This window comes from Sesamum indicum, linkage group LG6 (genome assembly GCF_026168435.1).
Source record: "Sesamum indicum cultivar Baizhima isolate 11 linkage group LG6, ASM2616843v1, whole genome shotgun sequence".
In the NCBI taxonomy this organism is placed as follows: domain Eukaryota; kingdom Viridiplantae; phylum Streptophyta; class Magnoliopsida; order Lamiales; family Pedaliaceae; genus Sesamum; species Sesamum indicum.
Window position 1 is genome coordinate 23,860,906 of NC_142662.1, and position 139,655 is coordinate 24,000,560.

The 139,655-nt window shown below is 34.2% G+C and overlaps 19 protein-coding genes, 1 long non-coding RNA gene and 1 pseudogene across 32 annotated transcripts; 7 read left to right on the top strand and 14 right to left on the bottom strand.

Moving 5' to 3' along the window:
* Positions 1-693: 693 nt before the first annotated feature.
* On the top strand, positions 694-1,786 carry LOC148787920 (uncharacterized; annotated as a pseudogene).
* A 309-nt stretch (positions 1,787-2,095) lies between these two features.
* On the bottom strand, positions 2,096-6,211 carry LOC105163635 (protein RETICULATA-RELATED 4, chloroplastic). Its single transcript, XM_011082059.3, has 8 exons — positions 5,478-6,211; positions 4,888-4,956; positions 3,655-3,786; positions 3,518-3,571; positions 3,383-3,427; positions 2,666-2,805; positions 2,443-2,568; positions 2,096-2,351 (listed from the first exon to the last, which is right to left on the bottom strand). The coding sequence occupies exons 1-8, from the start codon at positions 6,051-6,053 to the stop codon at positions 2,294-2,296; spliced, it is 1,200 nt and encodes a 399-aa protein (XP_011080361.2). The 5' UTR covers positions 6,054-6,211; the 3' UTR covers positions 2,096-2,293.
* Positions 6,212-12,255: 6,044 nt separating this feature from the next.
* On the bottom strand, positions 12,256-14,093 carry LOC105163634 (phospholipase A1-Igamma3, chloroplastic). The gene has a single exon (XM_011082058.3). The coding sequence runs from the start codon at positions 13,963-13,965 to the stop codon at positions 12,442-12,444; it is 1,524 nt and encodes a 507-aa protein (XP_011080360.2). The 5' UTR covers positions 13,966-14,093; the 3' UTR covers positions 12,256-12,441.
* Positions 14,094-25,585: 11,492 nt separating this feature from the next.
* LOC105163633 (phenylacetaldehyde reductase) lies at positions 25,586-27,952 on the top strand. Its single transcript, XM_011082057.3, has 6 exons — positions 25,586-25,814; positions 26,273-26,442; positions 26,565-26,756; positions 26,876-27,038; positions 27,199-27,385; positions 27,640-27,952. Exons 1-6 carry the CDS (start codon positions 25,709-25,711, stop codon positions 27,791-27,793), a joined length of 972 nt encoding a protein of 323 aa, XP_011080359.2. The 5' UTR covers positions 25,586-25,708; the 3' UTR covers positions 27,794-27,952.
* Positions 27,953-28,916: 964 nt separating this feature from the next.
* Positions 28,917-32,498, top strand: LOC105163688 (phenylacetaldehyde reductase-like). The gene is made up of 6 exons (XM_088881685.1): positions 28,917-29,244; positions 29,484-29,653; positions 29,819-30,010; positions 30,257-30,419; positions 30,805-30,991; positions 31,435-32,498. The coding sequence occupies exons 1-6, from the start codon at positions 28,986-28,988 to the stop codon at positions 31,613-31,615; spliced, it is 1,152 nt and encodes a 383-aa protein (XP_088737811.1). The 5' UTR covers positions 28,917-28,985; the 3' UTR covers positions 31,616-32,498.
* Positions 32,381-37,626, top strand: LOC105163632 (phenylacetaldehyde reductase). The gene is made up of 6 exons (XM_011082056.3): positions 32,381-32,517; positions 33,600-33,769; positions 34,684-34,875; positions 36,419-36,581; positions 36,805-36,991; positions 37,257-37,626. The coding sequence occupies exons 1-6, from the start codon at positions 32,412-32,414 to the stop codon at positions 37,411-37,413; spliced, it is 975 nt and encodes a 324-aa protein (XP_011080358.2). The 5' UTR covers positions 32,381-32,411; the 3' UTR covers positions 37,414-37,626.
* Positions 37,627-37,763: 137 nt separating this feature from the next.
* Positions 37,764-39,044, bottom strand: LOC105163631 (putative serine/threonine-protein kinase WNK11). Its single transcript, XM_011082055.3, has one exon. It carries the CDS (start codon positions 39,042-39,044, stop codon positions 37,764-37,766), a length of 1,281 nt encoding a protein of 426 aa, XP_011080357.2.
* A 2,048-nt stretch (positions 39,045-41,092) lies between these two features.
* On the bottom strand, positions 41,093-44,304 carry LOC105163687 (myosin-like protein). Its single transcript, XM_011082129.3, has 5 exons — positions 43,687-44,304; positions 43,121-43,426; positions 42,809-42,979; positions 41,962-42,177; positions 41,093-41,832 (listed from the first exon to the last, which is right to left on the bottom strand). The coding sequence occupies exons 1-5, from the start codon at positions 44,164-44,166 to the stop codon at positions 41,254-41,256; spliced, it is 1,752 nt and encodes a 583-aa protein (XP_011080431.2). The 5' UTR covers positions 44,167-44,304; the 3' UTR covers positions 41,093-41,253.
* Positions 44,305-51,198: 6,894 nt separating this feature from the next.
* On the top strand, positions 51,199-51,708 carry LOC105163630 (photosystem II 5 kDa protein, chloroplastic). Its single transcript, XM_011082053.3, has one exon. It carries the CDS (start codon positions 51,295-51,297, stop codon positions 51,604-51,606), a length of 312 nt encoding a protein of 103 aa, XP_011080355.1. The 5' UTR covers positions 51,199-51,294; the 3' UTR covers positions 51,607-51,708.
* Positions 51,709-52,170: 462 nt separating this feature from the next.
* On the bottom strand, positions 52,171-57,404 carry LOC105163629 (sulfite reductase 1 [ferredoxin], chloroplastic). The gene is made up of 8 exons (XM_011082052.3): positions 57,026-57,404; positions 55,353-56,135; positions 54,967-55,263; positions 54,610-54,807; positions 53,367-53,501; positions 53,138-53,254; positions 52,894-53,052; positions 52,171-52,724 (listed from the first exon to the last, which is right to left on the bottom strand). The coding sequence occupies exons 1-8, from the start codon at positions 57,203-57,205 to the stop codon at positions 52,518-52,520; spliced, it is 2,076 nt and encodes a 691-aa protein (XP_011080354.1). The 5' UTR covers positions 57,206-57,404; the 3' UTR covers positions 52,171-52,517.
* Positions 57,405-60,687: 3,283 nt separating this feature from the next.
* LOC105163686 (uncharacterized) lies at positions 60,688-61,608 on the bottom strand. Its single transcript, XM_011082128.2, has one exon. It carries the CDS (start codon positions 61,535-61,537, stop codon positions 60,914-60,916), a length of 624 nt encoding a protein of 207 aa, XP_011080430.1. The 5' UTR covers positions 61,538-61,608; the 3' UTR covers positions 60,688-60,913.
* A 1,640-nt stretch (positions 61,609-63,248) lies between these two features.
* Positions 63,249-67,865, bottom strand: LOC105163628 (calcium-dependent protein kinase 8-like). Its single transcript, XM_088881511.1, has 9 exons — positions 67,574-67,865; positions 66,603-67,153; positions 65,766-65,889; positions 65,529-65,672; positions 64,867-65,019; positions 64,645-64,760; positions 64,392-64,559; positions 63,867-64,097; positions 63,249-63,786 (listed from the first exon to the last, which is right to left on the bottom strand). Exons 2-9 carry the CDS (start codon positions 67,104-67,106, stop codon positions 63,631-63,633), a joined length of 1,596 nt encoding a protein of 531 aa, XP_088737637.1. The 5' UTR covers positions 67,107-67,153; positions 67,574-67,865; the 3' UTR covers positions 63,249-63,630.
* A 2,307-nt stretch (positions 67,866-70,172) lies between these two features.
* On the top strand, positions 70,173-74,637 carry LOC105163626 (uncharacterized). Its single transcript, XM_011082051.3, has 5 exons — positions 70,173-70,351; positions 71,303-71,617; positions 72,981-73,182; positions 73,604-73,832; positions 74,205-74,637. Exons 1-5 carry the CDS (start codon positions 70,190-70,192, stop codon positions 74,446-74,448), a joined length of 1,152 nt encoding a protein of 383 aa, XP_011080353.1. The 5' UTR covers positions 70,173-70,189; the 3' UTR covers positions 74,449-74,637.
* Positions 74,638-75,371: 734 nt separating this feature from the next.
* LOC105163625 (nuclear transcription factor Y subunit A-1) lies at positions 75,372-79,655 on the bottom strand. Of its 9 annotated transcripts, none has more exons than XM_011082048.3 (7): positions 79,467-79,655; positions 79,075-79,160; positions 77,995-78,251; positions 77,422-77,537; positions 77,257-77,322; positions 76,269-76,433; positions 75,372-76,109 (listed from the first exon to the last, which is right to left on the bottom strand). In XM_011082048.3, the coding sequence occupies exons 3-7, from the start codon at positions 78,245-78,247 to the stop codon at positions 75,759-75,761; spliced, it is 951 nt and encodes a 316-aa protein (XP_011080350.1). In that variant the 5' UTR covers positions 78,248-78,251; positions 79,075-79,160; positions 79,467-79,655; the 3' UTR covers positions 75,372-75,758. The 9 variants fall into 9 exon arrangements, with proteins under 9 accessions (XP_011080350.1, XP_011080346.1, XP_088738359.1 ...); XM_011082044.3 differs by having other exon boundaries at positions 77,995-78,312; XM_088882233.1 differs by having other exon boundaries at positions 79,464-79,655.
* An 11,519-nt stretch (positions 79,656-91,174) lies between these two features.
* Positions 91,175-92,477, bottom strand: LOC148787921 (uncharacterized). The gene is made up of 2 exons (XR_016065819.1): positions 92,039-92,477; positions 91,175-91,862 (listed from the first exon to the last, which is right to left on the bottom strand). It is a non-coding gene; the product is annotated as an uncharacterized LOC148787921 (long non-coding RNA).
* Positions 92,478-94,168: 1,691 nt separating this feature from the next.
* LOC105163624 (uncharacterized) lies at positions 94,169-98,911 on the bottom strand. Its single transcript, XM_011082040.3, has 3 exons — positions 98,756-98,911; positions 97,089-97,853; positions 94,169-94,676 (listed from the first exon to the last, which is right to left on the bottom strand). The coding sequence occupies exons 1-3, from the start codon at positions 98,767-98,769 to the stop codon at positions 94,361-94,363; spliced, it is 1,095 nt and encodes a 364-aa protein (XP_011080342.1). The 5' UTR covers positions 98,770-98,911; the 3' UTR covers positions 94,169-94,360.
* A 1,291-nt stretch (positions 98,912-100,202) lies between these two features.
* RBCX2 (Chaperonin-like RbcX protein) lies at positions 100,203-102,808 on the top strand. The gene is made up of 5 exons (XM_011082039.3): positions 100,203-100,951; positions 101,461-101,552; positions 101,830-101,887; positions 102,266-102,331; positions 102,447-102,808. The coding sequence occupies exons 1-5, from the start codon at positions 100,643-100,645 to the stop codon at positions 102,555-102,557; spliced, it is 636 nt and encodes a 211-aa protein (XP_011080341.1). The 5' UTR covers positions 100,203-100,642; the 3' UTR covers positions 102,558-102,808.
* An 850-nt stretch (positions 102,809-103,658) lies between these two features.
* On the bottom strand, positions 103,659-114,263 carry LOC105163622 (ARM repeat superfamily protein). 5 transcript variants are annotated; one of them, XR_847940.3, is made up of 11 exons: positions 113,713-114,263; positions 112,042-112,761; positions 110,944-111,039; positions 110,783-110,866; positions 106,436-106,670; positions 106,175-106,335; positions 104,852-105,130; positions 104,734-104,773; positions 104,556-104,624; positions 104,199-104,271; positions 103,659-103,966 (listed from the first exon to the last, which is right to left on the bottom strand). XR_847940.3 is itself a non-coding variant. In XM_020694784.2 (10 exons), the coding sequence occupies exons 1-9, from the start codon at positions 114,085-114,087 to the stop codon at positions 104,587-104,589; spliced, it is 2,028 nt and encodes a 675-aa protein (XP_020550443.1). In that variant the 5' UTR covers positions 114,088-114,263; the 3' UTR covers positions 103,659-104,271; positions 104,556-104,586. The 5 variants fall into 5 exon arrangements, 2 of the variants coding, with proteins under 2 accessions (XP_020550443.1, XP_011080340.1); XR_016065946.1 differs by having other exon boundaries at positions 104,193-104,271; XM_020694784.2 differs by having other exon boundaries at positions 103,659-104,271.
* A 3,239-nt stretch (positions 114,264-117,502) lies between these two features.
* On the bottom strand, positions 117,503-121,073 carry LOC105163621 (MATE efflux family protein). Its single transcript, XM_011082036.3, has 13 exons — positions 120,544-121,073; positions 120,028-120,149; positions 119,709-119,918; positions 119,426-119,616; positions 119,193-119,328; positions 119,006-119,102; positions 118,831-118,931; positions 118,582-118,745; positions 118,406-118,477; positions 118,205-118,321; positions 118,018-118,113; positions 117,815-117,936; positions 117,503-117,719 (listed from the first exon to the last, which is right to left on the bottom strand). Exons 1-13 carry the CDS (start codon positions 120,612-120,614, stop codon positions 117,677-117,679), a joined length of 1,542 nt encoding a protein of 513 aa, XP_011080338.1. The 5' UTR covers positions 120,615-121,073; the 3' UTR covers positions 117,503-117,676.
* Positions 121,074-127,283: 6,210 nt separating this feature from the next.
* On the bottom strand, positions 127,284-130,913 carry LOC105163685 (dicarboxylate transporter 1, chloroplastic). The gene is made up of 3 exons (XM_011082127.3): positions 129,688-130,913; positions 128,803-129,024; positions 127,284-127,875 (listed from the first exon to the last, which is right to left on the bottom strand). The coding sequence occupies exons 1-3, from the start codon at positions 130,801-130,803 to the stop codon at positions 127,513-127,515; spliced, it is 1,701 nt and encodes a 566-aa protein (XP_011080429.2). The 5' UTR covers positions 130,804-130,913; the 3' UTR covers positions 127,284-127,512.
* Positions 130,914-133,371: 2,458 nt separating this feature from the next.
* Positions 133,372-137,423, bottom strand: LOC105163620 (gamma-cadinene synthase). The gene is made up of 7 exons (XM_011082035.3): positions 137,212-137,423; positions 136,269-136,536; positions 135,623-135,995; positions 135,248-135,466; positions 134,969-135,107; positions 134,508-134,753; positions 133,372-133,838 (listed from the first exon to the last, which is right to left on the bottom strand). The coding sequence occupies exons 1-7, from the start codon at positions 137,332-137,334 to the stop codon at positions 133,539-133,541; spliced, it is 1,668 nt and encodes a 555-aa protein (XP_011080337.3). The 5' UTR covers positions 137,335-137,423; the 3' UTR covers positions 133,372-133,538.
* Between the last annotated feature and the right edge of the window lie 2,232 nt (positions 137,424-139,655).

Here is a 139,655-nt window from a genome sequence, read left to right on the forward strand (position 1 = left end):
CCTGCGAAAAGACGTAATAGACGGACAAATTTTCCGGCTAGGATGGCAAATAATGATATCGAGTTAAACGATGATGTACCAACTCTTATCACTAGAACAAATATTACTTTTCCTAATGGTTTAGCGCTAAAAGTGAAAAAGTGTGATAAATATTAATTAATTATAATCAAGTATGTAATAGTTATTAGTTGTTGCTTCTGCAAGTGAGGTCAGAATTTTAGTGATAACTGAAAATCATAGTAAATTTTTTTTTTTTACTATAGTCAAAACCATGGTAATTATTTTTATTAATTACTATGGTCAAAATTTATATTTTTCGCATCGATTTTATTTGACTATGGTGGATATATTAATTTACCACTAACTTCCACATTTTCCACTATATCGAAAAGTAGTAAAATGAATTTTTTAAATAGTTATTTAGTTTCAATTAATATTTTTTTCCTCTTTTTCTTACTCCAAGTATTCTTTTTTAAAATTATTTATGTTTTATCATAATTATTTTTATGTTATCATTTTTCCTATAATGAAAATTTTTATTAAATGATATATAGTTATTATATTTTTTTTGTACAAATACATGAAATGTGCCACATTCAACTGGTGCATAACTATCCATGGACGGCAGATTAGTGGATTAATTTGATTCAATCATAAGTCAAATTCGACGGGGTGAAACCAATATTTCCCAGCATGGACCGTTTCGAATCCACCCGCCACCTCATGAAGGCGGCGGCCGGCGACCAGTCCCGCATGTTGCAGCAAACCATCTGCTATCACAGGCAAAGCAACTGGTCCTTCTCCATTTCTTGGGGCTACTCCACACACATATACGAAAGAATCATGGCCAGGGCTCATCTCCAGAAACCCATCCAAACCTTCAAACCTTGGTCGAACACTACGAGCCCACCGCATTATATGTTCAATACGAGGTTGCCCTCCAATGACTCTTGTGAAGCGCCCCATGTTTTCTTCTTTCAGAGAGTGGAGAAGTCCGGCAATTCTCACCGCCTATTCTCGGGCAGCCCCGCGCGGGATGCCGCCGTGTTCGTCCAGTGGTAACCACACGGCTGATTTTGTCTCCCAGATTCATGTGCTTTCACCGTGGACTAAGCGAAAAGAGGTACTCATTGTCTTTCTTCTTTGATCATAAAAAAGTTGGGCTTCAACGCAGTTTTTGTCCGTAATTTAGATCATCTGGCAATTAGTTTTTAACTTTTTAAGATGATATTTTGATTCTATCTTATTTTAATTTTCGTGCTTATAGTCATTTTTTCCATCGGAGTTCGTCATTCTCGCCGGAAAATGCATCTCACCTAACCTTATAATATTACGGCTACGTTTCTATTGAATCATTTTTCCATCATTTTTGTCTTATAACTTTACAGGGTAGCATTTGAATCTACATCTTTTTAATTCTACGATTTCAATCATTTTTCTTTTAGCCGGAGTTCCCCCTTCTCATAGATGGAGGTGAAGTTCAGTAAAAAAAAAATCCTAAAATCGCAAAAAGTTCAGTTAAAAAAAAATCCTAAAATCGCAAAAATTGAAAAGATAGAAGACCAAAATACTCCTCAAAAATTGAAAGAAAAAGAATACTGATTGATTCAAGTTACAAAACTAAAAATACATTTAAACCAAAAAGTTGTACACGTATTATTATTCTCATCTGTTTACTTGGCTGTCCCAGTTGGATCAATGCGAATGCTGTGATATTGTTCGTGTTGATGCCGGCAAGGCGGAGCTCAAATTCAGGGAGTGTATGATCAATGAGATCATTACGTAGCCAATATTCCGTTCAAACTTTCATATGCAACTTCTTGTACATTGATTATCTCTCTTGGGAGAGTCCGTTTAGTGTTTTTTCATTCATTTACTCATCATTCGTTCGATCTGCATCATTAATAGTTTAAAAGAGCACAAAATTTTAATGATAGATTTCCTCCAAATGTTATATCAGCAGCAAAATGTACCATAGCTTATTTTCTGATGTATTCCTTGATTACAAGCGTGGGGAGAAAATATGGGTCAGACCCAGAATTTGTTTCTTAATGAGAAGATAGCATTTGTCTTTCGAATTGGAAGAAGATATCGATGGCTGTATAAAAGGACACAGTGTTTCGCCATTATCAATTTCAACAAAGAAGCAATACATACATTTATAAATGTAAGAAAACCTAACCAAGCAAAGCTGCATAAGTACCTTGTCCGCGGTGTCCAGGAAACTAATGTTATGATAAGCAAACTGATTTATACTAACTGGACTAAAGAGCATGGAGTCATGATTTTTGACTTACGACTCAAGTTCTTTAGCTTTTTGGATCCCTATAAAGCGAGCATAGTCGACCCACCTGCAGAGCAATTAAGAAGGATTTTACTAATTATCCTCTGATGGCGAGGATGAATAACAGGAGATGCAATGAGAAAAGGGGAAGAACTCACAATAATGAACCCAAGAACGTGTTGCCTGTTCGCACAGCAAAGCAAATTGCACTCAAGAATAACTTGTGTTGATGGAGCACGGGTTCTAAAAGGCGTTGTTCAATGACACCAGCCAAAACCTGGTATCTGTTGGAGAAAAGGAGAAGTGTGTATTTAGTCGCATGAAACTATAAAATATGAATGCTCCAAACAAGATGTTATTTTGTAATAAATAAGTTCATACCGAAGGTTGCTCGACACTGCCATATAGACACCGTAGGCAACACTTGTTGACAGTACAGGAACGTTCTCCACCTCCTCTGCAGCAGAGTGGTCAACAGCTTTACGAGCATTTATCAATGCATTTGTCACGACAGTACCAACCTAGAAATGAACAAATCATGTGAGTTCAGATTATATCCGACTTCCGCTTGGACATAATAAATAATTAACATATAGAGGTGAAAAAATTCGTGTCATACATATATCTGTATGGCCTTATTGGGAGTTCATCTAAATGGATACCTTTTCTTTGCATGTGAAATTTAGTCTGGTAATTGGTGTATTCAACATGAAAAGACATCAATGACGCTTGATGTAGTTAAGATAATGTGTTTGTTTCTTAGGGGCGTAATTTAGAAGCTGGATATAATGGAACATATTGAAATATATTAAATGTGCTGTTGCAGTAACTTCGAAATAAATCTTATAAAACTGATCCAAAAGTAGATTACCCAGGCACGAGATAGAATGCTATGGATCCTGGCCAGATGAAGGAAGAATGAACTAAGAGAGACAAAGAATATAGTCCTGAGCAAATAACTGAAAGAGGGCAGGGTTTGTCTAACAGACCATGGATCATAAAGTCATTGTTACAGAGAAACAAAACAGCTGGATAATCAATGATGACCACCAGGAGCTCAACTTTTATGAATTAAGATCCCTCATAATGGAAACTTACCATAGATGAAGTAGTGCCAACGGCAAACAGCTTGGCACCATTCCGCTGCAAAGAGGAGGTAGTGAAAATATGAGATTTAATCCAAAGTTTTTGCTTTAAAAGTTATTTCATATAAAGTGACAGGGAACTCCTTACCATTATAGCACCTAGTCTCTGTAACAATGAAAATGAGGTTCCAGGCAAAGCAATCTGCATATGTGATTTAAATAAGAATTCATCATTAGTTCATAATTGCAGACATTAATGAAGCAATAGACATTCAAGTAACCCACCTGAAATGCATTATCAGGACAACTGTAAAAGAACTTAGCAATGCGTCCGGCATCAAGTGCAAGAGAGGGGCGCAGAGAAACGGTAGGAGCAGGAAGGTAAACAAGCATAAAGTCTGCTATTATAGCCATCACCTGAGTACAAGACAAACTGAAAAGATGAGGATAACATTGAAGTCTAATTAAATTTGAGCAGACCTTAATGCTGGGAGAGTAAGTCGCCAATAGGAAACAGATGCATATTTGGAAGGTACCATTAAGCCCATTTTTCATTAATTTCACCAATTATTAGCAGTTGCCTAGTTAATAGGTATGCTGATATGCCAAGTGTAAGTTGTGATTCATATATAATAACGTGTGTTTGCATCTTCCATTTTTAAACTTGACATGGTAAGATTCCTTAAGTTATGGACACTGGTTGGGATGGCTTTGCTCAAATAATGGAAAGAAAGGGCATGCAGTGACCACCATATATGATCAGGTCCAGCAGAAAAGGAGAATGGCAAAGGGTTTAAAAGGCCAGAGAAAGCAATCTTAATAAGTAGATAAAACAACTCTTCCTTTACTGTTATGGAATACCTGTACAGTTCATCTGTTACAAGTTCATGGCTGAGTTTCTGACTTAGTATAGGCTAGACTTCCATCAATACATTTGAATTGCTACAAAGATATGGATAAGCTGGTCTCCATATTTCGTCATACATGTATATGCATTGTACTACCCTAAAGTGGAGCTTGTTCTGTCTCCAATAAGCAGTGTACAACTTCACGAGAAAAAATAGGACTAGAGGTTTGAAGCGCAACTTTGTCGGGAGAATTCGACTCCCATCAGGGCTTTAAACATATGGAGAGTAACTCGATATAATCTAAATATATAGCCTTTCCAGAAGTCATCACCATGTCCGGATAACTGCCAATTAGTCTAGTTAGTGGTCCACAAAAATCACTCTGTCATGCAAATCTGCAAGAGCAAACACCCAAAGCTGGTGGCAAGCCTGCTTCTGTTCTTTTAACTAGTTGAACTCATGGCATAGTAGACTACTGTTACAAAAACTATCATAAATGAAGATCTAAGCTATGAGTGACTCCATCAACATGCATAAATGAAGGCGAGGAAATTAATAAAACATAACAGTTAAACCATTACTCATAGGAGAGAAGAAAAAGTCCCAACTTTTGCATGAACGTCAAATGTTTGATATTCTGCTATATATGTATGATAAGAGATCACCATACCACATCAGCAAATACAACTTCGAGCTCATTGAAAAAGTTCTCCTTGCGCTGCTGATATTCTGCTGCAGTCTGGAAAAATAAAAAGAAATGAGAATGACCAGACCAACCTAAATAATATTCGAACACCAATATCAAAGACAGGGTTTAAACATTTAAATCATTAGACTGTAGCAAGCAAAATGCAAAAAGAAATTCTACCCCAGTTCAATCATAAAAGCTAATAATTGACGTTTATCAACATTATTATTTATTGAAGCATGTAGAAAGTCCATGATTTCATAGAAATAGAGATATCTCACCAAGAAAAACAAAATCATCAATAAAGAAAGTCCTTTCTCCAGCTACTGAAAAGGGGCGGGCAGCACTAAACATATTCTACCTCAGAATCTCATACATCGATTCCATCAGAGATAAATATATCATAAATTAACCAAAAGATCCAATCCAGAGCAAATGTACATATATTTCAAGTTAAGCGGGAAAAATAATCGATTAAAATTAAACAAACGCAAGAACAACAGAGGTCAAACAAAATATATACATATTGAGAGCATTGGAGGCGAAGTTTCATTCTTGATGAACTCGAGTACCTTGGTGAATAATCCGACTCCACACTCGATGCCAACTTTAGCCAGAAAGAGATCATCAGCCAACAACCTCTCCTTGAATCCTCCGAACTTCATAAGCCATGATAAGAATCCAGATTTTTCGATATCAAAATACCTCAGAACTATCGAACCGGGTATTCTTCCGTCTTGTATGGCAGCTCTGAAATCCTTAGGCAAGCTCTCGAGACTCCTCCCAGCCTCCGCTAATGCCATCAAAGCTTCCTCCTTGTTCCTCTTCTTCTCCCGATCGTCATTCCCATCATTCCCATTGTTGTTACCTCCACCTCCTCCGCCGCCGCCGCGGCTGCTGCCTCCGGTTCCTCCGCTGCCGCCGTCAATTAAGAATTCGGTGTTGATTTCGCTGTTGGTAACTGTAGAGAAAGCTATGAACAGGGAGCGCTGCTGTGGGTTTAGGACGACAGAAACTGATTTGGTGTTTTTGTTTGGTAAATAGACTGATGGAGATGAGAACAATGGATTTGAATTGGGTTGGTGGTGGTGGAGTGACCGACACCGCGGTGGCGATGGGGTGAAGTTGAGAGTCGAGCAAATCGACATTGCAGTTGAGACTTCAGAGCCGACTCAGGCCTCTCTCTCTCTCTCTCCCTCACTCTCTCTCCCTCTCTCTCTCTCTCTCCTTCTCCTGGTGAGAGAGTTATGGTGTGGGTGTAGGTGTAGGTGTAGGTGGTGGCGCTGACGGAGTCTTTTTGAGTTCTGCCTCAATTAATTACATAGGGGTTGGTGGAGTGATAGTTTTAAATATAAAAAATTTAATAAATTATTAAGGAAATAATAAATATATTATATTTATTTATAATTAATTTAATTCGATTAAAATTTAATTTAAGTAAAAAAAAAAATTCATATCCAAAGATGCACATAACCTCCAATATTCACTTCTACATCTTTTTTGGACATAGGCCTCACATATTATAAATATTTTGTTTGATAACTCTTAAAAAATACAATACTTACATTTATACTACTTATAATTTAAAATTAGAATAGTTCGTATAATAATATTGATATTTTTAAAAAATATAGTAATTTTTAAAAAAAAATTGGGTGATTTACGTAAATAAAATAATATGATAAATTATAAAACCCATTAAGAACAATCCAAAATGGTCATTGTAAATGACGTAAGAGGTGGTGGCACGATGCATTTAAATAGAGGGACATACTATTAATTTTAGTTCTTTAAAAATTTATTCGTTTTAGTTTTAGTTTGGTAATCTTTAAAATTGTTTAATTTTAACCTTTTGATCTAATTTTGAACAATTTTATCTTTACACGATTTTTCAAAAATAATTTTATTCCATATAGATCCATTCATTCTGTTCTCTTAGTTAATGCTTGCGTAGACTGGTATAAAAGTCTAAATTTATTAAAAAAAATATATTTATTTTATTACACTTATAACATTAGAATGGACTATTTATCTTTATTATCAACATGGCAAAAGAACCTTAAATTATGCTAAATAACTAAATCTATACGTAACTGACAGATAAAGAACCAAATCTAATGTTGTGAAAGATAATTCTCTTTTAGCCCCAAATAAATGCCAAAAATTGTAGGTGGGCTGTTGGCAGTTGTTGTGACTGTCATTCTGCCGGCAACGCCTCCAGTCAAGTGGATGGTGGTGGACTCAAATTATAATTAATTTTATTTTAAAATTTATTATAATTATAAATAATTTTCGTTGTTTGAAAAACTATTAAATATTTTCTTAGGTTTAATGGTTATCTAACAAATATTATCTTACAATAGGTTATCGCAATAGGGTATTCATTAGACGACTATCACTTTTAAAAACTGTCTTTAATTTTACAAATAATAAAAAGTATTTGTAATTATGAAAAATTTCGTATTGTAATTATGACAAAACTTTAAGAGGCCCAAACATCTGAGGATGTAAATTCTCAATTTTATCTAGCCATAAGATATAGGATAAATTACACACTACCTCCATTGAAGTTTGATACAATTTTGAATGCACTCTCGTTGTTTGGCAAATTATAAGTATCTTCCTCATACAAAAAATGATTATATAGTCCTTAAACGGTAAAGTAAACATTACTATTTTACTCTTGTTGAATTTTTTTTTAAAAAATACAAAACAAAATTGAAGGTAGGTAAAATAAATAATCTATAGATAATATTAATTCATAAATATATTTTAAAAAATTATTAAATATATATAAAACTGCAGTTAAAATTAAAAAAAATATTTTGATCATTTCACCATAAAAATTAAACGAAAATATCATGAAAGATAGTTGCAGTACAAAACCTGGGATTCTCCGTCATCGTTAACACGCGCTAGGCTCTGGCTGTGGGGTACGCCGCGGGTGATGTGAGAATATCGCTGCTCTTGTCGTGTACTGAAGGTCACGTGCAATCGTGCAATGTTTGTCTGGTTGGATCTCAGGATTCTCAGCTTTGTTTCTTTGCCCTCCCCGCCTCCATCGTTTCCCATTATTTGCAAGCTTAGTCCTTTGCCTTTCATGTTATCGTGATTTGACCCACTAATTTTATTTTCACATTACAAACCCTCTTTGCTTGTTCTATATTACATAGAATTATTTTGTATTATATTAAAAGAAAAAGATAAAAAATTATCATCACAATTCACGAGCATTGTAATACATAGAATTGTCCCACATAGTTGTCGTTCAGCGACTCTTTCAACTCATGAAAGATAATTAAATTTTAAAAGCTAAATATTACATAACGAAAGATTCATTTCATAAAGATATACTAAATCACTTCAGTTCCGACATTGTGAACAACAATATTTTTATTTTATTGACGATTAATTAAATTTCAATCATTGTTCGAATTTCATGAATGTAGGTATATAGTTTACTTCTATAATATTTTTTAATTTTTTTGAATATATTCATTAATTTGGAAAAATCGATGTAATTTAATATATATATATTTACATATGATGAAGGGTGTTACGAATTGAATTTTATTTTAAAAAATTAAATAAATTATGGTATAATTATGAGGTGAAAAATGAGAAATGTGAAAGCACAAGGGCGCAACTGCAAAACTGCATTCATTGTGAAAATAGACAAGAGCAGGAGACACACAGGCACAGGTAACCTGGGATTCGACATCCAAAGACTTGGGAACTCTGTCGGCTTCAGTCAAATTAAAAAACCTTCTCTATTTCCAATTTACCACTATCCACAGGGTCCAAATTCGTTAGCATATTCACCCGACCCATAATTTTTATTTTATTTTTTTGCAAATTAAATTTGATATAATCAAACTAATTAAATAATTAGTATAATGCATATAATATATAATTTTAACTGTATATTAATTATATAATAAGTATCATAAATCTATACTATATAAAAAAAAACTCTAATTTTTTACTCTCAAATAATGATTAGTTACACTGCGACACTAATTTCTAAATTACAAAAAATATTCTTATATATTTTTAACCATCTCTATTCAAATTATTTTATCATCTATATGATCTATAATAATATAAAAATTTCACTCGTACCAAATTCTTTTTGTGTCGATAGTATTTTTATTTTATTTATTTTAAACGTGATTTGTTAGTTTATATATTTTATTTTTATTTATAATATATTTTAAAATATAAATAATTATTTATTATATGCACACAACGTGTATTTTATTATATAACTAAGAGGCTTTTGCATGAGCTTTTAAACTCTTTAATGTATTTTATAAGATGTCTAAATATTTATAAAATATTACAAAATATTTGCTAAATTTTAACAGAAAGAGGGTTTATAAATTACTAAAAATAAGACATTAGGATGTTATAAATATATTTTTTAAAAAAGATTCATAGCTTATTTCTTAAATTTAACGAACACTTTTAAAGATCGACCCATCTGTAAAATCGTATGAACCATCACAACACCAAAAATAAAAAAAAATAAAAATAAAAAAAACTCGATAGAACTTGTTACATTAAAGTTTGATCCGGATTAGAATTTTCTATATTTTTCCTCTAAACATTTTGATGTAAAAAAAATCAAAATAATAGGATGTAATACCTTGTAGAGTTCTTAATTCAGAATTTGTTGTTTGGGCTTTTTGTCCATAGACTCAATTTATTTGCATCAAGCAGTAGGCCCAATGGACCTTGTAATATGATTCGTTGGATTAACTCAATTGTTGGATCAAGTGGACTGTATTTCAGTTGGGTTCTTGAATATTTTGGTTTTTAATTAATGTTAAATTTTAATAAATAAATAAATCCCTCCTAGTCCTCTTTCTTCCATCCAATTTAGGGCAAAGCAATTATCAATTAATGAAATAAAAAGATCAAGGCAAATAGTTAGACTAGGAGTTGTTTCTTCTTGAAATTATAAGCCTTAAATCTTCTTGAAAGTGGATTTGGCAAAATATTGTCAGAATCACATGGAGAAGGACGCGATAATAGCCTCCAAAATTTGAGTCAAATAGATTGTAAGGATAAAGTGTTTAAATTCATAAAATTTGCTCGGACAGAAAAAGTTGTACTTGGGGCATAGAGGGTGGTCATTTATAAATTTTTCATAATTATATAATTTTATGTGAACTATATACGCAAAATAATTAGATGGTCGAGTTGGTACATATTAGAATTTTAAAAGTACTAAAATTTGTTCGTGACAAACTAAACCAATGGCACGGGTTTAGAGTTGAACGTAGTTTCAAAGTGAAACGGGGTGGGGGGGGGGGGGTGAGGTCTTAGCACAATATCCCAAGATGACCCTCACATCAAATTGTAAATGAAGAATTTTTTTTTAGTTTATTTTCAACAAAAAACTGAAAAAAATACTTAAATTGAGTTATTGCTAATACTTATTACAGTAAATGTTATATTTGGTCCCTTAAATTTTTGTTTAAAATCACTTTAGTTCATCAAGTTTATTTCTTGATTTTTGTCTCAATTTGATCCATCTGATTATTTTTTGGCGAAAATATGACCGTAAAATGACTTTTTGGAGGGTAAAATGGTAAATTTAAGTTTAATTTTATCACTTTAGTCCCTTAAGTTTGTAAAATTATCAAATTAGTCCTTTAGAAAGAAAATTATTTTTTTTATTTTATATGGTATGATGTTATTATCTTATATGAAAATAAAAAAATTTAACTCTTGTGAACATAATATTAATATATTGCTTAACTTAAAATAAAACAGTCTCTCTCTCTCTTTTCTTTTTTCAAAAGTGACAAAAAAATATCAAAATTATAAATAAATTTATTAAACTTATATAATCTAAAAGTAATTTAAAAAAATCTAAGTTGATTCTTTAATCTTAGGAGTTAAAGATATGTCTAGTAAAATTAAATCGTTATGTATATTAGCAGTTATGATTTTGAAGAAAAAGTTGGTGGAATGTACTTTTGATTAGATTATTTGGTGCATTTTAAATATATATAAAATTCATTTTAAGAGGTTTTCTAAATATATAGTCCCATTTTACAGAAATCTTTTTAAATTAATTTTATATATATGAAATGCACCAAAGGTTAATCTAGTTAAAGAGAATAATCTACCAACTTTTTATTAAAAAATCCAAATATTTAATAAATATTGTTAAGGTTTAACTTTTTTAGACTTATTTTTAACTTTTAAAATAAAAAAAATTATTGATTTAGATTTTTTAATTATATTTTTATAATAGATAAATTTTATAAAATTCATTCATAATGTTGGTTTTATTAACTACCTAAAAAAATTGACTGTTTATTTTAAGTTAAGCAATATATTATTATTATATTCACAAAAGTTAAAAATTTTCATTATTCACGTAAGATAATTATAATAATCAGCATAAAAATATAAAAAAGTTATTTTTTGTGTAAAAAAGAATTAATTTGATAATTTTATAAACTTAAGGGATTAAAAGTGATAAAATTAAATTTATTGACCATTTTACCCTCCAAAAATTCAAAATCCGGCACATTTTTCCCCAAAAATGATAAGAGGAACCAAACTAAGACAAAAGAAAACCTAAAGTTTAAGGATGCTAAAATTAAGAAATGAATTTGAGCAACTAAAGTGATTTTAAACGACAACTTAAGGAATCAAATATAGTATTTACCCTATTTTTTAAGATAAAATTGAAATGGTAAACTAATAAATATTAAAAAAAAAGTACTTCTGGTTTCATTTTTGTTCCGTAAATAATTTTATTTTTATTTTCAAACATAAAATATAGACATTTATTTTTTCAAAACAACGTGATAAAACATCACCACCAATCCATATACATAATGGAAGTCGCACTCCCCTTTCCACTTCACGCTTCCTCTCTTCCTTTCACCTCATTGATGATCCAATTGAACAAAAACGTAGCACGTTTTTCATAATAACTATCTATATATGTCAGCCAGAAGGCCCAGAACCCAAAAGCCAACACTATGGTTGGATCCATTATTTCTTTAATTTTGTCTTGTTCTGTAAAAATAGAAAGAAATTAAAAGATAAGAGAATGTATTTTGAAAATTGTTCAGAATGTTTGGAATTATTTTTAGAAATAGATATGCTACTGTTAAGACGAATTTCGTCGCAAGAAAAAGGCAAAATTCAATCATGGGTTCTCAAATTCATTAATTTTAACGGAGAAAAGTATATAGGGCCGTTTTCTAATTTAGAAAGAAAACATTAACGTGTGATACATTGTAAATTAATGTAACTAATATTTATATGTAATTATGTATATATATTTATATACATAAATTAATAAGACCAAAGATCCAGACATAGTCTTCAACCAAAAGTAATTACACGATTGTAACTGAATTCTTACAGCAAACATTGAATGAATTTAAGTTTGGCAAAGGAATCTTGTACGGACAGAAAAAAGATGAGATAACTACAAGCATAGTGTATAGCATTAAGTGGAAATCGCCACCAGGCCACCACTATCGTCACATCATCCGTCTAAAATTAGTACTCCAGCTTAGCTCTGGCATATTTGATCACTTGTTCAAAGTGGTGGGCCGTGTCCGGCGGATGTGCCTCGATCCCTGGCCGCTCCGGCAACGTCCACCGCCCGTCGGTCGTCCTCACCATCCCTTTATGCTCATCTTGCCACCAGTAGGGTGGCACCCCGTAGTCGCTTTTCAAGAAATCACAACTCTTGTTAACAAGGGCTATGTCCCTTTTTGAAGCCAAGCAGAATCGCTTATTCTTGCCGTGGTACCCATCCACTAAGTGCAGATGGGCCTCGAGATTGTGCGCGCACCTGAGATCACTATTCCTTTTGAGAAACGGAGAATGGGTATGATCCAGGGCTAGTTCCACGCCAACATGGGCGTAGCTCCAGGGAAATGAAATTGCTTCTTCTAGGTACTTTTGGTATTGGAATTTCTCGTTTGTGATGATTCCAGGCACCGTTGGGACCTTGTCGTGCACGTTGATAACTCTCAAAACCTTAATTCCTAGCTCGTCGCACCTTTCTTTGAACTTCAGGTTTCCAACTCTGGGCCCTGAAAACGAAAAGACTGAAATAGGAATCTTGGTTATAACTTCTTCTTGTCTGTCGTCTATGATGTTCAGTTTCATCTCAGCTATATCGTAAGCGCTCAACAAAGCCAGGGCTGCTCCAAGGCTGTGTCCCGTAATTGTGATGCTTAAGTTTTCGCCACGGTAACGGTGGATTATCCGCCGGAGTTCAGCTAAAACTTGTTCCCGAGCCGAGAAGGAGCAATACTTACATGTGTTTTCCTTTGTAGTGTATAAATCAAAGAACCCGGATTCGATTTTGATGGATGGATCGTCCCGGAAATGGGCGGGGTGGAGTATGTCCTTGAGGTCGTGAATCCATTCGAGGTAAGTCACCGTGCCCCGCCAAGCGATGATGATGTCTCGGCGGCCCAGCCGCCGTATCTCCTCCTCGTCAGTGGCCACGGCCACGTAGCCCATCCAGTTGGCGTGCTGGCTCCAGATACTGCTGGCCTTGGATTTCTGGAAGAAATTGGGCAAGTTGATGTTGGACGTCGCATACAGGAACCGCGTCAGGGTGTAACCGCGATCCGCCATGCCGAGCCTTTCAAAGAAATGCGCGCCCTGGTACTTGCATGTGCCGCAGTATTTGGAGTGGGGGTCGAAATCGAAGGAATCGTAGCAGGCCTGCGCCATTTCCCCGTATCGAACGATTTCTCGCCGGAGATGAGAATTCATCGGGTCCAGCAGGTCTTCCCAGTCATTTTCGCCCTGGATTTCTCTCCAGATTTCCCTCAGGGGCCTGGAATCTTCAGGGCTGAGCTCCTCATCAGTTTCTTGAACTTCTAAACCCGACAGGGCTGAACACCTAACTGCAATCAAACGTCTTGACGGAAAAATCGAACTTCTTTTGTTGGGAAAAAAGAGATTCCTGGTTCCTTTTGTGCTGTTCCATGATGATAACAATTGCCCTGGAGTTTGGATTTTGTGTGTAGAATTGTTGAAGGATGACTGCAACGAAGCCATGGGAGTAGAAGTGTATATACCTCAAAATGATGGGAGTGGTGAATGTGAGTTCTTGCGTGTTTATGGAATTTATAGAGGTGTTGAAGAGCAAGAGAAAATTACAGGTTGGGTGCATTGTTGTAATGTGCACAGACGTCCTGGTTGGTGTTGGGTGCATGAGTGGGCCTGGTGTTGTAGTGTGCACAGACGTCCTGGTTGGTAGGGGCCCCAATTGGACTCCAATCTCGCACCTTAAATGGTGACCAATTGTGCACATACTTACCTGAACTTTGATCACTTTTAATGTGTGCAATGTTATTGAAGAAATATCAAATTATATCTATATTCAATTTATATAACTAAGTTAGTTGGCAAGACCAAATGAGACATTTCTAAACTAAAGGCAAATTAAACGTGTAGAAGTTTGAGAAAGTGGCTGAAATGAATAGATATTATATTTGTAGTGTGAATGGTCGGATTAGGCAACACCTAATTTCGACAAAAAAATATGCAAAAACAAGTTGGAGCAACAAGAAAAATTTTAATTCAGATTGGATTTAGCTGCAACTGAACTAATTATATAAAAAGTATAATGCATTTATCGTGTGATTGGTCTACAGGTTAAAAAATATGACCAATTAAATGATAATTAGTATATTTATTATGTGATTGATTTGATTATACTAAACCTAATTTGAATAAAAAAAATTCGAGCAACAAAAGAAAAAAAAAAAAAAACAGTATTTTTTGTCTAATCTTCGCAGCACATAGCTTTCGGGGCCTTTCGCCAACCTTTTGTTTTTTAGGGGAAAACGATAATGTGATTATGCAACAAAGGTTCATCTTTATAAAGGCCATGCCAACTTACAATTGATTATACCAATCAGGTCTAATTTAATTAGTGAAGTTGAGATTCCATGCATGATTTTAAGATTATGGATTTATATAATATTAATTTGTAGGATGTTATTCTATTTTAATAATAAGTGTTAATTAAATATAGTTATATGATATGATTAATAGTATATGATTGTTATAGTTTTTTTTGTAGTTATTAGATATTGATGTCCTAAAATTATTGGCTCAAGCCCACAAGCTAGGCATACTAGTCCAATCAGCTAAAAGCGCAGCTGACTCATTAGCGAGACGGATAAGGGCCCACCAGCAAGTCGGATAATGCCCACCAGCAGGATAGATAAAAACCTCATCAGCAGGGAAGAATTTACAAGCTTACTTGCTACTTTATTGAATTGACATGCCCAATGAATAAGTTCATTTCAGCCCGACACGTCATCATACAGCTAGGAGGACACGTCATATAGCTTGCCAACACATTTGTACACATCACCCTGAAATATCTCCAGATTAGTCCAGATAAATCGGTGTTAAAACAAGCTGGAAAATATGTGAATAATTAATTTCTGAAAGGCAAAATTTCACTTTTGGTCCCACTAAATAGGGTCATTCTCAATTTTGGTCCCGCGCTTTAGGTGCTCAACACTTATAGTCCCAAAATCCTAATTTTTTAACAACTTTTAGTCCCACACCGTTAAAAACTGACGGAAACGGCACGTGACACGCACGTGCCGTTAGTCAGCTGGTATGGTCCATGTTGGTCAACGGCAAAATATCACTTTTGGTCCCACTAGATAGCGTTATTCTCACTTTTGGTCCCACGCTTTACGTGTTCAACACTTGTAGTCCCAAAATCCTAATGGAGAGTGGGACTGAGACATTCCAGCACAACAACGGCAAGTTCTCGGCGGTTCCTTGCAGTGAAAGCTTAATCTTCATCAAAAGCAACTCAACATCTGAAGCAGAGTGAGTGAGAGTGAGAAGAATGCAAATGTAGAGAGACAGAGAGGCCTAAGAGCCACCATGAATGAGGCTGGAAAGCAAAAAAAAACCGAGTGTGAGAGGGTTCTTTGTTTGAGCTGTGTTCATTAGGTCATCCTCTAGACCAAATCTTGCAACTTCTCAATCAAATACCACTGGTATGGTAAAATGCAGAGAGACAGAGAGGCCTAAGAGCCGCCATGAATGAGGTTGGGAAGGAAAAAGAAACTAAGTGTGAGAGGGTTCTTTGTTTGAGCTCAAGCTCGACGAGCTCACCGAGGTTGAGCTCGAGCTCGAGCTCGATACATTATTTTCGAGCTCGAACTCGAGCTCGCTTTCTCGAGCTCGAGCTCGATTTTGTTCCAGAAATTGCAGAAGAATAGAGGTGGGAAGGAGAGGAATTTTACAACATTACATACAAAATTTTTCAGAAATTTTGTTAATCGATAATGGTCTTCCATACAACATTACAACTCTTTTATAAAACCAAACAACAACAACAAGAAATAAACAAATCATTGTCCCCTGAAAACACACTCAAACCCAAGAAAAAAAATTAAACAAGATGCTAAAAACACACCCAAACCATCTGATATCAAAATATAAGAGTAATCATTCAAGACGGTGTATCGTTGAATCAGGCCATGTGATTTTAAATCATACCGTCTGATATGATCTAATAGACACAATCTTGTATATATTTAAATTTCGTATGAATCAGGTGCACAAATTTTAAGATATCTTAATTATTGATTAAACTTTTTAATCTCATTATATATCTAATAAAAATAATAATTAGAATTGTTCAACCATCATCATCATCATTATTATTATTTTTGTTATTATTATTATTATTATTATTATTATTATTATTATGATTTTTGGATTAATTCATAAGAATTACTAAATTTTGACATAAATTTATAAATAATAAAGAATCATAAGTGAATTACTTGTCAATTTAAAAAATATTAACGTAATACAAATATATATTAAAATATAACATAAAGTTCTATATATCATATTAAATAATAATTTTAATTATAAAAAATATTATAATTTGCTAAGTTGTTGATTAGATTTATTTTTGTATAAAGATTAAATATATAAATAAAAGTATCATAATTTATTATTATACAAAATAAAATAGATGATATTGATTAATAATTATAATATACGATCAATTTAGATTATAAAACTGATCAGATATTAGATATAAAATTAAATATATAAAAAAATTAAAAACAATATATAAAAAAAAATTCACCAGCTCGCGAGCGCTGAACAAGTAAACATAAGCTCGAGCTCAAAGTCGAGTCGGCTCGACTCATCTGCCACCCCTATGACTAATGGCACGTGACTTGTCACATGCCATTTCTGTCAGTTTTTAACGGAGTGGGTCTAAAGGTGTTAAAAAATTTATATTGCACCTTAATATAAAATACTATTTTATTGATATATATAAAATCAAAAAAAAAATTTAATTGAAATTGAAAATATAAACAGAATTATATTGTTGATGTCTTGGTCATATTAAATTATTTATTTAATTTAGACCTAACTTATTTAAATAAAGTATTGAATAAAGTATATTCTTCATATTTTTATTTGGCATTCACAATATATATGTATATATCTATACATAAATATGAATAGAAAAAGACACAAATGTTGAATCAATTTGGTCAACCCTTATAACCAATTTCTGTCACATAAAAAATACATATACATATATTCAACATTCTCACACCTATATACCTATATTTGGAAACAACTAATCCAAATATATTATCAGTTTTCGCACAAAAACCAATAAAGCATTTCTACCTATTTCCAAATGTTGGAAATTGAAAATGAAAATGAAAACACAACCAAACGGGCCCTAGGATTTTGGGACTACAAGTGTTGAACACGTAAAGCGTGGGACCAAAAGTGAGAATAACGCTATCTAGTGGGACCAAAAGTGATATTTTGCCGTTGACCAACATGGACCATACCAGCTGACTAACGGCACGTGCGTGTCACGTGCCATTTTCGTTAGTTTTTAACGGTGTGGGACTAAAAGTGTTAAAAAATTAGGGTTTTGGGACTATAAGTGTTGAGCACCTAAAGCGCGGGACCAAAAGTGAGAATGACCTTATTTAGTGGGACCAAAAGTGAAATTTTGCCTTTCTGAAATTGTAGGCAGAATTGGCAGGATTTAGTCCAACTTACGTATCCCAAGTAATACTTATCCAAATCACCAATGGTTTGTTGCGGATGACAGCTAACTCAAAGAACTTTTGGGAACAATGTTCCGCATCACACTTCTTCTCGAATTCTCACTTTTTTGCACCATTCTCTCTTGGTTTTTAGAATATTTCAAGCTTATATTTTGTACACCACGATAATTTATCACTCTCAGACAATGATGCATGGATACGAACACGGTGACACAGACATGATACGACACGGATACGACGACACAAAAAATATAGAAAAATTAGGACACAACACTGACACGGCAATGTAATATATATTTTTATTATATATATTCTTAATATTTTTAATTTCTCAAAAAATTAAAATATGCAATATGCAATATGAACAAGATCAAGATAAAATATAAAATAGGCATGTCCTACATCTATATTTTTAATCAAATGTGGCTTCAAAAATATACATAATTAGTTTATTTTTAAAAATACGCAATGAAAAATATTTAATATTCAAGTTTGTTAAACCATCTTGACCATCTCTCAGATTTTTAGTAATTTCTTCTTAAAACTTTTAGTTGAGTTGAGTGAGTTAATTCTTTTTATTTTTTATTAGTCAATTTTTTTAAAAGAAAAATAGCTCAAAACTTTTTAAAATTATAAAACAATTCAAAATATGTCCAAAATGTGTTGGATACGCCTCCAAAATGTGATGGACATGAGTGTCCTTTTTTATTTTTTTTTAATTCTATGAGTGTCGGTATGCAACACGTGTCCAACATTGCATCTAGTAATTTTTCAAACCATCCATGTATTATAGCTCTCACATCATATGTTACTATTATTCTCACTTTATTTCAGTTTTCTTTTTATTTCTTCAAATAACTAACTTAAGTATCGGAATGCTAATATTTGTTTTCCATGGTTAGTCCTATGATAATCTTAGAATTTTTTTGAAGATCCTTCGATCCTTGTGGTGTGGCCAAATTTTGATAAGCATCAGATATAAATATTTAATACTGATTATTATAATCGATTTAATAAAAAAAATAAGGATAAATTACAATGATCTCCCCTGAGGTTAGTTTCATATAATTACGAATACTCCCTCGTTATTTAAAAAATTACAAATACCTCTTGATATTTGATGAAATTATGTAATTTTTGGATGAAGGTATGAAATTGTAACTTTGCCTTTATTGTATTGTTTTTCTTTTTTAAAAAAATAAAAATTTATAAAAAAAATCGGACGGTCAAGTAGATGGAAAATTTTGAAAAAAAAAATTATCTGCTTTGTCCATAAAAAAAATTAGAAAATTTTTAGAAAGACAAAATGACAGTTTTTAGTCCAAAATGACATTTTAGTCGGTTCACCATAAAAATTGGATAAAAACGTAATGGATTAACGGATTTGAACTAATTGTTATGCGGCGTTAAAACCAAGGAGATAATGGTGATTTTCAAACAACTAGAGAGCATTCGTAATAATACCAACCTCAGGGGAGATTGTTGTAAATATAGCCAAAAATATAATAATAGTTCATTGCTTTCACTTTATAAAAAAAAAAAAAAAAAACTTACAATTGATTATGAAAGAGTTGGTTTTTCCATGATTAATTTTTTAAAAAAAATATTAATTTAAATCCAGTTAATTAATTTATAAACTGATGATTATTATATCTGAACAGTTCAAAATTAATCATAATTTGAGTTGTTAAATGAATTTGACAATTATTATTAATAAAAATAATAATTTGAATTTCATTCGTTAAACTTCTTCCTGATGGACCACAGTAACATTCCATAATAATGAGTTTGAAACCTAGCCGGCGAGCAAGCTCACATGACACCAACAATAATAATACATGTTCTGTCTGAATAATGCTGTCACCATTAACAGATTTTCCGAACAACTGTACAGAAATGAAGTCTGAAAAGATGAGTAATAGATGGAAAGGGCTTGACATTGCACGTGCAGTAAAAACTTCTGTCGCTCTCCCGTTCCATTTTTCGGGTAATTTAGTCTCATGAGATAGAAAGTTTAATTTTTTCAATTATTTGTTAACGTAATTTTTTAAATTGATCTCAAAATTGAGAAAACTTGATTCATTTAGTTCAATGCTTGATGAGATTTTTAAAAAATGATTTCAAAATTAAGAAAACTCAACACATATAGTCCCATAAATCGCGTAAAGCAGAGGACAAAATGTTTCAAATTTTCTTCAATTTTTGAATCATTTTGAAAATATCATAAAATAGAGAACTAAATGTATTGGGTTTTCTCAAATTTAGGACTATTTTTTTAAAAATCTTGTAAAGTAGAGAACTAAATTTGTTGATTTCCCTATCTTACAGAACTAAAAGTGTAATATTGCCCCATTTTTTCTTTGTACTCTAGGAACTGACTTGGGGTAGTCACCTAATAATCGTATCAAAATATAGACCACTAGTTTAATTTCGAATTGCGAACAACTTTGAATTCGCGTTATTTTCTGATCTGCATAGATCACAAACCCTAATACGTATAAACTCATCTTGATTAACTGATCATTTTCAGTTCACAAAAAATCGTATAATTAGAAAAATTAATAAATAATCAATATAAATGCTCCAGATACAACTTTTGTTGTCCTAATATTTTTTTAAAATTCTAAAACTTTCTCTTCGCGGCCTTTCTGGTTTAAGTATTAGATGGTTATAATAGGTTCTTCTTGGTGTGGTTCTGACAATTTCCGCCTTATACTTTTTTTACAGGAGGAATTTAGAGGGTGTTTGGCTAAACGTTTTTAAAATATTTTATAAGCTCCTACATCTTATAAAATGTTTCAGGAGCTTATAAGATGTTGGATCTTATTATAAAAGTAAGTTCATAAAGTGTTTGGATAAAATAATATGTTAAAGCTTATAGAGTGCGAAAGCATCTTATAATATGTTAGGGTGCTTGGCATAATAAGGTCTTTTATTGCTAAAATGACTAAAATGGACATGATACTATTAGAATCAAATAAATTATTATTTCTTGACATATTTTGCTTCAAAAAAATTTAAAACGCTGTTAAAAATAGTAAACATTAATTTAATCCAAATAAAAATTTAATAGATAAGTTTTTTATAATTAAAAAAAATGACAAATAATTAATTACCTAAACTTTTGAATAAAAATAATATATATGTATATTCATGCTAGTTGGATATTAATATAGATATATAATTTATATTTTCTTAATGCAATGATTATTTTTAGTCATAGAATTTATAATGTCTTGAATTTATAGTTTTCAGTAAATATATATCAATATCAATTTTATTTTTTTACTATAATATTTTTTTATTAAATGATTGAGTATTTTCTCTTTTTCGAATGTTAGATCTTATAAAATGAGGATATTTTCATCTTATGACATATTAATTTTATATAGCTTATAAGATCTTATAAAAAAGTTTGAAAAGTTAACTTTTTTTAAAGAGTTTATAAGATCCAAAAATATTTTCATAATGTTTGGTTTCAATTTTGCTTCATCTCCGAGATGGACCAAAATATGGACAATATTTGTCTCGATGTGTTTTGGAAATTTTGGTGGTGTTTTGAAACAGTGTCTCATTTGTTTTTTTGTCAAATTAAATCTATACTAATTATAGGACCTACAACTAAAAAAGTTATATACATACTCATACATATATATAAATTTGTATAAAAGAGACATGATTTGACAATGAACAATAGTTTTTGTCTCCTACTAAACAACATAAGACATACCATACTTATTTTATATTATCTTCAAAAATAAATCCGAACATGCACACCATCGCTAACACATACTTATCTTCTATCTCCACAAAATACATCAAAACAAGTTAAAAATGAAACCAAACATAGTGCTTATTTTCTCATCTTATAAGCTTTTTAAAAAAAATCATCAAATATTTTGCTAAAACTTATAAACTCTCTAACATCTTATAAGATATTTTTAGGAGCTTATAAACTTACTCAAACAGCCCCTCAGACATATCGAATTAACTTGGGAAGCATCTTCCGCATTCTTGACGTATCGAATTTGGCCAACATTTTTCCGTTATTTGTATTTTTCTGCAGACCCCAAAATAAACAACATTAATTTCAATTAAATGCAACATGTGGATCTTGTGGTCAATACTTAACACAAATGTCAACTTTCTTTCGTCCATACCAATAATGTCTTAATTTGATGGTATAATGATGTATATGTATACCAATCATGATGGTATAATGATGTATACTTATACTAATGATGTCTTGGTGAACTCTATAAATTTTTATACTGAGTAGAAAATCTGTATGAACTTTATAAATTTATAACTATTATATTTTTTATACAACTGATAAAAAATTTATATAATTTTTGCTTGTGTTGTTATATATATTGAACTTTTTTTTAAAAATAAATTATCAATACAAAATATAAAATATTACATAGAACATATATATACTGTAAAATCTATAAATCTATAATATAATTAATAAATAATATTTTATATTTTTTAAGTAATGCTATGATATATTTTTATTATGTGGATATGTAATTGAATAAAAATTTATAAGTTATATAACATACTTTTTCTATAATATTATATACATTATGTATTGACTTGACACATATTTGCATGTACTTTTTGACATAATTTATAGATTTTATAAAAATATATTTACATATATTGAGCTTATAAATATTTTTTGTGTTCCATATTTATAAAAAAATATAAATTATAAAAATTATTTTTAAAATTAAGTGTGAGTAAAATTTTAAATCATTAAAAATAGTTTGGGGAGATACTTTAATAAAATATAGTTTAAAAAGTAGAATAAAAAAGTATAGGGTAAGTGAGAAGGGCATTTTTGTCTTATCAATGCCAAATTATTTCGTTAGGGATGTTTTTGTTATATTTCATACTTTAGGGATGTAAAAATGAGACAAAGTACATAGTTAATGGGCGCAAAGTGTATTCAACCCAAATTTTAATGTAATGATGTAATTATATATCATTTTTGTAAGAAAATTTTCTTTTATGCATAATAAAGGGCCAAAACTTAGCATGTGCAAGATTAAATTATTATTCTCTAGCACTACATTTTTATATTTCTTCGGGTATATCTCTTGTTATCTATTTATTTTAATGTTAATTACATTTAGACTCCTTTTAAAAATACAGACTACATTTTTCCTTTAAAAATTTTGAAATTACACTTACAGTCCATCTAGAAACTTTTGATTACACTTTACCCCTTTCCATTAGGGTTGGACGAAAATAATATCCTAGGCAAATAAATTATATAAATTTTTAATTTTACTCTTCATTTTAACATTATTATGTATATATTTTTGTACTTGTAAAGAAATAAATATTATATATATATGAAGTGATGTTAATATTATTAAAATTTTCTTTTAGGAGTATAAAATTATTATATGGGAACTACATTTTTCATCCAAATTTTAATAAAAATGGGTTAGGTGTAAATAATAAATTTTTGAAGGGGGTGTAAATATAATTCCAAAATTTTTTTAAATTCACTACAAGAGAACAGGGTATGAGAGACAAAAATTTCCGTCTCTGAAACTATGATTTCCATCTCTAAAATGAATCAGTGATGGAAAATTCCATCGCCGCAATCTTTGGCTGAAAGTTCAGTGGCTAAATATTAGTGACGGAAATATTCCGTATCTAATTCTCCGAACCGAACATTTCCGTCGTTGATTCTGTCAACAAACAAGAACAAAGTTTTAGATTAATCCGTCTTTGATTTCCGTAGGCAATCCGTCTCCGATTCCGTCGATAAAAAAAAGAACTTTCCATCTCTAAAGATAAAGTTTTTGTTTATTAATTCTGTCTCTAATCCGGTCTCTAAAATGCACAAAATGTTTCGTCTCTAATCCGTCTGTAAATCCGTACAAATTACTGTCTCTGATTTGTTCTCTAAACTCCCAAAATTTTTCGTCTCTAATTTTTTTTATTTTTTTGGCACATTTTTTAATTTCTGTACCTAAATGAATATCTTGGTCATTATACCATCAAATACATTCAATCAATATCAAAATCTGAATTTTTGCAAATAAAAAATAATAAATATTAACAAAAAAAATACTCATAATACAACTAATAATAATATAATTGATGTCATTGAGGGGGCGATGTTGCCGACCAACTCCGAGGAGGGTGATGGTGACGCGGTAGTCGCCCAGAAAAGTTTGGGCGACCGCAACGCAGGGGCATCGCAGCAATCGCCCAGGGTAATTTTGGGCGACCCATCGCCCGATTTTTTTTTTCTTTTATATTTTTAATGAATTCAAAATTTGATTTAAGAAAAAAAAACAAAATTTAAAAATGATAAGGAAATTTGATTTAAATTTTTTAAACTTTAAGAATTGTGAAAGAAAGTATTAAAATTTATATTGTAAATACACATACTAGTAAAATTAAATTATTTATAGTAAATAATTTATTAAAATATATTTATTAGAAAAAAATATATACATTTTTTTGTGTTTTGATCTTTAAATAAATATATTTAAGAATAAAGTTATTTATTGTTTAGGAGGGATGAAAAATATAAAAAAAATTATTAAATATAAGGTTAAAACAAGTATATTTGATCATGGTAATTTTAAATACGATATAGAGGTATTTTTATCAATTATCAGCAAAAAATAATTAAACTTACAAAAATATCATACGCACTCTCACCACCCATGAATACACCCCACCTTCCGTTAGTTTCTAACGTAAGGAGGGTTTTTTACTGGGTTTTAGAAATCAGAAGGTTTTTTTTATTCTTAAAACACATAAGAATTTTTAATTATTTTCACAAGATACAAGGGGATACAATTTTAGCCGATTTTTAGAAACTAATCTCCCTAGACCTCCTGTAAAATTAGCTCAATTGGTGGTATGAATAAAGTTTGGACTTGTAGGGTTTGTCTAATATGTTAATTTGGAGTTGATGGGCCCCCAAGTGGGTAGCCAGTAACCTCAATTGGGCTCTCGATGAACCTGACAACCTTAGCTTTAATTAGGCTACATGGGCCTTCAGGTGGGCTTGCGAGAACTTCTAATTCGGCTTTCAAGTGAAAAGAAAGCTTGGGATATCATGTTCTATTACAACACACACTTGACATTAATTTATGCATGCAAAGATCGTACGTTGTGACCATCAATTTTATTAATTTAAAGAGGTCAACGTTAAGATATATTATACAATCCACAAGAAAAAATGAAAAATAAAAACACATTTTGTATAGTGGATAGGGAATAAAGTGTACTTGACTCAACTTCTTTATCATTTTCTCTTAAATGAATTGTACAAAGTATAATACTAGAATGTGATTCTTGGCTTCTTGTTCAAATGATTCTCAAAGCGTATGGCTAAAGACAAGCAAAGAAACATCTTAATTACCATAACCAAAAGTAGACTGCACATATTTCAGCTACAAAGATTTTCGGACAAGATTATTTGATCAGTGTTGAAATGGTTGGTAACCCTTTTTTCCCCGTAAAAAAAAGGAAATTATGTGCACGTGAGTGGTGAGGACTATAATATAATCATGCAACAACGAAAATATCCCATGCACAGTCCCTATCACTCCACACCCCTCTTCTCAAAATATCCACCTCCTGTCAAAACACACACTACACGTACTGAAAGACACGGACAGGTGTTGAAGAGTGGGTTGGAAGCAGAAATCAGCGCGGGGGAAATCATGAAGACAGTGTGTGTAACTGGAGCATCAGGTTATATTGCTTCATGGCTTGTCAAGTTCTTGCTCCAGCGGGGTTACACTGTCAAAGCATGCGTTCGCGACCTCAGTTCAGTTCCTTCACTCTCTTTACGTTGAAACGTTATTGTGCTCTTATTTCTGAAATCTTTTGTTCTTGTTTTGTGTATAAGTTTCTTACATCGTTGCTCTAAATTTGCAACCCGAGTTTGGTTTTTGCCGTAAATTGTTGCCAGGTAACAGAACTCTCTTGGGGTCTTGAAATTGATATCCAAGAATGGGTTATGTAAGACAAGTGAATTCTCTGTTCTAGTTCTGTACTATGATGTTGCCCTTTTCGGAATTGACTGTGAATTAATCCGACCAATTACATTAACATCCAGGTAGTTTAGAACATATTGGTTGTCGGGGTCGATTTCCAAGCATGTAACTAATACGAATCTATTGCAATAAATGGCCACTGTCGCCTAGAAAATGGTCGCTAATGTTTGATCCTAACGCATTTCTTAATAATCTTGTTAATGAACCAAATTTCCTAACAATCTGCAGATGATCCAAAGAAGACGGAGCACTTACTCGCGCTCGATGGGGCCAAGGAGAGGCTTCAGTTGATGAAGGCAAATCTACTGGACGAAGGTTCTTTTGATGCTGCAGTTGACGGCTGTGATGGTGTATTTCATACCGCGTCTCCTTTTCATGATCCAGGCGACAATCCACAGGTTCGTGCTCCATTTTTTCCGTTTTGTTCTGCACAAGGTTTCTCTTAAAATTGGATAAGTAGCAGGAAAGATTCAAGTAGTACATATGCATATCTTTGACTAAATTAGCTTCTCATTTTCAGGCAGAACTGATTGATCCTGCACTAAAAGGGACACTTAATGTTCTTGGATCATGTGCTAAATCGCCATCCGTCAAAAGGGTTGTCTTGACAGCATCTGTCGGTTCAGTTTATGTTAATGAAAGGACTCTATCACCTGAAGTGGTAATTGATGAGACATGGTGGTCTGATTTGGATTTCTGCAGACGAACTCAGGTGTGTGTTGTATTCTTCTTCTTTTCTTAAGTAGCCATTATATTGCTTCCACCGAAGATAAGAATCCCTTCATTTCTTGATATATGAGAATAACCAATTTATCTAATTGCTTCGACCAGCAATGGTATTCCCTCTCAAAGACATTGGCCGAGCAAGCTGCCTGGAAGTTTGCCAAAGAGAAAGGAATCGACTTGATCGTCATAAATCCGTCCCTGGTTATCGGTCCAATATTGCAGCCGACGCTTAACACTAGTTCTGCCGTCATCTTGAGCATGCTAAATGGTATGTTCTACATCCTGCATGCTTAGATTATTTAACCTTCTGTCCTTTTGCTAGCACCGTTGTTTTATTGATCACCTCACATCCTCTGCTGGGGCTAATACTATTGTACGTTTCTTTGAAGTTTTCGTTGGAAAGTTTTAGCTTATTCTTGAACACACAGGTGCGGAAACATATTTGAACAGGACCTACGGAGTTGTGAATGTCAAAGATGTCGCCAACGCACATATACTGGCGTTTGAGAATCCATCAGCTAACGGAAGATACATCTTAGCTGAAAGCGTCGCGCACTTCTCAAGTATCGTGGAAATATTGCGTGAATTGTACCCAACTCTTCCTATTCCTGAAAAGTAAGTGCCTATGTTTGTGTTTTAATTTTCAATTTTCAGTTCTTGAAACTGTAATTAAAGTGAAAACACGTTTCGATTACGCTGAAAATATTCATTGCTATAGCAATGTTAAGTGAAACCTTAGTTACATCCTATTGAATCTTTCCGACAACTTTCATTCTGTGAATTCAAATGTTTTCTGAACTTTCTGAAGCAATACCGGACTCGAGAATTTGTAACTATGCTTACTGAATGTTGTAATAAACGGACCGCAGGTGTGAAGACGACAAGTTCGCACCGATGCATCAGCTCTCCAGAGAAAAAGCAGAAAGTATAGGTGTTGAATTCATTAGTCTCAGGGAAAGCCTGAAGGAAACTGTTGAAAGTTTGATTGAGAAGAAGTTCTTGCCAGCTCCTTCAGCTATCTGAGTGTCCCAATGGTGTGTGTTTCTGTAATATGAGGGACAGGGAACTTCATCTGCTTAGATTCTATATTTGGGACATGTTTTCCATCTGTTTGCTCTTCTGATTATGAGAAAATTAAATAAATTACAAATTTATACTAATATAAAGAAAATAATTGCTATAGGCACAAGGTGTAGGTTTTCACACTATATGACTTTTTGTGATTCGAAAATGCCCTCAACTTATAAGATAATTTAACTTATCAAACTTTTCAAATTTTAGATTAACTATCCAATTAGTAAATTTTATTTTTATTTATAATATATTTTAAAGTATGAAAAATTATTTATTATATTTATTTAGCAAAGTTCCAATTTGATAAATAAAATAAATTGAATTGAATGCAACAAAAATCATCTTCTAAAAGTAAATTTTGAATTTCATAAATAGCATAACTTATGTAATGTGTAAAAGATAGTTGTTCATACATAATACAATGATCTGAGTGGATGCAGTATATTTTTGTTAGGGTAGTAAAACATGCTCCAAAAATATAGGTCTTACATGTAAACAATCATGCACCCTCATCCAAAACTTCCTTGCCAAGCTGCATCAAACAGATTTTTGAAAGCCCACACAACATTTTTGCTATTTTATTGAAATTAGAAGCAAAAATATTCTCATACGGACATTTATTCTATTTTTCTATGTGAAACAGTATTGATCGAGTAATTTTCTAAATTTACAGACAGACTTTCAGCCAAATTTTTGATCGATATTAATTTTCAGGCTCGTAACTTACATATATTAAACAATTTAAAACTCTCCCCACCTTGGGGCTCGCGCCTTTGGCAGTCACTCGCTGTCGAGCTCTACCCTGTGGTCTCCCTCCCTGGATATACACTCCTTGGTCGGCTAAGAAACCATTCAACAAACAATTATAGATTTGAATGAGAAATATTTCATAAAAGAAATTATGATAAAAAAGACATATATTAAAAGTGAGATTGCATGACATACAGGCAGTGCAACAATTAATGTTGGCAACGCCGTGCAACTGATTATTGCTATGAATTTTTGTGTCATAAATCAAAAAGCTAATACCTCATTCGTTTTCGATTTTTTTATGAAGTTATTACTACCAATACCGTACGACGAAATTCTCCAAAATTAATTGCCGAATACAATATTCGGAGCTTACTGAATTTTCAGTTCGATGGCGTGTACGGATCGGATCATTAACCGAACTCTGCCAACACCTACTCTCACCATCTCTCTTCCTATATTGCGGACAGTGTTTTCACGCACTGAAAGACACGGGAAAGTGTTGAAGAGTGGGTTGAGAAGCAGAAAGCAGAGCGGGGGGATCATGAAGACAGTGTGTGTAACTGGGGCATCAGGTTACATTGCTTCATGGCTTGTCAAATTCTTGCTCCAGCGCGGTTACATTGTCAAAGCATCTGTTCGCGACCCCAGTTCAGTAACTCTCTCCCCACCCCTTCATCTCTCTCTCATCTGGTAATATGGGCTGTGGTAATCATCATACATAAATTTGATTTTTTTTGTGTTGCATCATTCATGGGCTTTACTTTGTTTAGCTTTCATCACCTCTGCCCACCTTATCAAGAAGCCACGGAACGGAGTTGTGATATTTTAATCTTTACTGTTTATTTCATGAGAATGACTCACAGGAGATCTGGAATAATCCATGCAGATGATCCAAAGAAGACACAACACTTACTCGCACTTGATGGAGCAAAGGAGAGACTTCACTTGATAAAAGCAGATCTACTGGAACAAGGGTCCTTCGATGCTGTAGTTGATGGTTGTGATGGTGTTTTTCATACTGCTTCTCCTGTTAAATTCGCATCTACGGATCCACAGGTTCTTGCTCTTTCATATTTTTGCCTTTATATGGGGTTTCTCCTTATGCCAGACTTCATTGATCTACTGAGTGTGAAAGCTGAAGAGAGATAGGCAGGCCTCAGAGGTTTTCAATTTGCAAAGAGTTTAGCAAACAATTTTAACTTGAGTTCACACTTCCCTCAGGGAGAATTGATTGATCCTGCATTAAAGGGGACACTGAATGTGCTTGGCTCATGTGCGAAAACGCCATCCGTTAAGAGAGTTGTTTTGACATCCTCCATTGCTGCAATTTTAGCAAATGGTAAACCTCGGACACCTGAACTGGTACTCGATGAGACCTGGTGGTCTGACCCGGAGTTCTGCAAACAAACACAGGTCAATCTTCTATTCTTGATCTTATTCTATTTCTGAGAATTGTTGATTACGTTACTCTCGTGAAAAACTTATAGCATTAACCATAATATATAAAGATAAAAAAAATTTCGTCCATCAGTAAACCTGTTGATTGGCTGTTGATGCCCCACCTTTCTCAACAATCGTTCCTTTTCCGTTGTTTCGTGATTCATTCCAAAAAAACGCACATTTTTCACTACAACTTTTTGTTGCAATTACTTCCACCAGCAATGGTATTTGCTTTCAAAGACATTAGCTGAGGATGCTGCCTGGAAGTTTGTGAAAGAGAAAGGTATGGATATGGTTGCTATAAATCCATCTATGGTAATCGGTCCGCTATTGCAGCCAACTCTCAACACAAGTTCCGCTGCAATTTTGAACTTGATGAACGGTAAGTTCGCCCACTTAACGCTTACTCATTTTGTCCCGTAGAAGACGCAGATACTCTTCTATATATATTGAGTCACTTTCTAAATATTGTCTCAAGGGCATCTTTCTTTCGCTTGAGATTACTCTTGGAGTCTTTGATATGTTTGTTGTAGCTTATTTCTTGTCTGTTTAGTTTTCTGTAATTGCTGAGTGAAAATATGTAAAAATTTTAGTTAGTCAAAGTACTAATTGTATGGCAATACAATTGACAAAACTTTGGTTTTGCTATAATGCAGGGCAACTAACTTGTATGCTATGTGTGGATCAAATTCTTAGTCCCCATGCCTAATATCTTTGTTCTCAATAATTTTTGGTGATATCTATCTCCCCATTGGCGAAATGTGCAGGTGCAAAGACGTACCCGAATGCTGCATATGGATGGGTAAATGTAAAAGATGTTGCAAATGCTCACATTCTGGCATTTGAGAATCCAACGGCGAATGGAAGATATTGCATGACGAATAGGGTTGCACACTTCTCTCAAGTCGTCAAGATATTGCGTGAACTGTACCCGACGTTTCAACTTCCTGAGAAGTAAGTCCTTATTATGATTCTATTCATTATGCTGTTGTTCTGATGTTTGATTTACCCTTAATTACCAAAATGAACCATGCACGGTTTGCTACTTTTGTTGAAGTACATTTTTGGCAATCTCTTTCGTCCATTATTAAGTACTAGGGACGTTAACGATACGTTTGAGTGATTGAACCTAACGAGCATTGTAATAACATGGTTTCTTCTTCCTGTCTTCTGCTGGCATGCATATATTCATTACTTAGGCATGATTTGTCAATGAACACAGCACTGTGCATATTGAAGTTTCAAAGAATTGTGTAGCTCTTATCACTAAGGTCTTCCCTTTTACTTCTCATACGCCTTCCAGCAAACTTGTATGTTCCGCGATGCATTTGTAGCCGATTTTCGACTTGGGATTTTCTTGATTTATTCATTCATTGTCATGGAAATCTCCTGCACAGGTGTGCCGACGACAATCCACTGGCGCCTACGTTCCAGGTCTCGAAAGAAAGAGCAAAAAGCCTGGGAGTTGAATTCACTCCTCTTGAAGAAACCATCAAGGAAACTGTTGAAAGCTTGATGGAAAAGAACTTCTTTAAAGCCACACCATCTATATCAATGCTCCCTTCCTCCTCGGATTGAACACATCCCATGTGTGTGCGTAATTTAAATTTTTATTGTATTTATTTAATTAAATAAAAAATTTGAAATAAATAAAATGACGAACTAACTTTAAATATGGATTAGTAGAACTATTGATAAAACAAAATTTTTGATTTTGTGAGGGTTATTGTATATATGATTGGTATCATCACATTCCAAGTATATATAAATCCTATATTTGATCCAGAAAAGTTATAAAGCCTCTTCACAACCTTAGTAGCACTGCTTTTTCCTTGTTTTTTTTTTTTTTTTTTTGGTATTATATGGGGCTGGGAACTTTTAAACTCATCAAGATCCTACTAATGACAACTTAATTAAATATTGATGTCCCATTAATAGTATTTTTACTTTTCATTACTTGACAATTAGAGATGACAACAGGGCGAGTTTGTCAAAACTCAGGACCCATCCCATTAAGAAAATAGTAAGGGTATTTTCTTCACAAAAAAAAAAAATGTATATTATAAAGGGTCATTTTATTATGATTTATAGTTTAGGGGTGCAAAATGTATTTATTATTTAATCATTTTTAAAAGGATATTTTATTTCCTGTTTTGATTTAAATATAAAATAAAACCACTTAACGCAAGAGATAATTTGAAGTTGGTAGGTGCGGTAGTAATGATCATGAAATTGAAAGCCCATTTAGCTAACAGTTCTTCAAGCCACTGTATCTCTCCCTCTCTCCCTCAGACACTCTTTACACACAGTACACACACTGAAAGGCACCGAAAAGGTTGGAGAGTGGGTTGAGAAGCAGAAAGTAGCGGGGAGAATGAAGACAGTGTGTGTAACAGGAGCATCAGGCTATATTGCTTCTTGGCTTGTCAAATTCTTGCTCCAGCGTGGTTACACCGTCAAAGCTTCTGTTCGCGACCCCAGTTCAGTAACTCTGTTCCCAGCCCTCATCTTATCTCTATAAATTATCGTTTGATGATTTGTGCTGTTGCGTGTGAAGTAAAGCTATGATTTTGAGTGGATACAAGAGATTCCCATTTGATGATTCTGGTTTTTTGAATGATTTGTTTTAGTTATTTGTCCCTGTGTTGTACCATTTTTGGTGAAATATATGGCTTTGCTTATTAGTAGTAAACGTTTTCTCCAATCTCTGCCTTTACCCTTTTATTAATTCGGTGACTATAAATTGCTTTGGTGTTTAAATTTCTGTGGACTGCAAATTGCAACTGATTCTTGGATGTTAGACAAAAGAAAACAGGTTCTGATTGAATTTTGATCTATCAACATAGTGTTTCTTTTGGCAAAGGAAGTTTTCCTGGGGAAGGCACTCATAGATTCTTTGGTGAATAACAAATTGTATCGTCAAGTCTTGAGTATTTGTTGTGTTAAAGTAGATGATATGATCAAGTTGATCTTACTAACTCCACCAAATCCATGGAGCATAGGGATAGTGAATGTCAAGGACAGAACTTCAAGATTCAACTATGCAAGTATCATCATTGCACACAACTCTTGTTGCTTCATTTAACAGAATATTCACCACCCAGATATTTCTTAAGGGACTTCAATGTACTCTTCTTCCAATTAGCCTTTACCTGTTGTTGTTTCTCCATTTTCTCGATGGTTATTGGATCAAACGGGTTCTATTTGTAACATTTGTCACTTTTCTAGTTCGTGGAGATGGCATAATATTTTCTGTTATCTTCCTCTAAATGTTTGTTAAATTCCAGAGTTAGTAAAGTTTGAAAATTCCGGAAGTAAGTAGGTTCAATTTCCAGTGCGGATATCTGATAAGCCCCTATTGGTCCTGATGATGAACTAATATTTGAACTAATGTCATTGCTTGTTTGTCAATTCCAACCTTTTCCCATCATTCAATGAGAGAACACTACCATATTAGCCTCTTCCCACCTTTATAACAAGCGAAGATTAGACATTCTCAGCTTTACCTTCTCTTATTTCGTGAAGATCTTTATGATTCATTTGACATATGAATAATATGCAGATGATCCGAAGAAGACAGAGCACTTACTTTCACTTGAGGGAGCAAAGGAGAGACTTCACTTGATAAAAGCTAATCTATTGGAAGAAGGGTCCTTCGATGCTGTAGTTGATGGTTGTGACGGTGTTTTTCATACAGCTTCTCCATTTTACTTTGCTACCACTGATCCACAGGTGTCTGCCCTTTTCTTTTTTCCTCTTTTCCGTTTACATGGGTTCTCCTTATGACAGACCTCATCTGCTGAGAGCAGAAATTAATAAGAGACTGGCCTCCATGGTTTCTGGGAACTGCTGTGATATTAAAAGGACTATGGTAATAGTGAAAAGCTAAAATAATGTGCTAGTGTATAATGATCAGCTAGACAGAAACTATGTATTTGAGAGCTGTCTCCTAAAATCTTTTCTTAGTAATCACATTTTTACCCAGAAAAATTGGGCGGGGAGGGAAAGCCCTGTAACAGACGTGCAGACCAGGCAAAAAACAGAAGTCTGTTTCTTAAATGCAGCCCAGTGAAATTTAATGGCAAAGTTCTGTTAGTAAGTGAATTCTCTATGTAGCCGTGTAGCTTATATGTGTCAGTTAAACTTAATGTAAACGAAAGTACTGCAGCCCCTTTCCATAACATAGTCATGAGCTTTATTTCAGCTGCTTGCCAATTTTAACAAAACGTGCCAACACCTTTATATATAGCATTTCTCTTGAAGGCAACAACTGGCAGTAATACCTACACCTCTTGTATTTTCCCCTTACTTTGCTGAACTTCAGTTTATTCTTCATTACTGAATGTAGTTTTTGGAGTATGAGCTTAGCTATTTATTGTACTGATGCATTTCAGATTAAAGGTTTTGTTTTCATGCTTTTAACATTTGGTGTGGGGTGTGCGTGAATTTTTCCATCTGTTTGTTGAACAGGAGTTCATGTAGTCTTTACAAATATTATTCAAGTTAACTATTAGAAAGAAACCCTTTCATAGTCAGCCTAATTTAATATTTGGCATCTTTTTATCCTTATTTGGTTCTTGTACTATGAACTACTTTCCCCATGTGTAGCAAGAATTTTGACTCAATTCATCTTTCACTTCCCTCAGGCAGATTTAATTGATCCTGCATTAAAGGGGACATTGAATGTGCTTGGATCATGTGCCAAAACACCATCCATTCAAAGGGTTGTTTTGACATCTTCCATAGTTGCAGTTTTTTTCAATGGTAAACCTCGAACACCTGAAGTGGTAGTTGATGAGACTTGGTGGTCTGACCCGGAGTTATGCAAACAAATGCAGGTCATTGTTGTGTTTCTCTTTTTCAATTTATGGCAATTGCTTATCATGTTTATGATGCAGAGCTTCCAGCATGGTTACTTTTTTGGTTGGTGCTATAAATTACAAGTGTTTTTGCAATGATGTACCTGTGTGGTTATATCTTGACTTACTGAACATCAAAGGGACAATCCGCCCAAATCCAAAGAATAAAAATGTTCCATCATAAAAACATGTTTGAAAAATATATGACAGATTCCCTTTGCCCCAGAATAACAAGTTCAGGAGTAATCATTTTCTTATAACAGAAGAAATATTTTGTTCCTACCTCTTGCCCTACCTACCCAATGTGTATTTTTGGACAAAAATATCGTCCCAAGAAAGTTGTCATCATTTCCTTAAAGGACCCAAGTCAATCGATTCTGTTCCAGAGAAAGCTGCACTCATTTACTTGTAGTGTCATTGGAATATTATTTCGTGGATGTCCTGCCAGCACTCTGGTCTTCTAGTTTGCTAAACTGCCTTGGACCACTGATGGTGGCACTCTTCAGATTCTTCCCAAGTTAATGATATGTACTGTCAAGCCCTATGCCTTTGTAACTTGAAATACTCTAAAAGTTAATACTCTCTCCTCACTTCATGAAGCCCATATTCATTTGTGTGTCTTCATCAGTTGCTAATAGAAGACAGACTTCCTTAACAAAGTCATTTCTATTCACCATTTATGATGCCATACAAATGACCTTCTAAAAGACTTGCAGTATGTTCTCCAACTTGGTGAAGAAGCTAGAACAAGAAAGAGGCACTTCTCCATTAAATTTTTAAATTAAAAAGGCACTTCTACATTAGGTCCTTGATTGTATTTCTCAATGTAGATTGTAGAATGGCTTTAAAAAATATGTTCTCTTTAGTATTCTCCATTCAATGTATGAGCTCTACGCAATATATTGTAGCAAGTGGTATTTCTTCTTCTTTCTTCATTTAGATAACTTTTCACTAGAAAAATTATAACATTTAATCATGGTCAATTGTCATAGTTAAGAACAAATAGCCGTAGCAAATAATTATTGATCACTGCCGCGCAACAGTTTTTTGCCGTGATTTTTGCAAGGGTGGCGAAAACATTTGACATGGCTAAAAGCTAGTTTTTGTGTCGATTTTATTTTACTGTAGTAAATAATAGTCATTTACCACAGTTTTTAGCCATAGCCACTAATATTGTAGCCAATAATAATTTTTTTTCAAGTGTTTCCGGAAAGACATCATCTATACCAAGAGTGTTTCTTAATCTTAGGATGTATCGAGTTCTTGTTTTGTTTGATCTAGGTACTCTCTCTCTCTCTCAACCAAATGGAAGCATTTTGCTGAGTGATCTAACAAGAAATACTGTAGAACCAACCTAATTTATTGTGACAAAAGTTTGTGATCACTATGTTGGTCAGCAAACCTGTTGACTGACTGCTGGTGCCAAGCATTCTTGAGAAATGTTCATTTTCTTTATTTTTCAATTGCTTGACCCAAAAAATGCCGCATTCTTTGCTAATCTTTTGCCACGTTGCTCGAGCAGCAATGGTATATGCTTTCAAAGACATTGGCCGAGGATGCTGCCTGGAAGTTTGTGAAGGAGAAAGGTATTGACATGGTTTCTATAAACCCATCCATGGTAATTGGTCCGCTGTTGCAGCCAACTCTCAACACAAGTTCAGCTTCAATTTTGAACTTGATAAATGGTAAGTTTTATTCTGTTAATGCCTAGATTTTTATTCCCTGTCTAAAACACACCTCCCTTCTCTATTCACTTGCTAATATTGTTCCAAGTTTATCTCCTTGTTCAAAGCATTCCTTTTCTCATTCATTCTTAATTTTTTGTTTCTTGTTTCTTGTTTTTGTGATTGAATTCTGATACATTGGACTTCTCGGTTGGTAATCTCTACCTCTTTGTGAAATGTGCAGGTGCAAAAACATACCCAAATGCTACAGCAGGATGGGTAAATGTAAAGGATGTTGCAAATGCTCATATTCTGGCATTTGAGAATCCCTCAGCTAATGGAAGATATTGTGTGGTGGAGAGTGTTGCACACTATTCACAAGTCGTGAAGATATTGCATGAACTGTACCCTAATCTTCAACTTCCTGAAAAGTAAGTTGTTATTATGACTCAATTTTAATGTATAGATGTGAACTTGACAAATCTGCATGATCATGTTGTATCCTTTTACGTACATGCGGTTTGGGAAGTGATGGTGGTCTGAAATCCTTTTTGATTGACCAAATATATGATGTATAATGTGATGATTGATTGACCCAAAATTGTCAAGACTTTCATATTTTGCAGTAGTTGTAACCAAACTCACAAGTCTTACTCTTGATCTATCCATGTATTTTCATGGAAATCTCCTCTACAGGTGTGCTGATGACAAGCCATTTATGCCTACGTACCAGGTCTCAAAAGAAAGAGCAAAAGGCCTAGGTGTTGAATTCACTCCTCTCAAAGAAAGCCTCAAGGAAACCGTTGAAAGCTTGAAGGAGAAGAACTTTTTTAAAGCCCCACTGGCTATTTGAATGCCCCCTTCTTCTCGTGTGGCCTATATATGGTTTGGTATCATCTCCAAATATCCTGTAGTTGTTACCAAAGAACTATAAAACTCTTTCTGTACTTTGTGTATAAACAGTTATAATGGTGTTGCCTTTGGATGGCTTGTCGAAATTGCGTACTGTTTTGTAAGTGAACTCATTGCAACACCATCTATATCATTTGCTTTTCGCAACTACAAACTCTCAAGTATTGAATGGCAAAGCAGCATGAGAAGATCACTCATTCAATTTTCATGTTGAAAGATGTCTATTTCCACTGGGAAGAAGATACTTTACAACGAATCCTACTGTCTACTTACTCTTAATGGTAAAGAGGGCTATGTAAGTTGTGATTTTCTAGGTAAGGACAGTCTTGATATACAGAAAAGAAAATCCTTTGATGCAGCACCGGACGACGAAGCGAAGGTGATTTTCGAATTCATAGAGACATCTCCCACTGAAGACTGACAGCAAGAGGTGGGTAGTTTACCACTAGTAGCATCTGACAGGGAGATGGAATTGTACATTGCATATATCTCCGAAAAACCCGATTCATTGATGTAGCAACTCTCCACTCCAAGGTATTGATCTTCGTTCCGAACTAGTGGATCTGTTGAATCAACTCCAAAGTCCACTTCTAAACTTGAACTGGAAACTGCACGTGATTCATCCATCTCTGCAACTGTCAAGGAAGAATCCCTGCTGCTGGTCGTCGAGCTGGGACATCTACTATTATGCTCTATCTCCGTTCGAATTTCAAATGAGAAGAATGGATCCTTCAATAGCTCCACAGCAGATGGCCTCAAAGAAGCAGGTAAAAAGCACCTCTCTATAATCTCCTTCACCTGAGGATCCTGCACTTTCCCCAGAGCAGCAGGCTTGATCCCAGATGTCACTTTCTTGAAGATCTGTGCTGGATTTGTGCACTCAGAATAGGGATACTCAGAAGTAGCCAACTCCATCAAACACATCCCAAAAGCATATACATCCACCAACTCGTTGTACTCCTCGTCATAATACTCTGGTGCCATAAACTCAGGCGTGCCTGCCAGTACCCGAACTGGGCTCTGCTCCATCGCAGTAGCCAACCCAAAATCTCCAAGTTTGATCTCACCCTTGCTAGCATCAACGAAAATATTGTCACACTTCACATCCCGATGAATAATACACGGGTTTCGGCTATGGAGATACTCCAGTCCTTGTAGCATCTGCCTGCCCCAATTCTTGATAGTTTGGATATCAACACCGCCGAGTTTCTTCATGTACTGCCGCAAACTCCCAGAACTGAACAACTCCGTAATTATATTCACAGATTTGTTGTCGTAATCCACCCAATAGCTGTAGCACTTCATGATGTTCCTATGGTTCAGGGAATTCAACAAAACAGCCTCAGAACATAATGATTCTTGATTTCCCGAGGACTTTAAGGTGCTCTCATCATCCACACAGATCTGGTTCCAGGCAATCTCCATGTTATTCACATGATCAAACCCTTTATACACATCCTTGAATGCTCCTCTCCCCAAGATTTTCTTGTACCTAGCGTAACTGCAACAGGGCGATCTCTCAGCGATATCAGTTTCACGAAAATCAGATTTTTGAAACCCTTGAGAATCCATGGGTAAAGATGACCTATGGGCTATGGCTTGAAATACTCGAAAGCAAAGACGCTAAACAAAAAGGTGCTCAGAAAAGGCTTCCAGGGCAGCTGAGAATGGATCATTAATCGAACAAGAACACACACGAGAGAAACAGCAATCCATCTTCAACAATGGCTCCAAACCAGATCTTTCCGATGTCTGATTTTGTCCTCGAAACCTCATTACTCTTTGTTCATCAAGATTGTTGTCTCTGTTAATTTTCTTGACAACCCACAAATATTGAGAGAAGAATTAAGAAGAAGAAAAGAGATCGATGATTCTGACGCAGAAGGCAGCGATTGGATATATATCTATCTGCAAGAGGTTGGCGCAAAACGCAACTCTACAAGAATTCGGATTCTGTTTCCCTATTGTTCTATGGATAATCCGTCAAAATATGACCATGTCTTTAAGATCAGCCTGAATTTGCGGAGCTGGCTTTTTGAAGGGCACCCCATGTTTAAAATCCTTTTCAAAATTCAATCCTTTCACCTAAAAAGGTAGGCCTAATTATACGTATATTTTATCTAGTTTAAAAAATTATATTTAATATTCATAATATTTAATTTCGTAAAATAAATAGATTTTTTTATTAGTCAAAAAATTTATTGAATTTATTAACATTAGCAAAAAATCAAATAAAAATTCATATTTACCCTCTGATTGATTTATTGTTGATCTATTGAAGGCTAAATAAATCAGATTTTATGATCAAACTACTCTTATTATCATACAAATTAGCAGTGTGACGAGGTATAACAAGAATAGTTTGATCAGAAAATTATTTACTTGTCCATTCAATAAATCTACTATAAGTCAATGGGCAATAAGTATGAATTTTTATTTTATTTTTTACTAATATTTACAAATTCTGTTAATTATGACTAGTGGATGGATCTATTTGTTAGCGGGAACAAACGTCAAGAAATTATATGTAATTTTTCAAACCACAACGAATCGACATATAATTACACCAAACGTTAGAAGAGGGCGATGTAATATTCTTTAAACTTACGTGTCGAACGCAAAGTGTATTTTTTTTTGGTGTGTGTGTGTGTTGTTTGACTTCTTTTATTCGACCATAATTATTTATTATTCAGCAACCGATTGTGTTTGTTAAATAATTCTTTTGATTCTTTCATTAACCTTACAATGAGGTTAATTTTAAAAATTAACTGCAATTTGTATTAGCAAATTTAATCAAAAAATTGTGGATTCAAATGTTATAATTATTTTTTAATAATTAATTAATCGTCGTACTAAACTGTTTCTTGAGATGACAAACAAGTTTGAAAATTAGTTCAAGTCAAGTTGGGTTTGAGTTTGAACAACTTATATTTAAATCAAAGTCCGGTCAGGTTTGGACACCTTCTTACTTTATCTATAATCTACATAAAGATGTCTTTGAATTATGATATAGTGTTTGGTAGGGTATATTACATTTTTGTCACTATACGTTCGTCAAAATCGATTTTGGTTCTTAAATTTTTCGAGGCATGACATTGATCTTTAATTTTTATATGATTTTGACCCCTAATATTTATAATTTTGCTCCATTTGATTCGCTCCTTCTTAACAACCTTAAACCCACTTTTACTGACTGGACCGAATCATAATAATTTATAAAGATTAGGGACTGAATAAATTATGAACTAACGTATAGAGACCAAAAGTATAATTTTCCCGTTTTTTGTAGATTGAGATGTAATGAATTTAGACCTCTAGTAAAGTAATGGTTAATAGTTTGAAATAAAAGTAGTAATTATCTAGTATAAATCTTTAGTTACTTATATGTAATTTTTATTTAAATTTAATAACAAGAAATAAAAATTATACAATAAGCTTGGGCTAAGGAATTTGCAATTATAATCAAAACTTAGGAACAAAAATCAATTCTACCTCTTAATTTTGATCGACAAGTTATTTTAACTGCACTCTCAATTAATCATATTGTAAATATTATTATACTTATATAATTAATTAGGTTGAATTTCAGACCGTAAATCAATTACATGGCAAGTGTTAGATTTTCTTGGTGTGTAAGATCATGAACTTCATTATTCACCATTTGATCTAAAAAAACTCCCAGTGGGACAAAACTGGACTAAATCTCCACTAGTAAAGAAAATTCATAGGATAAAAAAACTTAAGTATATGTAGAAGATGATCTCTTCTTAATAGTCCAGAATCACTTCCTGAAGCTTTCTCTTGTTCTGGAGCTCTCAGGGCTATGAAAAGGAAAAGCTGATCTACTGTGCTGCCTTGCCAAGGGTGAAGAATTTCCAATATCCCTTAACGGAGAACGCTCCGTGGCTATGATCCTAACGCTGTTTGAGTACAGGGCTCTCCTTCCATCGGCCACGATGCTGCCTTTCTCACTAGCATCGTGGCTTTCCTTCAAACAACGAAGAAGCATTCTCTTCTCCTTTGCAAGTTGTTTGCCCAATGAAAGAGGTGGTAAATCTTTGTTTGATGCTTGTTCCTTGTTTCCATCTGCGTTGAACTCGTCAAGTTTGCACCTGTTTTCATCATTGTGCCTGTTTTTCTTCAAACGACAACTCAAAATGAGCTTTTCCTTTTCGAGTTGTTTCCCAAGAGGCACCGGTGCAGGTGCATCCGGATTAACTTTAAGCGGTGGCTCCCTGTTTTGGCTCGGTTTTAGACCTGCTTTCGTCTTTTGAATCTCCTCTTTGAGTGCAGATAGTTCGAGCTGCAGTTTGTCCACCTTGTTTTGATGACCAAGAGCCATCTCTTTCCATTCTTCCACCTGGAAAAACATACACAATCAAAGAAACTAACATCAGACAACGTTGACAAAGGCAAGATATCGATGAGTTAGAACTAGTTCAAGAATTCATGTTCTATGAACAAAATACGTATGAAATACGACACTTACAGCTTGCTTAAGGGATTGAATCTCGTGTTCTGAATTGTGCGCTTGAATTTCCCAGAAATCACGAGACGCCTGAAGTTCTTCCATCTCTCCACGCACCTGCCCCAGCATTTCTTGCATTTGGGACCATTGCTCCGTCTCGGCCCTCACCTGCTCCACTATTCTACGAACAATGGCCTTGCAACGTCCCGAGCATTTGTTCTCATGCAACATTGATTCCTATGTAAGAAAAAAAGAAACATTTCATTCATCATACTGATAACTACAAACATTAGAGGCTTGTTCATACAATATCAACAAATTATTCAAAACAAGAAATCTCTAACACTGATTAGCATACAAGAAAGCCATAACATACAATCACAGAAAACGAAGGCGGCAACGTCTGCTGCTGACACTGCAAGAAATGAACTACTACATGTGTTTTTGAAATCTCAAAAGATGTGTATGAGTCAAGCATTTGAATTTCTTGACCAAACTGATTGAATCTACCTGACCGACCGACCAACGCTCAGATTTCACATTCTGGAAGCCGTCTCAGGCAACATAAAACAACATAAAAGAAGAAAACTGCAACAAAATCAGACACTGCAATTTGATATCAGTGGTCCAAGCTTGATTTCAGCATATTTAACTGAGTGGGTTTTGGGAAGTGCGAAGCAACCAACCAACAACATTACTGCATATAAAAACACTAGACTTAGCCCCAAAAGTACAGTTAAAATTATTGTTAGTAGCATCAAAAGGCACATAATTGAAGGAGTTATGTACTTAATCAGGAACTGTTACTCATTTTGAAATGGGAAAATTTTGAAAAATACCACTAACAGAGAAGAGACCTGGACTTTGCCTGATAAAACTGTCTGGTTGGGAAACTAGAGAGTTCAGGACAATCAATTCTCTTGGAAGTAGAAGCAGAGCTGGCAACAGAACTGTTTGTAAGAATTGAACCATACTCTTGCTCCACTCTTTCTAACATTCCCTTTGACAATGCCTCCATTTTCTTCCTCAGCATATCACCCTGAAAATTATGTTTTATTCAAATCCAATATAGATACATAGCCCACAAGAATCTTGCAGAAATCCTCAACGTTGATAAAATGAGAGATTGAATGCATGTTAGGATGTTTCTGATCACAGGAATCAGACAAGTTGTTCTTACATTATTGGACTTATTGCCGGTTTTCCCATTGCGGATGCTGATGTCATGGTTCGTGTTATTGATGGGCCAGCTTGATTCAGCAAGTTCTTGCAGCTCCTTCCTACTATTTTCATCGGATAATCCTCCGAGTTTATCTAGTCGACGCTGCAAAACGGAAGCTTTCTTGTCAAAATTGCTGCAGTTTCCAACTTCATCATCTTTGCTTCTTGAGCTCTTCTGCAATTCTTCTAACTTTTCTGCTAAGTCTTCAATCTCTTCCTCCAGCACTGCATTCACGTTCTTTCCTTCAAAAATCTTCTTTCTTCCCTGCAAATCCAGAGAGATAAAATTAAGACAGATAGTAAAAAGAATTGAATCATGAAAAACTCAGAAATTAAAAGTTTGATCTTGAAGCATAACAGTGCTCTGAATGAACTCAAATAAATCCCAAAAAAACTCTTACGCCCCACAAATTAAGATTGAGAAAACACTGTATTTTCCACTTCTTTGATCGAACCTGTTTCTTCTGAGACAAGGCTAACTATTTAACAAACAACAACAGTAAAAGGAAAGAGAACGGAACTAACAGAGACAAGCGTCTGAACAGCTGATCTCAGGGTCCTCTCCATCTTAGCTCTATTCCTCTCCAACTTCTTCAAAGCAAACTCTCTTTCCATTCTCAAGAAATTACACTCCGCCCTCAATATCTCCGCTTGAAACCTCCACTTCTCCTCCTCAAAACCACCGCCGCCACACTCCTCGTCCTCTTCTTCCACTCTTTCCCTCCTCTCCACGCCGACGGCCGATACTTTCGAGTTTGAGTTAGGCTCCAACAACTCCAACGTCGAAGGCGAGTCTTTATTTCCTTGATCAAACAAGTTCTCCAGCTTCCCCTTGTAAGACAGATACTTTTGGTGCATGACTAGCAATGGGTTATTGTGGTGGTGGGTGGTGGGCTTGGACTGCTTGCGGCGGGTCCTGCGGCTGCGGGGGAAGTGGAGGATCTTGGGGCTGGGCGGCGGCGGCGGAGTTGGATGCCATTTGGTTCTTCTTGACGCAGTTGACATGATACAGTGGTGGCTATGGTACTGCGCTGTTGTTACGTTTTGGGTTTTGTAACTGGGAGTGGGAGTGGGGGTGCTGCTCTGGCGGAAGAGGGAATTAGCCGTGGTGTAGGAGGAATTTAAATTCAACGGTAGAGAAGAGAGATGTCTCTGTGTATATATATATATATATAGAGAGAGAGAGAGAGAGTGATGAGCTGGATTCTCTGCGAATCGACCAAAAGGTATCGTTATTTGCATTTCTTTTCCTGCCTAAGTTAAATAAATATGACTAAAAGGTCCTCTAAATATTACTATAATATTTTTTTACCTATAATAAATTAATAATATATCAATGGATAGTATGTAAAAAATTTTATTAATATCATCAAATTCGATAAATTTTAATTTACGGACTTATTTATTATGTAGAAGCACACCTTTGTGGTACGAAATGTAATTTTTCAAATCATATAATATTTACGTGTAATTACACCAAATTTTTGAAAAAAAAAAGTGTAATTATCCTTTTCTTTATTTTAATATTAGGTTAGCATGCAACTCCAACACTATTATACAGTAATACACTAAATATGTTTTATATTATATAATTATTTATGTAAAATATATGCATATATATTATCAATGACATAATTTATACAAATACTGCAAAAATATGAGAAAAATAATTTTGTTTCTGATTCTCAATCACAAAAGTATTATCTATAATTTTTAATATACTCGCGATATAAATACGAAATTCTTTTTTTTTAAATAATTATACTTTCTTTTATTATAAAAAAAATTAAAAAAATAAGGGTGACATCCCACAAACCCGTTAAGAAGGATTGCTTATGCGCTGAGTAGAATCTCTATGTCTGATTATTGTTGCAAAAAATCAAGGTCTAATCATGTAAAAATAAATATATAGTTCAAACGTACATTTAACCTCACCAAACACTTTACCGAGAAACTTGAACTTGTGTTCTGATTCCCAAATAATTAAATTACTTTTTTTTTTCTGGTCAAAATAAATAAATAGATTTTCTCTTTTAATATTATTTAATGGGAGACTTCGAGAGTAACTTTCTTAGCTCATATTAATAGATTAAAATGCCCTTAAAAATACTTATATTTTTTTTTATAAACTAATCACCATTTTATTCAATTGTGATTATCAATAAATTTTTATTTATGCGTATTTAAATTAATTTATTTTATCAATATGTTGATCAAATTATACTTTTTATTTTAGGATAATTAAACTTTCCTTCCCTGAGATCTAGTGTAATTGCACTTAGACAATCTGTGGTTTGGAAAATTACATTTAGCACCCCTACGGTTTGCTTCTATCTAACAAATAAATTCCTCCATCGGCCGAAATTCACCAAATTTGCTGATATTAAAAAAAATCTATATTTACCCCCAATTGACTTATAATATGTCAAAAATCTTTTTATGATCAAATTACCTTCGTACGTCTTCACGCAGTAATGCATTTGAGAATATATATTTTCACCGTTATAAGGGTAGTTTAGTTCGAAAAAAAATATTTTGACCTATAATAAGTCAATCAAGGGTAAATATCAATTTCCATTCAGTATTTTGTTAATATCAAGAAATTCAATGATTTTGACTAACGAGAGGACTAATTTGTTAGATAGAAGCAAATATCAAATGTGTTAAATATAATTTTTCAAACCACAAAAAATCTATATATAATTTTTTAAAGTACAAAAAATTTATATATAATTACATCAAATCTCACATTAAAAAAAAACGAAGAATAAATACCCCCTTTATTTTTATTGCACACGCATCAAATGTGATCGGAGCGACGAGTAATAATTATGGTTTGTGGGCGTTGGATGTGGAAGAAGAGGCGTGCAACCTCGTAACATGAAAAGACTCAGTCAGAGAGCAGTGATTTTGAAATGGCAGTGCAGTCTCATTCATGCAACCTTTTTCTTTTTCTATTCTTTTTTTTTTCGATATTCATGAAGAAAAAAATTAAAAATATATTACAAATTAAATTTTGACGATATATTATATCGACATCTCATAAGATTAAGTTAAATTACATAAATACTCCATATCTTTTATAAAATTACAGTTACACCCCTTCACCCTGTGTTAGTGTAATATATTTGTATTGTATAGCTTTCTTTTTTTAATAGAGAGCGTAACTGTAATTTCGTAAAAGAAATTAATATTTGTGTATTTTAAGCTAATTCCAAAAGTGAAAATGTAATTTATCCTAATATTAAAATTAGGGAGGGTGGGGAGTGGGGTTTAGGTGAGTTTAATGCAGTGTAGTTGTGAGTTGTTCCTTTGTTTTGACGAAAGTGTGGCATTAACAAGTTGATCACGTGGGATATATTTTGATCAATCACTTTTTTAAGTTCAAATCTCTCTCAATTATATTTTGATAATTTCTCCAAATTATGTTGCTTTAATTGGCAATTAGTGGTGTAGGATCATGTAGTTAGTACACCCATTCATTTTTTCAATAAATTGCATCCATGCATAGTTTAAGTGTAAATTATATTCACATTATTTGAGTTTAGGCGAAATACACTAACACAAAATTATAAATACACCCCTGATTCTATCTTTGAAATTAAAAATACACGCCTCTTCAGAGGCAAAGATCACACAAACACCCATCAGGAAGTATAACTGTAATTTTACAAAAAGATAAGAGATCTTTGAGCATTTTAATCTGAACTCAAAGGGTATTAATGTAATATACCCTTTGTTTAGTCATATAGGTACACCCCTAAGGAGGCGTTGTTCTAACATAATATTTAGGGTGAGTTACAACTATATTTCTTGAAATTTAACATAATTAAAAATACATTATTATTGTTTGAAAAAAGTTACAAATACCCCCTTGATATTAACGTCCGTCCAACAATGAGCTCATTCTGATAGGTTTTTATTCAATTTTTCTGATGAACTGATTAAAATATCTTTTTGAATTTAATATATATATATATATATATATATATATTATAATTTTCTAAAATGCAATCTTCCGGAAAGGGGACATTGATGCTTGGCGAAGACAATTAATTTCCAAGAAAAGGCAGAGGGATAGAGAGAGAGAGAGAAACACAGACACAGGTGACGAGGTGCTGTCTGCAACTCCTCATTTACTTTTCGCATGATTCTTTGTTTTTTCAATATTATTAGCAGCGTGCCGTTTAAGCTCTGTTTCCCTCTTTTCTATTTAATATTCTCTCATTTATTACATCTCCTCCATACTCCATACCATTCATTTTTCAACACCCAATTACATATTCATTATACTTTTTGCCAAGAAGCTCAGAATTCGTTTGCTTGTGTTTTCATTTTTATTTTTAATTTCTAATAATTGTATTTGTGTAAAAATATTTTATTGATTTTATGCGAAAATTGAAAATATGTTTGGATTAGTTATTTCTAAATATAGATATATATGTGAGAGAATTAAGAATTTATGTATTTTTTATGTGACATAAATTAATTATGAGGGTTGACCAAAATGGTTGGAAGAGAGAGCAATTTTATTTAATTTGAAACAAGAAAAGACATGCTGACAAGATAAGACAACTATGACCAAACCATGTGACCTATAATTTCAAAAAATTCAAAATTAAAATAGGAATGCATTTTTAATGAAAATGACTTGACCAAATAAAATCGCAACTACCCAAAGAGTGAAGAGTGAAAATACTCTCAATCTTATTTTAAACTGCAAATAGGTCAAGATTATTTACCTTCTCTTTATTTGGTTCCTTTTTGTTTCATTTTCGAATACGTAGGAACTTACGGTAATTAATTGATCATTTTGAGATTTATAGTTTACACCAAATGGTACATACCACTTTTATGACTAAAGAACCATAACAAAGCCATTTCTGGTATTGCTGATGTTGTCTGATTTTTGACATCTGTGTTGTGGAGTGTGCTATTGCTATCATAATTTATACGAGTGTTTTTACTCATTTTTCATATCATAAGAAGATAAATTACGTGTAACCCTTATTTATAACGACTTGATGTTGAATGTGGGATTCTATTTTCAGAACAAAATGCCTCTAAACAAAGTAATTTCTATAAACATGTTGTGTATATATTAAATAAAATAAAATTTAGAAAAAATTAAATCCACGGTATGAGAGATTTTGGATAATACGGACATACATGTGATCTTCTCAAGTTCCTCGTTTTGATTTTTTAAATTAAGTGCGTATTACCATTTTACGTCCGATTGGAACAAAGTATTCGAGCAGTATATTAGCTCAAAGTTATCTTTTTTCTAACGGGACACCACTTTTAGAACAAAATCAATAAACTTTCGATAAAAAATGTAAACTCAGCAGAACAAAATCGATCATAATAAAGAAAGTATTTGACTTCCTCAATTTCACACTTTCGAAATTGATTAAGATAGTTGTAACATGAACGTTAGCACATTGATTAATGGAATTATTAAAAATAAAATAAAATCAAACATGATAAGAATTTAGGTACTTCAATCAGTGCTTATTATTTCAAAAAACTTTGTCTAATTCAGCAAACAACGCACTGCACTTTCCGATGTTTAATTATTAAAATTTTCCCATTATTTTGAATCTAATTCTTGGACGTTATGTTCCTAATGACCGTTAATCCGAAGAGATTACAACGTTAAACACATAATTGAAATTCAAAAATTTGAAAATGCTAAATGAGCAAAAGTCAAAGTATATAAAAATAAAAATTAGGATAATTACAAGAAATAAAGCATGGGATTGTCTTATGTAAAAGACCATATGGGATGTCATTTTATATGACTAGTAATATTTGTATTTTTATATATATTAATTTGCACCTAATATTGGAAGCTACCCATTTAAAAGCTAGTGATTTTCTAATATTCTAAATTATTATTTTTCTTGATTGACAATAGTAGTAATTTAATATTTATTTATATATATATTATTTGTGGAATTGTTGTGTAGTTTGTCCCATCAACAAGGAGTTAGTGCATTGTCAGATTCTAATCCTATAGAATCAGATTCTTGATATTGGACCCCTAATATTCTATAATCATTTTTTTTTAATTATTTTTTCTTAAATAAACAAGAAAATACTAAATTTAATACTAAATTATGAAGGAAATTTCGGGCCGTTGTTGATGGTAAATTCGAGGTTTTAATTCTAACATGATAAAATTTTTATTTTTAATTAATAATTTTTTTTTTGAAAAGAAATACAATAATGTCTCTAAAGTAAACAATAGACTATTACTACATTCAGTATGCAGTACAACAATATTTTTAAATTAATCATTGACTTTAAGTGGAATAAAAAAACAACATACATACGTTACTATAAAAGTAGACTGATACCTATATACGTAGGATTGGAACTCAAGACCTTTTAGTTACGAGACGAATTTTGAGTTGGTTCAAATACCCGGACTTTCAAGCATTCGAATTATAACAGTCCAATCCAAGTTCTTGATGACCCATTTTTACGTATCGATCGAGTATGAAAATATTAAATAATTTGAGCTATCTATGACTTTATTTTGACAATCTTTTGCTTTATCTTAAATTTTACATGAAAAATTCAAAAAACAAGGACGATATGATTGAAAATACAAATAATAAATTCTTATGTAAGAATTAATTGTCGTTGTACGTGATTCTCGCGAACATATAATAAGAACCATAGAGTGAGATGATGAGAAAAAAAATATTAAAAGCAATTATAATTATAAGTTATAATAAATGTGGAGAAGTAAGGTGAACGAGAAATGTGAGTAGTGAATAATTAAGAAGAAAAAAAAATATAAATGTGAGATTATTAAAAAATATTAAGATTACTAATCTGATTAATTTTTATTTTAAAAAAAGTAAATGAAATAAAGGATAAATAAGAGTATTCAAATATTAGTATGAACAAATATTTTATTTTATAATAATATATATAAGGAGGATGAAATGGCCAATAATGATACATGTTCTTGTGACAAGATGGTCACGATTTTGAGTCCAAGAACTTTTTTAATGATTTTTAATAATTTTCTTGATAATCTTTTATGAATGCCAACTCCAATGAATTTCATGAATATATACCTCCAATTTCAAAATCCAACTTTGCACTCGCACCACAATGTTAGATTAACATGTAATTATGTAAACAAAAATTTTCCATAAAATGGCTTTGCCTCCATCAACAACATAGACTAGAGAACATTTTTAGTACCTTATAAAGGTATTTATACACAATTTTTACACCATGAATAAAATAAATCTACAATTATTTGACTGAAAGTGATCCATACCTATTGGCCGGTTGAACGAAGGGAAAATACTCGAGCAAATTCGCAAACTCAATCCCGTAGGATAAACCCATTTCGAAAATGTCCTATAATTATGGGTTTTTAAAAACCTGCAAAATATGAGAATATTTTGAAATGGGTTTACCTGACGAGACTAATTTTGCCTAAATGTTTTTACCTCGCTTCAACCGACTAAAGGGCGCGTGTATCATGAGTCTTCTGCACTTATATTTTAACATAAAAAAGATTAAATAAACCAACTATACAATTATTTTATTTTCATCCCGTCAATTTTAATGAAAGATAGACTATTTTTAAAAATTCATAAAGCACAAGACTATTTCTGAAATGCACCTATTTGATATGACTAAGTTTGTAATCTTGTCGGAAAATGACACAATTTTCGTTTTGAAAATAGAAAAATTCTTACTCAAATCGAGTTAGGCCTAATTAAATTAATTACCAAGTAAGTGTGATGCATTTGTTATGTGAAGGATTTTTTTTTTTTTAACAATACACTAATCACATGACAAATATATTACACTTATTATATAATTAGTTTAAGTCCAATTAAATTCTATTTTAGCTGAGGATTTTTTCCTAAGAATGAGAGGCCCACCACAACGGCTACGTACCACCAAGTGTGGTGAATAGAGATAGAGAGTTGTACAACTGGCGCCACACAATTGGAATCCATCTCCATTTTGTGATAAGAAAATGGATCACATTTTTGCATTGAAAAACTTTTTATAATTGCTTCCACGCCCCATTTTCAATCAACAACTAATATATCCCATTCCCATTCCACTCTGCAAATTCAATTGACTATAGCTGCAATGGCTTCCATGACCATGACCGCCTCCATGTTTGGTGGCTCAGCCGCCGCCAAGCAGCTTCCCGCCACCGCGCGCCGAAGCGTGGTGGTTATTAGGGCCGCTAGGGACTCCGATGAGGTGGCGGCGAATACTAAGGCAGAGAGCAACAACACTAGGAGGGACTTGATGTTCGCGGTGGTCGCGACGGCTGCATGCTCCGCCGCTGCGAAAATTGCGATGGCGGAGGAGCCGAAGCCCGGGACTGCGGAAGCTAAGAAGAAGTATGCTCCTATTTGTGTTACGATGCCTACTGCTCGAGTCTGTCGCAATTGAGAGTTGATTAAGTGACGGTTTTGTTCGTCGATTAATCGGTTTTATGAAAAAAAATAATGTAAAATCCCTTATTCTTGCTGATAATTTTGTTTCTTTTACCTATCTTGTTTTGTCCATATTACTTGATCTAGTCATTGGTGAGATAATTTTTATCCAAATTAAGTTTGATTTAATTAAATAAATTATCAATTAAGTGTAATATACTTATCATGCAATAAATCACCTTTTTTCAATTATATATCAATCACAAGTATATTACACTTGTTATATAATTAATATAAATCCAACAAAATCCGATCCGGCCAAACCCAATCTCCCCTCAAGGTTAAAATTAGGATGGTAGTTGAGCATGTTGGTTAAGGTAATAGATCTGTACCCAATTATTAACAAGAGAAAAAACTTAAAAATGGGGTATAAAAAATGAAGCATTCCAACATATGTTTTCCTTTTTGGATATATTTTTTTTTTAATTCAAAAGGAGAATCGGAGTTGGATTTTCTGGACTCAGCGACACATTCTACCTCGTGCAAGTGTGGGTGTGGCTACTTCTTTCTGAATCTAAAATAAGTTGAAGCTCAGCTCTTCCATGGAAAGAAGAATACACAAGCTTGCATGTTTGACAAAATTGTAAAAGAAAATACATCTGCTGATTCTCTTACATAACAGATGTGGAAAACTAGCTCGCGAATACCAACTCCGTAAAGGAAATTAAGAACAAAAACCGTCTAGCTAATACATAACGGAGCAACAATTGCACACAACTGAAGAAAACTGAACATGACACTGAGGTCTCCTACATACTCTTGAATGGTGTCCTCTGCTTGCATCAGCTGTCACCGACGAGTAACAGTGACTCCAGAGATTCACATTTGGGGCGGGTCAGTAAGAGTAAATTAAACTTCTGTGGTGGCTCACTCGATTTTCCCATTTTGATGGGAGGCCACGTAGTTGCGGATGATCTCCATAGCCAATTCATGTGCGCTCTTGTCTTGGAGTCTTGCTAGATTATCGACGCTTTCATAAGTCTCCTTGTCAGCAAAAAGTTTCAAGTTATAACGTGCTGGAGCTAATGGTATTCCTTCCCATTTATCGACTAGCTCCAGTAGTTTCTCGTGGCCCTGGCCAAAAAGGTAAAAAGTTGGTTTTAATTACTCTAGGTACCACAAGGATTTATTTAGAATTTCCTAATTAAGAAAACTGTAGAACACTTTTCTATATGAAATCAGCAGATTCAGAAAACGGTTTAATGCTACAAAGTTTGGTAGCCTTATCCAGATCATGGCTTACCACGCGGTTTGTGAAGTCGCCGAATGATTCTTTAGAGAGCCGCTTGCGTTTCCAGTGATAAAACAAAGGTTCGAGAACTTTCTCAAGGTCTTGAATCTTAACCTTGTCCTTAAAAGTTTTTGCAAGTGATGTTTGGTTGGGTGTTCCACCGAGCCAAATCTAAGGAGGCAAAAGAAATAAACAGTCACATTTAAATTCATGTTTAATTAAGGGTCATAAAATGTTAAAGCAGATGCTTAAGTACCTGATAACTATTTGGACCATCGCCAACCAGGCCAAGTTCAGCCATGTATGGTCTAGCGCACCCATTGGGACAACCAGTTACTCTTATCACCACAGATTCGTTGTACTTGAGACCAACCTAACATAACGAGACCAAAAACATTAATCAACAAACCTCATATGACATCCCTGAACATGATTAATTCTGTACCGAGTTCTAATTATTTTTTGAAAGAAGAGGCTGATCATACCTTCTCAAATACGGCTCGAACTCGCTTAAGGATGTCAGGTATTCCACGCTCAGCTTCTGCAATTGCCAAGGGGCAAAGTGGCAATGCTGGGCAAGCCATCGCTGTTACATTGAGAGGATCTACGTACCTTGGTTGCTGTTCAAACAAATAATTAAACACAATTTGGCTAATTAGCTTCCTGAAATCTCTAGGAGCATGCCTGTTCTAATTCAAACCCAAAAGGAAAGTATGATCAATGATTTTTAAATTTTAATGCAGAAATTGAATATTCCTATTAAGCAGGTAAAATTAATTTGCACAAGGCTCCTGCCAGCGAAAATTTTATGTTGTCAAAGGTAGCTTAGCCCCGCAAGTAGAGGGGTCATGTCAACTGCTTTGATAAAAGACCTCGAGGACATAATGAAAAAGCCTATAACTGTACTTGGCTGCTATAGCAGTCTCCTAACTTGGCATGCTTTTCAGCACTATAATTAACTATATCATCAATAGATGAAGTTATTACGTCCACCTGACACCTGCTGTCCAACACAAACTGAGAGCGTGTTTGAAATATCAGGAACTTAGGGCCACAAAACTGCGCACTGCTTTATATCTTGGAATATGTTTTTAGAAGCTTGGTGTTATTCATATGTAAATCTTACGCATCTTTTACCTATGCATTTGATGGAACAAATTGGACACTTAGTTACACAAATAACCACAGAGTAGCACATGTTGAAAAGAATTCAACACTGTCTTTGTATTTTGAAGAAGCTTGCTCTATAACTTAACACATAAGCCCAACTCAAGTATTTCCAGATATGTACTTGAGTCTTAACCAGAGAGATAATAGTTTTGATTTTGTTGGAATAGGGAATTATTCTCTAGTTGTTTCACCTTTTCAGATCTTGTTCTTCAGCACCAGAAAAAAGTATAATAACATTAGGAAGCTTAAAGCATTACAGATACGCCAGATAAATGCAAGGATTGAGTCACTTCCAAAGTACTTAAAGGTGATGCATATAAACTTATTTCGGTTAGGTTCTAAAGCATCCGCTTAAGGAGACTCCAGATGCAGGCATAAAATTTAGACAAGACATCTACTGCATCAGCATTTCTTATTTCCTTCTTACATACCTCTTAAGCTCAGTTAGTACTTTGTGTGGACATGTGAATGCAGTTCACAAATGGATATAGTTATGATGGGACATTGATAAAACATTTGCTCACAAGACCACAAGATTCTTAGGTCATAGATTTTTACCAGCAAACCACCCTGAGCAAGGGCTGTAGTTATGGGGCGCTTCCATGCTTGCCGGATATCACACAAGATAATATTCTGGTTTGGTGTAATGCGCACATTCAGATTATACTTCTCAATTACTTCCCTTAAAGTCTTCTTCATTGTCCCTTTGATTCGGCCATTATCGACATGAAGACCACAAAATAATGCACCATCTCCCTGCAAAACAAACATTTACATCAGTAACTACAGAAAACCAGAAAAAAATTTGGAAAGTAAAATGCATGTGGAAATGAAAAGAAATACAGATCAATTGATCCCACTTGAGACCACCAGAATATACAACATATAAACTGCATATCTTAAAGTAGAGCAAACCTGCTCGTGCCATCCCAAGTAACTTTTAAATTCCCATTCAGGTAAATCACGGCAAGACTCAAACTTCTTTCCATAGTACTGTTCAACAACAGATCTGAATTTGTCAATTCCCCATGAGCTGAGTAAGTATTTCATTCTACTGTATTTACGATCATCTCTTCGACCATTTTCTCTTTGTGTTACAACAATAGCCTTCACAGCATATAAAATGTCTTCTTTTGGAACATAACCCAATGGTTCTGCCAGCCTAGGGAAAGTGCTCTCCAACCTGTGTGTTCTTCCCATCCCACCACCAACCTGCAATGGTTATCTTAGATGATTTAACATAATCAACTCAAAGAACAACGCAAGCTGAAAAAACAATTTATATAAAAAAGAAATATTACGTATAAGTTAAAGCCCTGAGGCTCCCCATCGGCATCAGACACAACAACTACGCCAATATCATTTGTAAAAACATCCACTGAGTTGTCCGTTGGCACAGTGACTGCAATTTTGAACTTCCTTGGCAAGAACTGAGTTCCATAAATGGGCTCCGGTGAATCAGGAAAATTTGTGCCATGAGAATTATCATTGCGGGCCTCCACTACTTCAGGAGGTTCTGCGGACATAACTCTTTCTCCATCCACCCACATGTCATAGTAAAAACCCGACTGAGGAGTTAAGAGTGCAGCAATATTCTCTGCAGTTTTCTGGGCAAACAAATAATCTTTCTGGTGGAATGGTGCTGCTGGAGCAAGAACGTTTCTGTTGAGATCACCGCATGCACCAAGTGTAGAGCCCATGCTGTTAATGATAGAACTCATCACTGTCTTAAGGTCTTTCTTTAAGACACCATGGAGCTGAAATGTTTGCCTAGTTGTCAAACGAAGGGTTCCAATCCCAAACTGATCAGCTAGATCATCCATGACGAGGTACAGTTTGTTTGAAACCTTTCCACAAGGATTCTTTGTACGAAGCATAAACGAGTAAGACTTGGCACCACGTTCATCTCTGTTGTACTGTTGATAACTACCGTGGAACTTAATCAACTGCGTAGCAGCCTCATTAATATTGGGGGCATCAGTTAATAACTCCTCATTGAGAGGATATCTTATGAAGTTACTATGCTCCTTGATGATTTCGACCTTACTGCGCTTTTGCACAACAGAGGTATCTGGTCTCACAGGCTGTCAATAAGTAACATCATCAAATACATTAGCTGGATATGGTGCATCCCATTTTGATTAGGGACACAATTTCCCATGAAAAAGGAAGAAAATAAATCAGAAACCTAACGTGCCAGCCATTATTAGTTGTATAAAGAAAGATAGAACAGCCACTATATTGAAACTCAAGAGCCAAAAACAAAGTATAATTACTGAGACATAAACTAAACAGAGGCTAGAAATTGGCTTGAATGACAATCTTCTGCTGAAATGCTACACTGTTGGAACTAATTCAGTGTATGCATCAGCAGCTAACTCTAAGAAATAAATGCATGAATAACCAGCTACATCAAAACAATAACAATCAGATAACATTTCTAAGCTGAATCAACTTAATGTGCTCAATGAGATGATGATAATTCAACCAGTATCTCTGAAAAAATAAATCATGAACTTGGCAAAGATTCTCAATTATATGGGCAAAAAAGTTGAAAACGCTTTGTCTGTAGTGAAATGAACCGTACGTTTGACATGTATGCCACATTCACCTGTGTATCTTTGTTTAACAAATTATCTACATAGGTAACTCCGGTAATTCTCCAGTGACTTTCACAAATGAAAATGTAAAATGTTCATCATTTTAAGAAGGTCTACCATGCATGGGAATCATCGTCGCTCTTCTTGACAACTTATGACCAATTCAAAGGACGACGAAGTATGCCAAAAGACACTCCTATTTAGCACATGCACTGGTTAAACCGATTTCCTTTAATTGATTCACTTTCATGAAGCCACACTAAAATAAAATTCTCAACTCCCAAACCTTAAAAAGAATTGGATTCCAAAAAGCAACGGTGGTATACAAAATAAAAAAAAAAAAAAAAAAAAGCAGAGTAGAACAGAAGTGATACCGTAGAGACGGCTCTGATGAAAGAGGCGGTGGCGGCGGCGGAGGAGCCCCGAGAAACCTGGGGGCGTTTGGCGAGCAAAAGCGAATTGGAGGCGGCCTTCAAGCCATTGAAGCTCCTGGCAATCTGGAGGCTGGGATCCTTAACGATGGCGGCGTTGGCAGCTCCAATCGACGTCGTCATGTAGCACCGATGCTTCGGAAAACAAGGCAGAGAGTATCCGTAGCGGGAAAAAAGTAGTCGTTGGAGGATATATTCGCTGGTAGGTGACTGACTGATAAAAGATCTGCTGTGGGTGGAGAAAGATTTAAGGGTGGATGGATGGTGGTGATGAAGAAGCGACGGGAGGGAGGGAGACTGCTGAGTGCGGCGTCACGTGCCTACCACGAGACCTCTCTATATTTGTTTCGTATTTCTCTTTTGCTTCCTCCTCCACGCGCTGCCCCCGAGAGTTACTACCAACGTAGATAATTTTGATTTTTTCTTTTGGAAATTATAATTTTGATTTATTCAATCATAGTGTAGAAACCAATAAGATTGCATTAAATTAATATAAATTATTTGAATTTATCTGAATAATTAAAATTTTAAAAATCATTTAATTATAATTTTAAATTATACTTTATTAAATATTTTGAATTTTTTTCTCAAATTTAAATTCATTGATTAAAAAAACTACTCCCGTATCTTCAAGTTAGTATTTTCTTATTTTTGTGAAGGAATTAGAAATATTTTACGTACTAAAAAGAAAGAAAACAAAGCCTATAACCCAATTAACAATATTTTCCATAATAAATCAGATCGGAGTTTAAAAGTGCTCATAGTAACAATAAGTAATTGACGTATAAATAAAAATTATATTTTTTTAATATAAATAATATCTGCAGAGGTGAAAAAAGAAAAGAATTATATACATACATATATATATATATATAAAAGAAACGTGTATTGTAAAAGAGAAGTAGCGTAGGTATCAAAATCACATCACAGGTAAATGACTCTAATAATATTTTGAATGGAAAAAGATATGTAGATATTGTTATTTTGTAATTAAATAACAAGTGGGAGATGGTTAGTGGAGGCGCGTGGGATGAGAGAGAGAGAGAAGAAGCGTGTGGGTCTTAGTCGGCGGAAGACATAAAAGAGAAGTCGGGGAGGGGGAATCAGAAGCTAGGTGCATTGAACCTGGACTGGATACATATATATATGTATGAGTTTATAGGAGAGTAAAGTGTAAAGGTGATTGATTTTGAAACGCAAAGGTAAGTAATAATAATAATGAAAAAAGAAAGGTGTAGAGGGCTGCAGCAATAATATAAAAATAGAAATGTCATTGCTTATGTCCATGTACCCTCAAGACACAAAGATCCTCTGTTTTTATTATAAAAATAAATAAATAACTCAGAAATTTGAATACAAGGTTGACTGCTTACGATTTTGACAAGCTTTGTTGAAGCCCATTTTGAGGGCCTAATTGGGTGACAATGAATGTGAAGAAGCCCAACCTCGTACTGGAGGTCCTGGTAACTTATGTCATATACTGACTAACCCCTTCAATATACTCCCTCTCCTCTGCTTCCCATCCCCTAAATTTTTGGGATACTCGTGCATTCATATTCATATACATATACAGCATTCCCAGTTTCATTTCTTGGAATTCTGAATTCCCAATTTCCTTTTCAGAATATTACTGGAATTTCATATACCAGCACCAGCTTTCACATTAAGCAAATTAACCGAGGCCTCCCTTATCACCAAAAGATTCAATCACTATGTGCTGCACATTTTGAATTCCACCCCACACCAATTGTGTAACCACTAAAACACATTCCGATTCCTTACATTTTACAGGTGAGGAAGGAAGAAACAGGGCAGTGGAGGACACTACAAAACTCATTTCCTACAACTTACATGGCAAGAAAAATCACACCTCAAAACACATTTCACTAGCCCATAATAATAGTTAACAAACCAGTACTTGGAATCTTAATTATATCATGCACATCACTCAATCCCATTTTAGCAATAGGATTGGAACACCTAATCATAACAACTTTTTGGTTTTATCAGGGGTCAATTAAGTATCATATTCATCCAATCTTAATCACTTCAAGTCTAATGCTGAGGAAAATAGAAAAAGCGCATTAACTGGACATATTCGCCAGCCAAAACTTTCCATTGATTTCAGGGCCAAAATCCTTTAAAAGTTGTAAATGAAAAAAATCATCCAAGTTTCAGCCTACCGGCCAATAACCATGCAAAAACGTAGAAAAACAAACATAATGTTTGGATTCGTCTTCGGAGTGTTTTGTTGTGTTTTATGGAGATAGAGAGAAAAAAACAAAGATAAATAAGTATGTGTTAGATGAAAAAATGTGAAAGCTAATAAACCAGAGTGCATAAAATGAAAAGATACCAAAAAGCTAGCAAGTGCAATGTGACAGCAATAAAGAAGATCAACACATTAACACCAAGAAGAGATACTCAAAAGCGCAGAAAAGCAGCAATATATCAAATCTTATAAGTAATAATATAAGGTCCGAACTTAAGAACTCAAACTAGTATTAACTATAGACAACCACAAAACGAAGAGGATTCTTGAAAGCACAAAAAGCCATTTGGATAAAAGTTCCTATAATATAAACACATTAAGACATTGAAGCAAAATTTTGGCTACTAATATAAGGTGAATGAAGAGATATAATATGCAAATTAGATTGATAAGAGTCCATCAACTTAATTATGGTCAAGAAACAACTCAAGATTGGAGACCGACCAGGAAACTTCAACAAAATAGAACTTGCACACCACATCCATAAAAATGTCTTATGCAATTTGAGCACCATAGATATGAGATATCACATGCCAACCATCCAATCGACAAACTAAACAAACAAAATTACAAAACAGATCACCACACTAGAACTTCTTAACTACCATTGGCACGAGTTATCTCATCTTGATCATGTCTAAAAATGACACAAACTAAATCATAGAAAAGATCCCAGCATCTGAAACTTGTGCAGGATACACAAATGTTTCTCCAGGGCCTCTGAACATAGAGTAGCCCTGATGGTCGAAACTCAAATAACAGTGGAAACTACTTGCCAGAGTTGGTATTCACACTAAAAAGAACTTTTCTAAAAAATAAGAAAACTGCATTCTTGGCAAATTGAACAAATGAATATTCTTCTCTGGCTAGATGGGGATCTGAAAAGCAAGACCAAAGACAGCAAAATTGGAGTGGTAGGTCTGATAAATAAAGGGCTCATATAGCATCACCTGAAACTTGTATTCATATCACCCTGAGTAAGTTGGGGATCTCAGCCTACGGCAAAGGCCCAAAATCCACCATGCCTGCTTTCAGAGTCTAGAGAGAGCAGGACAGTTTCCTGATAAAGGAAACTCGTATGTGCTCCCTTAACCTTAATGAGGGGATACAAATAGCATAATACAATAACAGCACCATTAACAATCACATACTAAATACAATCAGGCAAAATCTTTAATAGCATAAGCATATTATGTTTCCCAGCGGACAGAAGCTGTAACATTATTTTGTAATAAAATATTTGAAATGTCATCCTACAAAGTCAGGGGAATAGTCAAATAGACATCCCAAGTCTGAGACCAGATAACCACATATACGTAATAAGAATGAGTACTAAGCTCCAAGTGGGCATTTATTTAAACCAAAAAACGAAAAACAAGAAGTAAACATAAGGAAATATTACCTAATTGCAAAATATAAGCCAATGGATCACGATCATCAATTCATAAGATGTAGTAGTATCAGTAGCACACGCATATCAACAAGATCCTCCAAAGTAATCAAATTTCCCTTCCTTAGGTTTGAAATTCACAAAACACTTATACATATTGATCAAATCATCAAACCACCTCCTTGGCTGGTGGTGCAGGCTTCTTTAGATCATCATCATCAGCCACCTTAGGCTTCGCAGGGAGCGACACATAACCCAACTTCTTTTTCGCAGCGGTGACATCATCATCGTCATCATCGTCAGAAGAAGACGAAGAAACATCGTCGACGTCAAAGCGGCCCGGAGCGAAGAGGGACCACACAAAGTACATAGTAGCCGCGGTCAAAGCCCCACAACCAACGCCGAAAAGCAGTGCCCCGACCACGCTCATGATGTCTTTGGTGCGATCACGGATCGAGCTCGAGACAGATGAATAAAATTTGAGAGGGAAATCAGATGATTTAGAAACGTCATCGAAGTCGGAGCTGGAGTCAAAATTGATAGAGGGGCGGCGTTCAGGGAACCGATTGGTGGTGGTGGAGGTGAAGATGAGAGTGAGATAGCGGGGGTTTTGGTTCCGGAGGACGGAATTGGAGTTAGGGTTACGCGGGAGGGAATTGAAAGGATAATAGGTGGTGGTGGTAGTGGTGGTGGCGGAGAAATAGAAGAGGGTTTTGCAAGGGCGGGCGGAGACGACGGCGGCGGCGGCGAGCAGTGAGAAGAGGAGCAGCAGCGGGAGAGCGGAGGTTGCCATTTTCACGCTTTTCGTCTACAGAGAACAAGAAGAAGAATGGAAGAGAGAGAGGGAATTTAGCAAATAAAAGAAACAAATAGCGCGATTTCAGAAAAATTTATTTGAGTGGTAAACGCGAGTTTGCCTTCGTGGTGATTCCTTAACATTGGGAATATTACACTTCGCCCCTCAAAGTATGGGGTAATTGACACTTGGCCTCTAAAATATTATTTTATTTCTTTTCCTCTTTTATATTTTAAATATAGCTTGTAAGTTGTAACTTACTACTTTGATATGAAATTTTCATGATGGTGTTGGGATATGTGTCCACTAAATTGGGCCTCAAAATGTTATATATTAATTTAATTATCGAATCTAAAAATAAAATAAAATACAATAAAAATTTTACATGTCGTTGAAATAAAATTTTAACAATCTTTCAATCAAAGTAATATTATTAAAAAATGTAATATGTATTTGAGTAAAAAAAATACAGTAAATATAATCCGGAGATGGGTTCTGATTCATTTTCAATTATCAAATCAAAGAGGGGGAAAATGGTAAAATTTCGAACTTTTCATCTTTGGATGATAAAAATCATTAAATAAAATATTGCAATTTAAACCACAAAATTATTAAAAATACCATATTTGCCCCAAACTTTTACTTCAATAATTGTTTAGGGGCACTTTTCTCATTTTGAACTCTTCCATGGTCTTAACACATTTTTTTATGGTCTTCAAGTATTAATTGAGTAGTTGATTTTTCCACCCCTAAAGGTTACTATCATGCATTTAGTCCACATTAGGGTAGATTAAACCTCAACTTTCCCCTTTCCTCTTTTTTTTCTTAGTCCACTACATGGAATTAGAACCAAGAATTGACCACATTTCCCCCATATTTGTTGCCCTTTTTCTTTGTGTAAATCAATTGTAGGGATATTATTCTTAAATTGTATGGATTGGGCAAAGAAAGTTGATCATTCTTGTGGTTATATGCACTCAAGTTGTTGCATGAATAAGGAAGCAAAGAGGTATTAATTACCATTCTTCTCAACTACATTATTGATATTTATAATTATATTTACGCTCATTGATCTGTAATTTATTTATATCTATTTTTGGTGTAATTATTAAAATCACTCCTAACAACCAAAGAATAAGCATAGTTTCTATTATGATTTTGACGTTTTTGGGAGTGTATGTATAATTTTTCAAAAAAACAGAAATGATTTATGTAAATGCTATTGATGGGTATATCTGTAATTTTTCAAAAAACGTTAATAGTTTGTATAAATAAAATCAGAGTTCAAAAGTCTAAATATAATTATCCCTCATCAGTATTGGCAAGAACTATATTTCTTTAAAAAAAAAATAGGAGAGATACTTTAGATTATATTTGCACAAGATTTGAAATTGTTCTTAATAATAGATCTTTTGAATTTGTTTCGATAATTCTAAAGTCGTGATGTATTTGACTTGATGGATTTGAATTTAAGAAAAGAATTTAGAGAACTGATTCTGAACGACTCCATTTAAAAAGAAATTGAAATACATTAACATTCAACAAAACATAATTAAAAATTAAAATTGAAGAATTTTAACTCCATTGAATATTGAGGGAGTGCCAAGTTCTTTTAAATACGAAGTCATTTGAATTTCTATGTTATTTTTTTTACAGATCATTCCCCTGAATCCATTAACCATTAAAATGAAGATTGTATGGTCAAGAATTCAAGAGAAAAGCAATAAACACATTTTCTTGATTATTCACAGTTGACAATATATACAATGTTTGAATACTCCCTCTTTCATGTTTCCGCAGTTAAGTACTTACAGACAGATCAACCTAAAATGTTGCCATTTGAAGATAGCACTCAGCACCCAGATCTCATGCCAATGAGCCCTATGGCGCGATGATGAAGGAGGAGGAGGACAAGAAGAAAATAAGTAATATAATACAAGAAAAAAACAATTCCATTAACTCAATGGGATCGTCGAGAACAAAAACGGAAAAAAAAAAAAAAAAACAAAAAGAAGAAGAAAAGAACCACGGGGAATTTGTACATTAACCGCACCTTGTCGACTCCTAGTATCCGGCTCGTTCAGTAGTGTTTATCTACCCTCTGAGGCTAACTGCAGAGATCCGTCTCTTATTAACTTTAAGCTAAGACTGTTGAACCTCTCACGAGAATATTGTCGGGACACTTTTCTCCAGTCCGTGCCGGCCTTCATCATCGTTACGAATTCTTCGTAACTTATGCGCCCGTCCTGCATGTCGATGAGATGTGACTGATTATGCATGCATACATGATTATGTATAGTGTGCAGAGTAGGTGGGTGTAACTGACCTTATCTGTGTCGACATCGTGCATGATAGCATTGATAATTTCCTCTGTGTTGGCATTGTCTTCATCATTCAAAGCATCGCGGAGGTCGTCAATCTCTATAAATCCAGATCCGTTTCTGTCAAAAAAGGCGAAAGCTTTGTGTAGGTGTTCATCATTGGCCATTTTCCTAAGATGCACGGAAACAGCAACAAACTCCCCATAATTCAAACTTCCATCTCCATCGACATCGGCCTATAAAATCAAATATATGCTTACTAACCAAGAAATGGAAAGAAGGGAAACGTATTATGAACAAAGACTCGGATCAAAGACATCAAGTTTGCGCTACACAATAACTAAATGGAAAAGTTCATCATGATCCACATTTTAGCTCTTTAGGAGTCTTTCTGTCTTCCACACAGAGATCATTTCTGAGCTTATGGACTTTTTACTTCTAATTGGCTTACCAAACCCCAGCTATGGAAACATGATTGGACTTATAGCATAAATGAAAGAACGAAACTGTAGCACAGATATAATCCTTACAGCATCCATTAGTATCTGGATATCTGTGTCGGGTATCTGGTGGCCAAGGTTTTTCAAACCAGTTTTGAGTTCTTCGAGGTTAACTTTACCCCTCTTCTCAGTGTCCATCGTATCAAATGCTTCCTTAATTCCAGCCACCTCCTCCACAGACAAGTAATCAGCCACAACCTGCATGCGCAACAAAGAAAACATCAAGATATGGGGGGAGGGGTAAATTGGAGTACAATGAAGCATTTAGTGAACTGTACAGTACCCTTAGTGCTCTCTTTTTGAGCTTATTCATAACGGAGAATTGTTTGAGCCTTGCTTTCACAGTCTCACCAAGTGAGATGTTTGGCGCCTTCTTTACATCTTGTAACCAAGGATGCTCTGTTTTTAGACAAAACAATCCAGACACTCTTAGTTTGGTCTTCCTCAATAAAAGCACAAATCAGTAAGTCTGGATATGACTTAATTTGGAATAAGCAAACGTTACCAAGGACTTGCTGGGCTGAGAGACGCCGGCTGGGATCTGGATCAAGCATTTTCTTAACAAGATCCTTTGCGCTGTTGGATACTTTAGGCCAAGGATCTCTCTTAAAATCAATTACAGATCGAATAATTGCTTGCGCCACTCCTTGCTCAGTTTCTGCATAATCAGAATAAGCGTGTGAGATGAGCAACAACGAAGAAAGAATGAAGGCCAACATCCCATCCTCTAATGCTTCACTGGAAGAACAACGGATGTTCTGTGATTCAATTCATGCAAATTTACTTGTGATAAAACAAAGCTGTATGGAAACAAATGGGAGCTTGTAAAACTTGCTATCATTCTAAACTTACAACAGATCCTTATCTCCCGATGCAAAACTTAGAAAGAGAACAATCGTATTCTTTTGTCACCCTACTCAAGCAAAACTATACAATGGTATAAGAATGGACCATACCAGTCATCCATGCCAACAAACATAAATATAGCTCATGTACACTTATCTCATATTTACAACATTTATACAGCATTTTGACACTCTTCTTTGTATAGTGTAAACGGTTTCAAAGCACTCTTCTGCATCAATTTTCAAACTATTTCCAAACAAATGCGTATAGTATTTCCTCCCTACTCAGACTGGTGAAGACGAAAACTACTGAAAAACTAACCTGCCCAGAATGGGGGAACACCACAAAGAAGAATATAAAGGATAACTCCAGCACTCCAAATATCAATCTCTGGGCCATAATTACGTTTTAAAACCTCTGGAGCCATGTAATAAGGGCTTCCAACAATCTCATTGAACCGCTCACCTGAAGACAATCAGAAAATTCAATAGCCCAAGATTGATAGTGCAAAGCGGGTAGCATAATGAGAAAAGACATAAAGATGACACCATTACTTACCAGGTTTGAAGAAAACTGACAAACCAAAATCAATTGCTTTTAGGGGGCTAGTTTCTTTCTTATTTGCAAAAAGAAAATTTTCAGGTTTGAGATCACGGTGAATCACTCCTTGCAAGTGGCACATCTACAGCACAATGAAGCAGCATAGGCTAAAGGTATGAGCATATTGGCATGTACAATTTAAAAAAAAAGGAAAATCGAACAATGTAGAAAAGTAAGTAAGATAATCCTACAGCAGCAACGTCACAAGGATTGAACAAAACATAGGAATTTGAATGTACAGCAGTCTGAATAAATTATATCAGCTGTGAACAACCCCGCGGAATGTTGGAAAGTGCAGGGTTGAATAGTTACTGTTTACACTCAAGATGGAATCATATGGTTTGGAAGAACAAGCAATTCCCACCATAATCACTAGAAAGAAACCATTAAAGATGTTGCAAAGCAACATATATTGAATTATAAACCTCCATGGAGACTAACCATCACAATCTCATTTTTTTTTTAAAGAAAACTAATGGTGATGAACTCAAAGTCAAAATATATGGATAAACCATCAAGAATATCCGCTAAGTAAAGCTTTCAATGTTTTAACAATGTCAGATGTTAATATAATACTATAATTTACTATTCAAGCAGCAAGTAAACCAAATCAACTTTTCAAACTACAAACTCATCAAGTACAAGAACAACAGAAAAAGCACTTCGGTATCCATGATCAATGCACGAACATCGGAAACGAATGCCATTAAGAATATCAGAACATTAAAGATAAACAAAGAGTATATTCTCAAATATAGGCAAATCCAAAAGTTCATCAGTCAGTTGCAATCTAACCTGGACAACTTCCACAATCGTCCTCATGACATGTGCGGCTGCCCTCTCAGTGTAATGTCCTCTTGCCACAATTCGGTCAAACAATTCACCACCTTCACACAGTTCCATTACAATGTGAACTGCACTATCATCCTCATAAGTGTCCTTCAAGGTCACAATACTCGGGTGGGTAGGCATATGCTTCATGATCTCAACCTCCCTCCTCACATCCTCAATATCCACCGCGGTTCTCAGCTTCTTCTTCGAGATCGACTTGCAGGCTAATTTCTCTCCAGTCTCGACATCAGTGCACAAATAAGTGACCCCAAATTCGCCCCTTCCGAGCTCACGACCAAGATCATATCTTGCGTTAATGTTGTGGCCCGTTGGATCTTTCAACACAACCAGCTTGTTTGGACCACCGGATGCAGGATTTGGACCATTATCTATTGTAACTGGGTTGGTTTTGCCCTTTTTCTTCTTGACGTCTGAAGATCCAGCAGGCGCTGCACAGCAATTCCCCATGATTCAAGAATAAATTAATCTTGATACTCTTCTTTGAAATATACCCCCTGAGACGTTTCCGCAGCACACCAACAAATAATATCAGAAAACAGCTATGGAAAAAGATAGATAGTTGCTGCCAGACACCAAGAAAATCAAGAAAAAAGAGCAATCGTATCCAAGATTCATAACCCATTGTCCCAAATATGAAAACGACTGCAAGAAAATTCAAAAGGGTCGAAAGAATATCTACCTTTATCGTAAAAAAAAAAAACTATCTTTTTTAACTTTACCGCAACAAAAATCTCCAAGAACCACGGAAGAACAAATACACAAAGAATTCGACGAAAAAGAAATCCCATCAACGTAAAACTAAGGGGAAAAAAACAGAGAACAACCCCTTCACACAATCAATTAGGGAAGACAGAAGCCGTGGAGCTACAACATAACAAAACGCAATGCAGGGATGATAAAGGAAAAGAACGCACCCGGAGCGAATACTTGTTCTTTCCTCCTGGGATTTTTTGTAATGAGAAGAGAAAATGCGGTAAAAAACAACCCTGTAAATGAAGAATAAATGTAAAAATAGGTTGTTAAACAGAGGATTCATGAAGGTATGAAAGAATCAACCCTGGGAAGAGAGAGAGAGAGAGTCAAAATGCTCTTATGCAGAGATTTTTGCTCTCTCATCAAATTCCTATCCTACTCCCCCTTTCTCTTTCTCTTTCTCTCTCTCTCTCTCTCTCTCTTTCTCTCTTTCTTTATCTGTTCAATTCTTTTTCCTTTTTCTCTTTTTGTGTTTTCATGGTGTAATATGACTGCTTTTACTTTTTCGCATTTTCTGCCATTATGGAAAAATATTTATATATTTATATATATGACAAAATAAATCTTTTTCCTTTGTATTTTTTTTTCTTTTTGTGCTTCTCTCTCTTTCTTTTTTTAAATATTTATATTTGCAGTTTCTCTCTCACATACACCTACAAAAAACGTTAATATCATTTACCCCAATCACCTTATTTTTTCAAAAATTACATATACACTCCCAAAATATCATTATTACATAATTATCTCTACTTTTTTACTGCCCCATATAGTTTTTTATAATTATACAAAAAATATGGGTAATTTATATAAAAAAACTTTAAATTCAGGAGTATAAATATAATTATTCATAATATCTTTTTATATTCTGTTCTCCCATAAACATCAAGATTAATACAATATCCCATCGTTGTTTGAAAAATTACTAATATTTCTCTGAATTAATTGTCATCCAACAACTGGCCCAATTTTTTATAGTGAACAGACCAAAATGCTCATTTGTCCGACACGTGTCCAACACTGCATCGAGTAACTTTTTGAAGCGTCCGTGCATTATAGGTTTCTAATTTTTTGATCCAACTAATTCGATTTATTTACATTTCTTTTTAACAAAAGATATAGTAAGGACAAAATTGATAATTTTTCAAACAACAAAAAAAATTCATAACTATGCCAAATTTTATAAAAGCTCGTTGTAACTCAGATATTTCCATTCCTTTTTTTTCTTTTATAAGTTTCTTAGAGAATAATTCTAGCCAAGTTGGTTGTTTCCCATCTTTTTGCATTTATTTTTCTACATTGAAAATTTTCAATTTTCCAAACTTGAGATATGATTGGGTGTATGTATTTTTAGAAAATGAAAAAAATGAAGAAATTATAAGTCCAAGTGTTTAAGTATGTTTGAGGGTGGAACCAAGTCAAGCAGTTCTATAAGGGGTCCCAACAATATGATCAAAGCAGTTTGGATAGCGATTCTTGTTCTAGATTTTGGCCTTCAAATAATTAAATTTCGTGGCTGCCAAATGCCAAGTTTTGGTCTTAGTCCGGTGGTTAAAACCGATATATGATATAATTTGAGTTAAAATTGTATTTTTTTTTTCACATGATAGAGAATATTGTATTTTATTTCATAGTTTACTCGCTTAGCAGATTTAGTTTCATGGGATAAAAAGTTGTAGTAGTTTTGGTCCCTAAAATAACAAATAAGTCTGTTCATTAGTCAAAATTCACTGAATTTGCTGATATTAATAAAAAAAATTCATATTTACCCCTGATTGACATATTACTAATTTATTGCATTTGCACGTCAAATAGCCCTCATACGTCTTTATGTGCTAATACATGTGAGAAGATATATTTTCGTCGTTATAAGGGTAGTGACATGTAATAAATTAGTAATAAGTCAATTGAAGATAAATATTAATATTCATTCAGTTTTTTTGTTAATATGGCCAAATTCACTGAATTTTAATTAGTTAAGGGACTTAGTTGTTAGACGGAAGTAAACGTCATGGGTGTTAGATGTAATTTTTCAAATCACAGGGAGTCTACATGTACGTATTAGTTAGATAATTAACACATATAACGCACTTTAAAAATAAGGAGTAAATGATAATTATTACATACAAAGAATCGAGTGTAGCATGAATTTAATTTCAATGAAGAATGTCAGATAAAAATAGTTTTTAAGAGATAAAGAGACTTTTCAATTATAATATACGGACATGAGATAAAAATTATAACGATAATAACTGATATAATGCATAAAAAAGGACATATATCAAATAGAATAAAATAATTCTATGTTATATTTGAAAGTTAATAAAATAATTCTATGTAATAAAATAAAGTTAATTTGTCCGATATTTTCAATGGTTTTTCAGTTAATGTCAAATTAAATTTGGCAAAATATATGTTGAAAATTGCTGAGTGGAAATAGGAAATAATAATTTATATCATTTTATAAATTATAATACTTTTTTAAAAAATATTTACATGTGTTATTTAATATATTAATAAATTTAATCCTATAAGTTGTATTGGCTGTCCTATTTTTGTTTTATTTCCATCATATTATTTTTTTAATTTGAATTAAACATATTGTATTTTTAATTTATTATGAAATTAATAATTATATTATATATAAAATAGAAATTGAGAATGGTAGTACAGTACTTCACAAATGGGCCGTGACCCGTTACATTTTGAGCTGTTACGAAATGGGTAAAATAGTTTAATTCAGTTTTCCTTTATTACAGGAAAAGAAACAGTAACTTTAAATGAAAAAGAACAACAGTCTGAAGAAAAGAAGAAGGAAGACAGCGAGAGATACAGAGATGAAGAAAGCAGGCGGCGGCGGGGGCGGAGGCGGTGGAGCAGCCGCCGACAAGAAGAGGGGCAGGCGTTCATACGCAGAATCAGCCACCGACGCCCCAACTAGGGTTAGTTTGTTTGTTTTTTTTTTATTGGTGATGATGGATTTGCATTTGCGATTTCGATTGTGTCTTCCATGTGCATTTATGTGGGGATTATCTTTGTTGGAATTTGGTGGGTGGTGATGTTCTTACGTTTCCTAGAAAGATCTGAGACCATTGGTACAACCTAAAGATGGATTCTTGTTTATTAGAATTCGTGGAGTTTTGTTGTTTTTGTTGGGCTGGTAAAGATTTATGTAAACGGTAGGTAGCTTGAGAAAAAAATAGGCATGGGATTAATTTTCTAATGACAGTTTTTCCTTTTTGCCCCCCTGACTTCTACTTGCATAAGATCAACGTAATTTAGTCTGTGTGATCAGCTTCCTGAACTTAATGATAGTTCAAATTTATCAACTGTGAAATGATTTGAAGATTTACCGTGTCCCACAGCAGAAATGATGAACTTATGATGTTGTGAATTTAACTGAGTTTGCAGAAACCCAATTTTAAGACTTGTTGTTTATATGCCACCAGAACCAATGGTAGCTTGCATGAAACCTTAGATGGTAGCCATTTGGGCCTTCTCTGTTCTACTTTTGAAATCTAGGTTAGCCTGTGTGTTTCTCATCCTATTTTTCACTAGGTACAAGTTTACTCTTTGTTTTCATGGTGTGCTGGAGTTTCTATGCATTTCTTTATGTATGGAAGTAATAGATGTGTGCAATAGCAGCAACACAAGTGCTATAAAGTAGAGTTGCACGTTTCTCTTCATAATAGAGAAGTTGTAAGTATGATGACACTTTTCGTGAGTCACCTCATCAGTATACCGCTAATGCATTTTCACACCCTCTTTTATCGTAAAAAACTGAACTTTCATCAAATCATTTTACTGCTTCAGTGTGATGCTATTCCCTGTTTCTAACAAATGAAGTTGGTAATCGGTTTGTTCTCCATTGACCACTAAAATATGAATTTCAGAAGCAAGCTGTGAAGAAAGATGTCTTTCAGATATTTGCTGAGAAAGTAAGGGATCATAAGGATCTGGAGTCTAGGTGGGCCGTCTTACAGGAGACAAGAGTTGAGTACTTTAGAGGAAAAGATTTTGTTAGCTTTTTGAGGAATCATGCAGAACTCAAAGATCTACTTGAATCAGATAAAAATTTGGAAGTTGAAGATATTGCCAACATTCTGCTGAGAAAGAATCTTATAGTACGATGTGACCGTGTTGTCAAAACTGTTCGGCCTGGAAAGCGAAAACTATCTACTTGGCCTGCACACTTGGAGATATTTGCTGTAAGTTCCTTTCAAACTATTTTTTATGGAAAACAAGGATCTTTGTCTCACTCTCTGCTTTGGTGCAATTTTTATTTATTACTTGAAGCTTAAGAACTTTTTAAATCTGCTGTGTTTCTCCTATTTTCCTCGAGCATAACATGGATTGAAAGGTGACATTATTTTGCATCAAATAGGTCACACTTTTTTGAGTTCATAATGGTAATGCTGGGGTTAGTTGTGTGTTAAGAAATTGGTTGACGACATGTGAACTTGTGCAAAAATTAATGAAAGAAAATTTAACACAAGAGACAAAAGTTTACGTGGTACCAAGAGCACTCCTATCTCCATTGTTGCTCAAGATCAGTTTTATTAGGATAGGCTTTCATGAATTATAATAGAAAGCCATCCATGAGCCATTTATAATGGGGTTTTTGAGTTGAGTCAGATTCCACACTCCAGAACTTTATACTGATGGCTCTTTGAGAAATGTGATCTTTACTTTGTTGGACTGCCCACTAATCATGTTTTTTGAGTTCTACCAAATATTGTTTCAGTTTTTCTCTGGGAGTTGGTTACAGTCTGCTGTTCTTTGGGTTAGACTAGGAAAGGCAGAAATTAAAGTGGAGTGCATCTTAGTTCTAATATTGCACGAAAGAAACCAAATTGTAGCTTGTTGAACAACATGATTTAAAAGTAAAATCAAGGATTCAGGTTGGAAGCCTCATGAATTTTTGGATACTATTTTACATTTAAAAGCACTCAGCATTTTGCCAGTTATAGTTTGTTTGTGATGCTTAGTGTGAAGTCTCTTTGTTGTCTTTACTTGTCTATGTGAAAATTACTTAGCCAGAAATCATTCTAATGTGTCAATTAATCAGTCCTTGGCCCAAAGCCTGAAGTTTGTCCAGCAGTTCCAAATTTATAAAAGTTACTATGTATGTTTAAGATATGAAGAAAATGCATAGAACATACCTAACATCTATTTTAACAGTAAAGAAATAGTTGGTTGAAGAAAGATAAGATGGGTTGTTAATGTAGTCATACCATATAAATCGAAGTCAGGATTTTCGTATTATGGGGTGTGAAGCTACCTCTCATGTTCTTCCTTCTTTTTCTCGTTTATTTTTTTGGGCAGGGGTGGGGGTAGTGGGTGAAGAGTGGATGAAGCTAATTTTTCCCTAATTTTATGTATTGCATAAGAAAAACAGAAATTTTGCAAGAGTCGCGGCGGGGGGGGGGGGGTTTCGCACCCCATGCCCATATCCAATAATTAGTTTGATTGGTTGATGGATAAAACTATCTGAGTCCATGTAATGCTTTTCAAATAAACTGTATATTTTGGATGGATAGCTTACTTTTGTATCATGTTTTTGTGCTGCAGGACCAAGTGTTTTCTGATAATGATGCATTTTTTGCATGGACATTTGTAAACCGAAGGCCACTATGGCAAACACTACTTTCATTTTGCTGGCCTGTTTTGACTCTGGCGATCTGTTTGTTTCCTGTGTATCCCCACCAAGTCAAGCTGTTTATACTCTACTTCTGTGCGGGTGCTTTGCTACTTATACTTTGCCTCCTATTATGTAAGTTATTGGGTGCTGATAGTGCTCACTGTTATACAACTATTTGATATCTGTTGATCATTTGGACACCTTCTAGATAATGGCATCCACATGATCTAGTAGTTATAAAACCCATGGTCTTGTGCACCTGCATTTTTAATTGAAAGTTACTTTGACCTCCTTAACTTTCAGATATCTGCAAGAATTCAAGAGCTATGTTCTTTAATTCTAGTACTCAAAACACTAGTGAACTGGTCTTCAAATTGTTTATAATCTTGCATACCTATCTCTTTTTTATTTTTTACTTGATAACAAAAATATCAGAGACATAATTAAAGTTAGACTCTTATCCTTGTTATCTTGTATGCTAGAGTGATTTTGGTAGTGTGGCTGCTGTTTTGTCTATTATCTTGAGCTTATTCGGGCTGATTTTTCCATGCAGTGAGAGCCCTTATATTTGGAGCACTATGGGTCATCCTTGGAAAGCGGGTATGGTTCTTCCCGAATATTCTTGCAGAGGAAGCAACACTTAAGGAATTATTCCAGTTTTGGCCCAAGAAAGATGAGGGTGAGCGACCCAAATGGACAGCTAGGTTATTTTATGCAATAGTGGCCATGCTGGTGATTCTATTATTGAGGCACCATGCTCCTGATGAAGCTGCTAGAGCCAGGTATGTAAACTACTTGAGAACTTTTATTTTATCAGAAACTCCATTTTCATATATATGTACAAGATGTTAAATTTTTATTTGCTTATGAACTAGATTGACAAATGCTTCATTAGGCTTTGATCTTTGTCTGCTTCAGGGCAGTGGGTTACGTCTATATGTGGATGTCTAATATATGATTTACATGATAACAAATCAAATTTTGGTTTGTTTAAGCAACATCCCCTTGTCTTGTGGTTGTCATAAATCATGCAAGAGAGCAAAATCCGAGGAAAAAGTTGTGCAAGAAAGTTTTTGCATTTGTTTCTCTGGATGCACAGCCAAAGGAAGTCTCTTGAAGGGCATCAATCTGAAACAGTGATTCTATTCTTACAGGTATCAGCAGCGGGTATCCAACATAATTGATGATGTTCTTGAATGGTCCCCTAGGCTTGCCCTGTCAGGTATGATGGAGAAGCAAACTGTGGTCAATGTGACCGATTCCAAGAATAATGTTACTGACGGCAGCAAAGCTGGTGCTGAAACGGTGGCTGAGCCTGAAGATACAGAGGGAGAAACCATCTCTGACCAATTTGAGGAAGAAATCCAAAATCTAGGGGACACAGATCACCGTTACTGAACATTATAATATATATGTAACCCATAGGAACGAAGTCTCAATCAGACTCCAAAATACCATCTTTTCTGTATCCTCTTTCGTTTTTCAGTTTCATCTTATCCCCAAATAATATTTTCATTTTCATCGGTGGTCTGAATGTAGAATTCTGTAATGTTACTGCAAATATCTTGATATTTATTTACTCGGAAACTAGTGGTAGTTTTTCTGCTCTCCGACAAGCAAGACCAAAAAAAACAAAAAACAAAAGGAGAACATATTGATCAAACGGATATATCTGAAGCAGATGTTGATTTGTGGTACAGAAATGAAATTTACAGCCCAATGTCTAACTAGATTTGAAATTGATGCGCATATTTCTCTGACAGCCACAGAAATATCTTTTTTATTTTTTTTTTGCGCTATGGGTGAGGACTTTCCTGATAGTGAAAAGAATCTCTGTTCTTGTGAATGCTATGGGGAGAGAGCAGCAACTTCTCATTTATACGCTTAAAGTCACAAATTGCGACTATGTTGTTGCATGGAAGTTGAAAAGACAACTACAGCATTAGATGACTGTAGACCTGGGGGTCTACAGGTGGAATTTCAATTGAGTGAGCTCCACTGGTAACTTATACTAAATGTGTAAAAGTGAGTAGCTTATATTGACTCGATGAAAAAGATCAGCGCAGATCACCCTGAATAGTCCATTAGACTATAACTCGACAAATAAATTCATTCCAGGGGACCCATGTCAGAAATCACACTGGACGCTTTAAGATGTACGTCACCGAAAAAAACACCAAACTTCCATAAACAAATATTTCAGAAACTAGGCAACATTGACATATGAATTTTCCATTAGTTATATCATATGTGACCACCTCACGAGCTAAACACCTGCTGTTACGAGAGAGAACCAAAACGAAACTCGGATGCTATAAGGCTTATGTCAAATTGTTTCAATCACCATCGACTTCTCACCATCTTTAATGTAATCAACACAAAAGTTTTCACATTTTGAAATCGAAAACAAGACAACTGCAAGTAGTACATAGATGCTTCCCCTAGAACTCTACAGGTACTCCAGCTATTACCAGGTCTTTTTCCTACTCAACCTTCATCTCTAATGACATTTTGTACAGAAGGGAAGAACAATAGTAGTTCAAAGAAAGGGGCTAGAAGAATCCCCATTACTCCTCCCCCACACACTAAAATAAAAACAGCCAAGAATGAATTGCCGCCCAGCTCCGGAAAGCCAAGGTTTAAACGAGTAACCAGCTGCCTTTCTCTGGTCACCAACCACCCCCTACCCACACACTATAAGTGTGAGTTCACGGCATAGCAAGTGCACGGTTAGGTGGAATATTTCCCCACTTCTGACTTGAAGTGGGTCCTTCTCCCGTCTCAGCGGAACGACGCTGATTTGCCTGTACCTGCCAGTTGGTTTGATTTCTAAAATTTCCAATATCACTGTTGTACAAATCCTGAGCATCAGGCACTTTTGCTCCACTGGAGTCGGAGAGAAATGGTCCAGAACCTGATGAACTGATAGACTGTGACATGATAGCCGAGCCAGAATCTGTCCCCTTAGAAGTATCTGAATCAGACTTCTTTGCAAAACGTCCCCCAGTGCCCCTTGCCCTCCTCAAGGCATGCTGGTGACGAGACTCATGGAGATAAGGCTGTGATCAACAAAGAGAACAGTTAACCTCACCGATGGTACTAGAAATGTGTGCAAGATCTAGTCAAAAGTTCTCAACATTTATCTAGTTTCATTACTCAATATGCCCACATGCTCAGACACAACGAGACATCAAAATGGAGAAAGAGGAAAAAACCACCTTACGGACTTTTATCAACTTCTTTTCAAGCTCCGCTTTAGCACGTGACTGTCGCCTCCTCAGAATACCATGGTACTGCTTGGCATTCACATATACAGGCTCCTGTGCCATTTCCAGGGGCAGTGGCATTCTTGCATGATGCATATCATGTAAATACGGAGGAACCTTGATGAAAAAAGCAAATTTTCAGGGAAACATTCAATGAATGAGATAATACCATGAAAATTATTAATGGAGGAGGACATAGGATTAACATTCACCCCGAAGTCAAATATTGACCTTAACTGCCCTAAGTTGGATTAGAAAAACAAAATACTAGTTATTAACTTATCAGTCTGAAGTGACAAGTGGAACAGATGATACATATCATCGACTCCATCAGTATGTCCACACTACTACTGACAGCAATATGAGGAGCCACTGGACACTTCATACAGTGTAACCTAGAGCAATAATTTGACCACTGAGCCTAAGAAGAGACACTTGGAATTTCTATCTGTCGCTAGAATTTCTGAAGGTTGTTCGACGAGATACATCAATTAGGATTAGTGAACCACTCACTACATATCTCAGACCATAGGTAGTACATGACTTCTGGAATGGTAGTATTACAAAAGCAACAAGGCCAAACTTGAGTCTCAAAGAAACTTGGAAACAAAATAGGATCCTGAAAGGTTTGATGTTGGAACAAAAACTCAAAACATACAGTGGATCCCTCTGAATACTTACATTGAAAGGACAAGTTGTTCCACAATTTATTTCTCATATATGAGTTTTGTATTCCTTCGAACTATTACTCCATGTTTTTGGGCTTCACCTCCAACATGCAGAGTGCTACGCTGAAAGAACACTAGTAAAATCCTTCTCACTATTTACAACACACAAACACACATACGCGCACACACCCCATTCTCAACATGCAATTTACTAGTGAGCATATTATAACAAAATTCACATCTGTGAGATAGCTTCGCACTTATTGTCATACCAAAGACTGGGCATAAGCAGCCATCATTCCTCCATAATATTGATCATATGGATTTGAGCCGCAAGCCTGAAACAAACAGATTTTCATGTTAGAACACCAGCTTCAATATCATGCTCCTGATTCTAAAGCAAGCAAAGATTAAGATGTTTGCAGCAGTATTCGTACAACTGAGTGCCCAACAAGCTCAAGCTGCGGGGCATGAGTAAAGTTCCCATCATTTCTTGGATGTAAGGTAGGTGGAACTTGCTGGAGTTTTGGACCCTCCCTCCCATAGCGTCTATCTGAACTTCACAGAAATGCTCATACATATGAGAAAAAGTAAGAAAGTTCAATAAATATTTCAAGACATCTCAACAAGGTTCCACCTTTCTATCCATTCATATAACAAGCTCGAGCTAAGACAATGAAAATATATACCATTTTAGTAAGAGATAAGAAAATCATGGTGGTCTTCTTACACCAGAAAAAGTTCATCTTTGGACATGAAATATAACAGAAAAGCATGGCATTTCTTTTCGCATCCAGTACCCAAGCAAATGCAAGAAGCTGAACAGAAATTTCATTTAGTTCCCATTAAGAACCCAACAATACCCATAGTCCTTAATCCAATATCATCTTCGAAGTCGCAAATGCAGATGTGACCGCCTAGGTTGGCATGTCCGAGATACAAAATTCATTTGCAGAAACCAAAAATCGAGTTGTAATCAAGACATATAAGCTATAAGCATGAAGCAGTACCTGGCTGCAGAGGTGTACCAGTTGGCGATTTTTTGGTAGTATCATCATCTTCCTCATTTATCCCACCTTCAGATTGTGACTGTCCATCCACAGATTGTTCCAGGGATGACGAATCTGATGCATTTCCCCTCATCATAGCTGGGGAAAAGGAATTATATCCAGTATTGTTCCACCAAGGATCAGAAGTGGAGTTTGCAACATTGTAAAGGCCGGCCGCTTCTCCTTGGTGGACGCTTTTAGACTTGGATTGCATGCTCCTGTAATTATGCACAAGCCCTGAACCAATGTTCCCTTACAGAAGCCACAAACAAGCAAGGCCTAGATAGTCCAATAGCATAAAATTCAACATGCAGCCTAAATGTTGGAAAGAAAAACGAAAGTATAAACATACTAAACAGAGAGACCTAAAAAGTCTTTCGATTTGCATTTGTGACAAATGCCTCAAATGTAAATGACATACAAAGTTATGCAGGAATCAGTTTGCACACTTAAGCTCAATAATGCTATTAAATAGAATCATAAATAACAAAAAGAATGACCTAAGCCATACTCACACCAATAATAGCATAAGTGGCATATGTTGAATTCTGTAGTAAATGGATCTTCCATTTTTTCAGCCACATATGTAAATTTTACTTCTGCAAATAATTAATATTAATAACCATTAACAAATTACTATATGAATTTTCGAACATAAGATACAATGTCACCGGTTCTTGCTGCATCTCTTAATCTTCCCTCTTACTTGATATGAAATTCCTTGTTCACAGCATCAAAACTGAAAAAACATATACGCACATTGTACCAATTTTTTAGGCCCAGCAGCTGCTTATTAAAAAAGCCATATTGATTCGCATACCATGATAACTTTAGTTTAAGTCTGCTGAGGCACGATTCTACTAAATTCACAGGAAACAAGAAAAGTGTTCTAGCCTTCATCTTAAAGTTCAAATTTCACAAAATGTCTAGAATCTACTTCTTCCTTTTAGCTCTTTCATTTCTTTCCTTATTTTCTGTTTGAAATTGCCAAGTTAGATGAATTTACGCAGAAATAATTTCAATTCAAACTTTCTTTTTTACCTTTTCAAATCACAATCACATCAATCCATTTGAATCCAAGAACTTCTCGGCACCCACCTCCGTCAAAATTAAGACAAAGCACTGAACTTTAAACGAAACAACGCCAAAAAGTCAAGAACTAATCTTCCTTAAAATCAAAGAGAGAGAGATAGAGAGGCATGGAGACTCGCACTAACTTGCAAAACAATACCAGAGCCAATTATGAAATATCACAATAATAAATCACAACAAGAAAAAAAACCCAGATCAGATAGCTCATTATACCCCAATACCGCACATGCATACATAAAATACACACATGTAAAGACGAATACATGCAGGGCGAGGCTCATGCAACAAAGAAAATACAGCAAATTATATAAAAAAAAAAATAAAGAAAAAAGTACTACTACCAGTCAAGGCCAGGACTGATGTCGATGATTAAAATAGAACCCTAAAATTTGGGGATTGCGAGAATTTAGAGAGAGAAAGAGAGAGAATTGAGAGTCAATGTGCGTTGATATAGGTGTGAGAAATACTGCAGAATTTTAAAGCCTACTGTTCAACTGCAGAATATAGGGAGAGTATCTGTTTGTATAAGAGTGTTAATTTGGGGGAGTCTTTAGCCTGGCTCTGATTCCCTCACCCCCCAAGGCACCTATAACTTGTGCTACCTCTTCTGGGGCCCCACCTTCAGTTGGCCTTGTACACGTGTTACTTGATCTATTAATTTCTTCTTTTAAAAATAAAATGAGAATTCCAATTAAAAAAAAAATAAAATAATATGAGAATTGGAAATTTATAAAATTTTAATAATTAATTGAGTTAAATTTTAAGATAAATTGCAATGTACTTCTTGAATTTTGTTATAATTACAAATATTTTTCATTGTTTGAAAATTTATAAATATGTCCTACAATTAACGACCGTCTAATAAAAATATTCCCAAAAAACTGTCATGGGGGAGCATTTATTGAACGACTGTTAAATTTTAAAAGATATTTATAATTTTTTAAAATAATAATAAAATTATTATTATTATGAAAAACCCTAAATTTGAAAGTGGGAAAAAGAGGGAAAATTAAAATCAAGGGCTCCTTGGTTCCCCTCATTTTCCTTAAAGGTAAAGCAAATAGTGAGTTCAAAAAACTTTTAGATGGGATTTTATTTCTTTCAAAAACTAATAAAAATGCCTCCTGTACAGATCACCTAATCGACTAAATGCACCATACTGTACCGTCCGCAGAATAAATATTTAGGTACCGACCGCTTAATTTTATAGGACACGTAGTGAAAACACGAAATGAGCTGTCACGAATCGGCATAACGCCTGTCTGAGCTGTCAGCATCACCGCTCACAACCATGCAACAACGTATTGAACTTAAATTGCGTTGGACGCTTTCTTGTGAACATGTGGTGCTTCTAAAAATGAACATTAAATTTCTATATTAGTACTAAATATTGTTGCATAATTCCATTGGTTTGACTAGTGTGAGTTTGAAATAAAATACAACTTCTATACTAAACTATATATAGAAATAAAATTATTGACCCGTATCTGACTAAGATTTCAAGAATATAGATTTAGAGAAAAAAAAATTTTTATATAATTAACCAGCTTAAAATAAATATACGATAATTTGCACATAGGGAGTAAGAAATGTGTATGTGAACAAGGCCTAATTTTACGTAGTTAAATTGATACTCCAAATTAATGATATTATGAATTTGAATCTCATTATTATATCTGTACGAGTCTTTATCTACTATTTTACAAAATAATATTTGTTGATTAATTATAAATTATTATTATATGTTGGTTGTTTTAATTATTAATAATTAAAATTTATGATGTGGTGATGTATATAATTGGTTAACTATTCAATATATATACATATATTTTGTTGTAATTACATATTAATTTTTAGAGTATCACTTTCATAAAAAGTAAATAGCGTAAGCTAAATATTTAAAATAACAAGTGGATAATATAAAGACGCGAATTTGAAATATTCAACTAACGTTAATAATAAAATAATAATGATACATTTTGATTTTTTTTAAAATAATAAAACGAACATGATTATGTTTTGCCGCGCTATTTTTTTCCTCCTAAAAGATCTCGAACTTAAAACTTTGAATAATAAATTTATCAATAATCAATAACAAATGAATCATAAGGGACTGCAGAAATTAATAGAAAGCAATTTAATGTTGAACTAAAAATATGTCATTGTGCTAAAAGTTATAACTGTTAACAACACTGCAACTCTAATTTTTGAACCCTCCGACAACTTAAGTGCCGAGTTTCTACCGGAACTTGTCTCGAGGTCTGTTGTTGCTTCGTATACCAGCAAGCCCTCTTTAGTAATTTAACTTCTCATTATGTACAAAAATCGAATACAATATTTAATTTTAATATTAATTATTTGGACCAAATACTTACTGTTATGTCAAAAGTTATAATTGTTAAGAGCATTTCAATTTAAAATGTAGTATTTTAATTGTAAGCAATTATTGCTATATAAACCAAACCTATACCTATGAAATAGAAAAACATGTAAGGAAATGGAAAAAGTGTTCAAACTTTAAGGATGTGAAATTTCTCACTTTATGTCATAGTTTGGGGCTCACCACATTTGGATAAGGTAGGGCCTTTTTGTATAAAGACTAAAATTTAAGGATTTTTCTGAAAAAAATAAAGAAAAAGAAATATTAGAAAAAATAATTGACAAAAGATATTAAAGAAAAGAAAATTCAAAAGAAATTCCTTTTATGTAATTAAGAAAATGCATAAGAAAGAGATTACTCAATCCTCTTTTTGATTATATTACGTCTATTTTATTAGTCGCACTCAAGACTCGGTATTTTTTTAAAGTATTCTAAATAAATTAAAATATTGAATTTCGACGAGTTTTCTTATGAATATCCCCCAATAATTGTTGGTAAAATAAAAGAATTTTTATTTATTCAAATTAATAGTGCTTTTAACGAGAAAATTATCGTTCTATAAAATTTGAAAAAATAATTTTAAATTTATGGAGTATTTATTAACAATTATTGCTCAAATGCCATATTTCTCCTCCGATTCTTCCCTTAGGAAAACAAAAAAATAAAAGATAAATAAGCTTTAATTTAATAAATTTTAAATGAATATTTTAATAATAATAATAATAATAATAATTTTGGGTGCTAGGAATCTTTGTAGGCCCCCCGGTGATATTATCAAGATTTGGGAGTTGCTAAAATAATTGGAAATATAAAATTGGAAGGCCACATGACACCGGCTGAGGCTGTTGACGCGTGGCTTGGTGGTGGTCCCCGCCCCGCCATCCCAGTGGCCTCCCAATCACGGCGGAGTTCCGGCCACGTCGCTCTTTGCGTTCATACAATTTTTTTTTTATTTATTTTTTTAATTTCAAGACCCAAAATTTCAAAAATATTTTGAAATTTACTTACTATTTATAATAATTATATAATATTAATCAGATATAATAAATGTAATATTTGGTAATATACCTGGTGTTATGATTTCTTTTGTGAAAATTAAATAAATAATCGTGTCAATTAATTATGATGAATTTGATGCATTATACTTACGGTGTAACTTAAAATATAAAAGAAGTACAATTAGTTAAATTGGAAATAAACATTTCACTAAAATCTTCTTCAAGTAATATTATTACAAGTTAATGAAATTCCTTTTATACCTAAGTAAAATTAAATAATTATTTGAAATAAATATTACATACATACATACTTACCGGGAATTATCAAAATCTTATGGAATTTATCTATACCTCCGAAATTTATCACAATTACAAAATATTTTTTTTATTTAAAAAATTATAAATATCTTTTTGGAGTTAACAAACGTTTAACAGATACCCACTTAAAATATATTGTTAGAAGGGGTATTTGTTAGACGACCGTAAAATTTAAACACTGGTAAATTATGATAATTTTTTTGAAAAAAAATCAATAAAGACAAAATAATGATAATAATAATATTTGTGGATAGCGACACACGTCACATCAAGGACATCAGGATTTGTTTTTCTTAAGAATGCAATGACGTATGGATTTAGTTTTCTTAAGAGAATCCAACCCCTGATTCCCCAATTCGTACAACTTTGGAGTGAGTTCACAGCAACTATGATGAGCCTCACCACACAATGGACTCCACTGAAGGACCTCCCACGCCGTTCATCCATTCTCACGTCACAGTCGATATCAGATGGCGAACGAACAAGGTGCATGATCTAGTGAGACGCGTTGGGTACACAACACAAATGTGTCCCTCCTATCAAACCTCGTACCATGATCCACTCAATGTACCACTAACAAACATATCTTTAACGCTTGTTGGCTTAGTTAATAAAAAATTACATACAATTGTGATTTCGATTATCTTTCGATAACATAAAAATTAAATCGTTAAGCAATTTATAATATAATTTATTTTTATAATATTATAAATGAACAAATTACTCTTATAAAATAAAAAAAAAATATAATTTACCTCCTGTCGGGGATAAATTCCTAATTTTTTATCATAGTAAAACAATTTGTTTATTTACATTATTACAGATAAATTACGTTCGTTTTTTTTTTGGCATAATTTAGATACATTTTTAAAATAATTTATAATAATAAAAGTGAATTAACTCGAGACGACCCGTCACCAACCCGTTATGTCTTGGTAATGATAATAGTGTCAACTTTATTTAAGTCGTGTTTGTGGAGAGTTTTACATATATACGACTGCACTCACCATACTTCTTTTTAGTGGAAACATATAAAGAATTGGGGTTCTATGTGTGAGCACTCTATACAACCAATTAAATTAACAAGATTATAAATCTACCAAAACCATATATATCATCATCTTCCATTCGGGTCGAAAAATAAATTAAATTATTCAATATTAGATTAAAATAGATGAATAAAAGTTTATTTGAATTCGATTTGTTTGATAAATTAATATCTTTCGAGCCCGATTGGATTAGTCAAAAAATAATAAAATATATTTAAAAATATTAAATTATTCTAACTCAATTTATGTTGATCCAATTAAAACTCGTTGGAGCTTGATTAGATCAGTAAGCAAATCAAATTCAGACGCGAATTCTGAATCTCAATAACAATTCAAATAAGTTTTAACAATGATGTGTTCAGCCCGACTTGAATCATTTACACTCTTGTCCCCACCCCGCTCCTAAAAAAAAAAGTGGTGTAAGGTGGTGAGTAGCATCAGATTGGGCCGGCCCAAAATTCAAATAAAGAATCAATAATTAAACAGGTTGGGCTGAGTAATGTGAATTGGATAATTTCTAGGGTTTGATGTGTAAGGACGTTTTTGCTAGCCTTTGTATAATTCAATACATTTTAAGAATAAATAAGCAAATTATTTAGACAAAATAAGATTATAGAATTTATAAAATGGTAGGGATAATAATTTCTTTGATAAATATAATTAAAATTAAAATTAAAAGAGTTAAATTTGTCAATTATTTTAATATAGAGTTAATGATATCTCATATTCTGGTCTTGTAAACTCTCTTTTTTTCTTTTAATTTTATCGAATATTTTTTTTTATTTTATTTTGTAAATTTTCAAACATTTTATAAAATATTTAGAATATCAATTTACGTCTGAAACACCCTTTTAATCTTCTCCATACTCCCTTAGAGATTTTTCTGAAAAAACCCTAACCTTAATAAGTCTACATAAATTTCATAGTTGTTGTCATAAATTTGAAAATGGAATTATGATCCAATTTAATAAAGAATAAATTACAAGGGCTTTAAATTTTTTCTTAATTATAAATATTTTTTTATTATTTAAAAATTATAAATGAATCCTAAAATAATAAATACCTTAACAAATACTCATTTATAATGAGATATCATAAGGGGGTATTTGTTAGAGTATTTGTAATTTTAGTGGGTATTTGCAATTTTTTAAATAACGAAAGTGTAGTATTAATTATGTCAAATCTCAAGGGAGCCCTTATAATTTACCCTTTAATAAATCAAGAAAAGTGGGAAATAATAGCAGTGAGAAACAAAGAGGGTACGTAAAAAAGCAGCGAAACTAGATTTATAGTCCCGTAATTTAGGGGTTGAACACTTTCAGTCCTCTACTTTACATAATTTTTAAAATTAAAAATAATTGACACATTTAGTCCCATGTTCAAGTTTGTATTAAAAAATAAACAACAAGGACACAAACAATGTGCGTGTCCATTAGTTGTATGAGCAACCAAGCTAATGAACACGGGCGTAGCCCGTGTTCTTACCATCTAAGTTTCAATTGAAATTTAGATATAAGATTAAATATGTCGATTTTTTTTAATTTTTGAGATTATTTTAAAATTTTCGTAAAATAGAAAACTAAATATATTGAATTTTTTTATTTTTTAGACCAATTCAAAAATTAAGTAAAGTAGAAAAGCAAAAAATATTCAACACTCATCTTATCAAACTAAAAGTGTAATTTTAACTAAAGAAGTAGATGGAAATCCAAAATGATGGATTTGACCCAAAAGCTAAAGAAGAGTTGATGAATATATGTGGTGGGGGCAACCTCGGATTCTAGAAAATTTGCCCTCCCTAATTGTACTAAAATATATAAATTAAGGTTGGTGGAATATTATAATTGTAGTACGTGATTGAAATTTATAAAGTAAAATTGTCTACTTTCCCCATATATATATATATATATTTATAGGAACATCAATCCTTATGTTTGTACATTAACATGTACATATAAGGTACCCAATTTCAATGCATCAAACCTCATTCCAAGACATACTCACACATGTATGTACATTGGAGTTCACACGTGCAATCCCTGTGATTTGTGGGAGGTGGAATGGAGTTGAATTCATGTTGTATTCACTGCTTTGTGTATTGAGTATGTGGCTAACTGTTAAATATATACATTTTATTTTTAAAAAGTAAAGTATGTGTTAAGAGAAAATAACACTTTTTCATTCATAGTTCCGGACTTTTTTACTTGTGGTTTCGTTGGTTGCATGATTCTTATTTTTTTTATTCCATAATACATTTTTTAAAAATATTTTAATGAAAAATGAACAAGTGGTCATTAGGACCTTTACACTTTTGGTCTCGTTGGTTACAAGATTATTATTTTTGGTCACATAACTTTCAAAAAGTAGCACTTTTGGTTCTATACACTTAACGGTTACATGACCTGTTATGTTAAGTATCTAATGAAAATGTGACATGAGACTAAACGTGTTGCTTTATGAAATGTAATGAAACAAAAAATGAGAATTCCATTATCAAATATATAGGATTAAAAGCGCAAAAACTATATTACGGAACGAAAAATACTATTTCTATCAAATATCTAACTATCTGGTGCATTTGATATTGGATGTAGCATCTACAAGATGGGTGAGGTGGGGGCATAACTTGAAATAAGAGGAGTTGAAGGGCTTCATGCTAATTAATTATTGGACAAATTCCTAACAAAGGTTTTAAAAGATGATATATCAAAAGCTTAAACTTTAGCCAATCCCTTTTTCTTTATTTGCATTTGAGCCCAATTATTGTCTCCCTACCCCTTCATTTGATACACACAAACACACACCTTTGCTAATATACCTTAATCTCCACACTAATTGATACCTTTTTCTTTTTCTCTTTTCTACTTTTTCATACATAAAATAAATGTCTGTATATATATATATATATATATATATATATACTCCAACTTTTGATTAAGATAGATAGATACTAAATTTCTTAACATGGAAATTTCTGGCTAAAAATAAATATGTATATGTTTTTGTCACGGAAAAATGCAATTTACCCCCTGTGATATACAAAATGGGTAAATTATCCCCTATAAAAAAATAGTAAATTATCCATGTATTTTGAAAAATGAAGCAAATTATCCTCCTATCTAAACAATTGACAGGGAGCAATTTGATAAAAAAAAAAATTACAGTGAATTTTTTACTCATTTCAAACATCATAAAAGATAAATTGCATATAACCCATTTTTGTTATCACGTGTTAAAAATTGTTAACCGTGATAACTTAAATACAATTGTTCTTACCATGAATGGTTTTTATTTAAAAAAAGAAAAGATTTTCTACACATAACTTATATATATATATATATATTATATAAAATAATAACTAAAAGATTAAAAATTTTCAATATAAAATTCTTTCCACCTCTAAATTAAATAGGGAAGAAAAAAAAATTTAGCTGAACCATACTCTCAAGCCTCATCACTTTGTGAATGTTTGCAAATATTTAAATTAAGTACTTTTCATTACAACTTATTAACTTAAATGAAAGTATTTAAAACCACATTTTTTTTATTTATGTTTATCCTAAATCAAGCTAAGAATTGTAAGTTGGTCAGAAATGTGTTTAATACCCGTTAATTAGGCATTTTTGTCTATAAGTTGAACTTCTTTACGATTCTTTTGTCCTAACTATTATTCGAATATCTCAAAAAATATCCCATCTCCGCAATGTCAATTTATAAGCTCATAATACATCAAACTTTTTACCCAATAGTTACATATAATTTTTTTTTCTACTTATAACTATTATTTTCGAATGTTTCGTTGAGCAAGAAATGATGAAAAATGTGTGTCATGCATGCAACAAATTACGTATCAACATTATAAGTAGCTCCAAAATGAAATGATACATTCTTGTACTACTGTCGATTCCATTTTGTTTGACAGAAATAGCGTCAATGCATAATTCCATTTTGTACCTTATGCTATTTTATCATCAAACCGATGTGAAACATCAAGAATCAAGTGGGTGACCGGCAATTTAAGTCAATCACGTACGTAAATCCCACGGCCACCCCACCTACCTCCTTTCATTTTCACCAATCACTCGTCAAATTCTAATCCGTAACAAGAGTATGATCGGGGCAGCGAATGCAATATATTTATTGTGTGATTTGTATATAATTTTAAAAAAAATAATCAATTATATTATAAGTGTATATATCATACTTATTTTGTAATTGATTTGGTTCGTTCAAATCTGACTTGGGATATAACTTTTCCAAATGCAGATCATCCAACAGTGCTAAAAAATATAAATATGTAGGAAGAAAATAAAAGGGACAATTGCACTCCTCCTCATGAGGTCTGACATAATTACACGTATATCTCATATGATTTGGAAAATTACATTTAACACCCATGAAGTTTGCTATTGTCTAAAAAATAAATCCCTCCGTCAGTCAAAATTCACTAAATTTATTGATATGAACAAAAGTATTAAATAAAAATTGATATTTACCATCGGTTGACTTATTATCGACTTATTACATGTCAATTAATTTTTTTCGACTAAACTACCGTTGTAACTATGAAGATACACCTCCTCACTTGCATTAACGCGTGAAGATATATGAAGGTAATTTAATCATAAAAAGATTTATTGGATTTGCAATAAATACTAATAAGTTAATCGATAGTCAATATAGATTTCTTTTTGATTTTTTTTGTTAAATATCAGTAAATTTGATGAACTTTGATTAATGGAGGGACTTATTTGTTAAATTAAAATAACTTTCAAAAATGCTAAATATAATTTTTTAAATTATAAAAAATTTATGTATAATTATATCAAATATCATGAAGAAAATGTGTAATTATTTAAAAAAAGAAAATGATGGGAAATTTCTTGAGATTCCCATGTCTCTCTCTTCTCTTCTGTCTCTCTCTAAAACGTAAAAACAACAACAATGATGATCACCACCCGCACGAGTCTTTTCATTGGATTCCCTACCCATGTTGCCCGACCTCAGACATGTATGTACCTACCCCACCACAATATCTGACACAAGATAAAAACCCAAAAATATTAACAAAATGCTAAAAGATATATCTGACACAGACAGGCACAGTAAATTTCACCTAATTTCAAGGTTTAAGAAAATTAATTAATTACAACAATCACTACCATTACATGTGGTTAATTTAGTGATTAATACACAACATTTTTCATTTGAATTTATCTTATGAAAAATGTAGAGTTCCTTATTTTAAGTAAGTGTTTTATGAGTCGACGGTGACTGACTTATTTTATAGTACTTGATTGGGTAGAAACATAACTTAATTAGAGAGTGTTTGATCGTAAATTTACTCATAAGACATCTTATTAGATGTCTTTTGAGTTTATAAGATGTCTGATTTTATTTCACTAGAAAAATATATTATGATTGAAAATTATGATAAATGTTATATGTTAAAAATTATTTATTAATAATTATGATAATTAGGCATGTTTAAATGTTATATTTATTATAGTGTTTTAAAGAGAATTTATTAAAATATTTGGGTAAAATATATAAGATCATGTAATTTACAAAATATTATTAATGACAGATTTGTCATTAATTTTGAGAAAAAATGAACTTATTAAGATTTTAAAAATAAGTTGACAACTCTTTTTTTTTTCTTTTGAAGAACTTAATCATAAGCTTCTAATTAGCATCTTATTTCGAATCTTATATAAGTCATGTTTTCAAAAAATTATGTAATATTTTATAATAAATTTTAAAATATCATATTCTCTTAATTCTCAGTATTTTGATAAGATTATGGTGATCAAGTTCGATGATAGTTGAATGAACTTCGGCAAGAACAAGGACATTCTGCAGTAGGTATAGGCTCCCTTAATTATTTATCCCACAAGAAATTTTAGTTCGAATCTGAGACGGCTAAATTTAAATCAATTATATGATAAGTATAATACACATATGATATAATTAGTGTATAATTCAAGAAAAAATAACTAATTATATAATAGGTATATCATACTTTCAATAAATTTTAAAAAAAAGGGTAACGTTTTACTATCCTTAGATTCCTTAATTGAGATAGTCATAACAAATTTAACTCGACCCAACCCTTTTCCATATCAGTTGACAGGCTTTATGTCTTGACAGACTTTTGGGTTCGAAAGTGTAATTGTGTAAAGAATTCTCACCTCCCACAACCCCATATATGTATATCGCGCGCCCAGCCAGCAATAATTACTTCTTTTTTGCTGTTTCCACTCCAGAAGCTGCCCACAAATTGAGAAGAAATGGAGAATGTAGGCACCTGCAGATAGCAGAAAAAGAAAAGGGATGAGAGTGTGCCAACAAGAGAAATCAACATCAACTACACATACAATACATATGTTCTTGTTCTTGCAGCTCAAAAAGTAGAATAGGGTTTGTGGAAGAAGCCCTTTTTTCAGACTAGTGCTTGATGTCTGAAGACGACATTATAGTTGATGCATGTTTGTACTGGCAGAGAATGTGGAGAGGGGACCCTAATCCATCCATTTCCAGTACTTACAATCATCCAACTGTGTAGGCCTTACAACTGCCTAACTGGAACAATTCTACCTGCATTTTCCCATCTTGGTACTATATCTACAAACGTCGGTTGTCGAAAGGTGCCACTGTCGGAACGTGCCGTATTTTGTTGTTAGCTTGCCATTTGATCAAATTAAAGGGTTATAATTCTGACATCAGTGTGTTTTCATGCATGCATACAATGGAAGGGGAAGTTTGAATCGCTTGACATTGTCTAAATTCATGAATTTCGTCATTTGAGTTATGGTTCAGACAAACCTGGAAGCTCAAGTTTATAGGAAAGTCGTCTCTATTTACTATCTTGTCCGAGGTTGGGCTGAATTTGATAGCTTCACGGAGGGTACTAATTGAGTAATTCTGCCTGACCATCCATCGTCTTCCTTGACCATAGCCTTTAATTGATGCTGATTGTCAGGAATCACGTATTCTATTAATAGTAACTGCGAGAATATATATACCCGGTGACTTAATTAATGCTAGCTTGAAATCTTCTGGTATGAGAGTGTTATTCAAGAGACAAGATGGGGTGACACAGTACAAACAAATTAAAGCGTCTTCAAAAATAACATCTCCAGCAGTTACATTAAGAAACATCATCAAACATGAATTTATTACCACACTCCGGTTGACTTAACAAGGAGATTAATTATTAAAGAAACAAACTCCAACCATAATCATGTGCAAAACAACATATATATATATATGTGATATAACATATATATGTGCATTCATAACCATTGAACAAGATTAAATCCACACATGAAATTTCATTCTTTGAACTTGTAGAAGTCAGAACATACACCGAGGATATATATATATATATCTCATTAAGGACAAACAGCTGAACTCAGCATATCAGTAATACTAATACATCCGCTACATACCACAAAACCAGCTGCTAGAATTAGCACAAACTTAAGATCTTCACACACTGACTAGCTGTTCAAATCAGCAAACAAGAGTAGCAAAGCAATCGATCTACCTATGTGATAACAAGCTCTACGTACACAAACATACTTATCAAACTGGAATACCGCGAAGAGCTAAGTAAAAGAAGAGCTCTATATCCGGATGAGCAAAGAATGCTACAGGAGTTCTCCGCAGGGAATTACAACCTGCAGCTGAGAATACCCGTCTCTTCTTTGGCGCAGGAGGGCAGGTTTTGATCTCCGGTATCCGAAATCTTCGGCCTTTTGGAGTGGAACAAGCACTGATGCTGTCGACGTTTTCGACATCAGTGGAGGGCTTGGTCGGAGAAGTGGCCGGAGAAACTACTGAGGGTTCTTGAATCTTTGATGCGGTTTGGAGATTATTGCTATGCTTCTTCTTCTTCTTGAAAAGGGTTCTTCTTGATGATGGTTTCCTTGTTATCCTACTTCTTCTTCTACTACAAGATGGACTCATTGTTGGAGGGTTCAAATTCAACTGAAAAGTTTAAGACAGAACATCCATTACTAGGATGGAAGCTTTGTAGGGATAACTTTATACCAACCCACCAAAAATTTTGACTGAAAAAGTAACACAAGTGGATGGACTAACTGTAGTGTACGACGTATATATATATATATATATATATATATATCTCTTTCACTCACACAGACCTTTTCTGTTTTTTTTGGAGAGGCTCACACAGACCTTTTCAAGAACATGTAGTCTGCTAAAAACAAAAACCCTAAATCCCGCTAACTCCAGCTAAACGATACCAACTGAAAAACAAATTCAAACTGAACCCAACCACGGTGAAGAACAAGAAACCCCAGCAACAGTAGGAATCACCCAGACCATTAATTATCACATGAGACTAAGCCGAAGAAAAACAAATCAAGAATGTCGGTTAAAACACACACACAGGCATTCATATAAGTATGTGAATCAAGATTCTGATGAAAATGAAAAAGTGCGGGTGAAGGAGAGAAGGTGAAAAATGGAGTGTGTGTGTGTGTGGGAGAGAGAGGAGTTGAAGATTTTTGACTCGATTTTTTATGTTTGGTTGTGTGTGTGGTAGGCGGTATATATGGAAAAGGAATGCTTCGGGCAGGCTGCCCGCTGCCCCAGGGGGGTATTTAATCATTAAGAATCCTTAAATTAAGCAAAGCAGCTGCTACTAAATATAATGGGAAATGAAATTGGTGCCATATACATATAATTAAATTGATTAAGATGTAATTAAAATTCTATAAGTATGAATAATAATTACAACAGATGATGAGAAAAGATACATATATATATATATATATATGAGATGAGTCCAATGCCCTAGAAACAGTAGTTAATTAATGTTCAACTAAGATTGTATAAAATTCAATGTTTATTATTATTGTTCTCAGCTCAAATTTAGACCCTACTTACTTATTTAATTATAATTGTTGTCTTGGTGTAGACAGCACAACATATTATTTATTTATAATTAAGACAAAGAAAAGAGGAGAATTTGGACATTGGATACCCGGAGCAGTAAAATGTAAAAATTTTGAAATAATTAAAGAGGGTGAGGATGCACACGTGCACTTCACTGAATTTCTTGAGCTTTGGGATATGCTCTCTATCTATCTATATATGTATATGCCTATGCATGTGTTGCTGCTGCAGCACTATAATGTCAAACTTTGGAGCATCTTCTGTCTTCACATGTCTTGTTTTTTTAATTGCTCTCTATTAATTTCCATCTTCACTAACACATTTCATTTAATAATAATAATTACCTTATTTATTGTTTTACCTATGTTATTTTTGTTGTTTCTTTTTTCTTTTTTAGGATTAGTTATAATAAGTTCATTTGTGAATGGTAAAAACCTCTAAAGAGAGGCAAAAATTGCGATACAAGATGAAGATTCGTACATTTTTTATGAGAGATTTGATCCGGCCAACCCGCTAGCTTGATATCGTGGCCATTGATACTATGGTCATCAAAGGCCTGAGAAACTGCCACGTTGACCCAAGCAGACGAGTACAATTGTCCACTGTAAATAGGGGTTGTACTCATTTGTAAGGTTGCATTAAATATAGAGAGATAAAGCTTTGCTACCCCCATCATCTTAGAATTTGACTTAAAACTTCAGAAGATTTTAGCTGGGGGCCTTCCCAACGAGTCTAGCTGTGTTGCTAGTCGATCCACTATTTTAGTACAGTTCGTGGGTGCTTGAAGCCAAACTGCAAGGCTACTCTTATTCACAAACAGGATAAATTGAAATATAAGTGTAATTACTTAATATATACCTTTATCTTTGAAATTGCAAAAAAGCCTCCTAATAAATGAAAGATTTGACTAAATCTAATTGATTATACAGCAAGTATAATATACTTGTCATGTAATTATTCAAACTCTTGAAAATTATATTAATCACACGACAAATGCCCGTATAATTGCTATAGTCTGCCAAATCAGGCTAAAGTTAGATAATTTCTTTTTCTTTTTCTTTTTGAATAAATTATGCGGTAAACAAACTTTTGTGTCTATATATAGTAAACAATCTTTACTAAAATACTTCAATTAATTTAATCATCCTAATCATCTTTGAATTTTGAACAAATTTCACCAATTCTGCCCATACATTTTAAAGATAGGCCTTTCCAGGTTTACTTCATACTCCTTACCAAACATCTGGAGCAATTAGGAAAGCCAGGATAGATATACTTCATGCCCATGTAAGCCAGTGTAATTCAGTGGCAAAGTCAAGATAGTAACTTTACTTCATCCAAACACTACCACAGTTTCAGACCCAACAGCAATATGGTATGCATTAACAGCATTTTTATTAAAATTCATAGTAGTATCATCAGCTCCAATTCCATCAATCATCTATTAATTAACAGCTAAAACATGTCTAATCCCGAAAAACTTACGCTAAATATATAGCACAAGATTCCTACATTCTTTTACATCAGCAGTATTTAAGTGCTAACAAGACGAGAGCCAAAATTCGTCACCGTCCCCTTGAGGCGGCTTCATTCAGCTCTTCTGCTGATGATGGAAACAGCTCTATATAACGACTCCCGAGTGTCATCCTGTCCTTAGCCAGCGCAGCTTTTGCATCATCTACACTAGCAAACTCCACGAAAGCTTCTCCAGTTGGCCTCCCCTCGAAGTTAAAGATAATGTGAATTGACTCTTCAGGCAACCTAAAATTCTTGAAGAAATCGATTATATCATCCTTGCCAGCTGAAAATGGTAAACCCCTCATCCGCAGTATAGGTGTAGGTTCAGTTGGGTCCTTCCCTTCGAATGATTTTGGCAATAACCTGATCAGAAAAGGTCATGAACTCATTTTAGAATTTTTATCACATACAGTATAAGAGTTCATTATAGTAGATGACATAGGATAAAGTATGTAATATAAGTTATACGTGTCAACAGCAAAGTTGTTAAGACACCATAAATGATAAATCAGCATACTACTTTTCATCATAATAATGCTCGGACAGGAGCCAAAGGGTCGCACGGATAATAGATAACAATGTCTTGCAATATCCTAGCATTCAGAAGGTGGTATTCAGTTCACCCATAATAAAGTTTTAAAGCAAAAGTTCTGCAAAGGTAAAACAGCACATAGCAAGGATGATACAATCAAGATGACCTTTAGACTAAACATTTTGAAGTTTTCAATCAAGAAATCACTATACAGTATTTAGAAGAACATGGTACCTCAAAATCCTAGATGGCTTCTTGCAGCAAACCATAAGATAGAATCCTTAACAAATTGATAGAGCATTATATGCTATCAAATATTAAGGCCGTCAACATTCAATATTAAGGCTCTCATTAAAGTGGACCTGAAACCAGCACCTTACCTTACCAGTAATACGGCAAACATCATATTTCCAAGGAAAGTTGTGGAGAAAGAACCAATAGTGAATGTCGGAAAGCATAAAAGATATGACAACATCCAGAAACAATAGTAAAGAAGATGAGTTAAACGCCCACCTCATCTAAAACCTTAAGCTATTAGGAGAAGAATTATTTCATATTAATATCTTAACACACACCCCTCACGTGCAAGCCCTGCGCGTGAAACCTTTATTTTATAAATGGAGGGCAATGAGCTTTGAATCCAAAACCTCTTGTTTGGCCTGGTTGATACCATGTTAAAATTTACATTTTAACAATCACATGAATCATAGGTTGTGGCGTCTGGACTGGAATAGTTGCATAATTAACAACCCATGCAGGGGGTAACAGTTCCTTTCAAGAACTTTCCCATGTTTCAAGCCTTCCTTTTTGGGTTGACTAATCCATCTTGTTATCACATGTAGTAGTTCAATTATTAGTCTTGAGAACCATAAATTGAAATAATCATAGCATGTCAAATTCAATAAAATACAATAAATCTATGTGAACTTAGAGAAGAATTTTTTTTCCTTTCCTTTCATGAAGATACACTGACAATTTCAGTGCATGTACGCTAAAGTATCTATATCACCTTTCATGATGAGCTCCATTGCATCTCTAAGTTTAGGTTTCAGTTTATCAGCATTGAAAGCCCTAATTTGAGAATTATGTAGACATAAATTATGAAGTCATTCAAACCAGATGCCAGCGAAACAAATACGGAGAGCCACAAAACCCCATGAAACATTAAAGAAAATTAGCATGAGATGCACAATGCGGATGTGGTGGATTCCACAATCAATATCTTAATCAATGTTTTGAAACCCAAAACATTCATCAAAACATCTAACTCCTTCCCTCTCTCCACACCCAACCCCCTGCTCAGCCTCTTCCATCTCCTGAAACCCAGTTCCCGATATATAGGCTTACAGTCATAAGAAAAAGACATTTATATGTGAGTGTGCCTGACGAGAGAAAGACAGCATTAGGAAAGAGGGTATGTAGGTAGTTTACAAGGACAACATGACAGAGTTCACCTTGGAACCAGTGGTGGCAATAGAGATGTATATCAGCAGTTGGATCCTCAAACCCTTTTAACGGCCCTGGCGGACTAAACAGTAATTGGCCTCACCACTGCCTCTGCCAAAATGTCTGGAAAAGTAAGAGGGATTTAAGATTGTTCCAACTGTCCGGTTTAGTGACCTGATAATGGGTTGACCAGTTTATTGGTTGGACTGGATCCAGTTCCAGAAATTAATGCATTTTTTCTGCTCCAACACTTGTCTGGTTTTGCCCAGGCCACTTTGTGGACCAGTTTGGGGTCTGGATGGCCTCAGTTGGCGTCCAAAATATATTTTTCAGATCTCATGCTGTCATTTTCAATAGATTTGACAAAATTGAAAATAATATCGAAAATAAAAGCACAATTAACAGGCCGTTCTAGCTATCTTCCAAGGGACAATAGAAAGAAATATTACATTCAAAATTTGACACCCTGAATTTACACATGTCATGGCTACCCAAGATATCAGGTTTGTGCAAAATCTAACACACCCAGAAATGTGATCACAGGAGAGAGGTAGGGAAGCAGGAAGATATGAGTGGTGTTATATTCAAAACATAGAAGAGCAAGAATGAGCAAAAATACATATTTGTTAATCCAGCAGATAATAAGTGAAGCTCTATATAAGCTAATTGCAACAGAAAGACGAACAACAAAAAGGAACAGTTGCAACAACCACAGGACATAAACAACAGAAGAATGATACCAAAGGCTACGGACATAAATAACAGAAAATGAAATAGAGTAGGAGATGGTCACACACCGCCCCCTGGAAGCAGCTTCTTCCAACTCCTCACGTGATGCAGGGAAAAGCTCTATATAGCGATATCCAAGAGTCATCCTGTCCTTAGACATTGCAGCTCTTGAATCTTCAGGACTTGAAAACTCTACAAAAGCTTCTCCAGCAGGCCTACCCTCAGAATTAGCTATTAAATGAATCTTGTCTTCTGAAAGCTTAAAATCCTTAAAGAAGTTTATAATTTCCTCCCTGGTACAGGAGAATGGCAACCCCCTCAACCGCAACAACCCTTTAAACTCCGACAAGTCCCTAGTATCATCAGAAGATCTTGCCCTTGGGGCACCACGACGAGGTGAACCACCAGGAGCATCAAAAACTTCATTTGCTATGGCTTTATAGTATTCATCTTTTCTGCTTCGGAAAACCTCCACATATCTCTTACCAATGTTTTGCCTATTCCTCTGAAGGGCAAAATCAAGTTGAAGAGGATATCCCAACACACAATAAGCTTCTCCAGTGAACTTGCCACCTTTATGGACAAACAGGACATCAATAACATCTAGACCATGGAAAAAATCAACTATTTCAGCCTCTGCACAATCAAAGGGAAGGCCTCGAAGCCGGACAACAGGAAATGGAGGAGGAATATAAGAATATGAGGGAGGTGGTGGAGGTGGAGCATTGTACATATAACTTGGACCAGGAGTACCATAATATGATGACCCCTGATCCATTAAACGCTGCCGTTTCAAGCCCATTTCTCGTGCATCACCAGAGTCCACATATTTACTTCATTTCCAAACAACCAAAAAAAACTTTAACCAGGTCAGTACTGTACTAGTAGTAAACAATCAACATAGTTGTTAAGTAAATCATAGTCCTAATAAGAAATCACATTTCGCAATCATCTGACAAGTAGCTAGTTCAAAATCCAAAGGTAGCCAATAACAACAGCTTGAGCATGCATCATTTACAACTTTATGTTGAAAGTTATTTTAATCATAAATGCTCAAACAACAGAATATTAAACAATAATTAAAAAAAAAAAAGTTGCAATAAGGGAGAATTTGGTGGTATGATATCAAATTTACGAACTGAAATTTATTAAAAAGCTCACTAATGTAACTATGCCTGAACACCAATTCCTATTACAAAGAGCAACTCGGGGACATGACATCTAAAAACTCAGAGAAAATAAATTTAAGGATCAAGGAACTGAGTAAATCTCGAGGGCCAAATTCAAAACCGGATCAACCCCCGAAAATATCATGAAGAAAATAAAGGAAAACCAAGCAATGCAAGAACATCCAAGAGCAACCCGAGGGGCGTGTAAAGAAAAGAAATTTAAGGATAAAATGACATCGAGGCAATCTGTTGTGGCTAATTCAGACCTCTCCAAAGAACCAAAAAAAAAAAAAAAGAAGACGAAAAAGGATGAGGAAAAATCAAAAGATTGCACAAACATATTCGAGCAGAATCAACAAACAATTATCCAGAGTACTTCGCCGTATTGTGTTAAAGAAAAAAAAAATAATCCCAGAAAATTAAACGCGAAACCAACAACCAAAAGCATATAAGAATAATCTTCAGATCAAAATTAACCTGAGATTCAGGACATCACAATTAAAACGTACTCAATAACCAAAAAGAAAAGAGAGCTCCTCTTCTTTTTCTTCATCCCTACTTCTTACCCTCTGTAGAACATCGCTTGCAGTGGTTGAGAGGTGGGCTCGATGGATTCAGGCAGAAACCTTTCCCCCAAATGAGACAGCGAGGTGGTGCTCCAGGTGGTGCTGATGCTGGTCCTGCTGAATTTGCCGTGTGCGCCACTATGTGCGAGTCGGAGTCCAGACAGACAATCAAATTAAAGACCTCCAGGAACAAAACGGCGTAGTTGCCGGGTTCTTGCCTCCTAAACTATACGACAGTTGGTATTTGGGCTGAGCTGCAACAGGCCCAATTCCAATGTTCAGAGCCGTATTGGGCCTTTTCAAGTTGGATTTTATTATTACAAATTTGGGCTGGGCTCTATCTCTTGATAGGCCCAAACCTACGACCTGCTTTATAACTAATTGGACTTAGTCCAAAACTATTTAAAGGTTAGGTAAATAAGGCAATTGAGCTATAAATATTGGTGTCAACCCTAAAATTAGGATGTTTCCCAGCTCTTAGAATTGAAATTTTCTTTTGGATGAAGAATGTACTTAATTTGATTCAAGTGTATAATAGTTTCCATTGGATTTTGGGTATTCGAATATCGATTTTATCGACAATTTCTTTTATTAATATGAAAATTAAAATACAGATTGATTTACACCACTATTGATACTTTCATTTGTTTTTCAAATCTTTTTATGTACGCGCACATCGTATTTATATCTATAGAATTAAGGTATATTGTTTCATTTGATCAAACGATTGCATTCTTCAATTCCCTTTATTAATATTAGGATTCTGTTAGAGCGACTGAAAGTTAATGCAGGATTCCGTTGATAAATAATTTGTAAGTACTCTTGTAGTAATTTCTATGTTTGACATCGATTATGATTTTTAATAGTGATCGAGGTTAATATCTAGTTAATGTTCTTGTTTCAAAGAAAATATTTAAACTCGTAAAATTGAAATGACGTAGACATGTTCAACTAGAAACATGAGAAAATTTATTTGAGTCCGGAAGTAGGGATGTTGCAAGCACTTATCAGCTTCCTTTTGAAAATAAGATGAATAATACAACTTCTATTTTTGAATTGCTTAAATTAAATTGATTCAAATTAAAAATTATAAATAGCTCTCTATCAATTTCTGAATGATTATTAGTACAATTTTAATTATTATGGTATTTTTTCATATACTCAAATTTTGATTTTTTTTCCTCACTTGTAAGCTTTTATTTTCAGATCTTTCTAACTTTTAGTCTTACTTGGTTTATGATTTTTTTCTGCTGTTTATTTTTATCATAGAAACAGAAGTTATTACAAACATCAGATTTTGCAACAGTGGAAGAGAAGAATTTACAAGACTACCCTGAGAGGCAGCCGGGGTCCTCCCACGTGGCAACAGTGCCACCAACTTGGAAGAACCGTCCAAAGAATTCCAAAGGCTCAAGGCTTCAAAATCCAAGCAAGGAACAAAATTGCAATTCTACTACTAAAATCAGACAGACTACATCATGCATTTCATTAAAATTCCAAAAACTCTATTGCCTGAAAATTTTCGGCCTCAAATTATTATTCTGGTCAGAGTTTTCACAACCCCCCAACCTAACAAATCACCAATTTTTTTTCTTTCACACTTTTTGCACTGCCCTTTCCACGATTACGCTGTTTTTTCAACTTCCGTTGTGAATTTGAACACCCTTTTCATCCAAGTACATAAATAAACCATTGAATCTCATTCCTCAATCCACCTTCCAATTTTCTTGGATTCCTTGCGATTATTTCTTGGTTTTCTTTGGTGGGCTTCTCTTATTTTCTTGATTTTCAACTTAAAACCCCTCCTCGCTTTGAATCTTGTGTGGAAGTATTTTAGCAAATTGGGTTTCTGGGAGGACAAAAGTTCGATTCTTTGTTTGTGGAACCATGGTGGGGGGTGTGTCTGTTGTGGGTTCATCGTTGGTTGATTCCAAGGCTTGTCCTTGCTTGTGTTTGGATGCTTTGCCCTCATGCAATTTGAACGGTAGAGATTTGAGTTTGCAAAGGCATTCAATTGGTAGGAAGCATGTGCCTCGTTTAGGGTCTTTGGAATTGAGCAGCTCATTTCTTGATTATTCATCGGTGAGAGCTCTTTCGGGTGCCAAGAGTTTGAGAAAACAGAAGAAGAATAGGAGTCTTGTGGTTGTGGATGAGCTAGCTGGGCAGTATGAAGACAACTTTGAGGATGTTAAGAAAGTAAGAACTGTTTATGCTTGCCATATGATGATGTCTTGACACTTCGGTGGTTGTAGTTTCTGATGTTGTTTGTGTCTTTCTGTTTGTGTTTCAAGTAATATGGTATACTTTTAACTATGAGAAACAAGATTTTTGGATGAACTTTATGATCCATTGTGAGAGTAGAACTCACATCAAATCTTCTAGTTAAGACATAACTTGGTTTATAATTGTATTCTGAAATGCAATTCAGTCTGACTACAAGGGAAGATCTGTAAATGCTTTTAGCAAATGTTGTTGCTAATGTATTGAGGTTTAATGTCTGCATTGACACAAGTGGATGCTTAGACAGCAGCCTTTGCTCTGTTAAGGTTTCGATTCTGTCTAATGGGAATAAGATGCAACATCCCTTGGTATCGCCTGATTCTGTTGTAACTAATAATCCTATCTTTTCTAGTGAGAACCACCAGATTGTGTTTGTCATTTCTGTTGTTTGTCGGTTTATATGATGGAGATTGTTTTTGTTGCAGCAAATTCTAGACTATTTCACATACAAAGCTGTAAGAACTGTCTTGAACCAGCTTTATGAGATGAACCCTACACAATATCGGTGGCTCTATAAGTAAGAACTTCAAGTTTGTTTGGGCTTTCGTCCCACTTTGCACACACGTTAGATATACACTTCGTCAATTCTCAGAAGATGTAATTATGCACTATCTTGTTAGTTTGTCTTGTGGAAGTTTCACTGTCAATGTGCATTGCAACTACAAAAATACATATGAAAACTAATGAACTGCGTGTCTTGAATAATAACTGGAGTTTCCATAAGTCTTATATTCCCATTTATTTGATATATGCTTATTGTTTTAATATTTTTTATGGTTACTAATGTCTCACAGTTACGTCGCATCAAACGAGCATGGTTATGGAAAAAGGTTTATCCGCAACCTTGTAAAGGTAGGATTCTCTCAAGCCTGTGATACTACAAACATCATCGATCAACCTCACTCTATCCTCCCTTCACCGTCTCACTTTTTGTACTCTGTTACTCATGGTAATTATATATACAAACTTGAGGTTTTGACATATTATAAAGAAACCCTTGATTTTTTGAAATATTATGATGAAATCCCCTGCAATCATGCACTGCATTACAGATTCTTCCTTGGTCATCTGGTCTTTCGACAGGAATCTGCTATGTAAAACACGACTATAGGGGTTGCAGTGGAATATTTAAATATTAATGGACTTCTTTTGTAATATCCCTCAACTTTAGGAGGTCTCGATGTAATTTTTCCATCTTACTATAAATATAATATCAAATTCTTTTCACAGGACAAGCAGGACCTTGCTGAAAGAGTGATGGTAACTCGCCTTCACCTCTATGGGAAATGGGTTAAGGTGCGTAAGAAATGACTCAGACGTCTCAGTTTTCAATTGTCATATTAATGTTGTCATGAGAAAAAGTTCATTATCAGTCATTATATTCAATTGTCATAAGTTGTTTCTTCTTCAGAAGTGTGATCACACAGAGATGTACGATAGGATCTCCGATCAAAATTTAGAGTTGATGCGTGAACGGCTGATGGAGACCGTGATATGGCCATCGGAGGACACAAACACTTAAGTGGTGGGATAAATCCATGAACGATGGATGGGTTTCATGGATACTAGGAAGATTGTTGTATCACCTCGTCTCCTAGTTCTATTTCATCTATGTGTATAATTCGTGTAGATTTCACAAATAGGAAATATTGTCATTTGTTCTTTACACTGTGCTTCCTTATTAATTCACATCTATTCTATAATTTGTAGGTAGGCCTGAATCGCTGTCTGGATATATGTTTCTGAAATGAGAATTCTTGCGTGGTTTGGATATTTGCATTTGGTTTTGATGTTTATATTTAACATCAGATCATGAAAATGCCTTGTTTTCTTCCATTGACAGCCTACAGAAATCGGAGAAAATTTGGTTCAAATTCATTGTAGTCCCCATATTTGATTTCAACTCCAAATTAGTCTTTGTTTTGTTTTTTTAATTGATTTCAATAAGTCCCATCGATTGGTGATTTTTTCATTTTACCCTTTCAAAACTTTTTCCTTTTAACAAAAGTTTAATTTAGTACCTCACTTTTTATTTTTAATTACAATTGGTTCCTCGTTCATAACTTTTAAAAACTATAATTGTTTTTAATTGGAAGTTCATTAAGTTCTTAATAATCATATCTGTATGTCATTGATTAAGTTAATATCTAAATAATTATCCCAATGGTAAACCATTCTAATTTTTTTAATTAAAACAGTTACATTTTTTTAAAACTTTACATGCGAACAATCAATTTGCAAATTGAAAAATGAGGTACTAAAATGATTTCTTTGTAAAACTTGAAAAAATTTTACAAGGGTCAAATAAATGAAAAAATCACTCACCAGAGGAAATAAGCTAAATATTAACCCGAGCAAATTTTGATATTTAGAATAAGATTTTTGGCCTGATTACGTGATTCTTAATGACACGTTTTCCCTGTTTTTTTTGCCAGTGAATAAGCAAGAGTGAGCCGAGAATCTTGACAATAAAGAACTCCCGTTTAGCAAGAAAACAGGATGTTGTCTTTGTCCTTAGATTTTCTTGGTCAACTTATGAATTTTGCTACCACTAATCTTCATAGGAAAATTCTTACCTGCAACAAGAAGTATTCTCATACTAAAAGAACACGTGAGCATCCCATCTGCAATAAAACCCACAAGATGTTAACATAAACACAATTTGGTCTGAAATACTCTATAGACAAGTATTTTCCATTGTTCAAATGGAATGACAGGAATGCCCTTGGCAAGAGTAGGCACAGATTTGTACCCAATGCTTCAGCTTGGGCAAACCTGACATTCATGACACAAGTTCAAAATTTTGCTCTGCTGTCTGCTTCACTTCATATTCAGAGCAAAATATGGCAAAAAGATTCAGACACTCTGCATCACTCTCATGATGCCTGTATTTCACATATACAGTTTTGCAAGCCTGATCATACAAGAATCCTGGTAAAAAAAGAAAAATAGAATAGAAATTACAACCACAACTTCAACAAAACTTAAGTATAATTTTACAGATCAGTGTACAAAACCGCAACCCCCCCGAAGCACTTGGACGTTGGGGGTAAGAATAAGACTAGAAAAATGGGGAGAAAGGAAAGCATTTCCAGAAATTAAGGCAAAAGGCGAGTACAAAAGCTAAATCACAGGGATCATATGGGAAAAGCATAACTGGGACCTGCTCCGGGGAACATATCAGTTGAACTTCCCAGATGCTTTGAGTCACAAGGATCACAACCAATGCATTACACCTGCAAACGAACGGAACTGAAGTAGAACCGAGACTAGTTTACGTGGGCGGCCAGATTTTTTAATGTGATGCCTTGAATTATATTAAAACAAACATAGAAGAATACATGAACTGCAACAATGAATCCAAAGACATGAGCAATGACTACACATAAGGTGCAAGTATTAATTAGCTTGCGTCCTGCATACTATACAGATTAATTGAAGCCACTGCTCTAAAAATACATCTTTCAATTATGCACAGAAATTATGTTCATAAGAATAACAGCAATGGTTAAGTAAAAACCTCAGCTCATATGAGCAAAATTGAGATGATCCTAAACCTTGATGGAGGTATACCATGTCCACACAGACCCTGGAGGAATTAATATATGTTACAAAAATGGTAAAAGCCCAAGCAATGTCCTGCATTCCTTCAAAGGTGAATTTAGAATATGTAATATATACTCATGATGATGAATCACCAAATATCATTAACTGTCCGAGAGCCATCCTTGCTCGAAGCTGCAGCAGTGAATGAAAAAACAATTTAGCAAATAAATCAAAAGTCAAATACTATCCAACTAAGACATTTGTATTCACCTTTACATCCAGACAATGATCATTGATCATATTCTTTAGTTGAGTGATTATGCCGGCATTCCGAAGTTCAGTAACCCGACGACATGTGCCTGGACTGCCAGGAAAAGTAAGATTTATAAGAGCCCAAAGAGTAGCTGTGCATAACCGGCTGTCAGTACTCTGCAAAAACTTGACCAATGTTTTTTCTGCATCATTGCCAGCCTGTGGGAGAAGTTGGTTCATTACTGCTTCCTTGTGGAGCTCATTTCCAGAAGCCACATTGCTAAGGGTGTACATACCCTGCATGAGTAAGTATTTGGTCTATCATGATTCATAATATGCAGAGGGTAGAAAGCTGAGCTGCCATATAATGATAAAATGCTGAATTGCCTACATTTATCAAATATGAACATGGGAGCCAGCAAGTGGTTATTTTAGTATTCATGCGATCTGCATAATAGTGTGGCAAGCTATCCTTCTTATCTTTCTTTCCACGACATGTGATAATCCTTTCATGAAATAAAAGAATAGCTAAGGCAAGTACATTTACTAGTAGATAATTTGCAAAGGAAAAGGTAATGCATATATCTGAATTGATACACCCACAAAAACGCCAAGGTGCAATTTTATCTTACTTGAAAAGGTTTTGGGCACATCTTAAGAAAAAGAGAGATTGTAACTCTCAAGTTATCTATAATGCAAGTATTATCACAGGGGAATAGAAAATGGATGAAATTCCTGCAAACAGAATATGAAAAAGAGAATTTTCATTTCTTTATCATATCATTTTACTTTCTTTTTTGTGCATTTTCCATGCACAAAATTTTCAACCTTCAAGTTATAAGTTGTTGCACCTCAAATTAGAAAACTCATATAATATAGAACTGATTATCGCCACCCTGTCAGGTGTCTTCAAAACAACACGCTGGTTGCTAGAATTTGGCACCTTCGAATGAAGAGAGCACCACTAATGACAAATATATGGGTACAACCCATTGACCTCTTGATGGGGAGCAGGAATAGTAGATACTTCAACTCCAATTTCTCCATTATTTTTAAAAAGATTATACACTTCAGAAATAAAATGTAGTTACTCACATTGCATCAAGCATAGAAGCATAACAGCCAAAACATACAGATACGATAGCTTATCCTCTTGTGAGAACCCATTTTTCCTATATACCATAAAGATTAATATATCTACTAATTATTTATGTTATTATCAGATCGTCAACTAGAAACAGCAATAGCTCTGAGGGTATTGCAATTCAGGTAACACCATCTTATAATCATATTAGTACTTTATACACTATTTAAACACATACACATGGGAAAGCTCCTTACTTGAATCTGAACTTCCACTTTTGAAGTGCTTCGCAATTGCCTTGCAATAGCATGCAGGACAGCGCCATCCTCCCCAAACACATAGTTAATGGAGTTTAGAGTACCATCCACAAGATTGCGAACCAAAGCTAAAGCTTGCCCTTGAACAGAAGGCTCAGGGTCTCCAGTCATCAATATAACAGCAGGTGAACAGAGCATCAGTGAATAGAGCATCAAGTACAAAAAGAAGATTCTTGTACATTATTGTTTGTTGTTACTTACCATTGATGAGGCTTATTAGTGTTGCTGATGTTAATTCCAAGAGAATTTCTTCTTTACATCTGTAGCTCACAAGGAAAGTGAGATTCCTCAAGGCCCATACGGCATTAACCCTAATCGCCGACTCCATTGACTTTGAAAGCTGAACCAGCTGTTTGACACCTCCACATTGCACGAGTACTGATTTATGGGCCATAAAATCAACCACTATGTTGCTGATGGCTCCCAGAGCAGCAATCTGAAAAAGGTCAGATTCAAAGAATACATGTTCAGTAGTTAACTAATGAGTTGAGAAAGAAAAAAACATATAACGTAGTACAATCAAACAAAAAAATCATTTCATAAATCTCGGAAGCATTCAAGGCAAGATTCTCCCAGGTTCCTTCCAGCATGAAAAGTCGAGGATTATTAACAGGTATTTATGAATTGAGGTACTCAAAGGATATCATGTGCAATCTACAGAAGAAACAACTGTATTTATTTTCACTTGGCACAATTATTAATTTGAAAAGGTGCAATTCAGTAAGTAGGCGCCTAACATTTGGTGGTCTCAACTGATTCTTGTTATGCTAAAAGTTTCAGAGGACACAAGCAGCAAGATGGGAGCAGGTGAGTACCTTCAATGTAGCAGGAATTTGTCTAAAGGAGAAAAAGTCAATATAACTGGCTCAATCAAAATTCAATGACAGGACGAGGTTGGGCTTTGAGAAGACAAAATATGGAGTATCATCGCCGTTTGGCTCACAAAATAATTGCTCGTAATCTAATTCCGCAGAATGTGGATCTCAGAAAATGCTTATCAACAAGTTGTTTTCATATGGTCGGGCTATTGCTCAACCGCTGAATGAAAGAATTGATATAGAAACACATAAAGGAAGACATTTCAGGCACGCACATGCTGTAGAGATGTCTTCAATGATAAGTGGTTTTCAATTCTATTACAAGCCCAAGGCCATGTTTACATTCTTTGTTGTAATGGGATGAGGTTCCCTTACCATCCTAAGCATAACTTAGTTTGGTAAAAGCCTGGTGATTAACTTGAGCTGCGAGCCTCGTAGGAAAATGAAAATCTTTGGGTAAGATATCCAATTAATATGATGGGTTTATCTATCCTACCAACCTAGACGAGCACCCAAAGACCAAAAAACCCCTAATTTACGTTAAATTCTTGATAGACTTATACGATAAGTTAGTTGTGTGAATGATAAATGCTTATTTATTTAATTTAGTATATGTTAGTTGAATGAAAACAAATATTGTACTCCATCATCAATAAGACTTGATTAAGAAATTTAACTTTGCAACATTGATATATTGAATTGATACAATTGGTTTCTGTTACGTGGTGTCAAGGTAAAGGAGTGACATAATTTTCACATGTAAATGCTTATGAGGCCTAAGAACTGGCACCCTGACAACAACAATCAAATGACCACTTTCAAGTACAAATATAATAATTCATATTTCAGTGATAGTAAAACAACAAAATTCATAAACATACCACTTTATTTCATTATGAAGCAATAGTAACTAATTCATAATTAAATCATCAATATGGATTTTCTCTCAATCACAACAAAAGATACCCAACAAAGAAGAAATTAAGCGTAGTATTAATTTTTCAAATGTACCTTCCACTTTAAACTTTGTGAATATTTCTAATCATGAAAAAGCTCCATAGTTTCTCACTACAAACAACCACTGAAGGGAAAAAAAGGGGGATAAATAATGTGAATATTAATAAGGGCCTTTTGGTCTTATTGTATAATCACAACCCATTATCGAACAAATTAAAAGGTGAGATAGGATATTTGACTTAATTATTGGTCCAAGTACACAAAATCATCAATCAGTTTCCGTGCAAATCTCATATCTGATCAATTAAATTATCAATCACTTCTTATCCTACCTAGAGAAGTGAACATAACCTAATAGTTCCAATAGCAAGTTCTACTAAAATCTACTTACGTGCTTCCACATAGGTTTCTATACTAGCAAACGTTCATATTCTCTCATCTAAGACTCTTCACTATGAGCTCCGGATCACCTTTTCTTATTTTTACTTTTTTAATCTCGATAGATCTGATCACTTATTTCAAGCCCCATTCTTTCCACAAACTGCACCTGAAATTGGACCAAATGAAAAGCATTTGTCGGTCAGACACAAAAGCACTTTTTCGTTGCTTTGTTCATCATAGTTTGATAAAAGAAGTGAATGTGCATTACCATATGAATGAATGGAAGCTGCTAGGGAGATTCAAATGTGGGCGCAGAATCGAAGGGCATGCAATAATGGCTGAATCTAGATTTTGCAAGGCCAATGATTCCGCCGGATGTTCGGAGATGCTTCAATAATGTTAAAAGGAAACCAGAATTCTGTTGGTTTACATGGTATATAGTCGGCGCTTCCAAGGTCTAAGGGAATCTATGCATCGTAAAGAAAAAAAAGAAAACAAGAGGTAATGAATGTTTACCTATAAGGATGACTGCTCATAAGTCTCGCTATAATTTTATTTCGATTATGGTATATGGTAGATATGGTCCGGTTTTGTGGATATCTATAAATGGAACCCTTCATTCACTTAGTTGCGCTGTTTAGAAGGCTAGAAATGTTTATAAATCATGAACTCATAATGCGGAACATAGGAGAAACTGCAACTTTCCAAAGATATATTAGCCTAATCTATGTCATTGTTTATTCATTGAAAAGCACTTCTATTTATCCGCACACAAAATCTTTTATACTGAAGATAACTCCAGCGAAACCATGATAGAGACAATAAGGTAGAAAACTTTAGATTCACTATTAATATGTATGGACCCAAATGCATTCAACCTATCCTGTCACATGTACGCTAACAAGGTCAAATCACTGTCTTTACACTTACGTTTTGAATACTTAAAGACTAACATATTCTACATATTTTATAAAAATTATTTCACAGAATTGCACATAAGTAGATCAGTTGAAATCTGACATTATTCCTATTAGCCCATTACAGTTTTACCAAGTTAATTGTTGCTCATTATCAATCTGTAAACTGCAAACTTCTACAGTCAAATAATACTTGCACTGTATTATATCATAAAATGACCCTAATACAACATATAGGCTGGTATACATTACTGTACAAAAAGGCAACCCGAAAAGCTTATTACGTTCATCACTACATAGATTGTCATAAGTATTTATAAATTTGGGATACTGCTCTCCCCTTAGATTTGGTGTAATTACATGTAAACCCTATGTGGTTCGGGAATTTACATTTAGAACCCTTGGCTTTTGTTTCCATCCGATAACAATTAGATCCCTTCATAAAACAAAATTCAAAATCTATGTAATTTGCTATATTAGTGAAAAAATTGAACAAAACTCCATATTTAGCCCCGATTGACTTACTACTACAATATTTCATGTCAAACAAATCTTTTGTGATCAAACTACCCTTACATCTTCACACGCGCTAATGCATGTGAGGAGACACATCTTCACCCTTTTAAGCGTAGTTTGGCCCTTTTTAAGCCCAGAAAAGATTTGTTTAACATGCAATAAATTAGTAGTAAGTGAACTCTAATTTTTTGGTTAATATAGCAAATTCTGTGAATTTTTAATCTATTTGTTGGACGGAAACAAACGACAGGGATACTATATGTAATTCCTAGACCGCAGGAGGTCGATGTGCAATTACACCAAACCTCACGGGAGGACGGTGAAATTATCCCTATAAACTAACATCGAATGGGAAAAATATTTCTAAATAGACTGTTCGATTAGAACTTTATAGTATGGCTTTTTGTTGCAAGTAATGGATTAAATAATGGCATTTAGAGGGTCCAATAACAGAGTAAGGGAAGACAAAGATAATCAGCAACGCAATAAAGTCAGAGTTTTTACAGGGTGCTGTTAATGACAACACATATACCTTTAGGAAACTGAACATGAGTTAATTATAATAGGCATTTTTCATATCAAATATTTAATTGATAATGCTTCTTCCATCTTCAAATGAAACGTTTATACTGATGTCTATTTGCTGTTGCCTGCTGGGACTGGCAATTTGCATACTAATACCCCGAACTTTGCCCAAAGATCCTTACTGGAAAATTTGACACTTTAGCTTCCTCCCAGAGTAACGACAACTAGCCCATCAAGTTTCGTTCAACCAGAGCTATCATCAATAACTTATCCCATTTACCTTGCATCTTAAGAGCTTTTATCTCATCAGCAAATGCAAGGCGCAATTAAGTAAATGGGGATAATAATGCAAAGAGAAAGGAAAGTTCCCCATGACCACAATGGCAAACATACATATCATTTCAGGAAAACCAATGCAAAAAGAACAAAGATACCTGGACAGAACTACTGGAGTCGCACAAAAGCCGAACCAAGGGAACAGCGACAGCTTCGTTCATAAATTGACCTGCGCTTAAATTCTGAACAGTACTTTAGACAGAAGAATAAATAGAGGAACGGGGCACAAGAACCATACATGCTAATTCATGAAGCAAACCTTGACGGAGCGAGAAACATTCTTCAAAAAATTGCACGCAGCAGTACGCACCTCAGCGCTATCATGAGCCAGTGCTTCTGTTACGAAATTTAACACCTACATGGAAGAGTTGGTTACTAATGACAAAACTCATCAATCAAATATTAAGATGTTTCTACAGATTACAATGCAAATTATTGAATATTGATCAAATCTTTCCTGGGCTAGCCAATCTATAAAATCTCAGAAATATCATGCAAAGAAAATACTTGCGCCCAAGAGATGCCTTACATTTGGGAAGAGGAGAAAAAACCATGCATGTTCGGTTTTGGACTTAAAACACTGAAGGATAGCAGAGGTGCCAAAGAAACACAGATGTAACTGCTAAAAGGAAGCATCATGAAGTGTACACTAAATGACTACTCAGAGAGAGAGAGAGAGATTTGGGAGAAACCAAAGACTTCATGATACAACAGTAAATTAAAGCATGACCACCGTAATCAATAAAGAAATAAAGATAAGATGGAGAGAAATTTTATTCCCTCCCCTTACTTTGTTAAGTATAATCACTAGAGAAACTAAAACAGAATGCTGGGCTCCAACCTCCAACTTCTGAAAGAAACATCTTTTCATCCATAAGAGGCCTTCAAATGAGAATATTAAAGAAACGCAGCATGTTTGTTCATTATAACGAGAACCAAGGCCCTTATACATTCTATTTTTCTTATTTAGGGTGTACTTCTCCAATTCCCATTGTCATATATATTATGCATCTACTTATTAAACAAGTCGTTGATATATCAAGTAGAAAAAGTTGACCTATTTTACCAAACAACTGAGTCCCAGGATGGCTGACTCTGAGGATCATAGCTAACAATAATAATCATTTTTGTCAAGTAGTAAAATGATATGCTTGCAAAAAGTTTATTAGGGAATATGACATGATTTCTTGACTCAAAAATTGCTATAGCTAAGAAGCATGTGATAAAAAGAGAAGAAGTGAAAGAAAGAAAAATGAATTCAAAGGAACAGAAAAGGACCAGGAGACTAATCAATAACCCCAGCATACCAGGAAATAGCAACATGAGCAATGATGATGGTTCACATGAAAAAACCAACCTGTAAGTCAAGGACCCTATCCCTGCAGCATTCCAACTTTGAGCAAAGATCACCCAGGAGTAAAAATATCCCTTGCAAACGTTTGGCTTGGTAAGAACCTGCATTTAAGTGCTCGCATAACTTCTCAATAAGATTTGCGTTGAAGGCTATTTTTTGCATATCCTCCTTTTCAGTTATCAGACTAGACAAGACAAAGGGCGCCTCATCTCCAACTGGACCAGGATCATCAAGAAGCTCAAGCAATACTGATACCAATGAGTTCTTGATTCCTGAATCTTGAAGATAAGATGTAGAAGTATTCCTTATACTGATCAAACACATACAGGCTAACAGCCTTGTCCGAGGATGCTTATCCTTCATCAATTCAATCACAACATTGAGAGCCCTCCCATTTTCAGGCCCCATGAACTTTGCAGAAACTTCTGGATTTTCCTTCACCATAGCAGCCAAAGATTCTAAACTAGCATCCTTCTGATTTATAGAACCTCCAAGAAGACCAACAAGCCTCTTTATAACTCCAGCTTCACTCAATGCCTGCTGCTCTGCAGTTGTCTGGCAGGAATGGGTAATAATATTTGCACCAAGACCAGTAACATTCTCGTTCTTGCTATTCAGCAGGGAAAGGAGGAATTCCATGTTTTTCTCTTGAAGAAATTCATACTTTGGAGCCCGTTTTGATTGATATATCAACTTAAGAGACCGAGCACCAGCATCAGCAACCTGCAAAACAGATTCCAAATTTATCATGCTTCATAAAACGTCATAAGTAGACCCAAAATCGATTCATTAGATTCTGAAAACTAGATAATATTAGCAATTTTACTCCTTGAGAGTTGAGACTTGTGTAACGTTTGGCATAAATTGAGCAAAAAGGAAGAAGCATAAAATTTTATATCTGATCCAAACCACTGAAGCTCTAAATGGTAGCTGGCGACATGTTTTCCCAGTCTGTTTATAACACAAATCAGCAAGCATGACCTTCGACAATTTTTGTTTCTAGCTTTCATATATGCATGTTGTAGAAACTCTTTCTTCTACAAGAATAATAAAGAAAAATATAAGCATGATCATAAAAACTTTATTTTATTTGCAATGATTCACGAACGTGGAAACTTGACATGTAGTAAGGCCTATACAGTTCATACATATTGCATGGTAAATTTCTTTAATGTTGATATGGCAGCCCCATTCTTTATTATTTGAGTTTTGATGGAATGTCCATGAATATATACTAGCTAGACTGTAAATAGAAATAACAACCAAAAATGCAGAAATCAAACTTGAAAGGTATTCATGCATTACCAGTTCCCGGATAGAGTGAGGATATCAGAAAGAAAGTAAGATTAAATAAAGTTACTAACAGTTAACTTCATTTCCCAAATCAGGCAACTGTTTACTTCATCAATCAGAATATACATCAAATCCTTAATCCAACACCAAAAATTATCTAAAGTTTGATATCGTCAAGCAGACTTAGTCTCTAAGAAAGAAAGCGAAAAAATAAAGTAATATAACTAAGAATTGACGCCTATCCCCCCCACCCCCCCCCAAAAAAAAAAAAAAATTTTTTAGCAAACCGTCGAAATTTCAAGCCTTAACAAAACAAAAAGAACCAAGATTCCCCAGTTATTCAGAAGCGTTACATAGAGAATACCATAAAAGGAAGTGTACCTTCTCATTGAGATGAGAAATGAGACTCAGTAGAAGGGGAAAAGCTCCCGCATCCAAAACAGCCTTAACCCCTGCATCTAATCCACATGCAAAGCTCCCAATTACCGCAGCTGACTGAATCAACACGGATTCATAGAACTCACGATTGTCCCCACCGCCTCCCTGCGCGGCAGCAGCGGATGAGAGAATGGAGACGACTGAGGGCACGGCGCCAAGCTTCAAAAAAGCAAGCTTTTTAGTACGATTCCCAATTATTTGGTTCTTCAAATCCCTCAAAGCTTTCAACTTAGCCTCGTAGGGAGTGTGAGCTGAGTTCAGGCGCCCGATCAAGTCCTCCGGACGGCTGGGATGATTGGATGTAGCAGAGGTGGGCATCTTCGGGAAATTCTCTTCTCTTAGACAAATTGAAATGCAACGCGGCGAAGGGAATGCGAGCTCGGCCAAGCCGCCGCGGCGAAGATGGAGGAGGAGGGGTGGCCTTGAGGATGATTGAGGTTTGTACTTTCTCCGTTTGGTGCGTTTTAAGTGCTGTGTTGTCTGCAAGTTGCATTTACTTGGGAATTTGAAATTGAGAAAGCTAAACTCGCGTTTTTCGCAGTGGTAAAAGCTAACTCGCGTTTTGGGTAATTCCAAACCATTTGGTGAGGGAGTTAAAAGATTCCACCACAATCACTAAATTCATTTTCCGTACTTCTTTTCTCGTAGTCATCGAAAATAAATATATTTATTTATTTATTCAAAAATATATATCTTTTTGTAAATAATGACCTGGCACATTTTGTGCTTATGCACTTTCTAAAACAGAAAAAATACAAACTATTCTTGTGATATTGCAAATGAGCAAACTATTCCTTATTTAAAAAAAAAAAAAAAGCAATTTGCCTTCTTGTGTTTTTAGAATACAACAACTTATCCCTTTGTGTTTTCAAAATGAAACAATTTAACTCTTTAGATATGAAGGAAAATTACAATTATTCTTTTTATAGGGAGTAATTTATTCATTTACAATATCATACGAAGATAAATAATATTAAACCCCTCTCTAAAGCGAAGTTCGAGATTTTATAAGATAAAAAAAAGCTTATAAAATAAAAAAAAAAAGATGTATTTGCCCTTTTGGAAAAAGTAGGAAGTTTTCAATTTATTTATAAATTTTTTAACAAATTTCTTTAATTCTGGTTACATAAATTTAAAAAAATATATCGTGACTAATATTTCATAAGTTCTATAGTATTATTTACTCAAACAATTCAAGTACTTATTATTACAAATAAGATCTGTAATCTTATAAGACGTACGTGCTTAATCAATTTTGTAATTTTGAGACACGAACCACATCAAATTTTGATAATCTCGAATATAATCGAACTTAAGATCTTATAGTCATTATGTAAAAGATGTAATTCAAATATAATTTAGAAAAGAATGAGCAGAGTGGGTGGATATAAATGACAGTAGCAGCAGTCAAGAATGGTATAAAATTCTTAAATGAGTTGATGCAACATATTTAATACAATTACAATTTCAGTGTAATGGTCATTAATAAGTCCTAAAATTTCACGACAAAATGTGTGTGGGTGAAACATCACAAGTACAGTACAGTAGTAACATTTGATGATTTCATTTACTCCACACAGACAAGTTTGGGTGACTTATTATATGCATACTGATGAGGGGAATTACATCAACAAGGTCAAAAAGACCAAATTGTCCTTTTTTAAAGAAATCTGCAATAGAGGACAAAATTCGCGTATGAAGACGCCCCGACCTGACCCGCTTGACCCGGTCCAACGGACCCGTCCGCTTTGACAGCCGTTGGATCACCTGACACCCGAATACCCAGATGATACCACGTGGCACGTCCCTATGCGGTACCGTACACTTATAAATACTAGCATTTATGAATATTTATAGCAAATGCATTTATCACGTTTTTAATCTCACCTGTTCTTCTTAGATCGCTTTCGACCCCACTTTTTCTAACTTAAGTATCGGAGGGCCTTAGCTGAGGATTACGTAGCAAGTCTAACGTACGTTCTGTTCTTAGGATCCACTTGTAGGGAGCTCGAAAAAGGGTTCAACAACTCAATCTCAGAGTATCAAGATTCAGCGATCCGACCCGAATTGTGCGACCTGCATCATATACAAATTTAAAATTAATGTGAGGAAAAATCGAATTAGTCCCCTGTGATATGGTAAATGTGCAAATTATCATTCTATGAAAAAAAAATTAGCAATTTACCCCCTGTATTTTTTAAAATTAAGCCATTTAACTCCCAGAATATGGGTAAATTGCTTCATTCTAAAAAATTTAGGAGATAAATTGCTATTTTTTTTCATAAAAAAATAATTTATTTATTTACAATATCACAAAGAAATTAATTGCATTAAATCCAATAATGTGATATAACTCCAATATCAATAATGGAGTACTAATAAGAGTTTGGTCTTCTTTTTCCTATCTAGGAAAAAAAAACAAGAAGGCTCCATCTAATGTGTGATGACAACGACAATTTTATTTAAGGATGATTACATTCTTTTTTTTTTTTTTTTAATTTGTTGTGATTATAAGTAAATTTTTCGTGGTTTAGAAAATTACATCTAACACACCTGAAGTTTGTTTTCGTCTAATAAAATAAGTCCCTCCATTTGTAAAAATTTACTAAATTTGTTAATATCAACAAAAAAAAAATTGATATTTACCCTCGATTGACTTATTACTGACGTATTGCAGGTCAAATAATTTATTTTTGACTAAACTACCATTCAAATAGTAAAGATACCTACTTACAAGCATTAATGCGTGAAGACATGCGAGGGTAATTTGATGGTAAAAAAATGATTGACCTGTAATAAATCAGTAATAAGTCAATCGAATTTTTTTTTTGTTAATATTAACAAATTATGTGAATTTTGATTAAATGAGGGACTTTTTTGTTAGATGAAAGCAAACCTCAGAGGTACTATATAATTTTTCAAGCCAAAAAAATTTACGTGTAATTGCACAAAAAAATCAGGAGAATGAAGTGTAATTATCCTTTTTCATTAAATAGCATTCATGCTAACTAGCATTGGAATGCCTCTTAAATTTAGTGTTTGTACATAAATTTCACGTATATTAAAAAATTATATATAATATTCATAATTTTTATTTTTATCTAATAAATAAATTTCTTCGTGAATCAAAATTCACCGAAGTTATTGGTATTTCTAAAAAAATTTGCCTCTTTTACTCCATAGATTCCACCAACCAGCAGATCATTGCATTCCATGCAACATCTCTCTCCAGCATTTCATCAAACATATACAGAGCCGCCACCAAAGTCCAACCACCCACATTACGAACTCAAAATTGACAAGACTCTTCTCTACACGCACGTTGTTGATCAAACCCGCATTAAAAACGAATTTTCCTCGCCCGTATTAACATCATATTAGATCCCGGCAAGCCTCGAGCACGAGAGACAAACTAAAGATTGCATGTGGGAGCATCTGGTGAGCATTGATTCGCCGTTTTGGAGCTTGTCTTGATGTGGACAATCCAATTCCAGTGTTTTGAATCGAGGGTTCGGCTTTGTTCAGGTACAAGATTTTTAACGTTTATTAATGGGGTTTCCAGAAGATCGTCAACATTTAGCGCGCAGTCAGACATCATCTTTATGTTTCCTACGTAGTCTATTATTCTTGAACGTATCAAGTTCAAAAGATTTACTACTTTAGCGAACTTCTTGATCTTTTTCCTTAACTTTTTCAAATTATGAGCAGGATTTTCACTATTTCTCATTGAAAATGAATCCCCCAAACTCCTTTCTTCGTTTCTACTGACTAAAATTATATGCCACCATTGAGCAGACAAGCTACAACAGTTTTTCTTTACATGTATCAGCATAAGCTATGATGCAATGTTGCCTTAAAAGGCAAATTGTAAATGTTTCCTCGCTCTTCCTCAAAAAGCAACATAAGATCATCTCCTAAGAAACGCCCAAGGCCCTGTTCCAGTCCCTATTCTGCAAAACCACGAGAAAACACATGAATCCAGCATGTTCTTGGACATACTGAAAATGCAGTTGTTTACACCTTTTTCTTGAGATAAAAATCCCACCTCCAAAATCCAGCAAATGCTCTCAGACTCATGTAGATAGTCAGGGCAGTCCAGATTCCCACGAATCCCCCGCTTGAGCAAAGAGCTAATAACGTAATGATGCTAATTATAGCGACTGTGACCTGCAGGCATAATCATGATGTACAAATTCAACGTCTAGCGTCCCATTAACGTTGTTTATCAGAAAAGAACTGGAAATATACCATTGAGTATGCTGAATATGCAAAGTCGGATGCTCCAAAGTTGACACCATCAAAAACGAAGGCTAGTGTGTTGATCGGCTGAGTAGCTGCAACAAACTGGGACGATAAATGGTTTTGTGAATTCTATGTTTCAAGATGAGTTAGACGATTAGTTTTCTGTATTGGGTTGTTGGATTAAGTGGAGTACCGGGATGCCAACGCCTATCAGGTGGAGAACACCAGCGTCTTCGGTAAATATTCTTGCTCCGAAATGTAAGCCAAATCCAAGGACCACAGCTAAAACCAGTCCAAGAGCTATCCCCAACTGCGGATTAATGCTGGATGTTAGACAGGTTTATGTGTGACAAGAAAGATGTCTGAGTGCCCTTTTCTGAGAGATTTAAGTTACCTGCAGCACTCGGGATGCAGTAGCAGTTGCCCAACTATAGTCTTTTCTGGCAAATGCACTCGCAAGAATTGCCTGAGGGAAGACAAGCATGCTCAGATTCATCCCCCCAAAAAGTCTTTTTTTCACTGAGAATGCAGAATTAGGAGTAGAAATGATCAAGAGAAATTTCGAGGTACCTGTCCAGCAACGGCCAAACCATCAGCCAGAAGGGAAGTAGCTAGCCACACTTGGAGGCAAACTTGAAATGCAGCCATTTGTGTCGACCCCAGCCTTGCGGCCATCGATGCAGCAAGCGTCACACAGAACGTTACAGCTATGACCCTCGTTAGTAATAGGAAGCCTAAGTTGGAAAATGAAGTTAAAGTTTGATGCAAAAATGAAAAAACACTAGATTTCTAAGGAGGAGATGAACAAGAACCTCTTACCATTTTTAATAAAGCGTTCGAATTGCAGATACTTGAGACTAGGAGGTATGAGATTGACTTCTTGCTTCAATCTCCAAATGAGTATTAGTGAAATCAAATACCTGAAAAAATAGTCGAAAATTGTCAAATAACGAACAATTATGTAAAATTTGGAATGCGGTTATATTAAACTTACTGAGAGATAACATGTGCAATGGCCGCACCTCTGACTCCTAGCTTGAAAACAAACATAAATATCGGGTCCAGAACAATGTTCGCTAGATCTCCAACTACTAAAGTATCCAAGTAAGGAAGCTGATTAGAGACAGAAGACAGCTTAATCTTTTGTCTTTAAACGTTTTTAAGGATGTAGGAGTACTTGCCCGTTGCATAAAGCGGAGTTTTTGTGTCCTTAAGTCCACGAAAGACTCCTTGCATTGCCAAGGATAGAAGAACTGCAGGAGCGCCGAGTGATCTGAGTTTCAAGTACTGTTGTGCAGGGTACGACATTTCTGAATCCTACAAGACAGTGCATTGTCAGCTTATACTATCACATAAATCGAAGTTTGAAAGATGAAAATCGTAATTTTCTTTCTTCGTTTTATTCGTCACTTACAGGTTTGACTCCCATGAAACTTAGTAAAGGTTTGGCTGCAAGAATCAGAAATGCAGCTTGGAGAATGCCAAGAACAGCACCGATGATTAACGCTGAAGATGCTGATGCAATCTGCTTCTTCCCCTGCTCCGTCTTACTTATCTCAAAACTATTACCTCCTGACTCTAACTTGCACATCTTCTTGTCCGAATCTGAAGGAAATTGAGAGACATTAAATGGAATACAAAGAATCATCAGCCACATCTATGTACTATTGAACCATCAAATTCGGCTTTTAGCATACCGGTTTGAGGTATCAACATCTTGTTTTCGCTGTCCAGACTCGACCCGTTCTCCAAGCTTTCACTGTCTTTGCAATCCGCAACATCTTTTGTAATTGTGTCTTCCTCAGCAACAAAGGACGTCGTCACACTGACAAGAGGGAATATCGCGATTCTTGATACCTGATTGAATAAAGCTATGGCAACTCCCACAGCAGCAAGCTCGACAGCACCTGTTCCGGATGAACATTCACTCATTAAGATCAATCTTGTGCTCAAGAATTAAAATTGGATACGAAAGGCTGATATGCAGTGTAACGACGTAAAAGTTGAAGCCGTTACCGATTTGGCCAATGAATGCTGTATCAACCAGAGATGCAACAGGATCAGCTGTCAGAGCCAGGGCTGCAGGGAGGGCAATCCTTGCTATTTCCAGTCCCAGTTCATCCAGTTTAAACACTGACCTGTTCAGGAGAATTTCCCAAAGTAAACTCTCATAACTCATCTTCTCCAGAAACCCAAGAATTAGACAACCAAAGCAGGAACAAGACAAGAACATATCAAGAAATTAGGACAATTTTTAAGGTGAAAACCTCTAATCAACTGAATTGGTTTTCAAGAATTGTTTCTAATTCTTCCCAAAAAAAAAACAAATAAAGAAAGAAAAAACTGGAAAGAAATCGAGAAAATTCATTCACAGGTTTATACAATTTCAAAATGATGGAACAATCAGGTTATCACCACAACAGAACAACTTAAAAGAAGACAACTTTGTAAAGATTTCGGATGAGTTCAGTACTCATCAGAACTACGAAAAGACAGATGAAAATCAAGTCGAAACAATCGAAGAACAGGTACCTGAAATCCTTAAAGAATATGAACAGCGGTATACTCCGACCGTCAGAAAACGTCGCATCCTTCTCGGCCATAACTGGAAAAACGACAAGAATCAGAGGTGCACACAGTGGCCGCCTTGTGGTTCAGACAAATGGCTTCATATATTGTCAGAAGTTCATAACCTCAAAGCATCACTGTCTGAGCACTGACGATGACACCCCACAACAGCAACAAGAAAGTTCAGTTAAATGCAACAGAAAAAAATTGGTGGGTCGGATATCAGAAATAAGCATCACCCTCAAAATCAAGAATTCTTGAACCACTCAACGTTGTCACCAATAAATACCAATTTCCAGACTGCTGAACTAACATTCCATGATAGAAAGAAACAGCATAACATGTATAAATGCACTGTCTAAATGAGAATCGGACGGTTTCTCAGTGGAATTCGAACTCCTTATTTTTTTCGAATCATTCGAGATATGGGACCTACACTTAAAAAGGGCTATAATCTTCCAAGGTTGAAAGCATAAGCATATAATGCATTTTCAGATTTAAATGAAAATCGAACTCCTTTTTCAATGAGGCTCAAATTTATAATTTTTTCAAATCATTCGTGACATGGGTCTTGCACTTAAAAATAGAAAACTTTAATTCAGGTCGAGTTTGGTGGAATTTGAATAAATTATAATGATAAATATAATATACTGGTTGTGTGATTAACGTAAAAATGATCAATCACATTATAAATATACCATACATACTCTATCATTTATTTAGTTCGTCGGAACTTTATTTGACTAAGAATTTTTTACTTAAAAATAGTGTAATATTTGGAGAATCGCAGATCTTAAGGTACTAGGAAGCATCACAAGAAAATTTTAGTTAGGAAAATGTTCCCTTGCACGGATTGTAGTGTGTATTTTTGTGTGTTCTTGATACAATTCTATGTAATGAAAAGCCTATTCACCGGCTACAAGAATGCCTAAAATATGCTACGCACTATGTACGGCCCCAAAGTGGAGATACAAAGTGAAATTATATATATATATATATGTAAAAAGAAGGTGATAATCATGTGGTTCGGTCTATCTGATCTATATTTTAGATATGACGGTGTTATTTTAATATTATGTATACTTTTAGTGTCTTAAATGAATTAGATATGTCCAGAAATAATAATTAGAGGGAATTATTCTAAAATTTAAAGTAAAAAAATAAAATAATACAACAATCATCACATATTATGTTGGCGTAATTTTGGTAATTATAGTGAAAATCGTTACACTTCCATTTGATTTTGATAATAAGATCTTAATTGGAGTGTTTTAAAAATACTTTTTGTCAAATGGCGGTCAATAATATTACTTCATGCATGAGATAGACAAACAATTTTATTCTCGGACGACGATAATAGAAGCATGGAACAACATGAAATGAACATACTTAATTATACGTATTTTTTTTTTGAAATTATATTAATTAACAACAAAGTTCGATATAAAATATTATATAATTAACTAATTCATACATATTCTCATTTCAAACGAAAATCTAAATAAAATTAAAAGTACATATCTTCAACTGCAAATTGAGAATTGAATATAAAAACACAAACAAATCTAATCTCTTGATACGGAGATCAAGTTACAAAAAACAGGACGGGTCTAAATTTGATGTGTATGATGAGGTGAGAGGATAGAAAAAGAAAGTGGAAAAGAAAATTATAGCGACCTCTCACTAATTTATATATTTATATTGAATGAAGAAAATTATTGTAATATCAAACAAACAGTGTTAAAACGGTCAATCAGACACATATGTTTGCAATTTTACAATTATATTAAGGATCAATTCTTGATTTTGTATAATTAAACGACTTATTCTTGAAATAGGGACTTCAAAATTTTCGAACAATAACAACCATCCAATCACTTCATTAAAATGACATGAAAATCACTGCTCAAATTGTTGTAAGTAGTTCAAAAATAATAGACCAGGGCAACTTACAATGTTCATGTTCATGATCATCATCATCGTCTTCGTCATGTCTTCTTCTTACATCCTTTGTGTCTATTCCATTTTTCCTCTTTATTTCTGGTCCAGAAACTTTCTTAGGCAGACAGCAAAGTGGGGCCCCTATTATGAAAAGTCTTGTAAAATTCATAGGTGACCAAAGTCATGGAAAGGGTTGCTGACACGTGTCCCCTTCGAATCTAAATGTACAGCACACGCCCTCAATTATGGATTCCATTAAACCAGTGTTCTTGTGGTGATTGGCTTTCTTTCATAAAGATCAGACCCTCTTTTCTTTTATATATATATATATATATATATTTATATTATTAGTAAATTTACATTATAATAATGTGCCAGAATCATTATGTGGCGAAACAAATGTTTTCCATTAATCATCTTAGGTAAATTATAACCACATTACTCCAAGTTTGATATATCTATAAATATTTTTCTCGTTTGAAAAACTACAAATACTCTTTCAATTTTAACATTCAATTAACAACAAACCTATTTCATCATCTAATATTTATAGCAAACTGCCCAAAATGCATTTTTGGGCTACTGCAAAAAAATTGAGTATTTGCTACATTATAAATGATTATTACTTAAAAATCATGATAAATTATACTATTAACTACGATTAAATAAAATCAAAATAAAAACTTAACTTTTTGCAACGATTAATTAAAATTCGCCATGGGTTTTAGCCATAACCAAAATAAGCCACGACTAATATTTAGGTCACACTTATAAAACAACAGCTAATGGCCGTTGCAGAGCGTGGTTGATTTGCATTTGCCACGATTTTCTTCATTTGACTATAGTAATTAACCATAGTGGAAAATCATATTTTTTTCAGTAGAATTATAACTTATAATTATATATATATATATATATTTTATTTTTTTTAAAATATTTTTATGGACCTATACGCTCTACACATTATCTTCTTTATCCACCCTCAAATTTCTTGTCATTTATTTTATTTTTATTTTAAAAAATTCAACAAGCATAGAATAATATTTTTCACCTCAACCCCTGAGTTTGAAATTTCTTAAACAACGAGGTATTCATAATTACGTATGTTGATATATATTAATTGCAGCAATGCTATCTTAATTCTTGCATGATCTAATGGTCCAAATTGCAGAATCCACCAAACATTATCATCCTAGCTCTGACTTTAGTGTAAAAACTATCAGCATTGACAGTACACATACTAAATTTTAGGTAAAATTGCAAATAATAGCAGAACAGATTTCTTTGATGGAGTTTGGATTTTAGTCGAATTTTTGTTTCAATGCATTTTGCCAGATTAATGCATGGCTTGTCTGTTCTCGAACAAACATGTCAGTAAGGACCCAAAAAAGATTCCTGATTTATTACCAACTATAAATTGCTACCAGAAATTCTTTTCCTTCACCTCCACCACCACAAAATATTGTAAGTAATTATTAATTTTCGTTCAATTCATCGAATGGGACTTAAATTTAAGGTCGGGAAAGAATTCCCGACACAATCATAAATTGCTACCACTATTTCATTCTTCCCCAGCACCACCAAAAGGGGAGGAAGAATTGTAAGTAATCATTAAATTTAGTTCAATGCATGCAAGAATTGGATCCAGACACAAAAGAATCTAGTTATCACGATGTAATAATTTATAAATTGATACCAAATCGACACCCCGCCTTGTAAAATAGTTAAAAAAAGCGCAAAATTAGTTCTGTAAGTATAAGGAATGACAAATTTGGTTACGTTGAAACCAATTTTGATAAGTTGGTCTTGCAATTAAAAAGAAAACTTAGCAATTCGAAGACAATTCTTGCAGAAAACCCTAAATTAGCATATAACGTGCACATTACATGTGTTTTTTCCAGCCGATTTATGCATTTTCGGCCAAAATTGTCTTCAAATTGCCATTTTTTTTTTAAGTTGCAGGCCAAATTACAAAAATTAATTTCAATTAGACCAAAATTTTCATTTCCTACCTTTAGAAGACAAAAATTACATTTTTTCCTAAAATAGTATTGAAATGTCGTAAATTATTATTAATTTTTAATTTAGTTTGTTTGTGGGACTTGAATAAAAACCTTTGTAATTCTATAGTTTTAGAACTTTAATTCAGGCAACTCTAACTAATTCAATTACATTATTGAAGAAAACAAAAAAGTAGCAGTGTTTGTCGTCTTATGCAATTTCATTTGAATTTTGAGGTTCTTTAGCTTATTTATAACTAGACAGTACCCCGTGCCAAGGTATGGAGATTATATTTCTAAATAAATAAAATTACTAATTATTTTATTTAAATTTTAAAGTATAAAAATGAGTTCATTTTTTCAAATAAAGATAATCACTGATATATTTAACTAAATTTAAATGGAAAAAGGAAATAAATTTGTAAGTATTATTATATATTAAAATAAGATTTAAATTAGTTTACTAACTAATTTATCAGAAAAAAATAGTGAGTTTTTTGGATAAAGATAAACAAATGCACACCTATCTAAATAAAAAAAAATAAAAAGTATTTTATTACATAGTAAAATAAAATTCATTAAATATTCTTATCACACCAATTAATTGCATCATGACAATGTAATTTCTCTCATTATTATTATTATTATTATTAATTTGTTCTTTTTCAAAATAATCAATCAACAAGATTTTAAGAGTAAAGTAGGAGCATAACTGGAAAAGGAAAGAAATAGGCCACCTCCATCGTATTTAATTAGGGATAATTACAATTCTAATCCTGACTTTTGGTCTATTTATATAAATTGCTCTTATATATATATATAGTTTTTGCATAATTACATAAATGATTTCTTACAGTTAAAAAATATGTTATAGTTTGTTTAATGATGTTAATATTTTTTGAGATGTATGTGTAATTTTCAAAAAGCAGGGGTGGTTTATGTAAAGATTTTAATATTTTTTGATGGATATATTTGTAATTATTCAAAAGTAAGAATAGTTTAAGTAAATAGAGCATAGATAAATTTATGAATTATCATGGTCTGGGGATACTATGAATTAATCTACTTGGTTGTACAAGAATTGAGAGAGCTCTAAGTAACAAGATCACTCAAAATATAATTAAATTTTCTACGTTTTAGCAACGACATCCTTTCTATATATTAAAAAATAAAAAAAAAACTTAAATAATAGAGAAAAATAAATTAAACGAACCAATAATTTCTTTCGGGACATACTCATGATATATATTAAAATCAGAAGCAAAACATACCTTGATATGTACATTTCCTCGCGACTACAATATTCGTTTATTTTAAGAGGAAAATTATTGTAAGGGCAAAGTTGATAATTTTATACCTCCATTCAAGGAATTACATAATTTCATCAAACGCGAGGTGTATTTGTAATTTTTTACATAATGAGGGATATTAATAATTATATCAAATTTCAGGAGAGGTCGTTGCGCACGCACGCACACTCTCTCGATTATTTGAAGAGAATTCATATATATATATATATATATAGGTTTGGACATGAGGTATACTACATATATACATATATATAATATGATAATTTATAGTGTTAAAGTTGAGATGCGGCACTAACCAACTTGCCCCAAACATTTGACAAATTACATGATTGAAAGTGGGCATAGATGCGTATAATATATGCTACTTATTTAATTTATGTTGAATTGTTGATGCTCCACTCATACTCCAAATATCTGCTTCATTTCACACTTTTCTATTCCTACTGTTCCTAATGGGTTCTTTAAAGGGTTTTATGACATCTTCTCCAATTAAGTTCCTCTGCACCAATTGATTTATAAAACTAAAATTATAATTTAATTGGATAATGTGTAAAAAAAATCACATGTAATTTTCTTTTGGTTAATTTGGTCAAGAAAGGATTAAAATTACCAAAAATTTAAGGTTACTAGACTAAATTGCAAAAAATATTTGTGCAGGATCAAAACGCCGCGTATCTCCCCTAAATTACAGGATTAAAATTGTAATTTTCTTCCATATAAAATATTATAATCGACGCCAATGAGACCTAGACCACTTGACGAAATTGATGCCTTCTTGGCTTGTGTTTGAGTCTCACCAATTAATGTATAGGTATTAGTCTATTTTAATAGTATTTGTTAGTTCACTGTAATAGTAATTATTAATTAGTTAATACATATTTGATATTGATAAATTGTGTATAATAATATTAATCGAAAAATGATGTAATTATAATTAATTCACTCGAAAAAATAAAATAGAATATTATATATATAGATATATTGTTTATAAATATATTTAATTAGTTAAACACCTTTGAAGTTAGGTATTAATACTTCGTTTCTTATGGTAAGAGAAAAGTGAGGCAGCCTTTTTCTGAGTGAAATTATTAAAAATTTCTCCATGTTACAAAGTATTCGAATTTAGTTGTAAGTATCTATATATCAATATAATTAACTCCACCACCATAATACTTAAATTTGAAACACTTTCGTTGAATTAGTGACAGATTCAGACAATGCTGCTGTTTGAAGCTAAAAACCTTGTTTTATAATAATAAAAAAATGGATAAATTACAGTTATCTCTCACGAGGTTACACATAATCACGAATATCTCATCGTCATTTGAAAAATTATAAATACTCCATCAAATAAAAAAATAATTATGTAACCTATGGACGATGAGTCGGACATTACTAATTTACTGTTATTGATTTCTTTTTTTAAAAAAATATAAAAAAATTGGGGCGTTGGTAAATTAATGACGAGGAGGAAACAGGTAAATTTGATTAAAAAGTTGAATCTGCAGTTTCAACGCTAAAATTTTACAGTTCCTACTTTTAGCTAAGATAGACTCTCAACTGTACGTGAAGTATCCCTTATGCACCTCCCTGCTAAGCTACTAAAATCAAGAGCGAACCAAAATTTGAGAAAAATTGAAGTTGAAAAATACATAGAAAATTGTATGAGCAACTGGAGCTAGTTACCACAAGCCGATGGCCTTCCACCAGACACCTCCAACACCGAGCCAGATAATGAGATTGACGATGGAGATCAAGAATCCGTAGCCCCACCATTTCGCAAGCGGCACATAGCCAGCGCCATAAAATACGGGTGCTGATCCGATCCCGTAATGCGTAATGCCGCCCATGAGATTGGAAACGAAGGAGAGAACGCATGCACCGAGGTATGGTGGAGTGCCGAGAGCACTGGCGACGGACAAGAATGCTGTGAACATTGCGCCTATGTGTGCAGCCCCGCTAGCAAAGAAGTAGTGGGCGTAGAAGTAGAGAAGGACGAGAATGCCGAATGATAGCTGCCATGAGAGACCTAATCCGCCAACAAACTGCAAGAAGAGTAAAAAAATTTAGTCAATCGGATACTTGTGAGATGAATTTACTGTCTTAATGAATGGGAGCAGAAGCAAATAGAACTCAAAAATGGTGGAACTGAACTAATGAATACTTATAGGGCACAAGAGAGGATAATGGAGAATTGCAAATAAAGATGCATAAAACATGATACCTGCCATGTTAGGCTTTCCTTGGAGGTGATACTCCAGGGAATGACGGAGAAGGAAGTAAAAATGGAATAGAAAAAACGAAATCAGTGTAGGAGTTGGGAGCTTAAGCTTCACATATGATGGTTAAAATCTAAAATGATACGAGCACGTTGCCATGTTAATTCATACGATGACACATTCAAGTAAAACACACAGAAGATTTCTATATCCTACTTGAAATCTCTTAATAAACACCAAGACACGGGGGTCAAAACCAATAGAAAACATATTACCGTAGTACCACTTGCAGTTAAATGTCTGATTTTGTGCAAGTATCAACATATTCATTTGAGGATGATCAAGGGCTAAAAGATTTCAGATTTTCAACTCCTAACAAATGAACTCCAAATATCTTTCCGTTTCTCCTATTTCATGTGCAACGACCCGTTGTTCAACACACAAGAGGAACAAGTACGAAGAAGGTTGTCATAGTTATTTAAGCACTAAACCCATCGGAAAGAAGTACTTGACCTGTCTCAACTCAATACGTGCTCAGTATTGAGAAGGGTCAATGATCAGATTCTATTTTACTCTGCCTATCAAGGGCCACACCAGAATTTAACCACAACGAGTTCAAATGCTTTCGCATTAAATCTAGTCTCTTCACTTTTCCTAGCCGGTGCATCTACCATCCTATGTAAAAGTGGCTGACTACTGAAGACTAATAAGAGTATGTCTAATCAATTCATGGAACTTAGGGCGTAAACATACCTTGACAACAGATTGGCTGAACCAGGAAATAAGACCGTATTTGTTTAGATAGCCAGCCATTGCAATGAGTGCAGCAAACCATGTAAGGGTGTCCCAAGCAACTGATTCAGCTAGGCATTCCTTCCAAGTGACGACCCCTGTTACAAGGAGGACTGTCAATCCAAGAATTGCTGCACTAACTGCATCCACATTCAAGATGCTTCCGGAGATCCAGAGCCCCACCTGATATGAAACAGTAAGGAAACATCAGGAGAAAAATCATATTACTGGAAAAAAGAAAAGCAAATGAGCAAAATGCTTTGTCAATGCAATGGACAAGAACCAGGCTCAGTATGAAGTGCTCCGATTTCCAGCTTAATAAACACATATCCAAGATATTCGTTCCTTCTCACACTCACTCTCAACTATGCAATATTTGGATTGCTTATCCAGCAGTAAAATTGCAAATGCCCTGTAAAAGCAAGATTCACCTTTGTGTAGCATTTGGATTGATGAATTTGAAATTTTTTGTTCAAATCCTCTACAATAAATCCATTGGATTTATTTGGACCTTTTTAAATTCAAAGGATTTGATTTGATATCCTTCAACAGTATTTTTGAACTATATATTGATGAATATTAATTTGAAATCTATTCTTTTGACATGGGACATTTCAAATCTTTTCTCCACACCATTCACTCAAATCCAAATCCATGAATCCAAATGTAGCTTCAGTGTCTCAATGTTACAGTTATGCTAGTGAATTGGCAATTTATATGGTGGCCCACACAAACATTGTCATGGTCGGAAAAGGTTCAGCCTTAAGAGAGATCAAGATTCAAGATCAATGCAGCAGCAAATATAAGGCAAAATCAGTGACAAACACAGAGTCTTGAGTTTTATACCGTGAGAAGCAGAGTTCCAGCCATGATCATCTCATTCTTGGACATCGGCCCCATCTTCTCCAACTTCTCCTTGGCAAGCTTAGGCGCATCAGGGCTACTCTTCACTGTTGGCGGATAGACAACATACAGCAAAAATGGCACCACAATCAATGACACCAGTCCTGGTACAATCGCAGCCTTAGCCCAATCCATCCACCCAATCGGCATGTTTATCGTGCTCAAAGTTAAGTTAGCAGCCAATGGATTCGCTGCCATACCCGTCAAAAACATAGATGATGAAATTACCGATGTTTGGAAACAGGTAAGCATTAGCCAAGAACCGAGTTTATTCTCAGTCCCGTCACCTACATTACTACCACAAGCAACAGAAAGAGCTTTCACCAACGGTAAAAAAATCCCACCAGCTCTGGCAGAAACCGAGGGAATTGCCGGCGCCAAAAGGGCTTCGCTGAATACCAAACTGTAACCCAATCCTAGAGACGAGCTCCCAAACAAAGAAACGAATTGATAAGCAATTCTGTTCCCCAATCCAGTCTTAATAAACCCGCGAGCGAAGAAGAATGCTAATGCAATCAACCACGGAATGGGATCTCCGAAAGCCGAAAATGCGGCGGCAAATGTAAGCGTTTTCGTCAAAACACACGCTCCGAGACCCATCAATGCGACGGCTCCTAACGGCAATGGTTGAGTAATAATTCCCACTATGGTGGCCAAGAAAATAGAGAGCAATTGCCACGCGATTCGCGATACACCATCGGGGGCGGGAAGAAACCAGATAATAACTCCGGTTGCAATGGAAGCTAAGAGTGGTTTCATGGCGGCCCCCTGCCATGGCTGCTGCTGAGGAGCCGGAGATACCGCCGGTGCAGCCGCTGCGGAAGCCGAGGCCACTGTAGTCGGCTTGCGTTTCGGGGCGGGAAGCAAGAATGCCGAGTTTTGGTTCGTGGAACGAATAGGATCATAGCTAAACGTGTTGTTAGAATTGTTAATACTATTCCTGATTCTATATCTTGTAGTGGGGCGGAGGGCTTTTTGGGTGGCGAGCCGCCTTGGTTTTGGCGTTGGCAGAGGGCGGAAGCGGAGGTTAACGGAGGGGGTGAAGGCTGCAAACGCCATCGTTGAGATGGCGTTTTGTGGTGGTGGAAGCGCGGCTGGAGGTAAAGATCAGAGCTTTTTAGTGTGTGTCAATTCAGCTTGTGTGTGTGGTGTGTGAAACTAGGAAATGGTCGTCGTTGGAGTTTGTGGGGGTATATAGAAGTGAACAGATTGAATAAGGGCCATAGGATCCGAATCGAACGGTCGAAATGAGGCCTGGAATATACGGTGAGAAGGGCCCGGTAGGAGATTTTGTTTGGGTTTCTGCAAAGGTTTGGACATTTCTGCTGGGGATCCTTTGTGGCTGCTAACGTGCGCACGCTCAAGACTCTACCCGCTCAATCTTCCACGTGGAAACCTGGCATTGGCTGCAATCTACATCGGGGGCGTATATGAGAAGAAGGGGAATGTGCTAAGTTGAGCCGGGAGGTCACTGAAAATGATTGGATCAGTTGGAAGTTGATGGGTGGTGACGGATAAAAGGTGGAAGTGAGTGAAATGACGAAAAAGGGTTTGGAAGTAATAGTGTCCACAGAAAATGCAACATGGGGTGCACGGAGAAGACGACATAAAAGGAGAATCTGAGCACTGGAAATGTGGATATGAATATGGTGGCTGTGATTTTCTGCCCTTTAAAAACAACCAAAGGTGCATTTCAACATACTCCAACCCCTTTGCTTTACAAAACGACTCGAACAACTTGTTCATCGGGTCGTAAACCATTTCAATTTTTAGGTGAATTCTTGTTGATGAATCATAATTCCAAAATTAGAATTCTACTTGTTGAGATGGGTTTAATTCGTCTCGAACAGAAATTAATTTTAACATATGATTTACTAATACTTTTAAAAATAATCGAATTTGTATTGATATTAGCATCAACACAAGATTATTTATTTTAAAATATGTCATGTTTTCAGTCTTACATTTGTTGTGGATTCGATTTAAATAGTCATTGTTAAATATATCTGATGCGTGCAAAAGTTATACATGATGAGATTCGTGAACTGGAGATCTTTTGGGTCAAATTCCTTCACAAGTCTGAAAGGGGACATGCAAAATAAATGTTAGCACTCTGATACTCAAATTAGCACAATTTTAGAATGATAAAATTCAAAAAGAAAAATATAATAATGAAATAACGAGTTATGATGCGAAAATAATAAAGAAGTTTGTGCTAAAAAGAGTGCTTGTATAAGCATGAAAATAGTATCTTTGACGGGGAGTCAAATCTTCTTTTACAATTGAAGTCCTCCAACGGGTGAGGAGTCTCGTCCCCCAAGGACTTGAGGAGACAATTGCTGTGGATAGGCCTCTTTGGAATTTAGTATTACTTGGAGAGGTTCAAGAGAGTCTAACTTGATTCGGGGAGATCAAGGAGGGACAAGAGTTCTATTGGTCATAGACCGATTTCCTATGGGCGGGTGGCTAAGTGTGAGGCATCATCGGGTCCTTACTATGTTTCAAGCGTGCTTCCTTGTTACCTTTGCCCAAATAATCTACCACCATTTGGTAGAGTCTCCTTCTGATAGATAAGGTGGCATTAGGCTCCCAACCCCTCTTAGATCGATAGACTCCCTCTTTGGGCTTCATCCTCCTTGAATGCTAGTTTACTGGGAGCTCTTGAGGGCCTTTTTGAACCTCCTACTTTGTTGAGCTTCTTTAATTTGTATTGGACTTCTGTATATAAATTTTGGTCATATCAATATTGTTACTTGTATTTTGGCACTTAAGTAAGGTATCTATCGAGTAAAATTTAAAAAATTTAAATTATGTATGACAAATGTTGGATGAGTATTCAACATATCCGTTGTTGCGATTGGATGATATGAAGTTTCTCATATAATTTCAAGAAGGGTAAATTACAATAATTATTTTTTAAATTGATATAATTACGAATATTCTCTTATTATTTGAAAAATTATAAATTCTTCCTAGATGTTTGATGAAATTATGTATGAATAGAGGTATGAAATTGTCAATTTTACCATTACTGTATTTTTTTATTTTTTTAAAAATTAAAAATTTATAAAAAAAATCAGACGATATGGATGAAAATTTTTAATAATTTTAAAAAATTATCCAATTAATCTATAAAAAAATCAAATAGTTTAAAAAATAAGTAAAATTATAATTCTTAATTCACAAGGGTATTTTGGTCAGTTCACCACAAAAAAGAGATGAAAACATAATGGATTGGACTAATTGTTATATATGACTGTTAAGCTGTCTGGGGCCGACAACTTAGCCCAAATAAATATACCATGGACTTGATACATTGCTCATGGGCCAACAGAATCAGTCCTACTGGGCTGTTTGATGGATGTCAACTTTATTAGCTTTGGGCTTTGAGAAAAAAATATTTGAAGGAATATTAGATGAGATTTTTATCTAATATTTAAAGTTGATATCCCACAACTCTACAGTATAAATTTGTGATTTTCATTGCAATTTACTTATTGGTGGATAGTTATTGAATGATTTTCCTAAATTGTTGATTCACATTCTAATATAAAGATATAATTATCACTTCTACAAGAATATTCGGTAGTAACAATTAACAAAAACACTTCTAATGGATCACACGAATAATTCAAAGTACAAACACGTTATTATTCAAATTCACGAAGGACAATTGGAATACAAGTAGCTGGTTGGGGACGACAAACCGTCTCTAAATCCGTAGCCACATTATTCTTCAAACTTCAAACCCAACTGTGATAACTGAGTGAGTTTGGGGTACGATAATCATAAAATCAAATGGCTATGGGATCCACAAGAACAACAATAATCTGAGGTGCCAAGAACTTTTCAGGGTTTGTGTACCCATCTTGACAATTCTTGTAAGTAACCTCTGCTACGCGAGCATAGTTGAGAAGTTGCTCCACTGTATCTTTGGGTACGGTAGAAGTTTTGGTCACCCACTCCGTATTCAGATCCTTCCATCCGTCTTCAGCCAGTTCCATAAACTTATTCAGGGTTTCTTCTTTCGATATGCCATATTGTTTCATGTAACAATCGACTGCCGTCAGCATTTGTCCGTCCTTGTTCTCGCGCTTTATCACATGCAGAATATATTAGGAATTGGATAAGATTTCACCACAATAAAAATTATAATTTTATTAGTTATGGACTAAATCCGTGGTAGATAATTATTAACCATAACTAAATAAAAAATCCATGCAAAATTTTATCCACCATAAAAATTACTTTTGCCATGACTATGAGCCACAATAAATACTTTTGCCATGACAAATGCTTTAGATACACTCACAAACACCACGATCAACAATCTTTATGTGGTCATGGTGAATTTATAAAAAAAATATCCACTTTAGTATAAAAAAAAGAATTTTAAAAATAATAAAATTATAACTTTTAATCCACAAGAGCATTTTAGTCAATTCACCATAAAGAATAGACGAAAATCTAAAGGATTTGGCTAATTGTTAGATGACAGTTAAAAACATCAAGGGGGTGTTGGTAATTTTCGAACAACGATGGGGTATTCGTAATTATGCCAAATCTCAGAGAAAGTCGTTGTAATTTATCCTAATTTTAACTATGCTTAAAATATTTGTTATGGTTATAATTAATGTTTTGACCTTGCCTGCAAAAATCACAACTATAAGTATTGTCGTAACTACAATTAATTAGTATTCCCACGACATTTTTATTTTAGAGCATTTTAATTAACTATAACAAAACATTGGCAAAGTACTTACCTCATGGGTGCCCAAGTCCTCCACATATCGACCCATCTTCGCAGTAGCTATCAGAATTTCAGGCTCACTCATCAGCCAATCGATGGTTTCTTCCGAGGCAGATTGCATGCCCGGAATCAGTGCTGTGAACATCACATAGATGCAGCTCGTGTACACTGTATTGGCGAAGTAGTCTTCAAATGTCGGCATTTGTCGTCCCATGAACCATTTCAGCTCTTTATTGTAAGCCCGACCAAGTTGTTTCACCTTCGCATCACCAACATTTTCATGTATGTCAAGGGATTTATCATCGGACAAAATGAGAAAATTAAGAAACATCGAAATCTGATTTGGGTAATAATTTTTTTTATTGCAAGACGTAATCATTGTGTAAGAATTTGTCTTTACAGAAATGTTTGGTCTATTAGTACTTTTATAAGGCGTAAACTGCAATTAATTCCTCCACATGGTGTGATCCTTACCGCTTCCTTAGCATAGGGAATTGCGAATGATTTTCCTTGTTTGATTGCTTCAACTTCGTAGTCATCATATATGCTCAGAATAAATTTGTAAACAATTTTCATGTAATCTGGGAGTCGGTTAATTTCATTAATATCCCACCTAAAAGGAAAAAAAGATAGTTTTGATTTAATTATACTTACACCAATTTTAACGAGATGAAATTTAGCAGTACGCTGTATAGCAAATGAAATATTGAAACAGATATGCTTTCAATTGCAACTATTCATAAAGTGGCAAACCTTTCCAAAATCTCGGTGAAAAGGTCAGCTTCTTCAAGTGTGGCATAATTATCGTACGTATCGTCCATGATTGAAACCATTTGCATGCCTTTAGCAACGGCACCTCGAACGTAAGAGTATTGAGGTTCAAAACGAAATGTCATGCCCCAAAGATAACACTCCACCAGTCTGTCTCTTGCATATGGCAGTTTTGTCTTCAGGTCGAATTTGTCCCACCACCTTTAAATGTAAAAAAAACAAAAATTAATTAAACGATCAATAATCGTTGCGTATCCGTGGTCAATGAGTATTTAATTATTACAACTATTTATCTTAATCATTATAATTAATTAATCATAATTAAATATTATATTCCTTGAAATGATATACACATACCTGGAGAGCTCATAGAGCTCTTTCTTGTACAAATTCTGCAAGAAATTGAAATCCAATTTGGCTAATTTTAGGAGTAGATCATTCCTTGAGTTATCTTTTCCATACAAGGAAATGAAGTGGCGGGTCTCAATTCTTGGAACACCCCTATGAAGTGACTGCTCCAAAGCTCTCTTCACTTGCTCTTGAAGTGGAGACTCTAATTGTTGTACCATACATTTCAAGTGATGGGTCGTAAAACCGACAGCCTCTTCTAAGATGTCTTCCCCATGAACCCTCACCTGGGCTGCTTCGTACAAGCTCAGCAAGCCCTTACCATCACTGCTAAGGGTTTCTTTGAACTTGTTGTCTTTGTCCTTAAATTTGTCAAAAACTCCTGTTCAATTATGTCAAATATATTAAACGTTTTAACTTCTCTTACATGAATAAATCGAAATTCTACTCCAGATCTGATTCGGTCGAACATGAACCAATGATATTAACAAGTGCAATATATTTATCGTGTGATTGGTGTATAATTCAGGAATTATAAGTGACCAATCACAAAGTAAATGTAATGGTTTGACTCAATCAAATTTGATCCGAACAAAAATTTTTCCATTAATAAAAGCTTGCTGAAATTATTCTTATCAAGATAAAAAAGGCATACCGCAAGAAACAAAATGACGATGCTGCCTGAGCAGACGAAATTGAAGTGCAGTAGTGAATAGGTCATAGTCATTTTTGTCCTTAGAATGAAATAGGAAGATTTCTTGGAGTTGATCTTCAATCTCCTGATCAAAATGATATGCCACTCCTAAACGCTCAAGCCGGTCGATCAATATTAATTTGTCGGCAATTGTACTTCCAATAGCCATTAGCATGCTCCTTGCTTCTTCTTTCAGTGCTTCAATGGCTTCCGCGTACTTTTCTTGTACCTGCGAAGCCCATTATCTATCTATTGTATTTTAACTAAAATGTTGCCCTATTAATGTACGTACATAGGTCTAAATATATTCTTGTACCTGCATTTTTATTTTTTTTTCATCTTTTTAGAGTTGCAAGTAGTCTTGTAACTTTTTGACGTTTTGATTTTTTTTTTTTATTTTTATGTTTTTAGAGTTTTCAAAAGTTGTCGGAACAATTCATGTGCTCCTCGCAGTGTTGGTATTTTATCCTTTATATTTTTAGGGGGTTGCAAAAGATCCTTTAACTTAGTGACATTTCCCAATTTTTTGGTCCTTTCGGTGCTGAATTTTCCAAAAAATGCTGGAATAAATCATGTGCCATGTCATTTGTTTCCTTAAATTTTACGTCTGTATTAGTAAAAGTGAACTAATCAGAACAACAATCCAAATTTCAATGAACCGCGTGAGGCTCATATAATTTATTCCGGCAAATTTTACAAACTTCGGCACCGAAAGGATAAAAATTATAAAAATATTAAAAGATTACAAATATTTTACAATTTTAAAAGATAACAAATAAAAAATATCAAATTAAATGTCAAAATTACAAGATAAAAAATATATTTTAAACCACACGTGTCTAACCAACGATGTGTTTGTATACGTATATACGTACACACATACACAATATACACACGGACAAACCTTATCGTCAAGGGAAAGTGAAGTGAAGGTGTCAGCCCACATGGTAGGGGCGAAACTCGCAATGGGCGGGCGGACATTCTTGGGGCAACTTGTAAGGGCATCAACATCGCCGGTGGCTACCATTCTTGTGGGGCAGATACTCGGAATTCAGAGCCTATAACCCTTTATATATATATCTTATATGTTTTGCTTTATGATTGTGCCAAGTATGAGTGAAGAATTCACGTATTTATAGTGATACCATTATCTCAATATATGCATGTGTCCGTTCCGAGGAAATTACTAAAAAAATTCTAATTTAAATAAGATTTAGCCGAACCAAATCAATAATAAAATAAATGTGATATATTATACGATAAGTGTATTGTACTTACCATAAATTGGTTCAATTTCAAACAAATTCAACTAGGTTTGAATTTCTTAAAATTATTTCACAGAGCCAAATTAAATAACTAAATAAATATATAGATATTAACAAGTTTTACACATCATGTATATAGAGGAGAAAATGCAAACAATCCCATTCTGAGATTGCAAATGAGTAAATCACCCTCCTATGAATTCTTTTAGCAATTTGTCCTTCTGTATTTTTTAAAATGTAATAATTTATCCCGCTGTGATTTTTTAAAATGAAACAATTTAACTCCCTAGACAAGGGGACTAAATTGCATTATTTTATAAAATACATAAGGGTAAATTGCTATTTTATTTTTGTAGGGGAGTAATTTGTTCATTTGCAATTTCACAAGATTGTAAATTGCATTAAAACCTATATATATATATATTTAAAAAAGAAAAAGATTAATTACTTAATATAGGGAGTAAAGTGGATTTATAAGCTTTACTAAGATTAGGGGGAATTTCACCCGATTCATCAAATGAGAGTAATTTAATTAACCCAATGAATTTAGATGAATTAGAATAATAAAACTTCTATAATTATGATATTCTCAACTCAAATGCAGTACGTACTGCTTTTCTTGGTTTTGGATCTTTGCATTTTCAGTGCTTACAGCCAATATTTTGGTTGGTATCCATATCAGGCCACTACTTCTGAATTCAGGTTTTCATATTTCCCTTTTTGATTTGCAGTTCTCTGTATTGTTTTAAGTTAATTAAGGACTTAAATTGCGTGTTTTAATATTAGATCGTATTTATAACGGCAAAATATCAAGTGATAATATTAAAACTGTCACAAAAAATACATGCTTCTCAATTGTTATGATTATGCATCGATTCCTCCCCGACATGACAAAAAATAGAAAGAATCATATCGGGAAGCCCTCCGATGACTAAGTTAGATACAACATAAACGATAAATGCTTAAAATCGTAAGAAATTTTAAGGGTAGCAAAAGTTGTACTCAGGGCGTAGAGAGTTCATATTTATAAATTTATCTAATTGTATGATTTCATTTGAACCATAAACTTAAAAATAATCAGATGGTCATCATGAGTTTATACACAATTGGCTTTGAGTCTGACCAAGACCAGTCGGGACGACTCGAATAATGATATACGAATGTTGGCTTGTTCGTGATTTAACATAGTGTTGGGAACATTAGATTTATATACGACCGATCTTCAGGAGATTACTCCACAACAGAACTATTTTTGTTTTTTTTGTCTTATTTTACTTGTCTTTTCCTGCATATACATAAGCATATTGTATATCTATATTGTCTTTTTCTAGAACTACATACATCACTGAATATTATCTCTAGCATTAGTGGGTAATACGCATGGGGTCCAGTCCACAACTACCCTAAATCATGACAATTACAATATACTCAACTGATGTATTTCAGGTTTCATGGATATTGGCACTTTGCGGTCTAATTTCACTTTAGGGTCTAATTGGGTTGGGGCATGTTAGGGCGGTCTTTAATATTGAGTCAGTTATTCTTACAATTATATTAGTATTTTATGACAATTTATAGTTTTTTATAATTATTTGTCATAATAAATGCAGTGTCCCATAGTTATAGTTAGCAAAAATATAAAAATATGATATATCAATTACACCCAAAAATGTTTAGATAATGTAGTTTTTATGACTTTTTCTGAGGTTGGAGTTGCACCCAATATCGTGCCATCTCAATTTCACCACGTGTGGGTATTTCTCACCTTATATAAATATTAGTGTAAAACACGTGCTATCCAACTCTACATAAAAAAATAAATAAATAGTTAAATGTATTGTTTATTTATGTAATTCATCTTCCTCAAAAATTATTTCAAAGTAAATAATCTTACCTATAAAAAATAAAAGATTAAGTAAGAATAAAAACTTCTCTTAATGAATTGGGAGGAGAGGGGAGGGGGTTTGGAGGAAGAAAGATGGACTATAAAAGAAAATTAATTTAAATAATTTCAAAAGTTCAATATAATTTCATCAATTTGAACCAAAAGGGATAAACTGTAAAATGATTATCATGAATGAAA

Excerpts from the sequence above, each read along its gene's own strand:
- LOC105163632 (XM_011082056.3), top strand. The coding sequence starts at position 32,412 with ATGAAGACAGTGTGTGTAACAGGAGCATCAGGCTATATTGCTTCTTGG. Across the intron at positions 36,582-36,804 it reads AATTTTGAACTTGATAAATG|GTGCAAAAACATACCCAAAT; the intron begins GTAAGTTTTATT and ends TGAAATGTGCAG. Across the intron at positions 36,992-37,256 it reads AATCTTCAACTTCCTGAAAA|GTGTGCTGATGACAAGCCAT; the intron begins GTAAGTTGTTAT and ends TCTCCTCTACAG.
- LOC105163685 (XM_011082127.3), bottom strand. The coding sequence starts at position 130,803 with ATGGCGTTTGCAGCCTTCACCCCCTCCGTTAACCTCCGCTTCCGCCCT. Across the intron at positions 129,025-129,687 it reads CTGGAACTCTGCTTCTCACG|GTGGGGCTCTGGATCTCCGG; the intron begins GTATAAAACTCA and ends GTTTCATATCAG. Across the intron at positions 127,876-128,802 it reads TCAGCCAATCTGTTGTCAAG|TTTGTTGGCGGATTAGGTCT; the intron begins GTATGTTTACGC and ends CTCTTCTTGCAG.
- LOC105163687 (XM_011082129.3), bottom strand. The coding sequence starts at position 44,166 with ATGTCAACTGCGTCAAGAAGAACCAAATGGCATCCAACTCCGCCGCCG. Across the intron at positions 42,980-43,120 it reads CCGGCAATAAGTCCAATAAT|GGTGATATGCTGAGGAAGAA; the intron begins GTAAGAACAACT and ends CATAATTTTCAG. Across the intron at positions 41,833-41,961 it reads TTCAATCCCTTAAGCAAGCT|GTGGAAGAATGGAAAGAGAT; the intron begins GTAAGTGTCGTA and ends ATGTTTTTCCAG.
- LOC105163620 (XM_011082035.3), bottom strand. The coding sequence starts at position 137,334 with ATGGTAGCCACCGGCGATGTTGATGCCCTTACAAGTTGCCCCAAGAAT. Across the intron at positions 134,754-134,968 it reads TTCCCTATGCTAAGGAAGCG|GTGAAACAACTTGGTCGGGC; the intron begins GTAAGGATCACA and ends GGTGATGCGAAG. Across the intron at positions 133,839-134,507 it reads AGGACTTGGGCACCCATGAG|CGCGAGAACAAGGACGGACA; the intron begins GTAAGTACTTTG and ends CATGTGATAAAG.
- LOC105163688 (XM_088881685.1), top strand. The coding sequence starts at position 28,986 with ATGGCGTGTACGGATCGGATCATTAACCGAACTCTGCCAACACCTACT. Across the intron at positions 29,245-29,483 it reads AGCATCTGTTCGCGACCCCA|ATGATCCAAAGAAGACACAA; the intron begins GTTCAGTAACTC and ends TAATCCATGCAG. Across the intron at positions 30,011-30,256 it reads AGTTCTGCAAACAAACACAG|CAATGGTATTTGCTTTCAAA; the intron begins GTCAATCTTCTA and ends TACTTCCACCAG.
- LOC105163635 (XM_011082059.3), bottom strand. The coding sequence starts at position 6,053 with ATGTCGATTTGCTCGACTCTCAACTTCACCCCATCGCCACCGCGGTGT. Across the intron at positions 3,787-4,887 it reads AAGTTGTATTTGCTGATGTG|GTGATGGCTATAATAGCAGA; the intron begins GTATGGTGATCT and ends TCTTGTACTCAG. Across the intron at positions 2,352-2,442 it reads ACGTTCTTGGGTTCATTATT|GTGGGTCGACTATGCTCGCT; the intron begins GTGAGTTCTTCC and ends ATTGCTCTGCAG.
- LOC105163633 (XM_011082057.3), top strand. The coding sequence starts at position 25,709 with ATGAAGACAGTGTGTGTAACTGGAGCATCAGGTTATATTGCTTCATGG. Across the intron at positions 26,443-26,564 it reads ATCCAGGCGACAATCCACAG|GCAGAACTGATTGATCCTGC; the intron begins GTTCGTGCTCCA and ends TCTCATTTTCAG. Across the intron at positions 26,757-26,875 it reads ATTTCTGCAGACGAACTCAG|CAATGGTATTCCCTCTCAAA; the intron begins GTGTGTGTTGTA and ends TGCTTCGACCAG.
- LOC105163629 (XM_011082052.3), bottom strand. The coding sequence starts at position 57,205 with ATGACGACGTCGATTGGAGCTGCCAACGCCGCCATCGTTAAGGATCCC. Across the intron at positions 56,136-57,025 it reads TCATCAGAGCCGTCTCTACG|CCTGTGAGACCAGATACCTC; the intron begins GTATCACTTCTG and ends ACTTATTGACAG. Across the intron at positions 53,502-54,609 it reads TTGCTCAGGGTGGTTTGCTG|CAACCAAGGTACGTAGATCC; the intron begins GTAAAAATCTAT and ends TTGTTTGAACAG.
- LOC105163631 (XM_011082055.3), bottom strand. The coding sequence starts at position 39,044 with ATGGATTCTCAAGGGTTTCAAAAATCTGATTTTCGTGAAACTGATATC.
- LOC105163630 (XM_011082053.3), top strand. The coding sequence starts at position 51,295 with ATGGCTTCCATGACCATGACCGCCTCCATGTTTGGTGGCTCAGCCGCC.
- LOC105163625 (XM_011082047.3), bottom strand. The coding sequence starts at position 78,247 with ATGCAATCCAAGTCTAAAAGCGTCCACCAAGGAGAAGCGGCCGGCCTT. Across the intron at positions 77,323-77,421 it reads AGCTTGTTGGGCACTCAGTT|GCTTGCGGCTCAAATCCATA; the intron begins GTACGAATACTG and ends TGTTTGTTTCAG. Across the intron at positions 76,434-77,256 it reads CTGCTTATGCCCAGTCTTTG|GTTCCTCCGTATTTACATGA; the intron begins GTATGACAATAA and ends TTTTTCATCAAG.
- LOC105163634 (XM_011082058.3), bottom strand. The coding sequence starts at position 13,965 with ATGGCTTCGTTGCAGTCATCCTTCAACAATTCTACACACAAAATCCAA.
- LOC105163624 (XM_011082040.3), bottom strand. Across the intron at positions 94,677-97,088 it reads GAAGCTGCTTCCAGGGGGCG|GTTATTGCCAAAATCATTCG; the intron begins GTGTGTGACCAT and ends TTTTCTGATCAG.
- LOC105163686 (XM_011082128.2), bottom strand. The coding sequence starts at position 61,537 with ATGGCAACCTCCGCTCTCCCGCTGCTGCTCCTCTTCTCACTGCTCGCC.
- LOC105163628 (XM_088881511.1), bottom strand. The coding sequence starts at position 67,106 with ATGGGGAATTGCTGTGCAGCGCCTGCTGGATCTTCAGACGTCAAGAAG. Across the intron at positions 65,890-66,602 it reads CGATTGTGGAAGTTGTCCAG|ATGTGCCACTTGCAAGGAGT; the intron begins GTTAGATTGCAA and ends ATTGTGCTGTAG. Across the intron at positions 65,673-65,765 it reads GTCAGTTTTCTTCAAACCTG|GTGAGCGGTTCAATGAGATT; the intron begins GTAAGTAATGGT and ends GATTGTCTTCAG.
- LOC105163621 (XM_011082036.3), bottom strand. The coding sequence starts at position 120,614 with ATGGCCGAGAAGGATGCGACGTTTTCTGACGGTCGGAGTATACCGCTG. Across the intron at positions 120,150-120,543 it reads ATATTCTTTAAGGATTTCAG|GTCAGTGTTTAAACTGGATG; the intron begins GTACCTGTTCTT and ends TCTCCTGAACAG. Across the intron at positions 119,617-119,708 it reads GATGTTGATACCTCAAACCG|ATTCGGACAAGAAGATGTGC; the intron begins GTATGCTAAAAG and ends AATTTCCTTCAG.
- RBCX2 (XM_011082039.3), top strand. The coding sequence starts at position 100,643 with ATGGTGGGGGGTGTGTCTGTTGTGGGTTCATCGTTGGTTGATTCCAAG. Across the intron at positions 101,553-101,829 it reads CAATATCGGTGGCTCTATAA|TTACGTCGCATCAAACGAGC; the intron begins GTAAGAACTTCA and ends AATGTCTCACAG. Across the intron at positions 101,888-102,265 it reads TTATCCGCAACCTTGTAAAG|GACAAGCAGGACCTTGCTGA; the intron begins GTAGGATTCTCT and ends TTCTTTTCACAG.
- LOC105163626 (XM_011082051.3), top strand. The coding sequence starts at position 70,190 with ATGAAAAAGAACAACAGTCTGAAGAAAAGAAGAAGGAAGACAGCGAGA. Across the intron at positions 70,352-71,302 it reads CCACCGACGCCCCAACTAGG|AAGCAAGCTGTGAAGAAAGA; the intron begins GTTAGTTTGTTT and ends TATGAATTTCAG. Across the intron at positions 73,183-73,603 it reads TATACTTTGCCTCCTATTAT|TGAGAGCCCTTATATTTGGA; the intron begins GTAAGTTATTGG and ends TTTTCCATGCAG.
- LOC105163622 (XM_020694784.2), bottom strand. The coding sequence starts at position 114,087 with ATGCCCACCTCTGCTACATCCAATCATCCCAGCCGTCCGGAGGACTTG. Across the intron at positions 111,040-112,041 it reads ATAGGGTCCTTGACTTACAG|GTGTTAAATTTCGTAACAGA; the intron begins GTTGGTTTTTTC and ends TCTTCCATGTAG. Across the intron at positions 104,774-104,851 it reads ATCATTGTCTGGATGTAAAG|CTTCGAGCAAGGATGGCTCT; the intron begins GTGAATACAAAT and ends TCACTGCTGCAG.